The sequence below is a fragment of the Dipteris shenzhenensis genome, chromosome 9 (assembly GCF_047967505.1).
Source record: "Dipteris shenzhenensis isolate YYH24624 ecotype China chromosome 9, Dip_SZ_1.0, whole genome shotgun sequence".
NCBI classification, from domain to species: Eukaryota; Viridiplantae; Streptophyta; class Polypodiopsida; order Gleicheniales; family Dipteridaceae; genus Dipteris; species Dipteris shenzhenensis.
In genome coordinates this window covers 47,744,328-47,888,506 of record NC_141604.1, presented here as the reverse complement: position 1 = coordinate 47,888,506, position 144,179 = coordinate 47,744,328, and the positions used below count along the sequence as shown (strand labels likewise).

The 144,179-nt window shown below is 43.4% G+C and overlaps 2 protein-coding genes across 4 annotated transcripts; one reads left to right on the top strand and one right to left on the bottom strand.

Moving 5' to 3' along the window:
• Positions 1-27,129: 27,129 nt before the first annotated feature.
• On the top strand, positions 27,130-35,862 carry LOC147898754 (uncharacterized). The gene is made up of 4 exons (XM_087379226.1): positions 27,130-27,177; positions 29,036-29,167; positions 29,380-29,748; positions 35,809-35,862. Exons 1-4 carry the CDS (start codon positions 27,130-27,132, stop codon positions 35,860-35,862), a joined length of 603 nt encoding a protein of 200 aa, XP_087235352.1.
• An 11,176-nt stretch (positions 35,863-47,038) lies between these two features.
• LOC147898753 (appr-1-p processing enzyme family protein) lies at positions 47,039-118,279 on the bottom strand. Of its 3 annotated transcripts, XM_087379082.1 has the most exons (15): positions 117,278-117,372; positions 113,804-113,993; positions 109,233-109,310; positions 109,020-109,075; positions 108,770-108,889; positions 108,581-108,651; positions 108,378-108,471; positions 108,038-108,262; positions 107,702-107,950; positions 94,385-94,493; positions 78,579-78,646; positions 78,015-78,084; positions 47,700-47,774; positions 47,504-47,595; positions 47,039-47,417 (listed from the first exon to the last, which is right to left on the bottom strand). In XM_087379082.1, the coding sequence occupies exons 2-15, from the start codon at positions 113,978-113,980 to the stop codon at positions 47,327-47,329; spliced, it is 1,575 nt and encodes a 524-aa protein (XP_087235208.1). In that variant the 5' UTR covers positions 113,981-113,993; positions 117,278-117,372; the 3' UTR covers positions 47,039-47,326. The 3 variants fall into 3 exon arrangements, 2 of the variants coding, with proteins under 2 accessions (XP_087235208.1, XP_087235207.1); XM_087379081.1 differs by lacking the exon at positions 113,804-113,993 and having other exon boundaries at positions 117,278-118,279; XR_015541520.1 differs by lacking the exons at positions 47,039-47,417; positions 113,804-113,993 and having other exon boundaries at positions 47,534-47,595; positions 78,015-78,089; positions 117,278-118,279.
• Positions 118,280-144,179: the final 25,900 nt, after the last annotated feature.

Sequence of the window (144,179 nt, the reverse complement as noted above, 5' to 3'; positions counted from 1 at the left end):
AACAAAAACATTACTTAATAGTTTAGAAAAAATAATTACAGTTATAATAAAATTTTAATAAAGAATTAGTTAAGGGGGAAAATCAAACCCTTAGGTAATAAATCTTAAGGGCCATTATAAAAAGGTAATAAACAATTCAGAACAAAAATTAAATTATTGCAACTTTGTTACATCTATACAAGAGAATATATTTATTTATTTATATTTATATTTACATATGCAATAATATGCATAACTATATGTAAAAAGAAATAGTTATACAATTAATAATTAGTGTAATCTAAGTTTATAAGCATATAAAAGAAAACAAAACAAGAGAAGAAGAACAGTTAAGGAAAAAAAAGTGGGAATTAGAAAAAAAGGGAAAGGAAGTAAGGAAAATTTTTAAAAATAATGGATAAGTAAGGAAAGAAAGTGAGAATAATTAAATAACAAAAGACCATGCAAAGCAAAAAAACGTGATTTGAGACGGTAACGCGATCTGTGTGTGTGAGCCAAGATTAAAGGTAGAAGAATAGTCAAGAACAACCAAGTGAGTCAGAGTGAGCCAAAAACTGAGGCTAAGCGAGGAGAACACTCCAGTACGATGAAGAGCCAGTTGCTATAGTCTAGCAAGGGATCAGCAAGTTGACATTGAAAAGCCAATGGAGATGCAAAACTAGCAAGCCAAGCTACTGCACAGGGACAAAGACAAAGGGCAGGAGATAAGTGCAATGTGGAACCAAGAGGATTTAAATGCATTACCAAAAAAGCTATGTAAAGAGTGAGAGGTAAGGAGGAGACCAGAGCCACCAAGTGAAGCATGCAGTGGTTGGACAAGGAACTGGCAACGTTGTAATGTAGAGGAAGAGCCAAAGCAAAAAAAGCCAAGCTCAAGTAGCAGCATGGAGGTGCAACGATAGAATGGAAAGGTGGCATTTCAACTCAAGAGCTAGATTACTTGAGAACTAGCAAAGACCACCGACTAGTGAAGTTGAACAATGGAAAGAAGAAGCACTAAGAGATCAAGAGAACTGAGGCAAAGCTTTCGAGAGAGGTACGACCTTTACACAAGAGAAACCGAGGCTAGAAGAGAGGCAATTGAACATAGCAAAAGACCAAGTCAAATTACAAGCCATCAAACCTACAGAAGGAGTCAAGGAAGGTTGGTCATGCAGAGAGATGTGTGAAGGAGGCTATGAGGTCAAGAAAGGGAGGCGGAGGGCGCAGAGAGAGCAGACGAGAAGAGTGAGACCATAGTGAAGAATCAAGAGAGTAAGCTCATAAAGGCAAGGAGAAGGCCAACCATACAAAGAACAAAGTGAGTTGACAGTTAGGTCAAAAAAGGCAGTGCCATGCACTTGAGAATGTGGGGTGGTGGCAGGGTGTTATGTAAGTTCTTGGTAAAATTTTAACGAGGGTTAATTAAGAAGGGGGGTTAACTAATTACTTATATATAAATATATATATATATATATAAAGGAGGCCGATAATTCCAAGTAAGAAGGACTAGGTTGGGTTTTTGGCATGGGATAGATTACGCGAGAGTAGTAACTACAATTACAATTAAATTAAATTTATTCTTCAATAAGACAAGGATAATAACTAGAGGGGGTTAAAAGTGAGAGAGAGAGGAAAAAGGGGGGATGGCACAATGTAGATAAGTTGATTTTTTAATTTAATTTTAAAATAGTAAAAATGAAATGAAGTAAGACCTGAATGAAGGTGGTCAACTACTACTTAGGTAGTTAATAAAAAAGAGTGTGCAGTGTGGGGGTTTGGCTTTGAGTTTAAAGAGAGCCATAGAGGACTAGAATAAATGCATGTAAATAAGACAAGGGGGTACATTAGGTAGGATAATTAGTTAGAAAGGGTGTACATTAGGTACATAATTGGAAGCAAATAAGACAAGGGGGTACATTAGGTAGGAGAATTAGCTAGAAAGGGGGAAAAATGTAAGAAAATTCATTTGAATCGGTTAGGGATTGGCTAAAAGAGGATAAGAGCATGGGGGGAATAAAATACCTAATCAATAATAAATAAATAAATAAATTTAAACAATTCCCAGAAAGGAAAAAGGAAAATTATTTTTAAAAAAAGGAGAGAATGTTAGGTGTGTTATTATTGTTAGGGGGGATTTTTTTTAAATTAGAGTTTTGAGAGAGGAGTGTGTGTGTGTGTGTGTGTGTGTGTGTGTGTGTACTCTTGATGCATGCACATGACAAATCGGGGGATCGAGCTCTCCTAGTCATGAGACAACATCCTAATACAACACTAATCTAAGGAGGATGCAACCTATGTGGAAACATGATGAAGAGAGTGCTCATGACATGTACCTCAAGTCAATTAGGTTCCAAGATAGATTAGCTTGGACTCATAAAGAGAATCTTGAGATAGTGCAAAGTGCTTGATTGATATTACTTCAAATGAACCTCCCTTTTATAGGTGAGGGTACTTACATCCATTTGCTTGCTCACATGTGGGATATCTCCTCCATGCCATGTGGTAGCTTGCCCTTTACTCATACCTTTGCTCTACATGTGCTCATGGCACCACAACTCTCAACACCTCCCCTTGGTGCCATGATCCTTTGGCTACTGCAAGGTGGTCAGATGTGAGTTACAAATCCATCACCTCCCCTTAGTGCTTGCATTGCTACTTAAGGTGGTCAAGTGTGGCTTTTACATGTCAATATCTCCCTTGGGTGCTTTCATAGCTTGGTCAGGTTTGATTTACAAAATATAGGCAAGGTTGGCAAGGTCTTTGTTTCTCAATACATTCCATTGATGTCACCTTTTGGCTCATGGCTTAATGACGATGCTATGTAGTTGACCTGCTGGTTCTTCAATCTACAATCTTCTTCCTTGTGTAGCTTCATGCATGATGCTTTTTTCTTCCATGTGCCTTGATGCTTAATGTGTGGATGCCATGCTTCGTGCTATGGTCATCTCATACACTTGTGCTTTTGGCATGCTTATGACAATGATGTGTGCATTCATGCTTTGATTTTTCCATTTGTTGCAAAGGTCTTACCAATTGATTTATTTCAATATTGGCAGTGTCTAATTGCTAACAATAATTTTGATCTGACAGGCGTGTAGAGCTCAAAAAGGGTATCACTTTTCCTTTTTGGAGCATGGCCAAATTCTTCTTGGATTGCAAGTTATGGCTTGTCGAAGTTTCTGTGAAGAAGAGGGCCTTTGATGATGTGGCATAGGGATTCACATGTTGGATTCCATACTGTGCTTAGCAAAGGACTCTCTGCTTAGGTGGCACTGTGGTGACCTTTTAACCCAAGGCTACATGAACTTAACCATAGTTCAATTAAACCAAGCAGTTAGTTTGACCAACTTTCTGCCAAGTGGCAAAGAATTAACCACTCCCAACCTGGGGTTAATTAACCTTACCCGGGTAATATTCTATCTTGCAAGAGATAAGGACTTTGAAGGTGCAGACAAACTGTAGTGATGACATCTCACAGAGGAGGATGATGGTGCAATGCAACAGGACCGTCAAAAAATTCCAAGCACGACCAGGAAAACCTCCAAATTCGAACTCCACCCATCGCTTTCCTCGAAACAGCCCCACAGTTGCTGTTTGTCGAACATAAGGAGGCCGGCTCATCCTGCTTGATGTGTCTCCTAGGTTGTCTGAGATGGGTCGCTATGCAATGCTCAGAGCAGCCGTGAGCTTGCAGCTGTACTATCGACTAGAGACAAGCCTTCATTACTACTATAGTTCTTGGGAGCTATTGACACAACATTGGGAGCTTGGATCAATCGTGTGTTTCACCTCTTTCACCGGAGCTACTGCTGCTTTTGCTAGCCTCAGGCTATGCCTTAGGATCTTGCTTCATTGGCTCGCCAGAGAGGTATTGGTCGAGAGCTGTGAGGGGCTGCTGAGTCTGTGTGAGCTCAATGGAGCTAGTATCCAGAGGCTTGCTTGAAGCGTCACTCTGTTGAAGTTGTAGATGCGTAGAGCTGGCTGGGCTGTTGGAGATTGTTTGGAGTCAAGGGACTACATTGAGGGCATTGGAGGCTCTATTTATTGAGTCACCAAGTCTGGTCGTAGAGGTAGGTTGAAGGAGCCATCGTTTGGCTCGTGAGGTTGTAGTGGAGATGCCGTTGGCATTGAAGAAGGAGGTCGTAGGAGTAGATACCAAAGTTGCCGTAAAGACTGGCCTTTGGAGTCGGCTCTTGGAGGCACTGTTTGGAGTGGTTCATTGTAGAGTTGATGACTAAAGTTGTTGCACATGCCACCTTAGCTCATCACCTTTCTCTCTTTCCCTAAGTTCTCTGAGGCACAAGAAGACTCCCACTAAAAGTCTTATCTATCTCTCTCTCTCATAAACATATCTCCCCTCTCAAGCTACCTTGTTCACAATGAAGCATATCTTTCTCTCACTTGGAGTGAACGGAATGAATAAGTCTCCCTGACAATTCTCAGAAATGACGAAAATATCTCAAAGCAATCAACGGAATTTTCATTCAATGGACGGAATTCTCTCAATGTAAAACTAAAACTAACCTAAGAGAAAACATGTGCTCCTAAGGCGACCTACAACTAATTTAGGAGACTAGATCTAAGCTCTGATACCATGACAAATTGGGGGATCGAGCTCTCCTAGTCATGAGACAACATCCTAATACAACACTAATCTAAGGAGGATGCAACCTATGTGGAAACATGATGAAGAGAGTGCTCATGACATGTACCTCAAGTCAATTAGGTTCCAAGATAGATTAGCTTGGACTCATAAAGAGAATCTTGAGATAGTGCAAAGTGCTTGATTGAAATTACTTCAAATGAATCTCCTTTTATAGGTGAGGGTACTTACATCCATTTGCTTGCTCACATGTGGGATATCTCCTCCATGCCATGTGGCAGCTTGCCCTTTACTCATAACTTTACTCTACATGTGCTCATGGCACCACAACTCTCAACAGCACACACACACACACACACACACACACACATACACACACACACACTTCCCATGTCTCATATATGCATGCACTCTTGATGTCTACACTAATTGCCCTAGTATTTTTCCAATTCATTTAGACTAGTTTTTAACACACACACACACACACACCTACATATCTGCACACACACACACACACACAACCAGAAAGTATCGTTCTACCCACTTATCTTGATTTTACCTCCCATTGTTCACACACACACAATTTTCTCAGTAAAAGTTTCTCACACATGCACACATTCTTCCCCTACTGGTTTTCCCCCCCATGTAGACACACACATACACTTCCATTTTACACACTTTCACTATGATGCTACTAACCCCACTAGGCCCCCTCCCCCTACATGAAATTGTTTTTTTTACCTCCCTTCTTTCTAGTTTTTATCCCTCTTCTATATAATTTTCAACACTTTTTTAATTTTACTAGTATTATGTATCTCTTTATTCCATAACCTCCCTTTGCCTTTATCCTTATCCTAGCTTTCAGACTTCCTTGCATGTCATGGCATGACTTAGATATTGTTATACTCTCAATAATATTTACCCCCTTGTACCCTTAAGTAGCCTTGTTTTGATAATTTAGTTGTTGACACATTTTTTTCATTTGGTTGAGGGTTATTTTAGCAACCAACAACCCCCCCTTCTCCCTCCCTTCCTTTTGCATGTACCTCCACTAATCCCCCCTTTTCTCTCGTTAAAAAAAATAGTTATAAGTTAATAACCTTATTACGTGTGCATAACCTAATCTTTTTTTTTAATAAAGGGGGTTCCCTCTAATTATACCCTTACATGCCTACCAACTTGTAACCCTTTTTAGCCTAACCTAGACTCCAAACATGATGATTTCTTCACTGCCTTTTCTTGGTTACTATTACAATGCCTCACATAGGTCTTTTTGATTTACTTAGAGGAAATTCTTGACTAGGATAAATGGTCATGCATCATGCTACCCTCAGCTCCCTGGCAAACCTGCTTCATGGCAACTTCATGACCCAATGGCATTTCGGGACTTTACCTTGCAGCTCCCCTCTACTCTTTGGAGCATCCGCTCACTGGCTTCCCTCATGACCTCTCAACAAGCTTAGGTACTCATGGGTGTCATGACTCTTTTACCTAGGACCGGTGGGGAAAACCCCATATAAATGATTTTTTAAGTGTTTCCAAGTTAATTTTCTCTTAGTGCTTAGAGCCCTATAAAACTAGCCTGCCTTACCATCAAGGCTTAGCCCAAATTTGTTGATGTTATCCAAGTCACCTATGTCCTTGAAGGTCTTGCAAATTTGCTTAAACTTTTCCACATGGGACACTGGATCTCCCTCTCCTAGGAATTTAGTGATAAGCTTGGAGATTGTGACTAGTCTGGTCCCTAAAGAGCTGGTATCCCTTGTGAGAAGGTTGGTGGTATGGCCCCCTCTCCTAGTGCTTGCACTAGGATTCTCATAGCCTCATTAGTGAGTATGATTTGTGGTGTAAGAGTAGTTGATAATGCGACTACTGTGGTGCCATAGATAGGTGGTACTAAGGGTGGACTATAAAAGTTCATTCGGCATGTGAATATTGCATTAGCGAGTCCTATCTCACTAGATCTTGGAGCTAGTTGTCATGGTGGTCTTGGATATATTAGCTGCAATGGTGAGGGCCTAGGCATAAGCATACTCATGTTGGGTACCATCTATAGGGTGTAGCTATGGGGTAGGGAGTGCCTTTTAGGGCTCCGACCCAAGTTGGGTATATAGAGGGGGGAAGAGAAGCCAGTGTTCATGGGAGCATATTCCCCCCAAAGTCCATTTGTCGATTTCCCCACATCTCAGGACTCAGTGGCAAGAGCTAATATCCTAGGCTCAACAGTTATAATGAAGGATGGCTCTCCCTCATAGAACTACACATGAGGTCCCATAGGACCCACCATGGAGGTGGGCATGGGGATACTCTGTGAGCTCCCTGATGCAGATGTTGGTGGAGGGCCCTGCAGCTCCTCAGGCACTCTAGTTTGCATCGCAAGTAGATTTACTTTTTTTTTTCAAAGAATGCAAGGGGATTTACTAGATCAGCATCACACAAACCAAACCTCCCCATAAAGTTGGAGGGTGATTACCTAAGCCGTGAGGCTATGTGTGGGAGATTGGGCTCTGACTGAGCTAGAGTTAGGAGCCATGGAGGGCCCAAGATTTGGTTTTTCACCCGCTTCTTCATTGAAGCTTGATGCATCCTCTGAGCTTGAGGTGTCCTTGTGTTTGGGATCATGTACTGAGTATGAACTTAAGCTCAAGATCCTGAAAGGAATTGACACTAAGATGTAGAGGTACTATGCTCCTGGCTCTAGTTCAAGTCCTAGCACTTTACTAGACCTCAGGTGCATGTGTTGGTGGTCACCTTGCTGCCAGGCTACTCTAGTCAGTTTCAATTGTTGTGCAATTCTAGTGTTAAAGCAATGAGTCACTACATTAGCCTTCCAGCAACAACTTCTATGTCGTTGTGTTATCTGGTCAATGCATTGTGTTAACAGTAAAGTAGCAATTGGGGTTAAAGCGGCGACTTCTATATAGCTACAACTTTGTATGGTAGCGACAGTTGGTTATAATGGTGAATGACTGCAAGGTCACAGCATTACACTTAAAGCAGCAAAACTCAATATAGCAGCGATCCTTTAATGTGACGGGAACCTTAATGCAGTGGGTTGGATATAGCAACGAATATTATAGCAATGACTTGCTGATCACTGCATTAGCCTTAAATTTACGAGTTGACTTTGGATCTGACACTCGTCAATTCATTCAATGCCATGTGGCAGAGTGGGTGAGGTAGGTGATTGACTTCAATTAAAGAAATGGGTCATTGCATTATTAATGCAATGACTTCATGTACTCATTGCATTAAGCTTAACGTAGCAACACATAGTCATGCTCTATTGCCAACTAGTTTTTTATGAATATTTTAGATTTCTACGTTTTTGTGCAAGGTTTAAAGGTTGTAGGGGATACTTTACCTATTCTACCTACTCAAAGTAAAAAATAACAAAAACGAACAAGTTGAAGTGCAAAATGAGATGTTTTTAAAAGAGTGAATATCAACCCAGTCAAATCACTTTGAAATCTAGTTGTAACTTCATTTCTTAGTGTTTTTTTATATGTTTGACTACATACACACCTTAGCAATCATCTCTACTACTTGTTCCTATGAATCACACAAAAAAAAACAAAAATTAAGCTCCAATGAATCAAAATTCTTGAAAGGTATCAAAGGACAGCTTCTTCTTTTCCACACTCAACTTTCCATTCACACTTCACCTATACTCCAAAATCAAAGCTCTAGTTGAAATAGAAACAATGAGAAATGGGTGGATAACAAGAGAAAGATTATGCATTGCAAAAGCATACCTTGAACCCCCCCAGCAACGGTGCCAAAATCTTATAGTCTCTGGCAGTGACTCACATGCCATGGGGACATGCATGGGGATCTTGAAGGAATACCAAGGGAATCCCTCCTCCTACTACTCCTTGGGGGAGACATGTAAGCATGAACCATCCTCGATTGTCCTTCTCAAGACTCCCAAATTCTTGCAATGTGTTTCCACGAGAGAGAAAAGGAGAGAGAAAGGGGGAAGGGGAGATGGAAGAAGATGTTACAAAATCTAGGGAGGATCAAAGACAAGACTCATGATAGGAGGAAAAACTCATAATAATCTTACTTTAGAAAGCAACCACCACTATATAGGCTGGTTCTAGATCTAATCATTTCATGTCACAACCACTCATATCTAATCATTATTTTTCTTTTCAATACCACTCTATATCCTCTAGAAATTCATCCATGTGCACTTTGGCACCACACTTCTCAACGCCCCCCCTTGGTGCCAACACAGCTAACAACTACAAGGTGGTTGATGTGAGATTACAATATTTATCTTCACTCTTCCTATGAGTTAAGGAAACTCGACTTGTAGCTACTTTGGCTCTTCACCTTGTGTACATCATATGGCCTCAAAGGATGGATTACAATACTTTCTGTAAAGAAAGAGGGGTGAAAACATACCATGGCTCTTATAGAAGCCCTTCTTTATCGTTGACTACATGGATAATTTTTACGAAGCTATGCTTATATATTAATATCAAATCTTGATGAAAGTTTTCAATATCATTTTTTAAGTTTCACGATATTAGTAGAATGTAGTACTTTTTCATATATATTCTTTAAAATTTTGAAGGAAAAAATGTACATCTTGGCGAAACTTTAAATTTTTTTGCATAAAAGTTTCAAATTCTGGCGAATGTTTCACACATTTGTTTTTATTAGGGCATACAAACTTTCACCACCAATATGAAAGTTTAGCTTCTTAACAAAACTAACTTAAAAAGATCATCCATGCTTGAGTGCAACTTCTTTGACTTTGGAGTAGTTGATTTGATTCTTTAAGTGATAGCATTACACTTCTACATGCCCAATCTTTCCACAAAAAAGCTTGTTGCGACATTCATTTTAGTGTGCCCAAGCTTCCCACAATGGTAACATCTTGGTGGATTTGAGGTGTTATTCTTCCTTCCTTTGACATAGAGTGCTATGTGATGGGATTTGTCTTTTACTTTTGCTTAATGCTCATGCAGTGCTACTTCAATTTCATTAAGACTTTTATCAACATGTTTGAGTGTGGATACTAGAGGATCAGATGGCTTTTTGCTAACACTATTGAGAAGTACAGCTACAACTTCATCTTCTTTAATCTTTTTCTTCATACATGCCAGTTGTTGCTCTATTGCCTTGAATTTATTGATATGTGCCGTCATTGTGTCTTCTTCTTTTTTATTCAATCAAAAGAAATGCATTGATAGATTCATCTTTGAGCTTTTAGTCTCACTTTTAAAATTCTTGTGAAGCTCCTCCCATGCTTGTTTTGCATCTTTGATACCAGCAATGTGATGTATGACCTCATCCCCTAACCCCTTGGGCTATTATGCCAAGTTCGTTGTAATTGTTTGTGGTGCTCTTGGTGCACTCTCAGTTTCCTCACTTGGCTTGCTTAACTCCTATAATCCCTTTCTCATCAATGTATACATGATCTTCATTTGCCATGTATAGAATCCACCTCCATTGAATTTTTCTATTGGAAGCAATTGCTATAGTAGTCTAGATAATGAACAGGACTCCCATTGAAGCAATACATGACATGACGCCAGAGGAAGCAGCTAACTCTACTTGTAAGCCCCCCATATGAGGAGAAGGCATTTGGGTAGCTCGGTTATCTGGTAGGTCCTAGTTTGGACACCAGATGGGAGCCATGTGTGGCCTGATGGCTAGACGACTTCAGATAGAGTTGGCACACTGCCAATTAGGCTACATGCAAGTGTGGGAAGGCATCCCTTTACTGACCGCATTGAGGGTAGACGGAGCATTTCCTGGGGCAGCCCACTCTCGGGTTGTGGGGCCCATTTGGAGCCTCAGATGATCCCGGATGGTTGTGGGCTGAACGGTAACCATAGGTTAGTTGCTCTGTTTCGCACACCGATTCTATCGTATGGTCGGTGGCCTATTTCGGGATCGACCCCTAGTCGATCGTTTTGGGTAGACTGGGTCGGCCACCCAATTCAGCCTAACTGACTACAACTGGTGGCTATATAAGAGCAAGCCCGTGAAGTCATTTCATCACTAGCTACAACAACCCTAATTCCTTAACATCCAGCCTCTGTCTTCTACTGCTTTTGGCATGCCATCAAAGCTTCTTTTATAGGAGTGCACAGTTGGGAGGTAGCGCCATCTATTGTATCAGTTCTACAGTAATGAAATTTTTGATTCTCCATACTATCTTGTTTTCTCTCTTGCGTATGAGATCCTATTATCTGTTGAGCACAGACGTTGTATTATTTTCTTACATGGTATTAGAGCCTGGACTCTAGCAAGAAGATTTGGTAGTGTGTTTCTGTTTGTGAGCAAATTGTGAGAGATGGCCCAGCCCGCAAGACTGCGAATCCCACCGTTCGGTGAAAGGGAAAAGTTGGACAGCTCTAACTATCCTCTCTGGAAGTTCAAGATGAAGACCATCCTAAGTGCATATGAGCTTTGGGACACTGCTACTGGGGTGGATGTGAGGCTAGTTCCAAGACCGGCAGATCTAGCCAATGCAGGACAACAAATAGTACCAACTGCGGATGAGATTCTCGCGTGGACAAGAAGAAATGCAGATGTGCTATGTTCTATTGTCTGCAGTGTTAGTGATTCCATGATGGCATTAATTCAACATGTCACCACAGCAGAGGAGGCATGGACGGTCTTGAAAAATTACTACGAGACCATGAATCAGACACGGATTCAGAATCTAGAGACTTAACTCGTGAACGAGAAGTTGTCTGAGTCTGAAGCGGCAGAGAAGTTCATCACTAGGGTGAAGAATCTGCACGATCAGATGACTGCGATTGGCATCACCATCACCAGTGAGAATCTAGCACAAAGGTGCATAGGGATTCTACCACCAAAGTACGATGGTCTTGTTATGGCACTGAATACGCAAAATAGAAATCCGCCCCTCAACTTTGAGGATTTCAGTGTGATGCTTCTAGAGGAGGAGATGCGTCAAAAGACGAGGACTGGAGAAGATTCGGCTTTCTGGATCGGATCAAAGAAAGGAAAGGGTAAGGACTCTGGTAACCCATCTTCTTCTTATGATAAAAAGAGAAAGAAGAAGATCAAGTGCTTCTATTGCAACAAGGTAGGGCACAAGCAGAATGAGTGCCATAAAAAGATTGCAGATGAGAAGAACGGAGTGAAGAAAGAGTCCAGTAACAGCGCATAGGTAGTACCTATAGAGCTGTTCATCGCAATTGAGGGGATTTGCACGGAGGCAGTTCATGTACCTGTGGATGAACCTTGGATCATTGATAATGGTGCATCGCGCCACATGACCAGTCGGAAGGATTGGTATACCTCTCTACAGCCGGTAGGGAATGACATCATGGTAGCAGTCGACAATGATGCAAAATGTCTAGCAAAAGGAAAAGGTACGATTGCTCTCAAGTCAGATGGAGTTGTAAAATAGTTGTCTGCTGATGTTCTTTATGTTCTAGATATCAAGAGGAACTTGTTGTCTGTTTCTGCGATCATGGATCGGGACCTCAAAGTTCAATTCGATAAGAATGGTGCACAGATCTTGGATCTTCAAGGAAAGGTCATTGATAAAGGTACACGGTGCAACAACATTTATGAACTCTCAGCTTTTTAGTGCTCGAGTTGATGTGAAGAACACTAAGCTATGGCATGAGAGGTTTGGTCATCTAAACCTTAGTTCTTTGAAGGAGATGCATAAAAGTGGAATGATTGTAGACCTACCAAAAATTTTAGATCTGCCCAATGTATGTGAAGCTTGCATGATGGGCAAGCAGCATCGGCAGCCCTTTCCTAAAGAGGCCAGCAGAGCAAAGGCTCCTCTAGAGCTTGTTCACACGGACCTCTGCGGAAAGATGGAGACAGAAGCTTTGGGTGGTTCCTTCTACTTCATGACGCTGATCGATGACTACAGTAAAAGGATATGGATATACTTCCTGAAGACGAAAGACGAGGCTTTTAGTAGGTTCAAGGAATGGCATGTAATGGTCGAGAAAGAATCAGGGAGGAAGGTGAAGAAGATGAGATCAAATAGAGGTGGAGAGTTCGTGAATTTGAAAGTTACTACAAAAGTCACAGAATCAAGAGGCAAAAACCCCCGCCACATACATCACAGCAAAATGGAGTAGTAGAAGGCAAGATGCACATCATCTGTGAAATGGGCCGGAGTATGATGAAAGGGAAAGATTTGCCAAAGACTTTTTGGGCACAGGGCATGTAACACTATGGTTTACATCCTCAATTGTAGCTACACGAAGGCTGTGAACAGGATGACTCCACTGCAAGCCTTTTCTAGTAAGAAACCTTCAGTTGCTCATTTCAGAGTTTTTGGATGTGACTGTTTTGTGATGTCCCTGATGCTACCAGGACCAAATGGGAACCGAAGAGCCGGAAGTGTATTTTCTTGGGCTACAGTGAAGGGGCGAAGGGTTACCGTCTCTATAACCCTGTTACCAAGAAGGTAATTATAAGTCGCGATGTGGTCTTCTCAGAACAGCCGCATCAATTGGAGGAAGATGCTTTCTTCCTGGACAACCAAGACCAGGATATCCATCCAGTACCACCACCAACAGTAGACCTAACTCCCCCAATGGTGCTTGGGAGGATTCAAGACAAAGAAGATGAAGAAGAGCCTACAGAACCACAATGGAAACGGCCATTCCCAAAGTGGGTAAAGCAGCTTTTGGATGGCAGAGAACCTCCAGCCATTGAGGAGGAACCATCCAAACACCGCCGGTCCAAGAGATTAGAGGAGCAAAGGAGGGCGCAGGAACACTTGGTCAACTATGCTTTGATGACAGAAATGATCCATGTTGAAGAACCCATGTCTTGAAGAGGCACAGGGCGATGATAGGTGGATGGAGGCTATGCAATCAGAGTATGGCTCCATAATGAAGAACAACAATTGGGACCTTGTGGATTGACCACCAAAGCGCAAGGTAATCAGAATCAAGTGGGTGTACAAGATCAAGTACAAGTCTGACGGTATGTTGGATAAGTACAAGGCTCGGCTCATGGCAAAAGGATTTGCACAGGTACATGGTTTTGATTATCAGGATACTTTTGCTCCCACAGCTCGACTAACCACAATTCGCAGTGTTTTGGCTTTACTTGCCCAGGGAAGTTGGCCTGTGTTTCAGATGGATGTGAAATCTACCTTTTTGAATGGAGATCTCAAGGAGGAGGTATACGTGGAACAACCACCAGGTTTTGAGATCCTCGATTCAGAAGGTAAAGTCTGCAAACTGCAGAAGGCACTTTACAGGCTGAAACAGGCCCCACGAGCATGGTACCAATGAATTGATGCCTACTTTCTACAAAATGGGTTCAAAGGAGCCCATCTGATGCAAATTTGTATATCTTTAGAGAAAGAGGCAGGTGTATGATCATGGTCCTTTATGTGGACAACCTTGTCATAACAGGGAACCATGAAGAGAAGATCTTGCAGACAAAGCATTTGCTAGGAAGAGAGTTTGAAATGATAGACCTTGGACTGATGCGTTTTTGTTTGGGGATTGAAGTTTGGCAGGAGCCGAAACAGATCTTCATTTCATAGCTGAAGTATGCTGGAGAGATACTGAAGGCATTTGGCATGGCTAAGTGCAAGACAGTTGGTACCCCTATGGAGGTTGACGCGAAGCTCTCAAGCGAGGATTCATCACCACTGGTGGATGAAGCACAGTACAGAATTCTTGTGGGCAACTTGATTTACCTGTGCAACAAACGGCTGGACATCAGTTTTGCGACTGGTGTACTAAGCAGGTTTTCCAATAAGCCTCGAGAGAACCATTGGAGGGCAGGGATGTAGGTGCTGAAATACATCAAAGGCACACTTGATTATGGCATCACCTATACCAAGGGCAACATCATCTTGACCAAATTCTGTGACTCAGATTAGGCAGGAGACGTGGATAGCAGGAGATCAGTGATAGGGTACCGTTTCTCACTTGGATATAGAGTTGTGTCATGGGTCAGCAAGAAGCAACCCATAGTTGCTCTTTCTTCTACCGAGGCCGAGTACAAATCTGCATGCTTTGCTTCTTGCGAGGCAGTGTGCTTGAGGAGGATTTTGGGGGACATGGGTGTAGTGCAGAACAAGCCTACACAGTTATCATTGACAATCAGAGTTGCATGGCGATTGCAAAGAACTCGGTGTTCCACGCTCGTACAAAACACATTGAGATTCAATATCACTTTGTACGCGAGCTGATCATGGATGCACAGATCGACTTGGTGTACTGTCCGACTACTTATGGAATCAAGTAAGAGAATCTCATGAGTGGTTTCATGGGTGATTTCACTTATGGCATCAACTCAAAGAATATCATGAGTGGTTTTATCCACAATGCAAATGTTGGCATATTCCCTGATCATGGAAGTCATAAAAGGTGTGTTTCTATTTCTGTCATTGCTCAAAATTAAACTACCTATGAGTTTCAATGTGAGATCTTCGTCATTGTACATGACTTGATTATTGTGTTGGCAAAAGAGAATTGAATCTTTCAAATTTTGTGAACGCATTTTATGAAACCAATGCCATCAACCAGTCACACTAAATATTGCATGCAAGGACATTGTAGAAGGTTTCATAACCTTGTTTTGCCCATACTATTGAGAGATCACACTCAACATCATGTGATCATATGTGCATAGCACTAACCCAATAGAGTGCTATAAAGGAAAGGGTTAGATGCCCTAACCCTAACCCTAAATGTGTTTGTATATATTCTACATTTTCAACTAAATCTAGTCATTTTGTGGTGTGCTCTCTAGCTATGCCCTCTCTCCTCATCTCCACTCTTCTCCTCTCCCCTCTTCATATTTTGACATGGTATCAGAGCATGGTTATGCCTTCTGCTGAGGCGCCATCCTTGTGAAAGTGATTAAGGGAGTGATAGATCGAGAGATTGAGTGATTGAGTTTCCATCTTTCATTCTGTTGGTGGAAGAAATTTCTATCCATAGTATTTTCGTTTATTTAAAAAAAGACTTTCTGCTCATTCTTCTTCTTTTATGTGATTTTATGTGAGATAGAGAGACTTTGATTGTGTGACTAAGAGTCCTTTTTTAGGTTTGAGTGTTCTTCCATCCATTTTTTTGTTCTCTAAGAGAGATAAGGAGAGATTTCTTTCCATTGTTAAATTACACGATGCAGCAAAATAGAAACTGAACAAAGAATAGAGAGTACATAGCAAACTGGAGATGAACAAAATTTTCCTTCAATACTGATGTAGTATAGATGATGGCTCCGTCCACCTGTGCACTCCCACAGTGGAGCTTAGATGGTAATCTAGACAGATACTAGGTGCAAAGCTACTAGCTGGAAGATTTGAACTAATATGATACAATGGACTAGGGAGGTTGCCTCTTTATAGCTATGAGGGCAGTAGTCGAATCAACATAGTCGGTGGAGTCGACCAGTCGACCTAGTCGGTGGAGCCGACCAACCAACCTAGTCAGTGGAACCGACTAGTCGTCCATGGAATATTCAAGGAATATTCCCTATACCATCGTAAGAATAAATGGCTCCCAAACAATCACCTTTCTACCATCAACGATCTCATTGATAGACCTCATCTGACATGCAAGTCAGGATCCATCCAATGTCCTGGGCTCACACATGGCTTCTCCTCATATGGGGGCCTTACAACTTGAGCACCTTGGACCACTGGTGGTTACCAGGAAGGTGGGGCATTGAGCATATCTAAAACACCCCCTCAATGTCCACTCGTAGGTGAACTACCTTCTTAACCCAATGCCGAGTCTTTGAAGATGACCCTGAAGCTGATCCTTCCCAAGTGCCTTGGTGAAGATATCTACTCCATTTGGCTCTATTGGACAGTAGACCAATTCCACTATCCCATCCTCGATCAAATCATGCACATAGTGATACTGAATCTCTATATGTTTTGTGCGTGCATGAAACACTGGATTTTTAGCAATGGCCATGCAACTTTGATTATCGTACCTCAGCATAGTTGCCTCATCCTCTTGCACTCCCATGTGCCATAAGATCCTTCTCAGCCACACTGCTTCACAAGCAGCAAAACATGCTACCTTGTACTCAGCCTTGATAGAAGACAATGCCACTGTTGGTTGTTTCTTACTGATCCAAGAGAAGATACCTGAACCTAAAGAGAAACAATATCCAAAAACTGATTTCCTGGAATCAACATCTCCAGCACAATCTGAGTCATAATGACCAACCAAGGAAGTGCCTGTACCATAACTAATGCCCAAGAGTGCCCTTCACATACCTGAGCACCCGCATCCCTACATTCCAATGATTCTCCTGAGGCTTATTGGAGAACCTGCTCAAAACGCCAATAGCAAAACTGATGTCCAGTCTGGTGTTGCACAGATAGATGAGACTGCCAACCAACTTCCTGTACCTCCCAATGTCTGTCGGTGGATGAGGCATCCTCCATAGACAGCCTCGCATTTACCTCCATAGGTGTAGCTATCTTGTTGTACTCGAACATACCAAATGCCTTCAAGATCTCCCTTGCATATTTCTGCTGAGAGATGAAGATCTTGCCTGCACTTGCCAGACTTCAATCCCCAAACAGTAGTGCATTAAGCCAAAGTCTGGCTGTCATCACAAACTCTGTGCTCAACACCTTTCTAGTCTACTAGATCATGTCTTCATAGTCACTTGTAATAAGGAGATCATCCACATATAGAACAATAATACCAGATTTTCCACCTTTCCACATACAACTTAGCATCTGAGGCACATCTTTTGAAGTTTAATTTATGAAAGAATTTGTCTATCTATTGGTACCATGCTCTTGGGGCCTGTTTCAACCCGTACAGAGCCTTCTTCAGCTTACATACCTTGTTCTCAGAATGGGGGGCCTCAAACCCAGGTGGTTGAGCCACATACACCTCCTCCTTGAGGTCACCATTCAAGAATGTTGATTTAACATCCATTTGATAAACCGGCCACTTTTTATGAGCAGTCACCGATAGTACTATGTGAATAGTGGTCATTTTGGTAGTCGGAGCAAAAGATTCCTAAAAATAAAGCCCTTCAACCTGCAAAAATCCTTGTGCAACCAATCTGGCTTTGTACTTTTGCAAAGTCCCATCAGCCTTGTATTTTACCTTCCAAACCCACTTGGTGCCAATAACCTTTCTGTTAGGTGGTCGATCTACCAGCTCCCAAGTTTCATTCTTCATGATGCTGTCATATTATACTTGCATAGCATTTTTCCAATCTTGGTCTGCAAGTGCTTCCTCCAAACTCACAGGCTCCTTTACTTCTGCAATAATCTCAATCCCATCAAGGCCATATTGACTATGTGAGTAGAAGCCCTCCTTTGCTCCTCGATTCTCTAAGACTGCCTTGGTCCATCTGCATGCTGCCTAATAGACATAGGCATCTAGTTATCATGGTCGTAGAGCTGCCTTACCCATCGCAGCGATGGCTTTTCCGGTGGTGTAACAACAGGTTGGTGAACTATACCTTCATCATCTGATATTTCCTCCTCCTTTATAGCTCCTGGGACAGGTCCATAGTGAATTACCTCTTCACTTGTTGATAAAGTGGAAGAGCTCTTCTCTGCCTCCACTGCATGTGGCTACTCCATGAACACCACAGCACGGCTCACTATGATCTTCTTTGCCTCACGGTCATACAACTTATAGGCTTTCTTCTCATCATAATAGCCTAAGAAGATACATTTGGTGCTTTTTGGTTGTAGCTTGTTTCTCTTTTTGTTAGGTACATGTGCATAGCATTCACACCCAAACGTTCTAAAGTGGGAGACAGATGTCTTCTTACCGCTGTAAGCCTATTGTGGCATTTTACCTTTAAGTGCCTTTATGATTAAGGATGTAAACCATAGTATTGACAGCCTCAGCCCAAAAGTGGTTTGGCATTCCAACACCTTTCAACATACACCTCCCCATCTCCACGGTGGTCCGCATTCGGCATTCAATAACCAAATTTTGCTGAGGTGTATGTGGTGTCGTCGTTTCTCGCTTGATCCCTTTGCTCTTGCAAAAATCTCCAAACTCTATAGAAACAAACTCACCACCACCATCCGATCTGATTTTCTTCACTTTTCTCCCTGTTTCATTTTCAACAAGCTATAGCCATTCTTTTAATTTACCAAAATCTTGAGCCTTTTTGCAAAGAAAGTACACCCACATCTTCCTACTATATTCGTCGACAATCAATAGAAAATAGGAAGATCCCCCCAAGGCCTGTGTAGGCATCTTACCACACAAGTCAACATGCACCAACTCTAGAGGAGCGTTTGCTCTATTCTTGCTTTCTTGTGAGAATGCCTTTCTCTGTTGCTTGCCCATCATGCAAGCTTCACACAGTTCTTTGATATCTGCTACTGCAGTAGGTAAGTGAGCAACCATATCTTGCTTCTGCATCTCCTTCAGCACTGCAAATCTGATGTGGCCAAATCTTTTGTGCCAAAGTCTGCTTGTGCCCACTCCAGCGGTGGCTGTAAGAGCACTTAGCTCATATAGGTTGTTCCTCCTTACTCCTGCGCCAACAAGATTGCCTGCACTATCCAAAATTTTTGCTCCTGTCTTGTTGAACCTCACCTCATGGTCTAGGTCTGTTATGGAAGCAACTGATAGCATATTTCTCTTGATTTGTGGAACATATAGCACATTAGATAGTTTCTTAATATCTCCATTTACAGAAACAAATGAAACCGTACCTGTACCCTGAATAGGGCATTTTGTGTTATTTCCAGCCATCATGGTGATGGGTTCCTGTAGAGGCTGCATGGAACAATATAGACCCTTCTTATAGGTCATGTGACGGGAGGCACCACTATCCAACACCCATGAATTAGTGGTTGATGCTTCTTGAACTGAGGAACACTCTTCCCCAATGGCCAGAAATAGATCCAACTCTGCTTTTGCTATGTTAGAGCTGTCTCTTTCCCCTTGTCTATCTTCTTTAGGGTACCATTCTTTTCATCTGCTTTCTTGACCCAGCAATCTACAATCGCATGGCCCTTCTTCTTGCAATAGAAGCATTCTCCCTGAAACTTCTTCTTGCCGCCCTTCTTTTTGTCACCACTAGTAGAGGACTCACCTTTGGTGGAGGAACCACCTTTGCCTTTCGCAGTGGTAGAGAACGTAGCATCCCCATTGCCACCTCCATCTCGAGCTTTAAGCCTCAATTCCTCCTCCATAAGGGGGACGAGCATTTTCCGAGCAAAAACGTACGAGCGATCTGAGCAGTGGACCTTTAGTTAAGTCTAATTTGATACCTTCAATATATATATTTTTTCAATAAACATCATGTGCAAAAAAATAAAGTAAAAATAATATTTCTTCCAAACAATTTATAGTCAAATGGTCTAGAATCTCAGGAAGATTGAATTGAGAGACATGGATAGATTTCTATAAAAGGACCATTCAAACACACCAAAAGGTCACCGAAAACTTTAGTGTGGTGAGTAATACATTGTTCATACACAACTCTTAAAGAAGCTGTGGGCAACAAAATACTGTTTACATACATATAGCTATATTGTGTCAAGCAAATGACTATCAAAATGCACCCAAAAAGTCAACACAAGCTACAATGGTCATACAATATTTGTATGCACCTATGCAAGTTCCTTTGATATAACCACAAGTAGAGATAAACGCCCTTCTTAGCAAGCAGGTAGAGCTTGGTAGAGTTCTTGCCTACTTAGTGCAGATTGGTGAATGAACATGTGTATCTTCTCATCTAGACCCAAGTATTGCATATAAATGTAATACAGATGTTTGCATGGGATATATCTGTTTTGCCCTTGAGAATGGCCCATAAAGTCCAGACATGTGCATGATGGAAACACTGAAACCACAACATTGTACTTGCTCCCTTTTCTACGTGATCCTGGAGTGGAAACTAGGTACTCCACATGCTCTCTAGGGACAACTATATTAACATTGTGAACAACACATTCCAAGGAAATAGACTTAGCTATCCTTGTTCTCATTTCACATGTCACCTCAGTTACCCATTCCACAACCATGCCATCCCTTGTGCTCGGTCTACTTGTTAAATCAGCAGATTTGGCCCTAGTGCATTGCTTTTTTAATCTAAATCCTCCAGCTACTAATAACCTCATTTCTTCCTCATCCAGGCTTTGTCCCCTTCTCAATAGGCCACTCCCTCGGCACCTCAGGTGGTTTTCCTTCAATGCAATTTGATGGTGTCCATGTGTGGTCCATGTTATCCCCATAAAACCAAATCAATTGCCTTCAAATGCCTGCTTTGAAATTGATTCTCCCAAAAAAGCTAGGTGCAGGAACACCTCTCTTTCCCGTCCTACCCTTGTGATCTATCAATTTGTGGCATTTGATTCCTTTGTCCTCTAAGTATCCTTGACACCTCACCTCACTACCTGCATTAGTTCTTCTTATAGCCCACATAGTCTTGTGTACTACCTCCTCTTCAACATATTGATTTGTTTTCAAGATTGGTGTGGTATTTTGTTTTCTCTTTCTTGGCTGATTTACATACTGGTATTCTGGACGATGTGAATCATTTGCATACACTGCTTCTGAGAAAGATTTTGACCGCTTCCTTCTCACAGTCTTCAAATCACCCATACAATCTTGACCTCCAATAGTTGCATCCACCTTGCTAGCCACCTCATTACTGAGATCAATGAACTTGCATGAGTTGCTCCCTATGTCCCCATAAGAGTGCCTTCGAGATAGCTTTTCCAAACTAGGTCCACAACCCAAGTGTAGTCCCTTTAGATATTCTATGTATCTTGCAGTTTGCAGCAAAGCACCCGTCATATCTATCTCACAAGCATTTTTTAGTGTGACATATTTCACTCTGTCATTCGATGCCAACCAACTTCCATGGACTGACTCTACAAGGTTGGCTCTAGGAACTAAAAACTGGTCAGATCCCTCCATGCCCTGTGCCACAACATAGATTAGTTTCCAATAATCAAAAAACAATAAAGTTGTGAATGAAATAACAATAGACCTACCTTGAGAATGTATTCTCCCCAATGAGCCACTCTTGCATGCCACCACACAATCCATGTTTCTAAAATGGAGATGTCCTTCTTATGTGCATGATGCTTGAACCACGAATGGAGGTTTTTCAACTCGATGTCTGTAGCTTCTTGAGATGGAGCATTCTTCCACTGTCTACACCTTAGCTTGAACTCCTCACGATCAAATGATGGAAGGAACTTAGCATGGTTTTCCAAGCTTTGCTCCCAATGGAATAAGCAAGATCGCTCTTTTTCTTTGAGCACCTTATTGGCATCACCATTGAATACCATTCTAATTGCACGCCAATTTGCTTGTGCCTCATCAGCCATAAACCCTTTAAATTGAGGCTTTGGGAATCCCTCCTTCTCCATGACTCTATTTAACATTTCCCAAAAAAGGATCTGGGCTTCTGTATCCTCAACCTTGAAATCCCCAATAGCAATAGTCTGTAGCTCTTGAACAAGGGTTGTAAACATGGCATGCCATTGTATTCCAATCATGCATACGTTTGACAAAATCAAAGCAAACCCAGCACGATCCTAACTCTCCACCTGGCCTCATCTTGTTCACTAGATCAACACCACTACCATGTCCCTTGGTAGACATCTTGAAAACATGACATCTTTCAAATGAAGAAAATTCAAGTTGTCCAGGGAACACCATGCTCTAAAAATAATCATATACACACTTTCTTTTCAGTTGTAAAAGAGCATCATAACCATCTGCAAAGGATCCACTTTCAATTTGGGCCTCCCTTTTCCAATGTGCGAGCCTACAGTTAAGAACATGTAGCATCAAAATCCCATTACTTATTTTTCATAAAAACTTGAGTACTTTTAATCACATTAAAAGGACAAGTATGCACATACCTTCTCTTGTCCAAAGTTGGAGTAATCTTCTCTAGTTATGATGTCAATTCAGCATCACTCATGGCTTTCGGATCATCTTGAATGACGGCATCCAATATTATTTTTTTTGCTAATGTTTTTTGCAAGGCTTTAGGTCTTCCCATCCCATCTCTTTGTATGAGCTTAGTCAACCTAGCCTTAACTTCCTTCACAGCACCTCTAGAACTTCCTTCACCAACGGGATGCAAATGATACCCTGAGTGTATAATACACCTCTTAAATTGTGTGTCACCCTTGGGGTGTGGGTAACATAAGAATAGCTTACATGGGCACTCTTGCTCGCAGAAAGGACGAGCACCACAATGCAAACACTTAAGAGTACTATTTTTGCCAACATATGATCTTTGAGGACACACTCGTGAAAGTCTCCCTTGCCAATGCTTCTCATTGGCCTCTTTGGTTCTCTCCAAGTAAGGACAAAATATGTTTTTGCATTGTAGATGCCCACCACATCTTCAAATTCTAACTAAACCATCAAATCCTGTCATATTACTTGTTATATCATCCGTCCAAACATGGCTGTCGTATTTGGTTTCTGTCCCCTCAGCATGGTTAGGGAGGTCCGAAGCGGGAAGCTCAAACAAAATATTGCCATCATACTTTACTGGAAGTGCATCAACTTCTTGTATTGTTGTTACAATGTCCATAGCTTTTTTGAGTGCACTTCTTGCAGGAAGGTTTTTCAAGAGAGGAACCAAACTCATGGTCTTATCGGATTGTTCATCTACTTGTTTTTTATCCGACACTTCCTTACTGATTTCTGTCAAAAGCTTTACACCTCTAACAATGAAGGTGGTTCCAAACTGTGTCAAGATGAAACAAGGACTCCTCACCTACAAAGGGAACCTCAAAGGACAAGTCGTCACACTTGGTAGTTGATGCAAAGAGATTGAGCTCGGTGAAAGTCCAAATGCTAAGTGAAGGTATTCCCTACTAATGCGTGCAACACCATTAGTTGTTGCAACTTGCAGTGTCTTCGACCTATTGTCATTGGACACAATTGCAAAATCCATGGAGCTTGTGGAACACAATCTCCCTTCCTTCAAGTGAAAGGAAAATTAGTCTTACCAGTTTTGAGATCTATTGCTAGCAAACGAGGCACAAGTGAGTAAGCATGTGAGCAACAGTAGTTCATGCACTTGTCTCCTTTCGAACTCTATACTGATTGACCAACTCTGCACTTGTAGTGCAAAAGCATAGAAAGAGGCCATCATTGTTCTTTGATACTAAATCAGCTAGATGATCAAACTCATAATATAACCACATTCATTGCCACCACCACATCCCAAGCGCCCACGTTCCAAGCACTCAAGTTGGCACTCTACTCATATAATCAATTCACAACATTCAGTCTGACTGCCCATGTTCCAAGCACTCAAGTTGGCACCCCACTTATCATTCATTGAAACTTTCTCTAGGATGGAGAGGATGGGGAGTCATAAAAGAGTCATGTTACTCAAGGTTGATTTTTCCAAGGCTAATGCACACGAAAAAGAACCACTACAAGTTAGTTTCGCTGGCGAAACTATATTAGCAGATGCAACTAGCTCAAAGAATGGATGGGAGGTGCTGACAGAAGCTTGGATGGAAGGTTTGTCAATTTCACTACACTAGCAAGTTTCAAGTTTATGGGAGCTATTGCTTATATCTCTTGCAGTTTCGGCGACAAAATTTAAGTAGTACGCTATGGGATGTATGCTATGTGTATTCTTATCAATTATGTTAATAGATTGTGTAGGCTAAGGCTAATGACTCTTTGCGATTGACAAGTACTAGATGCACCGAGTAGTATCCAATGCCCAAAGGAATAAGGGCCAAATTAGGACGCTCAATCATATAATATCTTAAAATCTCATGCCCAATGTTTTGAGCAATGAAAAATATCAAAATGTTAGTACTTTTCTTTAAACAATGGAAAACATCATCTTTAGGATACCTTTGCCGAAGAGGCCTTAAATGGGTGTATATCCCTAGTATAATTTTTACTCTAAAATTAATCATACCAAAGGATGGAATAGTTTCGAGAGAAAAATCATGGACATGATGCCACCATTAGATCTAATGAAATAATAGAGCTCAAGAAGGTTAATGGATTGAAGGTGGTAGGAAAAAGTAAAGACATCATAGTTTCACTGGCGAAACACTATTGGAGGCCATTTCATTTGGAGTTCACAACTATAGTTTCACTGGCGAATCTAAACGGGGCAGAAAAAAGGAAACTAAGCGAAGGAGGAAGGTCGAAGGGAAACGGAAGTGGAAGAAAGGAGGGTGGAGAGGGAGAGGGAGAAGAAGAGGCTCGCTGGCGAAACTAGTTTCGCTGGCGAAACTAGTGAACACTAGTTTCACCGGCGAAACTAGTGAATCACTAGTTTCGCCGGTGAAGCCAGCGAAACTAGTGAAGGCGTAGGCGTGGGCGTAGGCGTAGGCGTGGGCACAACCGGAGTCGTCTTCACTAGTTTCGCCAGCAAAACTAGTGTTCACTAGGCGAAACTAGTGTTCACTAGTTTTGCCATTGAAACTAGTGCCAACGAAACTAGTCTTCTCTGCCTCTTTCTCTGGCTCTGCCTCCCCTTCTCTTTCTCTGCTCCGGTTTCGCCTACGCCCATGCCTATGCCTTCACTAGTTTTGCTGGCGAAACTAGTGAACACGTAGGCGTGGGCGTAGGCAGAACTGGAGTCTACACCCACGCCTACGCCTAGTTCTTTTTTCGCCTACGCTTCTTGTGAGTGTTATCTCACGCCTTCACTAGTTTCGCTGGCGAAACTAGTGAACCGAAACTAGTGAACACTAGTTTCACTGGCGAAACTAGTGTTCACTAGTTTCGCCAGTGCCCACGCCCACGCTTCTTGCATGCTTCTTTTTTCGCCAAGCTTCTTGCATGCTCTTTTTTCGCTTGCATGCTCTTTTTTCGCTTCTCCACTCACCTAGTTCGCTCTCACTATCTGTTTCCTCTACCGTAGCCTCGGCTTCCTTACGCTTGCAAGACATCTTTGCCTTCACTTCACTGGCTCCTACCTTGTGGCTAGTTCGCAGGTTACCTTGCTGCCATGCAAAGCTTCCTTCATGTCTTCAAGCTTCTTACGTGGACAGTTCGTGCCTACTCATTGTCTGGCTCCCTCTTGCCTTTCGGGAAGTTGCAAGTACACCAAACTGCTTCTTGTCGCTCCTACTTTTCGGCATTTCGAGGGTATTTCCTGCCTTCATGGTTCACAGCTCCTTGACGTTCTTCTTCTTAGTATGGTTCGGCTCCTTAAGATTGTTTTCTCTTAACTTCTTTGCTCGCTACCTTCATGGTGTCTTGGCATATTTAGTAGCGACGGATTTGTTCCTAAGCTCCCTTTCAACCTTCTCTGCCCCACTTCTTTGTGCCTTTGACTGATTCACCATCAGGATTCTTCGGTTGCTCTCATCCACTTCTCCGTCTTCAGTATCACTCCTCCACTTCTCCTTCTTCGCCCATGCCCATGCCCACGCCTACGCCCATGCCTCCTTCTCGACCCTCCTTCTCCGCCTACTTCTCCTTCTCCTTCTCGACCCTCCTTCTCCTTCTCCTTCTCGACCCTCCTTCTCAACCGTCCGCCCTCCTTCTCGACCCTCCGCCCCATCACCACCGCCCTCCTTCTCGACCCTCTGCCCCATCTGTAAGTGCTCTCTATCTTGTCTCCTCTGTGAGTGCTCTATATCTCTCACACTTCGTAAGTTTTGTTTTCTTCGTCTTCCTTCTTCGAGCTTCTGCTCCTCCTCGGTCAGCAGTTTCCTCATTGATTTCCCATCAATTTCCTCCCATCTCGCTCCCCTTCTCTCCACAGTTCGGTGTGTCTTCCCCCTGCTTTCGGACACCACCCCATCCACATGAATATCTTATTCGTCTTACACAGCATCATCCCGCTTGAGAAAGAGAGACAGATTCGGTGATAGGCTGACGTTTATGCATTTGGGGTGGTGCTGTTGGAGCTCATGACAGGAAAGCGGCCAGTTCAGTCCTTTGGAGAAGAAAATCTTGTCTCATGGGTAAAGCTTCTCTCATCCTCAAGATCTTTGGAGCTCGCTGATCTCCTGCTCATGGATAGGGATTACTAGGGAACTTCAAGCTTCATCATTGATACGACTCTCCATCTGTGAGACGAGTAAAGGGACTTATCGTTCACCTTTCATTAAGAGGTCGGCAGAAAGTTCTCTTACTCTATGACGAAGAACCACTTACCTATTTATAGTAAGAACAAGTGGCCTCTCGCCTTCATTTCCATTCCTGAGCTGTTGATGGACAAGAGTAAAGAAACCTTACGCTGTAATTGTTTAGAGATTTGCATAAGTTTTCCCTTTCTCTACGTAAGTGACAGATTGCTCACGGGCTTGTTCGCAAGGATTAAAGGGAACTAAAGGAGACTCCAGCTTTAGGATGTGCGCATAATTTTGTGCTATCTCTGATATGTTCTGCAGATTTTGTCTTGTTTGCTCTTCATAATCTCGCTCTTTGCGCAGCGTAAATCTTGAATACTGAGGCACTTCATTGGTTTCAAATCTTTAGGCGAAGGATCCTAACCTGAAGGGCTTGTATACCCCCTCACGAATGCAAAGAATTCTCTGCATAGCCGCCCTCTGTGTTCATCCGATTGACACTATCCGGCCCTCTAGCAGCAAGGCAATTCCTTAATTACTCTTGACTTGGCATTTTTGACTCATGGCTCATTGGATTGCTACTGGCTTCTATCTCCAGGGTCCTGCTAAGGTATGTTGTGTATGAGACACAAGATTCAGAGACATTGCATGAGTCACATCACTACAGGTCTTATGGAGAAAGAGCAAGATAAGAGTCTGAACCAGTTATTGTGCGAGGCTTATGCCAGCTCCACTGTCTCTTCAAATGGATGATAAAGAACTTTCAGAGGATTTGGAGTCCATTTGATGTAAGATGAGCGATGGCGGCACTTTGATTTGGAGAGGGAGAGAGTGCTAGAAGCACTGCCCATTTGCGCTGGGCACAAATGTCTCCTGGCAAAGCAAACGAGTGTTGGAAGGACCAAATGCCATATATGGATAGTTTGGCGAAGGGAGGACGGGGCCATTTGCGCAGAGCGCAAACAGCTCAGCCCAGAGCCAAACGGAGCCCAGACTTGGGACAGGCTAGCCAGCATCATGCGAACATATGCATCTCTGGCCTTCGAATAAGCATCACGAGAGAAAGGGCAACAATACAAAATTTGGGAATCAGTCTGAATTTCCATGCTTTCTTCTGTTCAGCAGAATTTCTCCCGTGCCTTCACTCTGTCATTTTTCAGATGGTTACACTCTGTCATTTTTCATTTAATCATTTCAAAGATGGTTTCACTATGTCATTTATTTGTTTTTCTTCTTGTGCAGGTGAGCTTATTGAAAGTTGTGCAACAAATGCCTCCAGTAAGTTTGGTTTCTTTTTCTTTTTCTAGTTGCATTTCACCTTTGCATTTTTGCAAATCTTGTAATTGAGTTCTTCAAACGTGTAGAGAAAGAAACGTGATGTGTCTAGTCCTATCACAAGGAAAGGTGGCAAAAGGAAGAAGCAAGAGTCAGAGGTCAAGAATGAACTGAAGGAGCTTGAGCAAGTTGACATTGAAAATGATATTGAGGATCCTGAGGACAACAAGGATAAAACTATAGATGATCCATCCAACAAAGTAGGAGTTAAAGATGATGTGGAGGATATCATTCCAGAGTGTGTTGAGAGACCTTCAGGTGCAGATATTTTAGAGCTTCTTACAGTAACTAAAGAAATTCCACCTCCTCGAATTCCCTTGTGTCGTTGTCTCATAAACCCAGTTGTGCATCAAATTAGGAATGATTTGACCATTTTGAAAAGAGCATTTGAAATAGAGGGATACATTCCGACAAAAGGATCTTTTATTCTATCTATCAAAATGCCTGATGGGTCTTCCAAGGATGTTGATGATGTCACAAGAGAACATTGGGACAAGAATTGGAGCTTAGTTAATGATGAGTTTGAATCAAAGATAATTGGCACACCATGGAGCTTTCTATCAAACAAAATGTTCTTCGTGTGGGAAGGAAATCATCGTACGGCATCTTGGATGGAAAGCATAGAAGAGCTTTACACAAATATCAAGTCTAGACACATTAGAGTGCAAGCTCAAATTATTGAACCGGAAGCAAAGGATGAGCTTAAGCTTGTTGCTGCTCTGCAAAGATTTAACTTGTAAGCCTTGTTGTTTATGTTTACTATATTGAGATGGTAAGTGCTTGTAAATGAAACCAATTTTGATCCATTTAAGTCAATGGTTGCAGGCTTAATGAAGATGCAATTGTTGTTACTAATCTCAAGGATTATTTGTACCACACAAGCACACTCGTATCCTGTGATGCTCAATATTTTACTCAGGATTTTAGTGAGGAGGAGAAAAAAGCTATTGAGTTGGCAAGACAGAAAGAGGTTGGAAGTGGACGAAGGGTGTCATATCCCCTCGCCCAAACTATTCTTGGGAGGATGGTATTTGCTGTAAGTATTAGTTCTTTAGTTTATATATTTTCTTTTTCTGTGACTTTGCTTTGTGTTCCAATAACATTATGATGAGATTATCTGTTTATGTTGAAAGGGGAAATGGAAATCAGATTTTGAGGCTCAATGCAAGAAATTGCATTCTTCCATGCCAAAGGATGAGAGAGAGTCCAAGATTCATGAGATTAAAAAGACTGTGGGAGCAACATATCGAAGAAAAATTACACAGGTAAGTTTTCAATTTACCAAATTTTGTATTTATAGATCACAAATTTGAATTTGTAGTCCACAAAATTCTACATTTTATATCTCAGATATTTGAATTTATAGTTTGCAAATTTGAATTTATAGTTTTCAAATTCTAATTTTACAACTCATAAACCTTAATATATGGTTTGTTGTGTGTATCAAAGTCTCTTCTAAAACTTTACTATTTGGCAGATGCTTTCAATAGTCAATCCTTCCCATGGCAAGGAGTGGTTTAATATCCTTTGGAATTTACCATTTGAGGATACATCAATGAAGATCACTTTGGAGAAGCTTTACCAAGTATCAATTGCAACCTGTTCCAAGGCAAAGCAACTATCTATTCTTTCTCTTCTTGGTGCAGATGACAATCTAAAGGAGAGTTATGGGATGCCTATGACTGACCATGGTTTCATACCTTGGCTTGCAAAAGAAGTATGGATGGACCATGTGTTGGCAGATGCTGGGCGATTGCTTGACCAAGTGATGAAATCATCAAGCATTGAGGGTGCAGCTACACTTCCAGACAGTCCTTCTATTCTAGAATACTTTGATGGCATTATAGTGAGACACAGGCCTTTTTTGTTTGAGCCTTTTGCTTCATTGATGACAGTTGCTGTTGTTCCATCCAAGCAAGTTGATCTTACAAATGCCAGCAGACGATTGGTTTATAGGTGCGTTTTGGCTTTCATTTTCAATGGAAAGATATCTTTGTAATACCTTGCATTCTCTTATATTATCCTAAAAATCATTTAGGTATCTCCATTATCTGGCTGCAAATAAGAGTCTTAAGGTGGTACCATCCATTTGCAAGGCTTGGACTATGCTTGCACCTGCTACTTATTGCATGTACACCTCTCATATTTTTAGAGAGAATAAGCATAAGGATTGTCATATATTGCTTACGGAGTGGGAAAGGAAGCACTGCCCTTGGTGGATTGAGATGAAGGCTGGAACATGTATCGAGGAAGAGAAGGAAACTTATGATCGCCATTTAAAAGGTGAGTGCAAGTCAAACTCGGGTTCGTCGGGCAACATGGATGAGGCACAAAAGAAGAGGCTTGAAGAGGAGCAAAAAGCAATAGTAGAAAAGCAAAAGGCAAGTCATGTGACTCCAAATAACAAACGAGGTGGAAGACCTAAACCAACGGGCACTTCTAACACAGGTCTATTTTCTTATAACTCTTTCTTTCATGTTTCAAAGTGATTAGAAGCTTCCTACAAATTTAATTTAGGATTCTTTGTTATTGTAGACAATGATCCACGAAAGGAGGAGTCTCTTCTTAGCAAGAAAGTGTGTAATACGGATATGGTTTATGTTCCTTTGTCCACTTTCTCATCATTTGCAACTCGTATCTCACAAGAAAACTACAAAGTTTGGGAGTATGATTATGTATCACGTGGAAAAGAAGTTAAGCAATACAAGTACGATGGGGCTTTTCAAATCATAAGAAATTTTTACCATGAACTTGGTGGCATGAAGAAGTCACGCAATGGAAAAAATGCTGCATGGAGTGTGGATTTTTGCTTGATTGACCTTCCTACAGGATCTATAGTGAGTGGAATCAAGGGTGGAATCCCTGGATGGAACATTCTAAATGAGGAGCATATCTCATGCTCACTTGCTATTGCTTCATCTGTGATGGATGATTATGGATGGACATTGGTGATGTGTTCACCTGTATCCACTTCATTCGTTGAGCGTTTGGCAAGACAAATGAGACTAGAGGTTTCTTGTAGGTGAGCAATATATCACAGTTGATAATGTCTATTTATGTGAATTGCATTCAGCTATTGGTATCTTATAGTTAGTACATGTAGATGGATCGTGGAGACGGGAGATTGCATTGATGTTGCGGATAATGTTGGCTTTGGTGTCAAGGTATGTCATTTGGCTATTTACATGATTGTCATGTTCTTGTTTGTTCATATTTTAGCATTCTCCATCAACTTTTTCAATCTATGTTTTATGTAGATTACTGCCTTTCAAATCCTATTGTTCTCTAGGATTGGCAAGAAGGCACATCACTATCTTGATAGGGCAAATAAAGTTTCCCAATCCCTTAAGATGTGCATGGACAATTATTTCATCACTCATTACTTGCCTTCAAGTGTACGGTGCATAAAAGAGGGAAAGGGGGGACAGTGGCATGGTGGGTTGGAGAAGAGTAGCTCCATGATGTTGATGTTCATGGAGTTGTTGTGTCCGATTGGAGGCTCTGTGCTTGAGCTTGGTGCAGGTACAGCACCTGGGATGAAAGCAGCAATTCACTCAGGACGTCCATGCATGGCAGTGGACAATGACAAAGAGATTTGCACAGGATACTTAGAAGGCATGCTTAGAGACAACTTCACAGAGGCAGGGCCTTCAAGTGTGAATCAAGCAGTCCTCATGATAGATGATGAGGAGACAGACTATGACTTTGATGCACCTCTTGATTAGTGAGTAATTTATTTGATCTATGTGTATAATTTAAGCATGGTTAGATACTGACTAATTGAGCTTAGTGTTCTACCTTGCTATGCAGAAGATGTGGCTACCCAAATGGCAGGAGATAGCACATTTGATTATGAGTTGGTGGAGAGGCATCATGGACATCTAGACTACATAGATGACTTGGCTGATGAGGTCTAGAGAGCATGTCCTAGCTTTTTATGGATTGATGCAAAACTTAATTTCTCATGTTTTCATTATCATCTCATGTAGACCTGGTTTCTTATGGATGGATAGCCATTACCTTCTTATGCAAACCTTAACTTCTTATGGATTGATAGATTATGGCTTCTGAATCATGTGATTTTAATGTTCTTTGACCTAATAATATGAACATGTCATAGTTGTTTTGGAAATGTATGGCAAGTTGTAATTTTTAGGTTTGAATTTTTAGGTGAATTCATAGTTTACATCTTTGATTGTTAAAATATATATCCGTCCCTCTATTGAGTTTCGAAAGACTAAAAACAAATAATTGTTGGCAATCTCACAAGCTTGAGGGGAGGTATTAATAAGCATATCTACTTAAAAGTGAACAATGCCACTAGTCCTAATTTTGTTGGCATGTTGAGGCTTATAGAAAATACAATGAATGTGCAAATATAATACACACAATTGCATCATGAGAGCATTCAAACCAAGGGTATATGTCTTTGGCTCTTTGTACCTTGGTACATGCATGCAGCTAATATGAGAGCTGTCGATTGAGGTTTTTAAAAAAAGATATTCCATAAAAAAACATTCATTCAAGTATAACTCCATTGAGTGTTGCTCGGATAATCCGCTCAAGGGTTTCCGCTCATAATATGTACGCACCCCTCCATAAGTAAAGCACATAACTCCTCAAATGACAATGGTTGGGGTCTCACCTAAGTGTTAAGCGCTGTTACCAGTCCATTAAACCTTGGTGGACATATTCGGAGACACCGCCGAGCTAGCTCTTCGCTAGTCTTTTGTATCCCAGCACTAGCCATCTGGTCACACAGATTTTTGATTCGGGTTATGAACACCTCCGCTGTCTCTCCTTCATTAAACTTCTCAGCTGCGAGCTGATTCTCCAAGTTCTGGATCCTTATCTGATTTCGTGTCTCATATTGACTCTTCAATATGTTCCAGGACACAATTGCCTTAGATGAATGTTGAATCAAGGTCAAAACACTATCAGTAGTACTTGTAACCAAGGCACACAGAGCATCTATGTTCCTGCATTTCCAAGCTCATAGAAGGTCGGCATTAGAAGGTATCATACTTCTTGGATTTGCTACGTCGGGGGTTCCTTGTAGTTCTGGGTCAGTCCCCAGTACTGTCTCTAGAAGCTCATATGAATCCAGAATAGCAGTAATTTCCACAAAGTGTAGTTCATACCATCTAGCTTGCCTTCAGTGAAGGCTGGTGGGCGAATCCTCAACACCTTTATTGTTGGTGTAGCAGCAGTTGCTGAACTCAAGCCACTTCCTATTAAGCCGCTTCCTGTTGCCATCACTTCGTATGCTGTTGAAGCCCTCGCCTCTCTTCTATTCTTCGATCCTCAAAGCCGCCTGGGCTCTGATACCATGTTAAATTACACGGATAGCGGAACAGAAACTGAATAAAGAATAGAGAGTACACAGCAAACTGCTGACAAACAAAATTTTCCTTCAACATTGATGTAGTACAGATGATGGCTCCATCCACCGTGCACTCCCATAGTGGAGCTTAGATGGCAATCTAGACAGATACTAGGTGAAGAGCTACTAGCTGGAAGATTTGATCTGATCTGAACTGATCTGATACAATGGACTGGGAAGGTCGCCTCTTTATAGCTATGAGGGCGGTACTCAGATCAACATAGTCGGTGGAGTCGACCAGTCGACCTAGTCAGTGGAGCTGGTCCCGACCAGTCAACCTAGTCGATGGAACTGACTAGTTGTCCATGGAATATTCAAGGGCTCCCACACGATCACCTTTCTACCATCAACGGTCTCATTGTTGATAAACCTCATCTAACATGCAAGTCAGGATCCATCCAATATCCCAGGCTCACACATGGCTTCTCCTCATATGGGGGCCTTACAATTTGAGCACCTTGGACCACTGGTGGTTACCAGGAGGGTGGGGCATTGAGCATATCTAAATCCATTAGTCATCTTAGGGAAAGAGAGACAAAGAGAGATAGGGAGAGACTTAGTGAGAGATTTGCTTCTCTAGCAACAAGCTCCCTGCAACGAGTCTAACGACTCTAGCAACCTATCGAGCAACTATCTCTCCTAACAACAGACCTACTACACACCCCGTGACCTCCTACATACAGATCTACTACACCGTGGCTGCATCAACCTAAAGCTCCCTACCTCCCGGCTCCCGACTACATCTACAACTGGCTACAACGGCTTGCTACGGAGCTGACGACACACAAGGCAAGCAAGCCTCCATGGTCGTCTAGCCAGTAGCAAGTAGTGACCTCTTTAGCCCTTCCCAATCTTCAACTGCAACTTCGATCAATAGTAGGAAATAGGCATACTGTCTGTAGCCCGCTTCACAAGTGCCTAGCTAGCAGCATCGATAGCATCAATGAACTACCGACCTATATGCAACGTCAAGCCTAAGGCTCTTCCAACAACAATGCACAGGCCTTATACACCACCTACAACATAGGCATCTCGAGCTCCAGCTCTGCCATCATCCACCGAGCCACTTCTCCAGCGCCTCCTTCATACATATGGCACCCCTATCAAAATGATCTTTACACACCAAGAGATAACCAGCGCAGACTCAGCTCCAACAAGGTCCAATGAGCCTACATGAAAGCCGCAGCGAAGCACCTGAGTAGCCAGTTCTCTACAACTCCAACGGGCTCGACACAGCTCCAATGGTCTCCTTGCTACTGCAATCAACGACCCGCCTGAGCACAGTCAGTTCTCTACACCGTGCTCTAGCTACAACGAACGCCCAAGCGTGGAGGATCTCTTGCTACAGTAGCTTCATCAACGGCCTCCACGCTGAGCACATGGAGTTCCCAGCTCCATGGGCTTCAGCGACGACACGAGCATCAGTAGCTACTCAGACATTGCGCACACAATGGCTCCACGACCAACCATAGTAACGCTCTAGCCTCCTTCTTCCATTACAGAACTCTCCAGTTGACGTATGCTCCAACAGCCTCGCCCTCATGACAGGAAGCTCATGGAATCAACATCTCCATCAACGGAATCCGTGAAGATTTCGAAGAATCGTGAAGATTCTGACCTTATCCCATCCACATCCTAACCACACAGATGTGTGGTCAAGCAACGGACATGTGGCCATATGTTGACCCCACCTATAAATAAGGGTTTAAGTCCCACACCCTAGGCCAAGTTAACCCAGGTACGGTCAGGTGAGGATAGGGTTGGTCAAGTTAACCCAGGGTCAGTTCAACCCTTGGTTGGATCACCATAGTAAGGTGTGGTCAAGATTCTAACATGTGGCAGCCGACTAGCCACCTCACCTACCACCTCAGCATTGCCACATGGCAGTCCCTTGGCCGTCACAGTTATCCCTTCACAGGCATGATCTTCCCACAGCATGTGACCCACAACTACCACCTCATCACTGCTCCACAAACACACGTCTTGCTAAGCACAATGCCACATCATCATTGCATGTGACTCACAGTGCCACATCATCACTGTGCATTTGCATTTTCACTCTTTTTTGCCCCTCCACTTAGATCAAGCCATATCTCTTGATCCAGGAGGAATTTCAGGGTGCTACAAAAAGGTGAAACGATCAATTTTTTGTGCTCTACACGCTCGTCACATCATGCACAAATTTTGGCGCAAGTATCACTCACTTTTGGGCCTCACTGATCGACAAATCCACTTCCTACACACCCATCAGCCTCTACATCGACGCATCTAACCCAGCACATAAAAAGAACCAAAGAAAAGAAATTATTTGCTATTCTTTCATGGATCGATGGTTGGTATAGATCTAGATCAGAGTAGAATAGATTGCCATAGAGGGGACGCTTTGAATTTCGCCAAGTTGCCAATCTAAGCCATGCCCAAAATTCCCGACTAGTTCCTACTCGGAGTTATTCCCTTCGCTCGCTCACGGTTTCAAATCATCACATTACCTGAAAACCTGACATTCATCAGTTCAATGAGCAGACTTCAAAGTGTTTAGAGGAATTGCTGATTGATCAGTGGGCAGATAGCACATGATTTGATTTCACACACACATGCCATCATTGTAAAGCGTACTTGGCTATTTCACGACATTGTGCACATCATTTTAGCCTTGTAAAGCCTCTTGGCTATTCCCGGCATCATTTGCCACAAGCCCTGTAATTCAGATCGGATTATATATTGCAGTTCTACCTTCACCGATAGTTCATATTTCACTTGCCACAGTCAGTGTTTTGCAATTGATTCAGATAGTGATTTTCACGACACTTTGAGTACATTTCTTGCACCATGTCTACGACTAGCAACCTCAATCTGGATGCATATGCTAAGCTAGACAACTCCAATTATGGCACATGAAAATACCGAATGGAGACCATTCTTGTACTTCATGACAAATGGGAGTATGTCGATGGATCTACACCTAGACCATTGGATGATCCCGCCAGCAGTAGCTCTACTCCACTTGTTGTCCCACAACACTAGTAGCAACGAGATCTAGAGTGGGATCTCTAGCAACACAAATAGTTTTCGCACCTGTAACAGATCTTGCCATTGCTCGAGCACTGGCAGAATGGGATAAGAAAGATAAGTACGCATATCACATGATCAAGCAAAATGTGCAAGATGTCATGCGCTAGAACAGCTCAACACCATCAAGACATCAAAAGAAGCATGGGATATGTTCGTAGCTCTCTATGAGTCCAAGAAAACTTCCAGGATTCTCACATTGAGAAATCAAATCAACCAAAGTTTCCACAACAACAACGAAACCGATCATGCTTACATACTCCGGATCGAAGACTACAACAATCAACTTGCAGCAGCATGAGAGACTATGAATCTAGCAGAAATAATTCAAGTCATCTTGAATGGACTAGGAGAGGGATACGAGAGTCTAGTTGAGAGTATTGCCATCTAATGTGGCAAATACCGACACTAGAAGAACTTCTGTCAATCTTACTTGGTGAAGAACTCAGGTATCAGGCCATTCATGCATGCAAAGATCATTCTGATGATCAGGGATTCACAACTTCAGATAGAGGCAGAGGTAGAGGCAGAGGTAGATCATTCAAGAGAAGTGGTCATCATCAGCAACAAAGTCATCAGCAAAGTCATCCTCAGCAACATCAGCATCAGCATCATCCTCAGCAACATCAACATCAGCAAAGAGGAAATCATTCCAATCAAGAAAGATTCCAAGGACGAGAAAATGCATCCACCAACATGTCAAACATCCAGTGAAGAACTCAGGACTCAGGCGATTCATGCATGCAAAGGTCATTCTAATGATCAGGCATTCACAACTTCAGATAGAGGCAGAGGCAGAGGTAGATCATTCCAGAGAAGTGGTCATCATCAGCAATAAAGTCATCAACAAAGTCATCCTCATCAGCATCATCCTCAATAACATCAACATCAACAAAGAGGAAATCATTCCAATCGAGAAAGATTCCAAGGACGAGGAAATGCATCCACCAACATATCAAACATCCAGTGTAAATACTGTCATAAGTTTGGGCACTATGAAAGAGATTGCCGTAAGAAGCAGTACAACCAAGGCGGTCAATCCATCAATAATCAAGGGAATTTCCATGGAAGAGGAAATCATCATGGTGGACATTCTAGTCATAGCCATTTTGCAAATGAACATGGGGATATGTTTCTTACAAACGAGGAAATGCAAAAAACTGACACAGTGTATCTAGACACTGATTGCAATCCAAAAGAGGATTTTAGCTCTATCAAGTCAGCCAAGCAGATCAAGATCCTTAGTACATCAACATTGGTGCATCATCTCACATGACATATCATCAGGAATGGTTCACAGAGTTGAAACCATTAGAAGGTTAGAAAATTTTCATCTACACAGTAGATAATACACCGAATCTAGTTCAAGGGATAGGCATTATCCCTATGAACAATTTCACTAGTACAAAAGGATTGGTGAAAGATGTACTCTACTTTCTAAAGCTCAGTAAGAACCTCTTGTCAGTAGCTCAAATAACGGAACACAACTACAGAGTCATCTTCGACGGAGATGAATGCGCCAATTCACATGTGCAGATACTCCTCAGCAGAATGCAAGAGCTGAAAGGAAGAATGGGACTTTAGTAGACAATGCTAGCGCAATGCTTAGTGAGAAGCATCTTTCGAATCAGTATTGGGTAGAAGCAATAGCCAGTGCAAACTACTTGCTTAATCGGCTTCCTACCGAACCAATTCAGGGTATGACACCTTATGAAGCATGAACTGGACACAAGCCAGACATTGGGCATCTCTGCATATTTGCTTGCATAGCATATGCCCACATACATGATGATCATCGCATGAAACTAGATGCGAAGTCACGCAAATGTATCATGGTTAGCTACATTGAAGAAAGCAAAGCATTCAAGTTGTATGATCCCATCAACCCCGCAAGGTCATTATCTCTAGAGATGTAATCTTTGATGAGGAATCAGAATGGAAAACCTCAAACACACAGGAGATAGACACACTGATTTCACAATCATCTACAGAACAAGTTGATGAAGAAGTCTTAGAAAGGCAAAGTAATTCAAGTTGAAAATACCAACTATGCTCTTATGACTACCATCGTGGGCTACAGAAGAACCAGTGTACTTCGAAGATGTAGATGAGCCAAAATGGCAAACTGCTATGAATGAAGAAATGGATACTTTGTACAAGAATAATACTTGGGAATTATGTGACCTTCCACCAGGAAAGAAGGCCATAGCAAACAAATGGGTATACAAAGTAAAGTACAATCTAGATGGAAGTATTTAAAGATACAAAGCCACACTAGTTGCAAAAGGATTTGCACAGCAATATGGTCAAGACTATGATGAGACTTATGCTTTAGTAGCAAAGATGGATTCCATACGGTTCTTGATATCACTAGTGACACTCCAGCAGATGGAATGTGTACTAGCTCGGTGTCAAAAATGCATTTCTCAATGGTTATCTAGACGAGGAAGTCTACATGCAACAACCAGTAGGTTATGTTGAACCAGGAAAGGAGAATAAGGTTTGCCATCTTAAGAAGAGTCTCTATGGCTTAAAGCAAGCACCCAAAAGTTGGTACAGCAAAATCGACAAGTATTTTTCCGATCTAGGATACATGAAATCCAATGCAGATCATATTCTCTACTACAAACTTCAAGGGGAAGACATTACTATTGCACTTTTGTACATAGATGATCTGATTGTGACAAGAAGCAAGGATAGCTTCATCAAAAGGCTAAAACAAGACTTATCTACAGAGTTCGACATGAAAGATCTTGGACTTATGCACTTGGAATTGAGTTCTAGAGAGATTCAGAGAGCACCTCCATGAGTCAGCTCAAATATGTTGACAGTCTCTAAAAAAGTTTCATATGGCAGATTGCAAGATTGCAACCACTCCCATGGAACAGAGTTTGAAACTTACTAAAGATTCAGAAAAGCCTATAGTCATTGACAGGTACTACAAGCAGCTCATCGGATCTTTTTTATATCTGAACTATCACACGACCAGATATTTGTTATGCTTTAAGCTCACTTGCATAGTTTATGGCAAATCCAAAACAGTCTCACTAGAATGCAACCAAAAGAGTCTTGAGACACATTAGAGGTACAAGACAGTTTGGAATAGAATACAAAGGAAGTCATCCATGGTTGCATGGATACTATCAGTGACTATGCCAAAGATCATGGGACCAGGAGATCAACACATGGATATGCATTTTTCCTTGGTCAAGGTACTATATCATGGTTGTCAAACAAACAACCAACTGTTTCTTTGTCTTCGACTGAAGCAAAATATAGGGCACTCACTACAGGTGCATGTGAGGCTATATGGCTTAGAAGACTATTGTCAAAAACAGATTACTTTGATGAGTCAAAGACAACAACAATATACTGTGATAATCTAAATGCACTAACCTAACCCTAAATGGGTTTGTATATATTCTACATTTTCAACTAAATCTAGTGTACAGTTAGTCATTTGTGGTGTGCTCTCTAGTTGTGCCCTCTCTCCTCATCTCCACTCTTCTCCTCTCTCCTCTTCATATTTGACACATGCGATATAAATTCTCTTGCATGTGACTTGACAAATCTATCCGCACTGTGAAATCAACAAGCTATAGCCTTTTTGATAATGTTGATCAGACATCATGTTAAAAGGTAGCATACACAAGGACATGTTTTGTTGCATTTAGCATCCATCACATTTTATTGCATACAACACATATATTAGTGAAAATGACCATGGGCTTGTCTAATTATAAGTAGGAATGCTCCATGGCATGGTTGCATTGCATTATTTCCAAGGTATCATTTGACTCCTTTGATTTTGCAAGATAGTTGCCATTGATGTCAACATTGTTGTTGATGATGCTATGGATATTAGGTTGTGTTGTACCAATGCGCCTATAGTAATGGGATGAGCATTTGGATAGTTCCAACCCCATTGTGAACAAACAATGTTGCTATGAACTATGCATTCACACTTGATTTTAAATCAATAATATTTTTGGAACATCAATAGCATCCATATCATTTGTTGAAGGAAGTTGCATTCTTCTAGTGTAAAAAGTACAACCTTATGTGACTAAATATTTGAAGTAAGACTATTGTTTCGAGATTACTTTTAGTTTCAATGGATAGAGCATCATTCCTAAATTCATTAGTGTCAATCTTGTAAACTTTCTCTAAAATTTCTTACGTCTATTGTATACTTCCTAATTTCTTTAGGAGTCATAACTAGAATACCTTCATAAAGCATTGGCATATTTAAGGACAGCATATCATTTCTACCCATGATCCATGTGTCTAACTTCTCCACATTGGAAGTTTTGTGTCTCCCTTTGAAAGAGGATTACTCAATCCTTGATACTTTTGCCATTGGAAATTCACTTGTCACTAAAGCAAGCTTACTATAAGAATTGATTGGAGGTCATCACTTCTATGTCAAAAGGTTTATGTCCATTGTTTCCAATATTGTTTCTCTAACAGAAAGCTTATGCCAAAATTAGTCTCCAGTTATGCTTCTCTTTGGAAGGCATTATACAAGATCATGATAGAGGAATTATGTCATGGAACCTTCTTACAAAGGATGTAGATTTCTTATGCATGAGGCCTCCATTATTTGTAAGTTGAAAATGATACACAAATATGTGTGCATGAAGCGCCCTCTAAAGGCTATGCTATGAAGTTGGCATATTTGAAAAAAGTTGACAATTTTGTAAAAATCTTAGATAAAACACAAGGGATTGCAATATGGTTGTTGCATTTAAAGAGTGTATGTGTCAACAACCATCAGAGCATTCTACTATGAGGACCGATCTTTGTTGCAATTATACTAGAAGCGAAAGAAGCCTTTAAATGTGAAGTTACTAAATAAGATTAAAATTGATTTGAATCATTATGTTTAACAAAGGATAGAATTGATTTGTTGCAATTATATTAGATGCAAAAGAAGCCTTTGAATTGGAAGTTATTGAATAGGATTAGAATTGATTTGAATCCTTACATTTGACAAAGAAGTAGAATTGAAAATTTGCTTGAAATAATGATAATGAATCTACTTTGAGCTTGTGATCTCAAAAAATTCAGATGTCAATGGTACTTTGGTCTATTGAAACAAGCTAATTGTGGAACTAAAAGCATGGAAGTTGCACCTGTGTACCAAATTTAAAATTATGATGTTGGAAACTTCATGAATCTCATGGAAGACTTGATAAATTTCTTTCCAAGCCCAATTGTCGTATGGCAAAAGATCATGAAGAAAGAATCCAAATTGAGACAAAGACACGGAGATTCTAATTTATAGAAAACTGACACATGAACCTACTCATTCAAGTTGAAATTTCTCTAAAATCGATAAGATCCTAGGCAATTAAGTTATATTTCATCTACAAAATCTACAAATTCTCATGAAAAACCTTCAAGATTTTGAAACCCATGTTTTATGATTTGTTGAGAAAAATGTTTTATGCAAACACTGCAATAATATAGGATGAGAGTTTTAGAAGAATAAGTAGAGTACGCAAGTTTTGAAGCCTTGGAGTTGGGTGGGTCTAGGGATAGACGAACTTCATGCAAGTTTTAGCTCGGAAGCTTGTGACTTTATGTTTGAAAGAAGTTGCTAATGTTGTACTCAAGCGTGCAAATTTCCTACTCAAGCAAATTGGATGCGAGTTTTGTGAGCGCCTCGAAATGAAAGGCTTAGAAGGCCATGTGCTAAATGAAACACAAGAGCTTGCAAGGGTGATGCTTGTATAAAAGGGTAGGCTGTGGAAATATCTCAAGAAGGCATAAGTAAAGCATGTGAGTTGGATAGGAAAGCATGTGAATAATATAGGCAATGGGCATGAGTGGTTGTGACCTCAATGGCCTCTCAAAATTCTTTAGCCTTTCTATCACCCTCCTCTTTCAACACACAGTGAATTTCTTATCGACGGCTTGCAAAATCGATTTGTCCGAACCTATTTTGTTGCCCAAACAACTAAGCCGCCACACTCATCAAGCAACCACAAAAATCTACCCAATTATGTGGATCTATCCCACCTTTGCCACCGCATTCAATGAGCAAGGTGATCCTATTGGCCATTTACGCGACTACTATCTAGATGCCACATAGGGATTCATGCCATCTACACTAGTGGTTGGTAAGCCACACATGGTATTGAGCTTGGACTTTGTGACCCTTGCCTAGTCACCTTGGCCCTAGAGGCCTTGAATCTAGGGGAGCACCATGTGCAACCCCTTGTCCCTAAAGCCAAAAGGAAAACAATTACAAGTGCAAGTGGTGCCAAAGACAAGTGCAAGGACTTGGATGGCACCATAGACACATGAGACAAACCTCTTACTTCCACAAGAAAGGGGAGGCAATGTTGTGGCACGCCCTCCTACGAACCAAGGAGGGGGATTCCACCCTCAAATAATTAGGACTATTACTTCACAAAGCTTCAAAACCGGATTCCAAAAGTTAGTTACACTCCAAATGAGGAGCAACAAGCTCTATAGCTTAACATCCAATGTGTACTAAGACCTATAATCCTCATCTCCTTGGCTAAGCACTATTACTTGGCTAAGAACTATTATTTGAACACACAAACCAAAGCAATATGGCTTAAGCTTTAAGCAAGATGGGAGCCCTATGGCTTTGATGCACTATTAAGGAACCGGGGCGAAGGGGAAGAGAGAGAGAGAGAGAGAGAGAGAGAGAGAGAGAGAGAGAGAGAGAGGAGCAAACACAAAAACACATAAAATGAAGATCTTCCTTTGCATTATACAAACAAAGAATATATTATCTACTAAACCCTTTAGAGTTTGCTTTAAATAATGGCATAAGTGCATTCACACATCCTAAATCTATGCACACTATTAGTACCATTTACACTCTCAAAGTAGCCTCGTCCTAAGCTCATCTAGAATTGTATTGATATGTAAAAGTGAGCATGAGCTAGTGATCCAAGCCTTCTTGGGTGGCTATTATGCCTGAGCCATAAAGCAAAACTTTAGGACCATGCTTTCAATTCCTCTTATGAGCAATAGCAAATGTGTATAAGGGAGTGAGTGAGGGTTATGGGGAGATTAAACATAAAAAAGCACACCAACATGAATGAGAAAGAAATGGCTTGCACCCAAGCTACAACATGTTGCATTGAAGGCATTCTATACCTATTGCTCAGATATATATATATTATATGCTAGGATGTATCTTCATTGAGATGATCTAGTTATTTGAAGGTGCGATGGCTTACGTGGAAGATGGTCATCTCACGCCCAAGCCATAGCTGCTCAAAGCCATCAAAAGGCATGCAAACAAACAAGTGCTGCATAGGAATGTTGATGGGAGAAGACTGCCTATGGATACATGTGATAATTTAAGGAGAGTTAGATGTGATGAAGACCTAGACCTCACATGTATGGAAGAAATGGGGCTTGCACTCAAGCTACCATCTCAAGCGAAAGCTCCTCTTGCATGTGATCCATGCGACACATTTGTTCTCATAATATTTCTACAAAATGTGGTTCACTATCTACCATTTGGCAAGATATCAACCCCTCATGCATGTTCTTCTACAAAATATTTACATGCATGGATCAAGATTACAGTTGTACTACCACCCTATAACCTGTGACTAAATGCCAAACATGATGTGGTTGTAACGTAAGTAGAAGGGTTTGACTTTGCTACCATGAACCAACTCATGTAGCCATTGTTCTCGATGATCCTATGTGTCCAAGACTCAACTTATCCAATAGGAAATCATATTTTTTTCTAGATGCTTTCTAATTATATGCCAATCATGCCAAACTTACCTTCTTTATTGCATTACCTACTAAGAACAGGCTACGAGTTAGACAAATAAGAGAAGCACCCGAGTTAATATTGTATTGCCCTAGTCTCGATCACCGAAAGGCTAGGCGTAATGAATCCCAATCCAACCACCAAATGAAATGGAGAATTGTTGAACAAGCATCTTTATCAACTTGTCGAGGATAATAGCTAGAATCAATCCTATGCATCATCATGAATTCTTTAGCTAGAATCCACAATACTCTATCCATGACATGAATGCCTTGGTCACTCAAGAAAAGAGTCTCAAGTTGGCACTTTGCGGGCAAATTATGGCACAAAAGGTCATGCATGCCAACTCTTGGTGGACAAGCCTACTTCAAGACTCGCAAGTTATTGCAACTAGTGTCATCCATTATTAGGACTCGGCTTTATGGCCCCTTTCAAATAATTTAGCTCTTTAGCTCTAAATAAATACATAATTGTGGTAACTATTATGGGCCAAAGCCAAATCATTCGAGGTTAAATAGCTCAAACTACAACTTGCTTCTTGTGAAAGAATATCGTTTGTGAGCTTGGACAAAGTTTGTGAGAAGAGTTATTATAGACAAATGTTTGACTAGATCCACATGCTTCTAATTAATCACCTCAAATTCAAATAGTGAGGCACCTGGTAACTTGTTTAATAGCCTAGACTTTGTTTATACCATCTCATTTGGGATAGGCGATTTGCTTCACAATGGCCTTTCCATATCTTGTGTATTGTTTTATTCTTGCAACAATAGCGTCCAATTAGTTTTGAATGACTACTATGTTGATCATGTACAACATGGCCTTATGATCCACGTAGAATACAAAAAGGTTTCGAATCAAAACACTTCTATACATAATATGCCATGTTGAGTGGCTCTCTCTCGATGTTGTCATAACATTCAAGAGGTACAAGCATCTTGCTAGCGCAATACGTAGGGTTTTCCACCACCTCTTCTTATTGAGCTAGTAATACTCCAATGGAGAATCCTAAAGCATCCAATGGTGGTCAAAAATAAGATGCCATTGTGGATATCTTAGGATTGATGATATCATCTTGCAAATCTTTCAATTCTCAAGACACCCAAGCTTGCTCCCCAATCCACTAGAAGTTTGTTTCCGTTTTAGCTACTTGATAGATGTGTCAAATCTTGTAGGAGTCCTCTATAGGATCTTGATTGGAGCAAGCATAAGTTGGGCAGCCTTTTTATCGCCTCCATCTTATATCTCTGGACATAATCCCATCTTTGGAGATGTGTGACTGAGTCCTTATTTGATATAAAATGCACATATTTCATGGTTTCTAGAGATACTTATCTCACAACATCAACAAAAGACCCGTGGCATATAAGGTGAACTCTTTTAGCTTCTAGACACAAATCATCAACTAAAAATGGCCTTGAAGTGGAAAGATCTTTCTAACTCACGTACAATGGGTTATATAACCTTAAGGGACATGTCCATGAACTTTGTTGATTAGTCCCTAAAGGCTTCTACCATAAATCTCTGAAATGTTGATGGTGCATTCCATATTCCAAATGGTATTACCCTACCAATATAAGCTCCCATTTGGTAAAAGTGGTTTTCCATTGGTCTTCCTTGACTTCACAAATCTTGTTATATCTCCATCTGTGAAAGCGTGTAACTCATGATTAATGACTTGATCTAATATTCCATCTATGAAGGGTGCGGGAAATGGGTTTAGGTATTGAGTACACAAGCTCAAAGCTTGCCATTCACCTGGGGTACTACCATATCTAGAAGAGACAATTGGTCATATCCATTACATAAGAGTGTAACTCATGATTGATGACTTGATCTAATATTCCATCTATGAAGGGCGCGGGAAATGGGTTTAAGACTGTCTAGGTATTGAGCTTCCAGTAGTTTACACAAACTCAAAGCTTGTCATTCACCTGGGTACTACCATATCTAGAAGAGACAATTGCTCCTATCCATTACATTAAGGAATCCAGCATGTAACAACTAATCTAGTTCTTCCTTTACCCTTACAGCATAATTGGGTTGATCTTGAACCTTCATCGCCAAATTGGTTTGGCATCATGTACGAAGGGAATTCGTTGCTGACATATCTTGGGTTGAATACCACTCAACTCAGTATAGTCCCACCTGAAGACCCCTTGGTAGCTGAGTTATAGCTGCCTTTGAGAAAGTTTCTCCAAGAACCCTTTTGAAGTTAATGCATGTGCACATCTACAAATAGATACTCTTACGCTTGTGGACATTTACAAACGATACTCTTATGGGTATCATGACTGAAGCAGATGACCCTATACTACACTAAACTACATGCATTAGACGCTTTTGCTAGAAGATGGCTAGCATGCAAAAGCAGACAAGCCTTAAGCATCCTCTTGGACATCCTTGTTGCGTACATGGCCCCTTAGCCCAAAAATAAGGAGCCAAGCATATACAGTGGAAGGCTAGCAGTGACTGGCACAACGTCTACCAGAAGGCACGAAGGGCAGGTCCTAACACAACGAAAAAATCAGCTGACCTTTAAAACCTGCAGTCAGGGTTTGGACTGGTTTGCTTGCACATAAGACTAGCCTAATTGCCATCCTGCAACCATCTGGAGTAATAATATGACTGGCTCTTCATACCAAGGACAAAGCCATGGCTAAATATATCAAACCTCTATACTTACAAACGTACCTGACCCATAAAACTGTTCCATCTAAACTGTGATGAGTCGCGACAGTCTCCCAAAACCACACTGTCTCTACAGATAATTGTTTATCTAAAGTGTCCATGATTAAAGCTGGCCACATCCAACAAAATCATTGGAAAACTCACATCCAACCAAGATGCTTACAGAATATCTGTATTTCTGCAACCATGGAGTTTTCAGGAAGACAGAAAGCAGGAAACAAGTGGATTTTCACAAATTTTCCAGTCCAGCAATGACTGTCAGTCTTACTAGCTCCAAGACTTATAATCAAAGATGCCAAAAACACAAGAGAGCTTATTAGAAGCCACCTGCCCCTTCAAAGGATAGACATAGACAAGCTTTTGAGGAATGCACAGCCAGAAGCTGCAAACATACCTTCTAAAAAAATAATGCCTGGATGCATCACACCTATAAGCACTAGGCTGATAAACCATACACAAGGCAAACAAAGAATTTAAAATGATTCCGTAGACCACGAGGAAAAAAGGCTAGTGAACACTCGAAATCGCTCTATTAGTAATATATCTTGTTCTAGGATCCATTACGATGCCCTTTCCACCATTTACCTCAAGATCATGCCTGTATCACAGAGCAATTTCAGCTTTAGTCACACATCATATAAGCTCTACCCTGGTGATTTAACTTGCAGGATGCATGCTGCTTACTGGAAAACAAAGTCTGGTATGGTCAACTGCTCCCGAGGTACATATCTGAACAATTGCAGTAATCTTTCCACATATACAACCTTCCTCCAAACCTTGAATCAAGAAAATGGAAACATTCAGTTAGCCTTAAGATATACAGAAAACGAATGGCAATTAGATCTGTTCTTCTAAACCAATGCAACTTTCTATTGAATACCTCTGGCTCCACAAACAGTTGCAATGCCAAAACTGTAGCCTTCAAACCTAAAGTAGGATGGAGAACATAAATTGCCTGCAAACGTAGCGGGACAGATTCAGTATCGACAAGCACTCTAGATGAACGAACTTCTAATAACAAGGATCACTTTCATTCTCTTCCTCGAGTTCATATAACACTGGAAAAAAATGGATTCTTGTGATGTTTTATACATCAAAATGAAGTTGAAATTTATAAACTAAAAATGTTAACTTATGAAGCTTAGATGTCACTCTAAACCAAAGCTTCTTTTTATGTGACATCTCCATGACAGAGACATAATTACCACTTCATGCACCTCAATAATGTTGAGCCACGTACAAGGTCAGTTTCTGCTCATGTACTCCCTTGTAAAAGTATGACACAGTTGACTGCTGTCCAGCCGCTTATACATAGCTATGGGATTAGTGTTGTCAGTTCTACTCTGAACCCTCAGTTCTCTGAAACTTCATCTATAAGCCCTACCAAAGACACTTGAAGAATTTTGTCTTGCCAATACTAAAGGCATTCGATGCACTTGAAGACCAAGGGGAGCACCACCCCATAACAAACGTGGAGTACGATGATTCACCCTCATGTGATGTTGGGAAAGGATGGTTCACACAAAATCTCGCCTAAGAGCACAAAGGCAGCCCACATGTCGATCTCCATCCATGTGGACCACCTAGGTCCTATAGAGTTGATGTTGGGCCACATCGCCAATATGAGTTGACCAAGAAGGCCATTTGCTAATGTCTCACCTTGTGCGGCCCTTAGTATATAAATAAGAGGCCTAGCCCTTAGTTTTTACAACCATTGAAGCTATGAGGAAGTGCTCAACTTGGGGTACTGGTTAGATTCATCCCCTAGTATGGACTTGTAGGCTAGTACTAGTTAGTTCTAGTACTTATTATTTCATTTTTAACTAGCTCAAATCTTATAATATGAGTTGATCAGACTAGGGTTTAGGGTTATCCTTCATAGGCTTTTACTTTCACTTCAATTGTACATTTTGGTGCAGTACACTTTCAATTTTACTTATGTTCCACTTTCTGGCTGTCGGATTTATGCTCCCTTGCACCTCCCCTTAGTGGTATCAAAGCAAGTTGTCCTATGCTCTTCCAAGATATGGACTCGCGAGAATGTCACAGATACAGCCTCTCCCACCACCAGCTTCAAAGCAATTCTCATGTATCTAGGCGCCTCCTCTTGCCATTCCAGGAGCTGCCCAACAGCTGCGTACTGAAGCCTAATTCGGAGCTGTTAGCGATCATTTCAAGCTCTTAACATATGAGTTTGCTGCATCACATCAGGTCTTGCAAAAGTGCAAAGGGTGCTTGGGTTAAGTTAGTGACACGACCCCAGCACCACTCCTGAAACCTCTGATCTGCAAGCAAACACAAGAACACACCAAACGTGAGGATTCTGAGCAGGCTGCTCACCACCCAACCATGACACCTACGGGATACGATCCTGAATCAAGAGATGTCCCCTCCGAGCCACGGGCTGAGCTACTGGCATGAACTCTCAACTAGATCCTGACCAGCCTGGTGTCTCATACCTCCCGGTGGCACCTAGAGGCCTAAGATCTACTACTCGGCCTTGGGCTACACAACGAGGCAGGCGCGCATCCACGACTCAATCCAAGATTAGACCTAGCACTAGGGAACGAGACTTGCTCCCATCAGCTCACCGAAAACTGAACCTCTGGGCCCCTTATATAGAATTGGACCCAATGCGCCACAAATAGCGGAGACCTCTAACTGGTTCGTACCCTTGCCACTCAACCCGAGAATCAAGCCTGCCTAGCCCTAAGCCTCCCCAGGCTACCTGAGCTAGTCTTGTGTACCCCAGTACAAGTCAGATACTAATCCGTGCACATGACATACTTCCCCTCCTTTAAGAACTCACTCTTGAGTTCGCTAGAAAACCCGGGAATGTCCTCTCCAGGTTAGGTAATGTCTCCCATGTTGCATACTCCTCAACACGATCCTTCCACTTGATCTTGTATTCTGTGATAGTTCTATTCCGAATTTATCTTCCATGAAATTCAAGAATACTCTCAAGTTCGTGTGGAATAAAAGTCAAATCAGTAACTTCTATTATTTCTTGAGGAGAAACAAGTTGATCATCCACACCCAGTAACTCTTTCAATCTACTAACATGAAATACTTGATGTACTTTAACATCAAGAAGCAATTCTAGTTTATATGCAACTGATCCAATTCTTTTAATAATCTTGAATGGACCGCAATATCTAGGGGATAATTTCGGAACCAAACAAATACTTAAGCTCTTGGATTCCTTGGGAATACGTAAATATACCATCGTCCCTTCAGAGTACTCTCTGGGTGAACGATGCCTATTGGCATAAAATATGTCCCGATCTTGGGTACTTCTAATAGACTCCTTGGCAAATTGCAACATTTCTTGCATGTCTTGCAAGAATGTCCTTGCAGCATCATTGTGAATTCCCTTGAACCCAACCATAACTGGTGACTTAGGTTGAAACCCGTACATAAGCATAAAAGGATTGTGACTTGTACTTGAATGCTTTGCACTATTATAAGCAAATTCAATCATGGGTAGATAGTCTTCCATGAAGACTGTCTCTTAGAAACATATGCCCGAAGCGTATCTTCAACCAATTGGTTAACCTTCTATGTACTGCCATCAGATTATGCATGATCTGAGAAACTCATACTCAGAGTATTTTCCAACTTCTCAAAAACTTAGAGTCCCTGTCATTGACTATGTCAGAAGGCAAACCATATAGCTTAATCAAATGGTGTGAGCTAACTGAACAGCTGATATGGTCGATCTAGTAGGTAAAAATCTAGCCATCTTTGTCAAACAGTCAACTATGACCCAAATGGAGTCATGACACTTGCACGTTCTAGGAAAACCTGTAATAAAGTCCATGGAAATACTTTCCCCTTTATTACCAAGGATTTGCAATGACTGTAACAAATCCGTGCTTCTAAGGCGTTCTGCCTTAGTAACCTGACAAACCCAGCAACCTACCACATAGCTTTCAATAAATGCACGCATCTTAGGCCAATAAAAGGTAAAGGTATGTTTCACAAGAGACAAAGTCCGATGTATACGTAGATGTCCAGCACTAGGAGCATCATGACACTCCCAGAGAATCTTGGATCGAAGATCCAAAAGATCTGGTACACATATCTTTCTATTCCGGAACAGCAAGCCGTTCCTAATCATCCACTGACCTCTCCCCGCCGCTACCATAAATGGCACAATCCCTGAGTCCTGGTCAACCATGAAGCTCCCATCCTAGACCTTCTACCAATAAGAACTGAAATGACTATCAGTTGCGCAAAGCTCTCTCAAGGATTGAAATAGGTCTGAGGATATTTTCGTAAATGACATAGCATTTATAAACTTGATTCGACTTAAGGCATCCGCCACACTATTCATCGAACCTTCTGTCCATCTAGCCTTTCTTCCCCTCAATTCCAACCCGTCACACACATACTTGATTGGCTGATGATCTATCAATACGAGAAACTTGGAACCATACAAGTAGTGTCTCCAAACCTTTAGAGCATACACAACTGCATATAGTTCTTTTTCTAGTGTGGACCAATGATATTGGGTGTTACCTAGCTTTTTACTTTCAAATGCTACAGGTCTGCCCTCTTCCATGGAATAAAGCTGCCCCAATCGCAAAATCACTCGCATCGGCCTCCAGAACATAAGGCCGGGTAGGATCGGATAATGCAAGAATAGGAGCTTTGTTGATAGTTTGCTTCAAGGTCTCAAAAGCCTTGTAAAATGCATCATTCCAAGAGATCGGGTGGATAGACCTGTGTCCACGACCTTTCAATATGCTGGTTAGGGGTGCCATGATGTGAGAATAATCACGCATAGACTTCCATAGAAAGACCGTAAATCCTAGGAAAGAACGAAGTTGTTTCACTGTCTGAGGGATGGACCATTCCAAAACCTTCTGGATAAGATCTAGATCAATGCTGATACCTTCGGAAGAAATCTTGTGTCCTATCTCCTTCATAAAGAAGTCATATTTACTCATCTTGGCATTGAGCTTATGCTGTCTTAAAATAACTAAGACAATTCGGAGGTGACCAATGTGATCCTCTAGCGATCGGCTATATATCAAGATGTCATCTAAGAACACGACAACGAATTTGTTCAAATAATCTCTGAACAAAAGGTAGCATGAGATAATACGAGAAACTAGTAGTGGCCATACATAGTACGAAAAGCAATTCTATCTATGTGTTTAGCATAATTACGGATTCGGTGATAACCCGTACACAAGTCAATCTTAGTGAAGTACTTCGCTCCAGCCAATCGTGTTGGAAAGGAGTCCTAGTGTGTGTGGTCCTAGTGTGCGTGGTCCTAGAGTCCTAGGAGAGTCCTATAGTTGTGTGAGTGAAGAGTCTTGAGGCCACTTGTGCCACCTCATGTGGTAGGTGTGATTCCTCCCCTAGATTACAGGATCTAGATTCTCTTGTGTGTGACCTCATCTATGAGGTATCAGTGTGAGAAGATAAAGCTTGCCCAGCCTATAAATGAGGCCATGTACTTGCTACGATTAAACAAACTATCAACATCAGCTATTGTGCCTCAGCTTTTGTCTCCAATCATGTGATGAGTGTCTCTCACCCTCTCCCCATTTTCAACAAATGGTATCAGAGCGGGTCTTCCCTGACTGAGCCTTACCTCCACCGCACGTCGCCATCTCTACGTTGCCGTACAGCAGGCCCATACCAAACAGCCTCGAAATCTGCGCCACTCCGATGCTACTGCCCTGATTCTCCTCTCCCTTGCCTCGTCGTTACCCTCTCCATCATCTTCATTTTCAGCCCGCAATAACGTGCCCCTGATGCTGCGCCATTCTGCCCGCTATCTCCCCCGTACACCTGCTGCTTGCCTGCCGTTCGTACTGATGGGCCATTCTGTCACAACTGCTGCATGAAGGAGCTGATCTATATCGACATGTGCTACTGATACTCACGCTGGATGTTGCGCCCCTTTATCTCTAATTCCTGCCCGACATATTTTTTGAAGTTGCATCGCTTATCTGCAGCTGTTCATCGTGTATCTCTTGGGCTGATCTCCTAAGTACAGGTCGCGAGGTAGGCAAAGGTTTTCTACATGGCTGCTGTGCGTTTGCATTCTTCCCATGCTTTCCTCTGCAAACTACCCAGTTCGTGATTACCTATTTTGCAAGCTGGAGTCTAGCTTCTGATCTAATGACGTTCCTCTTTCTCTATTTGGAGCTACGTTGTTGATCTTCTTCGTTCGCCTCTCCACATGAGCTCCTACCCAAGCCTCATCATCGACTGCTCTTTAGCCTCAGTATCAGTGTACAAGAGCCCATATCAGCCCGGACCTATGCCTCTCCATTGACCAGCAAACAGTCTATCTGAGATATTCTGCAAACAGTCCGTCTGAGATATTATGCGTTTTCGAAGATATTCTGCAAACAGTCCGTCTGAGATATTATGGTCTGAAGCTCCCCTAGTGTTGCTAGAACACTATGCTCTAGGAAATTTTGAAAAGCCCCCATTTTCTGCAAACCCTAATTTTTGCAGCAACCCTAACCCAAAAATTTAGGGCTTTTCTGTCCTATGTCTTCCTTTGGCATAATTGAAGCTTCTACCATGTAAAATTTGGGCCTTTTTTGAAATCTGAGTAAACATTGTAAGGGATTTAGACACTGGCTGTAATAACAGCTAAGACCTTCCCACCAATGGATAGCATAAAAAAACTCCTCGTTCATCGAGAAATTCTCAGGGAGCAATTTCCCAACTTGGCAGACAAAACTCCGGCTTCTTCTTATGCGAGAAGGCATATGGAATATCACCAATGGCAAGGAGCCAAAACCCCAAGGTGATGATGCTAGAATCACTTGGTGGGAGCACCAAAATGATAAAGCAATGGCTATCATTGGCCTAGCTTTAGCTGACAACCTTATCCACCATGTGGATTTTGATAAGACAGCAAACGACGTTTGGGAAAAGTTAGAGAATTTGTTTGGAAATAAGATCAATAATTCTAAAGTATTTCTCAAACAAAAACTCTTCAAGCTCAAGATGAAGGAAATTGAAACCCTCAATGAACACTTGAGCAATCTTGGGTCAATTCTCCAACAATTATCTGCCATCCGAGCCATTGTTGAAGATGATGATCAAGTTGCTGTACTTCTCTCCAGTATTGAAGACATTTCCAAGTACAATGAGATCCTTGCTGTCCTAAGAGTCAGCCGCAATATGAGCTTTAAGGATATGGTAGCTCATCTCATTGATGAGGACCGTAGGCTTACACAGAAAGCAGAATCTTCCTTTGAATATGGCAAAGCAATCTTTCTCAAGAAGAAGCCCAAGAAGAACGGAAAACCTCTTAAATGTAATTACTGTCAGAAACTTGGCCATCCAGAGGATCGTTGCTTCAAGAAAATGGCAAAGGTACAAGCCAAAGAACATGCCAATCTGGTTGCGGAGTAGAGCGAGGACGAAGACGATGAAGCTACACCTTCTAGACCTGAGGAACAAGCCTGCAGAAGAACAAGCCTGCACTGCTGCTATTTCTGGTCTATCCCTCCATGAGGTGATAGATGAAGAGTGGGCTTTCTAGAGTCATGTGTGTTAGGTACTCTGCCTTGGGTAGTCCCCCTAAAATGATGTAATAATTTGTCTTTTTGTGTGCCTTGTCCTATAAAAGGCTCCACTTATTTCCATGTACCCAATTAGGAGACAGGGGGGGTTGTTATGTCTTTCCTTTATCGGGCCTGGCCGAGTTCCAGGATGTTGGTGTACTCCCTAGACCTATGAGTTGGTCATGCATCCATGCTCAGATTTGAGTCTCTGATCACGTTGACACCTAAGCCATGAGAGTGCTTGGTTCAACCTCTGAATTATGCTCAGCTATTAGCCTCTGAGATTGCCTGGGATGCACAGTCTGGATGATGTCATAGTCTCTCACCCTAGCTCCGAAGGGGGGTTTGTTGGAATTGGAGTCCTAGTGTGTGTGGTCCTAGTGTGCGTGGTCCTAGAGTCCTAGGAGTGTCCTATAGTTGTGTGAGTGTGAAGAGTCTTGAGGCCACTTGTGCCACCTCATGTGGTAGGTGTGATTCCTCCCCTAGATTACAAGATCTAGATTCTCTTGTGTGTGACCTCATCTATGAGGTAGCAGTGTGAGAAGATAAGGCTTGCCCAGCCTATAAATGAGGCCATGTACTTGCTACGATTAAACAAACTATCAACATCAGCTATTGTGCCTCAGCTTTTGTCTCCAATCATGTGATGAGTGTCTCTCACCCTCTCCCCATTTTCAACAAATTGGTCTATCAAATCATTCGAACGAGAAAGAGGGTATTTATTTTTAATTGTCACTTTATTCAATCGTTTATAATCTACACACATTCTCCACCAACCATCTTTCTTCTTTCTTAAGAGGACAAGTGCACCCCAGGTGATTTACTTGGGCGAATATAACCAATAATCAAATAGTCTTGTAGCTGTGATGCTAACTCATCCTCCTCGAGTTGGCTTATCCTATAAGGTGGAATACTAATAGGTTAAGTCCCAGGTACTAAATCTATGCGATGATCTATTGCCCGTTTTAGAGGCAAACCTTCCGGCAGTTGAGCAGGGAATACATCCATGAAATCATCTAACAACGTTCTCAATTCATGGTGTTCAAACACGCTTAAATCATTTTTGTTATTAACAGAGACAACAAATGAAGAAAGCGGAATCAAAACACACTGATACACATCATAATGAGAAGTGTTTATTATATTCCGAAGCTGCATCACAGATACAATAGGTCCCTGACAAGAGGAAATATTATCACACTGAATACAAAATTAGGTGTCCTTGTTTAAAAAAGAGAGTGTATGATCTTTCCATCCAATCCGAATATTGTGGGTTTTAAACCACTCTATTCCGATTAACAAGTCCACATGTTCCAAGTGCATGACATAGCACGTAAGAGAAGCTGTGTGGTCTTGAATGCCGATAGAAAGTTCGTCGACCTTGCGATCCCAAAACTGCTTCCCAGCTGGAAGCTGCACCTCATAGGTATGATCGCTAGGTGTCGTGGACAGCCCCATCCTCTGCACAAGTTTGTAGTTCACCAAATTGTGAGAGCTACCCAGGTCAAAGAGACTGTGAATTCTTTGGTCCCTTACTTCTCCATAAGCTCGGAAAAGGTCATGGGGGACAAATAACGAATTATTAAAAGTGCAATTACAAGAAAGTGTGCAGGTAAAGACATTTACAAAAATACCTATCATCAATGCTTAGTTAGCTCCCTTAGCTTTGGTGCCTTGTCCTGCATGGAGCTTTGGTCCTGGCGCTTGCATCTGGTTCTTACGCTTAGGACAATCATTGCGTGTGTTGCTCCGCTCCTCGCAAATAAAACAATGTCCTTCTTTCTTTAGCTTAAGGGTGCGTAGGAAACGGGCTCTACCATTCTTCCTCTGAGTCGAATTCTTCTTGAAGGCGTTGTCAATTGACTTCGACTCCTCGATACCAGTTGTTGACTAAAAAAACTTCCTCTTGTTCTTCCCGCTCGTGTCGGTAGTAGTGGTTCCCTTTGCACTGGCCATAGTATCATCATAGATGTGCGCATAGTTCATGGCTGCAAAGTGGTACACTTGTTCTTGATCTGAAGCTTATATTGAGTCAGACAAACCATCCACAAAGAAGCCCAATAAGGTGACAGGGTCCATCTTTGTAGCTCTGGTCTGCAAATCACGAAAAATTTGAAGATAGACTTCAAAAGTCAAATTCAACTTAGATATATCGAGGACTTTGAGCTTGCCTACGATATCATAATCCTTCTCCTCCTTCCTTCAGAAACTCTTTCCTGAAGACCTCTTCAAATTTGATCCATGTGGAGAGCTTCGGTCGAAGTTCCTTCCACCACAATAACACCTTCCCTGATAAATACCCTGTTGCAAGTTGCATCTTCTTCTCAGCGGGATAAGGGTGAATCTAGAAGTGTACTTTCCACTTGTGCAACCAAGTGTTAACCACCTCCTTGGTCCTGCATTTCTGATCTCCTAGATAGGGATCTGGTGTAATATTCGGGACCAACACTGAACACAAAGCATCAACATGCGTGAGTGCTTGGACAGTGCTAGTCAAAAGTGTGATAGAAGCCTAAATCCCTTGGAGTTGCTGCGTCAACCCCGTTTGATTCGCATTAACCGGCTAAAAATTTGTGTCGAGAGCGGTGGCGAATTCACTAAAGGTAGTCTTCGTAATCAAATCATCGTAGAGACCCTAGTCGTCCCCTATGTGGTAATCCATGTCGTGATTACCCTCAGCGAGCCTGCGTTCTACTGTATCAGCCATGAAGAAATCGGGGTAAAGGAAGCGCTGAAGGCCCAATTGGAGGAAAAAACACTTGAGGAAAGAGAAGACAGCAGTGGAGACGGAGTCTAGGAGCAAGCAGTGAGCGAAAAAACTGCATCGAGGTTGCGCCAGGAGGAGAAAACGGCAAGGCAAAGGGGTGACGAGCTGACGAACTGGAAGAAGAGGGAAAGGAGCTGTTCCGAACTGATGGCTGCATTAAACCAGCCCTTGGCTGACGGGATCCGACGGAGATGACGGATGAGGAGGTGACTTCGCGCGTGTGCGATACTTCAAGCTGGAGCGTGAGAGATGGCTGCCAAGATAAAGGTGCCATGAGTCCTGGCTTTTAGAAAGCCTTGCTCTCCCAAAAAGCACACCCCTAACTTTGGTAGGGCTGATGCTTTTTTTAGCTTTCCAATAGCCAAGCCCAGTCTCAAGCAGACTGGCATCAGTTCCCTTGCACTCATCCAGAAGGATGCACGTGGCCTTCCATCCCATCCTAGCCCATCGCTTCCCTCTCTCATCTCGTTCCTACATCAATCTTTGTGTCATCCTCTCAACCTGCGATTCCCTCCAATCCACTTTCCTACCAGGCGATCCTTCTCTCCCAAAACTTTCAGCCACTCTTCCAATCTACCCTGCTTTCCTTGAATTCACTAAAGCTCTCTCTCACCTCTCTTCTATCCCAATCCAGGCAACCAACAACCCTAACTGACGATTCAACATGCCCTAGCAAGGTATCACAAGGAATTTCGAATTTGAGACATTCCTGGAGGAAATCAGGTCCAATCTCACTCGCTACAAAGATTCACACCTCAGGAGTTGGCTCTAATACCAACTGACACGACCCCAGCACTCCTGAAACCTTTGACATGCAAGCAAACACAAGACCACACCAAACATGAGGAGTCTGAGCAGGCTGCTCACCACCCAACCATGACACCTACGGGATACGATCCCGAATCAGGAGATGTCCCCTCCGAGACACGAGCTAAGCCATTGGCATGAACTCCCAACCAAATCCTGACCAACCTGGTGTCCCATACCACCAAGTGGTGCCTAGAGGCCTCGGATCTACTATTGGACCTTGGGCTACGCTAAGATGCAGGCGTGCGTCCGCAACTCAATCCAGGATCAGACCTAGCACTAGGGAATGAGACTTGCTCCCATCGGCTCACTGAAAACTAAACCTCTGGGCCCCTTATATAGACTCGGGCCCAATGCGCCAAAAATAGCGGAGACCTCTAACTGATACGTACCCTTGCCACTCAACCTGAGAATCAAGCCTGCCTAGCCCTAAGCCTCCCCAGGCTACCTGAGCTAATCTTGTGTACCCCAATACACGTCAAATACTAATCCGTGCACATGACAGTTAGCCTCTTTGTATCAAATACGCAATAAAGCAAGGGTTGCTATTTATGGAAGCAATTGGATGCCATGAAGATGAATGAGGGAGAAAGCATGGATGCCTATCTGACCAAGGTCAAAGACTTGAAAGAACAAGTAGCCAACATTGATGAAGTTGTGCCAGGTAGTCATATTGTGTCCACGACACTTTGTGGACTTCCAGACTCTTATCAACGGCTTGCAACCACGTGGAAGTTGGTGGCCATCAGCAATCCCAACTATTATAGCTTTGATCAAATGGTCACTTTATTGTTACAGGAAGAGCAAAGCTACGCTAATCGGGGCTGGTGATCAACAATTTGCTACCCATCATAAGGGTAATGCAAAGACAACAAAGTCGTGTCAAAAACCCAAGCATAATTGTGGTAACACTTTCTGATGCCAATAACAATGCAGACAAGAAAAAGAAGAGATGCAACTATTGCAAAAACCACGTAATGATATTATGCCAAAAGCGCATTGAATCAGAGAAGAAGAAGGATCTAGATTTGCAGTTACTAATGATTCATCTTCCCCTGAGAAGGATGAATCAGCAAATGTTGCTCATCATGATTCAAGTTTTGTTGTTATATGCTAGTACAATCCTTCTATTTATGATTCATGCATGGTTGTTTTTTACGCATTCAGCACTTGGCATTTTGATAGTGGTGCTTCTAAGCACAACTTATTGAAAGAAGTTTCTTTCCTTGCATGATGCACCTAAGGGAGGCATTGTGACTTGTGTCAATAATGCATCTTATGCTATGAAAGGCATTAGCCAAGTTGAGTTTACTGCACCATTACGTTGTATGTTCCAAGAAAAAAAATGGATCTCATATCCATTTCAGCCATTGCTACATCCAGATATATAGTTACCGTTATGGTTACCGTAGTGCCGTCTGATTTCAAACATGGTAACACCGTTGTCATCACTAGAACATTGACTGGCCACTTGATGCCTACAGTATAGCAGCACTTGCAGTAGAGGATTCTGTAGTTGTAGACACTCATTTGTTGCATGAGCTTTTGGGCATATGAATTATGGCAGTCTGGTCAGATAACATTTACAGAATATGGTTGATGATCTCCCAAAGATGCATGCATTGTCCAAACATGTTTGTGAGGGATGCTTACTTGGGAAAATGCATCGGTTTTTCTTTCCCTAAAAGTGCTGGTGCAGCCCATAAGTTGCATTTAGTTCACAATGATGTGTGTGGTCCAATGCAAACAGCATCTATTGGTGGGTATTCATTCTTTGTTACTTTTGTGGTGACTTCACCCGGCATACTTAGATATCTCCATTGGCATCCTAGGTCAGATGTCTTTGCTTGCATCAAGCAATTCTTGTTATGGTTGAGAATGAAAGCAGACAGAAGCTTCTCACACTCCGCACTAACAGGGGAGTGAATAGATGTCCCAAGAGTTTGCTTATTTTTTAGCATCTTGTGGTATGTATCAATACACACCACAACAAAATAGAGCCTTGATGGAAATAAATCTTTGCCCAGTAACTATGTCTTGAATAGGTCACCAATAGGGCATTGAAGACTATTACTCCATATGCGGCTTGGACACGTCGTAAGCCGGTCATCTCACACATGAGTGTTTGGATGCCTTGCATGTGCACATGTTCCATCTCGGTTACATAAGCTTAAGGACAAGGCACAAAAATTCATCGTTATTGGTTACAACTCAAAAAGCAAAGGCTATCGGTTACACCAGCCAAATACTAGGACGATTATCATTAGTACAATGTTGTCTTTGCTGAAATTTCTGTTATGCCATTGTTGGACCTTCAAAAACAGCCAACTATTGTTGCTTCTGATGTATTTGATAAATTGCTGCCCTTGTTCAAGTCTGCTTCATACTTTGATAAGTCTGTCGTGGAGGCTCCAGCTCAGCCACTAGTAGGTGATCTACAGCCACAAACAGAATCTGATTGTCAGCAAAAAACAGTCCCCAGATGGCTGTTAGATACATTGAAGGACAGCAAACAAGTTGATTGGTGTCTTGCTGCATGAGAACAGTGTCTCCTTACTTAGTGGAGGTTGCTTTGATGCTACGGCTTGCACTAAAGAACCACTCTGCCACAAAGATGCCTTGATAGCAAGGATCAGATGGATGCTATGAAATCTGAGCTAGACTCAATTCATCAGAATGGCACTTGGGAGTTAGGTGATTTGCTTGAAGGAAAGCATGCTATGTTTGCCAAGTGGGTATATAAACTCCAGAGGAAGGCTGATGGCAGTGTTGAAGCTGCAAAGCCCGCCTTGTTGTGAAAGCTTATGCTCAGCAGCAGGGCATTGATTTTCAGGAGACATTTGCACCCAATTCACGCATTACTACCATCAGGTGTTCATTGCTATAGCCATTGGCAAGTGATATCAATACTGCTTTCCTTCATGGAGATTTGCAAGAAGAGGTGTCTGTCACTCAGCCTCCTGGCTTTGAAATCAAAGGATCCAGATATCAGATATGCCGGCTGCACAAAGCACTTACAGTCTTTATGGTTTGAAGGAGGCACCCCATGCTTGGTATGCCAAGATTCATACTCATCAGCCTTGGTTTTCACAACAGCCCTGCAGAGACACTCTCTATGTCTACAAGTATGATGCCGACTTGCTGATTTTAATTTTATATGTTGATGATATGCTTTTGATTGCACCTTCCACTCAATATATTGCAGCCTTGAAGGCTGATTTGTAGTAGTCATTTGCAATGACAGATTAGGCCAGCTTCATTATTATCTGGGCATTCAGTTTGCTCATGTTGAGGGGGGCATTATGATGAGTCAGTCCAAATACCTTGGAAGCTAAGCGAGTCGACTAACCATCCACTCTTACATTAACTACACAAAAACCCCCCTTAGCCTAGGGCTTAGGCCACCATCAGCTAGTCCACCTTTCAATAAAGACCCAACTACTAAAAGGTTGTTATGTCTATTATCAGCCTCTCTGCCCACCCCCTCCACTCTCTCAAGCTATACAATGGCCGAGCCTAAGATCGTGAGGGGCTATGTACCGAGTACATTGCACATAGGATTTGTACCCTAGGCAAAGCTATTCAATGAAGAGGTTTGGCACCAGTTTCCCAAACACCTTGACCCTTAAACATTATTGCAGGGGATCCCATGAGTCTGGAAAACTACATGACCATCATGATCGAGCATGCTATGTACAAGATTTATGCGGCAACACTTGACACCCATGTTAGCTGAGATGCGGAGTGTAAGGGATTCAAAGCACAAGGGCAAGCAGGCTTTTGGGCAGATCATGTTACATGGACCACTCTTCACATTAAGAGATTTCGTTGAGGAGGCCTGAACATGGAAGCAAAGAGTTTATTGCTGCTTTGTAAATTTCCAAAAAGCCTTTGACACTGTACCATGAGCCTAACTATTCAGACGACTACTAGATCTAGCGCACAATTAGGACATCATATGGGCAGTTCGAACACTAAATGAGCGGGAATAAAGCAAAGTCAAGACTTCGACTGGGTGGACAGAGGAGATCATGAGCACAATTGGGGTCAATCAAGGTTGTCTGTTTATCATCAACCATGTTTGTTTTATATATTGATGAGCTCGAATCCTTCATCACAGGTATAGGAGGTGCAGGTTTGTCTCCTTGACTCCAATTCTACTGTACGCAGATGATGTGGTCCTACTCTTCTCCTCAGTTGAGGGCCTCTAGTTGCATTTGGATGCACTCTAGTCTTTCTGCAAGACAGATGATCAGAAGTTCAACCTGGGTTAAACCAAGGTTATGATCTTCAACACATCCCAAGCAGCCACACATTGAAAGCACCAGTGAGATTGTTGCATCCCATACATATCTGGGGGTTCTCTTCTCAAGCCCGATCTTCACGATGCGACCAGCCATGCAAGCTTGTTTGAGCAAAGGATATGCCACACTATGGACTCGAGTGTCCATGCTTTCACTCACATTTCTAGGACCCCAGTACGAAGTCTCTTCTTTCTTATTCGCTTGTCTATCCAACTGGGATATATGGCCATCCCTTTTGGGGGGCAAACATATCAAAGACAGATTGGTCCCACATAGAGTGAGTTCATGTTCTGCTTCTTACTTGGATGCCCACATCAAATCATACTAGCAGAATTTTGGGCTACCTCTCTTTAGCTTGATGCCATCTTCCAAGTGGTCACTTATCTCCATAGAGTCACGAACTACGGTACCATGACATCCAAAAGGCACAAATTGCCATGGCCAGCCCTAACTTCATCTACGGCATTGAAGGCAGAGGGGAATCAATTTGTAGGCTTGGGATTACAGGGCGATGCCACCGTTTCAATATAGCCTTGAGACTCCATCCATTTTGCTCGCCTACCAAGAGGTGAACCACATCATCAAAGAGAATCTCTTGCAGCTTCACAGATACAAGACTTGGTCAGCACCTACTAAGCTTTGGTTGAACTCAGCTTATACAGAGGTCACTACTTATGCATCTCAGAAGAGGGGTTTACCAAACCGTCGGGCTACACCCAGATTCACCTACCACATGCATTGAGGATCTCGATTCGCACACATGCTCCGGGTTGAGACAGTAAGGGAAGAGGGCATCCCACGTGAGATGGATCTGTACTTTATGTGAAGCAGGAGACCGAGATAGAGGATCACTTTGCATTCAGATGCCCTCCGTACTATGAGATCCATGGACAACATCACTATCATCTATTAAGTAGCAGTTTTGGACCTCTTGGTACATCCTGATTAGTGATGGGTGGCCACCTTCCTTCTTGAGACCTAGAGACATAAAGATTAGCACGTACGAGCATAGAGGAGAGAACAGAAGGGACCGAAAGATCCTAGTCAAAGCACAATCATAGATTTTTTCTCCAGTGACCCAAGCTAGGGACAACATGGGACTAGATGCAGCAAAGCCAGATTGCACTACTTGACAGACCCGACAGGACTGCAGGCATATTCCTCTCTTTTCAATGTGGTGAGATAGAGTAGTGGAGAGACGATAGCACTTATCAGACGGCGGGTAACCTCATGAAGGTTACAGAGGAGGAGGGAGAGACCTAACCAAGCATCAGCAGTGATCCATCTACAGCACTGTCAGACAAGCTCCTCTTGTCTTTCCTCAGTCATCCAGTGGAGTTGGTCACACATACAACATACATAGGTCTAGTCACTTGGATGGATAGCTAACCAATTGGTAGATGACAACGGATCCCCCCTAGTTGTTCCCCTTTTTTGGGTTTTCCCTCTCTCGCAGTGACAACGTGATGTATTTATTTTTTCTCATGCACAGACATCAGCCTTGGGTATGGGTGCCTGTTTTTTTTTTTTTCCGCAAAAAGTAGTGCTAGTTATATTGCTTGAAAACGAGAGTACAAGAAGGCGTAAAGGCCAGAAAGGCTGTAATCACAAAACGGATACAGCCCGTGATAACAAAATAATTACAAGCCTCTCAGAGCATAATCATCTGAGTGTGGACAAACAACCACGGTAGGGGGGAGTAATGCCACTGAAGACTCTGAGCAGAGTGCTAGAAGAACAGCTCTTGATGGTCCCAGTCGCAAAGAAAGCGCCGTCACTTCTCCTTCCTTGCCCGAGACTCCCCTTGAATCTGATCCCACTGACCCTTGGGCGTGTGAATGATCGTGCTCCAGATGTCCGCTAGGGTATGGGTAGCAGAAGAAGCCTGATCTCCTAAGGTCTGCGCGCATCTGGAAGTCCAGATATGCCAACCTACAATACTCCCTATGATCTCCCAAACTGGGTGCCGAGTCAACGCTCCTGCATCTGTCTCTGTCAGATGCCAAGGGAAGCTTTCCATGTATGCCCAGGTGGCCTGCGTGATGAAGAAAACTGGATCCTGCCGAGAGAACTCATAAGCCAAGTGATGTCCCATCTCGGTGCTGCACCAGCAAACGGCTCCCCAAGTGACCGGTCCTAGCTCGGGTGCAGCCCTCGCTAAGATCCCCATGACTCCCTTCCACACTGTCTGAGCATGCGAACAGCTCCAAAGGCAGTTCTTCAGGGACTACTCCTCCTGAAAACACATCTGGCAGTGCCCCTCCTGCCCCATCTGCCTCAACCATCTCCCAAATGGTAGGCCCTTGTGAACCACCATCCAAAGAAAGTAAGAGATCTTCCTCGGCCGCCAACTTGCCCAAAGAGTCTTCCAGAATGTACGAAGAAAGACCAGAGATATCCCTTGGGCATACCAACTATGTGCCTGGGTGGGTAGCCTGCGTTGGAGAGCCCACAGAGCATGTCTACCGGTACGCGCGCTGTATGAGAAGAAGGGGGTAGGATTCTCTGAGGTCTCCAGTGGTGGCCAGCGCCACTCCCCTGGGTCCCACTCCACCTCTGTCAAGGAGCGGCCCTCCCAAATCCAGAGTCTCTAGTCCTAGTCCTGAACAATCAGGGGGTCTATATGCCACGCTTTCCCTTGCAGCCCTATGACGCGAAGGCGCTGCCAGGCAAGCTGGGGGTCGATCACGGCCTGTCTGCTCTAGAGACGGCTACCATCGGCAACGGAGAACAAGTGAATCGAGGAGTCCGAGAAAAGGCCTACAACCACCAAAGGAATGCCGCGGGGAGTGAACTGCCCTAGCCACCTCTCATCTCCTGGGAGGAGCTGTCTGGTGATCATGGGAATCCTCCAACCTACAGGAATGGCAGCATTGATCTCTGCTCGCCGAGCCTGGATCCCACGTGCCGTACCTATTGCTGCTGCCAGCTCGCCTGGGCCCAACTGGCTATAAACATCCCTCCAAACCCGGAGCGAGCGCGCAAGCCCACGCGCCCAGAGCGCCCATGGGATATGGGATCTCTCTCCAAGCTGGCGACCTGTATCATCTGTCACCTGGCTACTCCAGATCAGGGGCTGTCTGTCTATCTCCTCTCGGCAGCTGGGGGGAACCTGAGAGAGGCTGTGCCGCAACTTCCTCCAGACCGAGACGAGGCCGCGGATGAAGGGGAAGCGGGGCTGAGTCAGCAGGGCTGAAGTGAAAATCCATCGGATAGACGGCTGCCAATCACCCCCTCTCTGAGGGATACACGTGCTGAGACCATGCTGAAGTAAGAGCTTCCACGTCTGCCCTCCTGGGGTCAGACCGCGGATGACTAACTTGCCCAGTAATGCCTGACTCTGCAGTTTTGAATCTATGATGCCAAGACCACCCTCTGTCTCGGGGAGAATGATCGTCTGCCAGGCGACCCGGGCTCTGGTGGTGTCGGAACCATCTGAGCCAGACCACAGAAAGTTCCGCACCAGTCTCCTCAGCTGGGCTAATCTCGAGAAACACCAGCAAGATGCCACGTACCAAGCCGTGGCTAGAAGGACCTGATTGACCACAAGGGCCCTGCCTACCAGAGATAGCCGAGCCGTGCTCCAGAAGGCTAGCTTCCGTCGTATGGAAACTAGGACCGGTAGGAACTGCTGAGCCGGCGTGATATCCAGCCCTACCTCGAATCCCAGGTAACGTGTCGTCTGTCCTCTAGGGATCCAGCGAAACCCCAGGAAAATACCCCACTGTGAGCTGGCTCCCAGATCCATAAGAAAACCAACTGACTTATGCCAGTTGATTTTCGCCCCAACGGCTAGGCAAAAAACCTCTAAAGACAGTCTCACTCGCTCCAGTGACTCGATATCATCTTGCACATACAGGGCCGTGTCGTCTGCATACTCGGAGTCCAGAAGTTCTGCATCGTCCCGAATAGGGAGGCGCATCCCTCGAAGACCAGTGGTGCGGGCTCGTAAGAAGTGAGTCATGGCCTCCACAAAAAATAGGAAGAGCTAGGGCGCAAGCGGGCAGCCCTGATGTACCGAGCGCTCGAGGGTGAATCTCTCCCCCATCCTGCCACTGATGATAACCGCGCTGGAGGCCGATCTGTAGAGGCTAGCAATACCTCTAATCCACTTGTCCGGGAAACCGAACCGAGAAAGTGTGCCCTCCAAGAAGGACCAATCTACCCTGTCGTACACCTTCTCAAAGTCAAGGAGGAGTATGGCAAGGTGCTGGCCACTATGCTAGGCCCACTCCGTCGCCTCTGAGAATGTGAAGATGTTGTCCAAAATGCTGCGATCTTGGACAAAACCAGTCTGGGTGTCATGGATCAAGTCATGTAGCAAGGGTCGGATGCAGCTACTGATCATCTTGGCGAGGATTTTATAGGCAGTCGGGAGGAGGGTGATAGGGCGCCACTGTCTGATCTCCTGACCGTCCCCCCCTTTGGGGATGAGGCAAATCAAGCCTGTCGCAAGGCTCTCTAGCATCTGTCCGCTAGAGAAGATATGCTGAAAGGCTACGAGCAAGGGCTGGTGGATCTGCTTCCAAAAGGTGGTGAAGAAAGCTCTAGAGAGCCCATCCTCACCTGGGCATTTCTGCCCATCAATATCGCTCACAGCATCCTGCATCTCTGCCACGGTGAATGGGGCGAGAAGGGTTTCACTCATGCTAGGCTGCACGAGCGACGGCGTATACCTCCACTCCTCCTCCCTGCATCGGCGAGCACGAGGGTCTGGGGGCTCGCTGGAACAGAGATCTGTAGAAATCTGTCACCAAGTCCCTGCCCTCATCTGGATTTGTCCTAACACTACCATCCTGCGCTCTAAGAGATCGGAGCTGTTCCCCTGCTGACCTCTGGCCATGAGTCCTGAAGAACTCTCTGCACATCCTGTTACCTTTCCTAGCCCAAAAGGACTTGGAAGCATGAAACGAGAACTCTGAGCGTCGTTGGGTGATCTCCTCTAACATGGCTCGGCGGGCTCTAACCTCCTGTCGTCTGAGCTCCTCAGAGCCTGGAGAAGACTGCTGCATCTGCTGTATTAAGGCAAGGTCTCGTCTGAGACCCCTCTCCTTCGCCCACCACTGCTATGAGACTAGACTCGACAAGAACCTGAACTACCTGAGCTGCCATATCCCCCATGGGGTCCCAATCTTGCTCCCACATGTCCACTATCCTGCTGCGAACCGTTGCTCTGGAGTAGATGGAGTCTGGGATCCCGCACGAGCAGGGAGATAAGGAATGAGAGGCTGAGTCCAGGACTAGGATGACTGGGGCATGGTCAGAGAAGGTCGTCCCTGGAACCACCCCTGACTCTCCACCTCTGCCTATCGCCCAATCACTGACATAGAAATGGAGAAGTCCAGGCTCCCTGTCCATCTGCAAAAGGAAGGCTCCCTCCAACTGTCCCGACCTCCCACAGCGAACAAGGAGTCCCATTCCGCCTGCTCCGCCTGAGCTATACCAAGGAACTCTGGGCCCCGTCCCTGCGGATTCTCTAAAGCCTCAAGGTTATTGAAATCCCCTCCTACAATCCAAGAATCCATCTCTGGCAATAAGTCTATCAAAGAGCTCCAGAAAGCGGCTCTCCATCTAAGATCGGCCGGGGCATAGATATTGAGGATGCCGATGCAGGATCCCTCAATATTCAAGCCCACCAAAAGTGCTCATCCTGGGATCAAGGTGCCAAAACCACACACATGCTGAACTAGAGAAGCGTCGATGGAGGTACAGACACCCCCGCTCCTCCCCTGCTCGCCAATCGAAGGTTCCCAGTAGGTGTGGGAGCGTCCGGTGAGGACCTTCTCACACTTACTGGTCTGAGAAGCCGAAAGCTTGTGTTCCTGCAATAGGAGTGCATCTACCCTTCCCACCAAAGCTGGCTGGAGCTCCTGTCTGAGCACCATCTTCCTGGGGCCGCGGGTTCCTGATGAGTGGAACCCGTTGACATTCCAAGAGATAATGCGTATACTCATGAAGAGGAGAGGTGGGCCACAAACAGCTGTCTGCTTGCGGTCGATGTCAGCGTGGTCGAAGGATGTCCAGTGTGCAGACGAAGGCGCTTCTGTGAGGGTTTCGAAGGAGAGGCCGGATCATCGGACCCATCCTCTAAAACCTTCAGCAGAGAGGAAAGGCCCTTCGTCCCATGGTGGTAAGCTCTCTCTAACCAACTCGAAGCCTCCGCCAGGGGAACACTATAGAAGCCCGCTACCTCTGAGGTCCTCCAAGGGCGGAGCCCTTCCGTGTAGATCCACTCCAGAGGCGGTCGAATGATGACCAAAAGGTGGAATCGTTTGGCGCTATGGCACCATCTCAGACGAACGTCACCCTCCTTCCACTGCTGCTAAAGAAGCTCCGCTGCTCTGCTACCGATCCAATCCTGTACCTGCTCCTGGGACTGATCACAAATCGTCTCCTAAACATTTACATTCGTCCATTGCTCATTCCCGTCACTGGTGATAGTGAAGGAATAGCTAGGACCATCATGGGGGGCAAGGACGGACACCTTACCCTCCGTCCCCTTTCGGAGGAAGAAGATGCTAATGTCTAGGCATGCAGGAAAGGAGCCAATACCAGCTGCATCCAAGTAATCCCAAGGTCTTGCTCACTAAAACTCCAAAGATAGAGCTCTAGGAGCTGCCCTTGGGTGGGGGGACAAAGATGAGGAGTTAGAACCAGAAAGATGGGTGCTGGCTGTTGAAAGAGTTGGAGTGGTGCTGGCCGTCTGCGGGGAAGGGCCTCTCCCCTCCACCGGGCCAGGGGGGATAGGCGCGGAGGAGGTCTGTGCTGGCTTCGGGGCCGCAGGCGACGCAGGCGGATGGGGGGGGTTCCCACGGGATCATGCTCGAGGGAGAGGGGGGGGCTGAAACCAAAGGTGCCGAGGGGGGTCCCGTAGGGAGGGGAGGTAGGGGAACCAAGAAGGAGGGGGGAGGAGGGGGGGGGGGCGGGGTGAAGGATGAGGGGGAGGCTGGCTGACCTTCTCCTTCCCTTTCTCCTTCCCCTTACCGGGCTGCTGCTGACTAGTGACCACAGGGGTCTCTTGCTGGAGAGGGGCGGGCTTTTTTGTTACTGTTTTGTTTCCTTTTCGTTTCCTTTTGACCTCAGTCCAGCCTTCCCCTTCGGGAGGGGGTGTCGATGCCTGGCGGGGGGGATCCTGAGTTGCCTGGATGGGAGCCCTCTGAGATTCTGTCCTCGTGAAGCGAGGGCAAGAGCGCACCTGGTGCCCGAAGCCGTGGCATCTCAGACACTGATCTGGGCGACCAGTGACCATAATGCACTGCGTCACCACATCTGTGTCCGTCTCAATTTCGAACTCCGAGGGGATACTCTGCGGATCTAGGACTGCCACTTTGACACGTGGCACCCCTTGGGCTACCGCCGCATCAAGGAAGGTGTCCTGCATGAGCCCGCCAAAGTGCGACCCCAAGTCCTTGATGATCGGGCGAAGCTCTGTTGCGAGGCCTGGGAAGATGAGGGTAACTAGATGGTGGGGAATGCGGAAGCGGGCATCGAAGTCCGCTACACCGAAACCCCTATACCATGGGACCATAAGGATGATCTTCCCACCCACACAGGTAAGGGACCGTCTGACCATATCGCTCGCAGCCTGTGCTGAGAAGAGCTTGAGCCAGAAGATACCACGTCCCATGAGTGCGACCTCCTCAATGTGGCTGTCCTCAACGTAAAGGGTGGACTGCAACCAGTCCCTAATGTCTGCTCGTGAAGGGGCATAGCCAATAACTCTCCCATAAACGGACGTCTGGGAAAAGTCAGTGGCGGCCTCTGCTTCACCAAGGAGATCTGATGCTCTGTCAGTGTTATGCGGTAGGCTGAAGGAGGGGGGGGTCCATCTAGGCCACCGGTTTCGGACTTACGGCCGCCATACCGCACCGACAAACTGCGAAAGCTCCAAAAGGTGGGGAAAAGGAAGTAGCAGAGGCGAGGGAGGGAGGAATGGGGCGGAGGCGGGGGAGGAAAGAGGGAGGGATGGAGATGTACGAGAGCGGGGGGAGGAGAGGTGGTAGAGTGGGGAGAGAATGGCGCGGGAGGGGAGGAAAGGAAGAGGGAGGGGGGGTGGCAGCGCGGCGCAGGACGGGGAAGGGGAGGGAGGAGAGGCGAGGGTGTGGAAGCGCGGCGCGAGGGAGGGCGGGAAAGCCAGGAGGAGAGAAGGGAGGGGACGGGGGGCAGGCAGCGTGGCGCAAAGGTGGGGAATGGGGAGGAAAGGGGGCGGGGGGGTGGTAGCGCAACGCGAGGGGGGGGAGGCGAGGAAGGATGGAGGGGCGGAGAAGGAAGGAGAGGGGGGGCGGATGGCGGGCGGAGGAGGAGAGGGGGACGGAGGGAGGCGCGGCGGCTGCGAGCAGAGAGGCGGCGGAGAGGGAGGAGGGGAAGGGGGGAGGGGGCCGCGCAACGCGAGGGAGGTAGACGGGAGCGGGGGGGTGGGAGCATTCGCAGGAGCCTATGTATGGGTGCCTGTTTAGTGACCCCACCCCTTAGTTTTCATTGTATCTCGTTTTTTCCCAATCTCACAGACCCTTCAGTCGTTCGGAGACATTGATCAAATTTCGCTCTTTCTTTCGCACCCCTATCGTAGTTGCTGCAGCCCATAGCCTCCCAATGCCCTCTCAGCCTCCATATGCTGCCCTTACCTGCACCACTTGCTCAACCAGCTGCTCCCCTCCCCCCTGCCTTCCCTCTCTCTGCACCCTGCCACAGCGTCCCTTCCAGCGCTGCCTCCTCTTCACTCCCCTCCCCCACGAGGCCGACATTCAGCAGCATTCTTCTTCATCACAGACAACCCTCCCTTTCTGCTACTTCCCCCCCACCCATCCTCTCCTTTGCCTCCCTCTGCCGAATTTGCTTTGTGCTACCTCGCTGCCTACCTGCAGCCTGGCAGCCCTCCCTCTTCTCCCTCCTCCCCCCCTGCTGCCCTCCCTCTTCTCCCCCTGTTTCCATCATCCCTTGCACTGAGATAGGAAAAATTGTGTAGCGAAAAGAGTGTTCTAGGACCATTACACAAATGTGTGCCAATTCTATAAACAAACAGGTGAAGCAAGTCTTTGCACTAACTTTTGTCCTCACAAAGGTTTCCTAGCCACAAAGTCCTTGGAGTGAAGAGATTGATGAGTCAAACGTTGGAAGAAATGAAAAACAAAGGATTCTTCATAATTCCCTTGGAATGTCCAATCTTCTTGTACATTTGTTCATGTTGTAACTTAAGGAAAATATTCATGGAGAAGAGGATCTTACCACTTGTCATTGCAAGGGCAATGTCTACTCTTGTACAAAGGTAAGGCTCACATGACTCATAAGGCAATACATGAATGTAAGGCAAAATATGACCATCCAAGTGCAAATAGCCTTCAACTATCATGATAGAAACTACTTTCATCACTGAGTCACCTTCAAGCGTCAAATAGGCTACATCATTGTTGTCAATGAAGCTCATCATCCAAACATAGACATACTCAAACATAGTCAAACTGGACAGCAATCCAAAGATCAATCTTGAATAGATGCTAGAAGACATTATATGAGCAGATAACCAAAAACAAAAATGAAAAATGATGAACAAGGAAACGTTTGACCACCTTGCCCCTTCAGAATTTTGACCTTGGTTGCTTTCAAATTTATTATAATGAGAAGGTTCAAGCAGTGTTCGAAGTCTTAATAAGAAAGGGAATTACTGTGGAGAATGTCCAGCATGAAGAAGAGGCGCATTTTCATGCAGCATTGTTTGTGGGAGTGTTGCCAATTCCGACTGGTTTTTCTGCCTTTTCTCCTTCTTCTGTGGACCAAATGCACTCAGACTTCATCAACAGCTAGCTCATAACGTCACCCAGCCTCCACTAAGAGGGTTTTGCAAATGGTTGAGTCTACAGGTGGAATTTTGCAGAATGTCGCCAGGTGAAGAAGCTGTCGGCACGAGCAGCAGGAGCAAAATCTTGCAAAATGCTTTCAGGTGGGAGTGCACCCTAGGAAGGTGGTTCTACAGCTCAAAGGGCTCAGGGAATAGTCGCATGTAGAGGGAGAACAAGCTTAAGGAAAATCTGGAGAGAAGTGGGTAAAACGAGGAAGAAAGTGGAGAGGTTGAAGAAGATAATGAGGTGGCACTAGGACGTGGGTGGAGGCTCAAGGAGGGTGGAAAGGCTCTAATACCACAGGTTGGAGTAGCATGGAGACAAGATGGAGAAGACAAGATGATGAAAAGAGTGAGTTTATTCATGAGAGATATGCCCAATATACAGGCATAAGTTACATCCAAGAGTGACATCATATGTGAGCTCAAGAGAGCACAATTATCTCTCAATCACACACCACACTCCTAGATTCACTCATTCACACCTACTAACTGACACATCATCAGTTACACCTAACTCAAGCACACCTACACACAATTGAAGGGGCAAATTGATGTGTGTGTGTATGTGCCTATGGACTTGGAGTCCTATGCAAGGGGTGTGTGAGTGTAGGTGTGCTAGAAGGTTCTAGTGACTCATCAGTTAGGTGTGTCAGGTTGGTGTGATGAGTGAGTGATCATAGGAGGTGACTGATTGAGATAATCATGGAGATGATTGTGGATCTGGGATCTACCTACATGGAGGCAGTTGCCTATATATGTAACCACTCTTTGAATAAAGCTTTACATTGTTGTGTGCCTCATCGCTTTCTCATGAATTCACACGTGATATTAGAGCTTGGTTAGAATCTGAGTGCCTAGAATGAGATTCCAAGTAGATTCCAACTAGATTCTATCTTCTTCCCAAATGCTTCCTATCTCTCCCGCTTCTACCTTGAACTTGGGAAGCTTAGTTCAATGATTTGAGAAACCCCTTCAGCCACACCTTCCTCACTCATGGGCAACCTATTTGACCGGTGGGATTGAAGGAATTCGTCACCATGTCTGCGCACCACCTCTCTGTTAGTTCTACGCCATTTTTGCAATGTTGCTCACCTCAGTCACTTACCTTGCGATTCCTCTGAGCCAAGCTTTCTCTACAACTAGAGCTACCCTCTGTAGAGATTTGGAGTGATTTGGTCCAGAGATGAGGGAGTACTCAGCAAAAAAACCAGTCGACTTTTGAGAAGATAGAGTTTCCTCAAGTAAAGAAGATGTTACTGCCCTGGGGGGATATAATGCGCTATTTCAGCTATGGTTTGTTTCGAGCCTTCCTTGCATATAGATCTATGATTGCACAACAAAAGCCCCTAGCTTGGTGATGCTTGAAGTCAGATATCAAGCCTCCAAAGTTTCCATGTTCTCTGCAAGCATTTCTAGTGTATTTTTTGAAAATTTTGATGCTACACTAAATGCTTGAGGAGTAAAAATTCAGTTCAGAGATTGTTCTTCCAAGTTTCAGTCCAAAGTGTGCTCTTTCAGTTTAGAGAATGTTCTTCCGAGTTCAGTTGATGTCATTCTCTTGACAACATGCCAACTTCAAGTTCTCAAAGCTCTTCAAATGTCAAGAAGACTACAAAGACAAAGTACAAGGTGAAGAAGACCCCAGTTAAGAGGTTGTGGAAGAAGCCAACTAGTTATGAATATGCCAAACAATTAGGATTTTCTGAATTCTTATCTTGCAATTTGCATCTATATGGTGAAGGTGATTTCTTTGTTCAGAAAGATTGAGCTTTTGTAAAGGGATTAGACACTCCCATTAATTTGGTCAGACCTTCCCAAAATGGCTTCCAAACTGAAAATAGATAAGTTTGAAGGAGAGGGGTTCCACGCTTGGCAAACAAAACTGAAGTTTATTCTCATAAAAAAGGAAATATGGAAGGTAGCAAATGGAAAAGAAATTAAACCTACAACTAGAGAAAGAGAAGCTTCATGGCTTCCAAAAGATGAAAAAGCACTTGCTATAATTGCTCTTGGTTTGAGTGATTCCTTTATTCATCACATTGATGGATGTGAGACTGCTCATGCTACATGGACTCATCCTGAGCATGTTTTTGGAGCACAGGGAAGATACTCTAAGTTTAGCTTGCTTATGAAGTTCTTTGACTTAAAATTGGATAGAGGGGAGTCCATCTCTTCACATCTAAATTCAATGAAGAGCATTTTGACACATTTATCTGGCGTCAAGTTTAATCTTGATGAAGATATTGTAATTGCCATCTTACTTAGAAGTCTCACTAAAGAATATGGCACTATTGTAACCACACTCACCAATATTCCAGAGATAAGTCTGGTAGAAATTGAAGCATCACTCTTGGAAGAGGAGAGAGAGATCAAACAAAGAAGGGGCATATTACAAAGAAGGGGCATATTTGGCCAAAAGCAACTTCAAGGGAAAGAGCAAAATGAAATGTAACTTTTGTGGCAAACCTGGACACTTTGAAAAGGAATGTTATGCCAAGAAGAGATGTTCAGCCAATCTTGTTGAGAAAGCAGAAATTGAAGAAGAAGAAGAACCAGAGAATGTCAAAGCTCTCACTGCTTACAACACCCAAGTCAATTCTGACAAGGGTGAGGATCCATATGTTTTCTAAGTTATGTGTGTGTGAGGTCAATAATGGTTCTCTGCCATGGATAGTCCATCCTTAAATGATTGTTAGTCTTTTGAGATTTTTCCTTGTTGGATACATAGTCATTGTCTATCTCCCAGTTGTAAACTAAGAATCCTAAGAGTGAGTCATAGGTTGGGGCCATGTGTGTTGCCACATGATGGTCGGCAAGCCATGGAGCATCCCATGTACTACTGCTGAGGGATGAGGTCATCAATTTGTGGGGGGGAATGAAGGGGCAAATTGATGTATGTGTGTGTGCACGCCTATGGGCTTGGAGTCCTATGCAAGGAGTGTGTGAGTGTAGGTATGCTAGAAGGTTCTAGTGACTCATCAGTTAGGTGTGTCAGGTTGGTGTGATGAGTGAGTGATCATAGGAGGTGACTGATTGAGATAATCATGGAGATGATTGTGGATCTGGGATCTACCTACATGGAGGCAGTTGCCTATATATGTAACCACTCTTGGAATAAAGCTTTACATTGTTGTGTGCCCCATTGCTTTCTCATGAATTCACAGAGAGCCTTTGTACATGGCAAGGAAGCGCTCAGATCTAGCTGATCGATCCGTAATCCATACGACTAGGCTCCTGCCTAGAACAGAGTGGGTCGACCCTGCTTCTACCACTACTATACATCTGACTGTATTGTCACGAGGACATGAATTTTTAACTGAGAAATTGTGAAATTTACGTGTGAATACCTTTAGCCTGCATGTGGGCTTGGGCAAAGGTCCCCTAGGAATTAAATGTGCCTTAGGGTCGATTAAATGTGCCTGAAGGCTGATAGAGTGGTTAAAGGGGGGGCATGGGAAATATGCCACGTGGCAAGATTAGCTCCTGTTGTAGCTCTTGATGATAGCTTTTGGCAAAGAACTTGGCGAGGCACTTGGCAAAACACAAAGTAGGAGCTCTATGTGGCATCGCACATGTGTTGGCTGAGGGCTGAGACTCCTTTAGTCAGTAGTCTTGGCTAATAGGTGAGTAGTACGGAGTACTCACGTCATGGGACTCCTTTAGTTGCTAGCATTGGCTGATGGGTGAATAGTACATAGAATCCACGCCACGCAGGGTTCCTTGGTCATGTGCCTTGGCGGAGCAAAGAACGTCTCTTTTTCCTTTCATGTGGTCAGTGGACCTTGTTTTAGAGCGTCTCTCTCTCTCTCTCTCTTCCTCGTTGTGGGCTGCTGTTCATGAAGGCGGATCTGTCTCGGAACCATAATATTGAAATTCACAGGAGAGCTACCAGGGAAAGCACTAGGGATAGCTTTGGAGAGCTGTGGCCAAGTGTGGCTGCTAGTCACAGCTCTAGGCTGTGTGCAAGCCTTAAATGCGAATGAATTGATGCTATCTTGAGTTCTTTTGTTGATGCTGGGACCGCCTGAAGGTGGTTTGGAATTGAATGCCTTCTGCCATGATTGGCCACAGCAAAGGATTGTGAAGGTTATTCTTTGGGCTGTGGTGCCTGTTGGGTGGTGGAATGACCATGATGCAAGAGGAATTGTAATCTTTGTGTGACCTGGTTTCATCCCAGATGCAGTCCCAATGCCTCTGAAACATGTCTCAGCCATCCTCTCGCCTACTGTGGGCCTGACACGCAGTCGTCGTGAGGTGGTCCATCTCCATGATGCTGCCAAGAGGGTTCCCCGAATGGGGTGTCTGCTCGCCAAGCCCATGGTGGCTGTCCTTGTGCAGGTCCCACAGCCAAGAAGCCGCCTTGAGGTCCCATGCTCGGCGATCGCCACAGGAATTTCAAATATTCTTCAGAGAGTGTCGTATTGGATAATGCGAGCATCCGTAGAAAGACCGAAATGGACACCCAAAAGAGGAAAATAGGAAGATAGCAAACTAAGCACACCAGTCTGGCATTCCTGCTCAGCTGCAAGTGAAACCTTCAAAACTCTGCATAGCTTGAAATAGTGTCTCTGTAGCTTAAAGAATATAAACCCTTACTGAACTTGTACTAGCAGCTAACATATAATAGTACAAGGTAGCATCCAAAGAAGCTTAGTACCCACAAGAGAATCTGGCAATTCACTCAGAAGAAGCATATGCCAGTCCAGTATATGATCTTTCAGAAGCAGCCCTTCCTTTTGCTTAACCCTTTTTGAGACCTGTTATCTTGTAACATACAAAGTCAAATGATACAAAAAAAGAAGCCATTGATCCACTGTTGCCGATGATCACGGCTGTATGCTGGTTGCATAAGTGTATGTCTGAATCATGTAACTTGTAGCACAAAGAGAGCGGCACACCTTTGGTCTGGGTAGTCAATGACCCTCTGCATATCTTGGAACCCAATTGCAAAGAGGCAGTGGTATCTCCCATGGTCACATATATTGAGGGCATCTCATGAGCACATGCTCCTCTGTCTCCACCTTCGAGGTCGAGCAAGCAAGGAGGGCAAGATTTTTGGAGGAGGTGTGCCTCCAATAGCATATGTAACTACTTGTGAATAGTTTTGTTCGTATCTGTTCTTTATTTTGGTGGGTTATCCACTCCAAGATTTGTGCAATTAGCAAGACAGAGTTAACAAGCATACTCTTATAGATTGCTTTGGCACGAGTTCAAGTTAACTTTCTTGAATTTTTAGTTCATGTCTTTTTGTTTGTGTGTGTGTGGTTTTTTTTTTTTTTTTTGGGGGGGTGGTAGGGGGGGAAGGGAGGGGGGGGGAGAGGGGATGTTAGACTTTGGCCATGCTACTTAGGGTTTAACGCACCCTAGGGGTCAAAATGAAGGTTTCCAAAGTCATTAAGTTGGAGTCATTAGGAATTAAATGGGCCTTAGGCTGATTTCAAAGGGTTTTCAAAACCTTCAACAAGGGAACAGTTATCCACCTCCTAGACCTAGCCCACAGTAGGAGACAAAATCAACGCCACAAGGAGGGACAAGGGGGATAAAACAAAAGATCTGGAAAGAGAAGGCTCAGAGGTCTGGTTGACAGACAGGCTGGCTGCCACTGTGGTCGGGGGCAAGAGAGGAGAGGAGGAGGTACAAGCTGTAACAGAAGATGGAGAGGAAGGGAGAGTAGTAGGAAGGGGGAGAGGCTAGGCATAAAGGGGTGGTATGCAGGAGCTTGGCTAACCCCAGATATGTTTCTTGCCAGCTATATTGTACAGTTCTTAAGACAATGCTCCAGAAGATGTAGCTGAAGCTTGTAATTGATTTCCTGTTTCCACTGTGGGTTAACATCCAAGCCATCCCGACTTCAAAGCTCAAAATTTTACAAATAAAAACAGCCTGCTTAAAAAGAAATGGAATCAAGAACCCAAAATGGATAATGAGTTCGTACTTGCAAATTCTTCCTATGTTTGCGACCCAGAATCTGCTGAATGCGCTTCATCCATCCCAAGTCTGGTTGCCTGCCCTAATCTCATATCCACAAACAATATGATCATCAGTGCTACAGAGAATGTCAGTACCAAATAGGAAATGTCTCTCACTTTTTGCTTTGAATGCAAGTCACCAATAAAAGCAATTCTATGGTTCGCACTACATTTTTGTCTCCAACGTTCACCAAGAACTGAGTGTGATCCTTGGCAAGGCAGAGAATGTAACCATCTTTCTTTTCAATTGGGTGATATTATGATCTCTGAGAATACCACCAACTATAGCATACTTGCATAGAGAATTAAGCTCCTTTGAAGTTATTCACCAAAGGCCTCGAAGTGTGACCTTATACAAATCGCAGATTCTAATTCACTCAACAAAAAGTGTTTTGAAGCGGGGAAAGCAACATTCCAAACGTAGTGCTGTTGTGAGACAGACAGAGTAAAACAAACAGCACGTGCCTCTAGTGAGAAACAGGTGTGTAACATGGAAAATAGAGAGAGAGAGTCCACATCTAAAATCTCACATTTGCAGTGCTGCAGCAGAGTGGAAGTATACAATTGTGTAGGGCCTTTGTATCAATGGTTCAAATTCCTGCAAAATGGAAAATTTGCCATGACAAGGGATTATCAAATGAGAATAAATTCTCGAAATAACCTGTGTTACCCTGTATTTCACTAGTCTATGATCAATACGCAGTCAAGCAGATCCTTTTGGGGTTCTCTTTGTTTAACATTAAACAAAATGGACAATTGAAACCACCGAATTTGAGCAATTTCACCAATAGCTATATGCATTGTTTACCATTGAGAAAGTGCCCAAAAAAAAAAAACCGAGAAGTACACTCTTTTACTCCATGCCTAGGAAGAGTAACAAAGAAGTGGTAAGGTGTGCACAAAAACACTCAATCTTAAAAGCATTCAACCTGGTGCTCCTCCCTGTGCTCCAAAGCTGCTAGCTCTCACCTCCTCTCCTCCTGCCACCATCCTTCCTTCACCCTGACCCCACTGCCAACTTCTTCATCCACCTGCCATTTCCTTCTTTCCATGTCTCTTGACATCCTTACCTCCTTTTTTTCGCCTCCTTTTCCTCATGTGATCCTGCTTGTTTTGCATCAGTTTCCCTCCCTGTGCTCCAAGGTTCCTAGCTCTCACCTCCCCTCTTCCTGCTGCCGTCGTTTCTCCCCCATGACCCCACCTCCTTCCTCCTCCTCCACCCGCAATTTCCTTCTTTCCGTCTCTCCAGTATCCTTTCCTCCTTTTTGTTGCCTCCTTTCCTCGTGTGACCCTGCTTGTGAACCAGCAATTCAGCCTACCCTGTCCTGATGGTTCCTTGACAGTGAACCGGCTGCCTGGGAGGCGGCTTGGGCAGCCTTACATCACCTAGGGCCCTCATTCTACTCTGCCCCTCTTGGGCCGTTTCTGGCTGTTCACGGCCAATCTAGGCCCTCCCTTACGCCACTGCTTCTTACCCTGTGGCCCTTCCAGGGGCCCGTTCCAGCCCCCTTTCCCTTAGCTGTTTTCAGAGCCATTCTTCTTGCCTACATGAAGCTGGACGGCACCTTGCAGATAGAAGGTCCCTGAGGTGTTCCAAGCCCCTGGGCCCTCTTATTGGCCCCCTTCCTTTTCTTCCTCCCTATGTTGACGTCCTCTTCTACTCCTGAACCCTCTTTGTCACTCCCTTCTTTCCTTTTTTCTTAACCTTCAACCATCTCCCCTTTCTTCTTTCACATACGGCAATAGCCCTATCTGGTGTCAGTGATTTATATCATACTATTGCTAGCACCAAGAGACATGGGATTCTTAGACAAGAGATGAGCCTCTATCGGCAGTTAGCAGCCCTACAAAGGGAAGAGCAGAAAAGGCCTACAGAGCCGAGAGCAAAGTATGCCTTGCATGCACAAGAGTTCTTTTGGATTCAGATGGGAGGGAGAGTCAATAAACATTTCTTCTCTACTCTTGGCCCGAGACATGGTAGAGAAAGTGTTTCTCAGCTTATTGACTCAGACGGGGTTTTGCAAACAGATCTTGATGCCCTCATGCATATAGCTACAGATTTTTATGCCTCCATTCTATCAGCAAATCCTGACACACCTGTTGGAGATGATGCCAAACACCTAGTTTGGCAGTGCATTCATGGATTGGTGGAACCACACATGAGAGTCTCACTTGATACACTGTTCACCAATGGACTGTTATGTTGGATCAAAGGCAATGAACAAGAAACAAACTAAGAAAGCAATGAAGTGTACTTGCAAATGGAGAATGAAGGAAGTACAATTGTTACGTCAATTGTAATACCGAGGTCACGATAGAAGATGGGAAACCAGAAGGCTCGACAGTGCTTGCATCAATGGGAGTGTAGAGGGTCGGGGACTAGGGATTACCCTAGGCCTAGGCAACAATATGGAGTGCATAGGTAAGCCCTAAAGGGGCATAGAGGTTCAAAGGTCCATGTGGACACATGGCACTCAAGAGGACACCACGTGGCAAGCACTAGGCTAGGAGGGAGGATTCCAGAAGGAACTTCAGAGAGAGCAAGTTCACGAGAGAGTGGGATCCATGAATAAAGATAGTCTTGAGATCTCACAACAAAAACCTGAATGCCAACTCACTCCTATGATTATAGAGAGAACATTTCAGATATGGAGAGAATACACACAGATGTTCAGCCAAACAGAACTCAAAAATAGCAGTTATATCCAAGAACAAAATATAGTCAAAACTGTGACAACACCATCAGGAAACGCATGCTGAGGTAAGCCACCAAGAACAGGCTCTGTTTGCTGATTCCTCAGAATCAGCTGTAGACTCCCCTAGATCACCACGTGTCTCCTGTCAGACTTAAGTTGCTTCTCTAGTTTGAGCACTCCTGCAAAATCTGCTCACAAATTCTCTGCAGACGAAGCTCCCTTCGTTGCACCACCTTATGCTCTCCTCGTAATCAAATCATTGTAGAGACGCTGGTCATCCTCCTCATGGTAGTTCATATCTTGGTCTCCCATCGCAAGCTCGGGGTCCACGGAATCAGCCATGACTGAAATCTGATCTGAAAAGAAGATAGGCTAGAGAAGAGAAACAAGTAGGTGACCTCGGGAGCTAGGAGGTAGAGACAAAGTGAAAGCTGGCCAGGAAGGAGACGATGGAAGAAGGGAAAGCTGGCCGATGAAGAAGGTCAGCTGGCTGAGCTGAGCTGACAATTCAGCTCGCATTCTTGAACCTGGGACTCCGCTCCTGGCTGTCCGTACGAAGTGCTGCAGCAGTACAGGTGTTCTGGCTCCCGAGCATGAAGGGGTAGAGGGGCTGGAATTCTGGGCAATCTACAGGCTATAAGAGAAGGCAAATTGGCTGAATTAATAACGGAAGAGCAGGCGTGAAGCCCTACTTTTCCAAAAGCTCACCCTCCAAAAACGGAGGGATAGTGTTTTTTAAGCCTCCAGGCCCCCCCGAAAAGCAACTGACCTAGATTGCGATCTAGCCCTATCCTTCTGCGCACCTTCCTGCGCTCCCCTTCTACCTGCCATCACAACTCCTGAGCAGCCAGCCAACGCACGGGATCCCCCTTGGTTTGCCCCAGCTCTGCGCTCTCTCTTGACTCCCTTCTAACGCCTCTACCCGGACCTCACTACTTCCTCCTAACTACACCTCTCTCCCTCTCTCTCAGCCCGTCACATCTTGCAACAAAATCACCCTTCACTCTCTCTCTTCTTCCTTCTATCCTAATCCAATATCACTTCCCTTAACCGATGAACTAGCAGTCACTTGCAAGGCATGAACATGAATTTCGAAATTGAGGCATACCTGGAGAAAATTTTGTCCACAATTCTCGCAACAGAAGTTCCTACCTCAGGAGTTGGCTCTGATACCAACTGACAAATCCCCAGCACTCCTGAAACCTTTGATCTGCAAGCAAACACAAGAACACACCAAACGTGAGGAAACTGAGCAAGTTGCTCACCTCCCAACCATGACATCTACGGGATGTGATCCCAAATCAAGAGATGTCCCCTCCGAGCCACGAGCTGAGCTACTGGCACCAACTCCAAACCAGATCCTAACCAGCCTGGTGTCCCATACCACCAGGTGGCATTGTGAAGCCTGGGATTTGCTACTGGGCCTTGGGCTATGCTATGATGCAGGCGCGCGTCCGCATCTCAATCTAGGATCAGACCTAGCACCTAGGAACGAGACGCTCCCATCGGCTCCCTGAGAACTGAACCTCTGGGCCCCTTATATAGACTCGGGCCCAATGCGCCAAAAATAGCAAAGACCTCTAACTAGTTCGTACCCTTGCCACTCAACCCGAGAATCAAGCCTACCTAGCCCTAAGCCTCCCCAGGCTACCTGAGCTAGTCTCGTGTACCCAGTACATGTCAGATACCAATCTGTGCACATGACAGAGGGTCACCTCTGAGCCCATATGAGGATGACATGGATTGTATCTGCAATGCAGCTTCGGAATATAATAAACACTTCTCATTATGATGTGTATCAATGTGTTTCGATTCCGCTTTCTTCATTTGTTGTCCCTATTTACAACAAGAATGATTTAAGCGTGTTTGAACACCGTGAATTGAGAACGTTGTTGGATGATTTCATGGATGTATTCCCTGCTCAACTATCGGAAGGTTTACCTCCAAAACGGGCAGTAGATCATCGCATAGATTTAGTACCTAGGGCTCAACCTATTAGTGTTCCACCTTATAGGATGAGCCAGCTTGAGGAGGATGAGTTAGCTTCACAACTACAAGATTATCTGAATATGGGTTATATTCGCCCAAGTAAATCACCTTGGGGAGCACCTGTCCTCTTAAGAAAGAAGAAAAATAATTCGTGGAGAATGTGTATAGATTAGAAACGATTGAATAAAATGACAATTAAGAATTGATACCCTCTTCCTCGTTCCGATGATTTGATAGACCGTTTGGCCGGAGCAAAGTATTTCACTAAGATTGATTTGCGTACGGGTTATCACCAAATCCGTATCTATGCTAAAAACATAGATAGAACCGCATTCCGAACTAGGTATGGCCACTACAAGTTTCTCATATTACCTTTTGGTTTGACCAATTCTCCTGCCACCTTCTAGCAAATGATGAATGATTTGTTCCGAGATTTTCTGGGCAATTCATTGTCCTGTTCTTAGATGACATCTTGGTATATAGCTGAATGCTAGAGGATCACATTGGACACCTTCGGATTGTCTTAATTATCCTAAGACAGCATAAGCTCTATGCCAAGATAAGTAAATGTGACTTCTTTATGAAGAAGATCATTTATTTAGGACACAAGATTTCTTTTGAAGGTATTAGCATTGATCTGGATCATATCCGGAAGGTTTTAGAATGGCCTATCTCTCAGACTATGAAACAACTTCGTTCTTTCCTAGGATTCATGGTTTTTCTACGAAAGTCTGTGCGTGATTATTCACACATCACGACACCCTTGACAAACATATTGAAAGGTCGTGGACGCAGGTCTACCCAGCCAATCTCTTGGAATGATGCATTGAACAAGGTTTTTGAAACCTTGAAGTTAACTATCAAGGAAGCACCCGTTCTTGCATTACCCGATCCTACCCGGCCTTATGTTTTAGAGACCGATGCGAGTGATTTTGCGATCGGGGCAGCTTTATTCCAAGAGGACAAACCTGTAGCTTTTGAAAGTAAGAAGCTAGACAACACTTAATATCGTTGGCCCATACTAGAAAAAGAACTCTATGCGGTTGTGTATGAAGGTTTGGAGACACTACTTGTATGGTTCGAAGTTTCTTGTATTGACCGATCACCAGTCAATCAAGTATGTGTGTGATGGGTCTAAATTGAGGGGCCGCAAAGGCTAGATGGGCAGAGTTAATGCAAGATTTTGATTTTGAAATACATTATCGAAAGGGTTCGCTGAATAGTGTGGCGGATGCCTTAAGTCAAGGCAAGTTTATAAATGCTATGTCATTTACGAAAATATTCTCAGACCTATTTCAATCCTTGAGAGGGCTTTGCGCAACTGATAGTCATTTCAGTTCTTATTGGCAGAAAGTCCAAGATGGGAGCTCCATGGTTGACAGGACTCAAGGATTGTGCCACCTACGGTACAGGCGGCGGGAGATCAGTGGATGATTAGGAACGGCTTGCTGTTCTGGAATGGAAAGATATGTGTACCAGATGTTTCAGATCTTCGATCCAAGATTCTCTGGGAGTGTCATGATGCTCCTAGTGCTGGACATCCAAGTATACATCGGACTCTATCTCTCGTGAAGCATACCTTTTATTGGCCTAAGATGTGTACATTTATTGAAAACAATATGGTAGGTTGCCCGGTTTGTCAGGTTACTAAGGCAAAACGCCTTAGAAGCGCGGGTTTACTACAGCCATTGCAAATCTCGGGTAATAAATGGGAAAACATTTCCATGGATTTTATTACCGGATTGCCTAGAACACGCAAGGGTCATGACTCCATTTGGGTCATAGTGAACCGTCTGACAAAAATGGCTAGATTCTTACCTACTAGAATAACCATCTCAACTGTTCAGCTGGCTCAAGAGTTTGTGGACCATTTATTTAAGTTGTATGGTTTCCCTTCTGACATAGTTAGCGACAGGGACTCGAAGTTTACAAGTAACTTCTGGACACTTGTTTTTGAGAAGTTGGAAACTACTCTAAGTATGAGTTCCTCAGATCATGCACAATCTGATGGCAGTACAGAGAAGGTCAACCAATTGGTTGAAGATATGCTTCGGGTATATGTTTCTAAGAGACAATCTTCATGGGAAGGTTATCTACCTATGATAGAATTTGCTTATAACAGTGCAAAGCATTCGAGTACTGGTTACAGTCTTTTTATGATTATGTACGGGTTTCAACCTAAGTCACCAGTTATGGTTGGGTTAAAGGGAATCCAAAATGATGCTGCAAAGACATTCTTGCAATACATGCAAGAAATATTGCAGTTTGCCAAGGAGTCTATTAGAAGTGCCCAAGATCGGGACAGATTTTATGCTAATAGGCATCGTTCACCTAGAGAGTTCTCTGAAGGAACGATGGTATATTTGCGTATTCCCAAGGAATCCAAGAGCCTAAGTACTGGTTTGGTTCCGAAGTTATGCCCCAGTGGTCCGTTCAAGGTTATTAAAAGAATTGGACCACTTGCATATAAACTAGAATTGCCTCCTGATGTTGAAGTACATCTAGTATTTCATGTCAGTAGACTGAAAGAGTTGCTGGGTGCGGATGATCAACTTGTTTCTCCTCAAGAAATAATAGAAGTTACAGATTTGACTTTTATTCCACACGAGCCTAAGAGTATCCTTGAATTTCGTGAAAGACAGATTTGTAATAGAACTATCATGGAAAACAAGATCAAGTGGAAGGATCGTGTTGAGGAGGATGCAACATGGGAGACATTACAGAACCTCCAAAGGACATTCCCAGGTTTTTTTGCGAACTCAGGAGTGAGTTCTTAGAGGAGGGGAAGTATGTCATGTGCACGGATTGGTATTTGACGTGTACTGGGTACACAAGACTAACTCAGGTAGCCTTGGGAGGCTTAGGGCTAGGTAGGCTTGATGCTCGGGTTGAGTGGCAAGGGTACGAACCAGTTAGAGGTCTTCGCTATTTTTGGCGCATTGGGCCCGAGTCTATATAAGAAGCCCAGAGGTTCAGTTCTCAGGGAGCCGATGGGAGCAAGTCTCGTTCCCAGGTGCTAGGTTTGATCTTGGATTGAGACGCGGATGTGCGCCTGCATCATAGCATAGCCCAAGGCCCAGTTGCAGATCCCAGGCTTCACAGCGCCACCTGGTGGTATGGGACACCAGGCTGGTTAGGATCTGGTTGGGAGTTCGTGCTAGTAGCTCACCTCGTGGCTCGAAGGGGACATCTCCTGATTCAGGATCACATTCCGTACATGTCATGGTTGGGAGGTGAGCAACCTGCTCAATTTCCTCACGTTTGGTGTGTTCTTGTGTTTGCTTGCAGATCAAAGGTTTCAAGAGTGCTGGGGACGTGTCACCCTCATATTCCAACACCTTCAGCTTTTTATATTAACGTTATAGAAGTGCAAGCTTCCCAACTTGTCAATAGACTCTACATGAGGGTAACACCATGTGATAGTTGTACTGCCTTTCTTAAAGGAAATATCCACTGCCTTTTTTTACCTCTACTCTTGTTCTTAAAATTTCCCTGGTACTTTTGCTTTCACATAATCATGAACTGCAACAATTATTTTACCTTGGACCACATCGACCACTTTATCCTATATCTGGCTAACTTGTGTAATGATTGTTAGCTAAACCCCGGCCGGGGGGGGGAAGGGGGGGGCTTTCCTTCGACTAAGGTTTATGAGAGTAGTGAAGGTAGGTAACTATTGAGATGCATGAGAGGACATTTGGCAGCTGCCTACGCATGGTTTTGGGATTACGTGGGGTTTTTTATTTGAGCACATGTGATTGCAAAATTTGTGGTTTGACGATGTGGTGGCCTGTCCAATGCATGGACAGCCATGCTGCTCTGCATGGTCTCAACATGGTGGTTAGTGGTAGTCTTCTTTGACCAACCAGGGAAGAGCAGCTTCTACAAATTCACAGAGAATGCGGTTACGAGTCTCTCTTTTAGGCCATGGGCCTAGTCCATATCAGAGTCAACTTCCGTCCTTGTTTACAGCTGAAGTGAAGCATCGCTTGCTGGTCTGTAGGGTCGTTTATTAGAGTCTCTTGTGTCATTTGTAAGCCCACAAACCCAGTAGGAGTGAGGCTGTAGTCAGTATTACAAGTTGATAGAAAGTTGTTTTTGAGTCCTTCAGAGTCGCATATTTTTATGCGGTGATCATTTCGGGTTGAGAGAGTGAAACTGCAGAATCTTGGGTTGTCTAAACGCATTGCATGCAATGACCAACCCAATCAAAGTAGACATAAACTAAGGTGATGGAGAAACTTGGGTGCAAGGTGACAACTGGCTACAAGCATTGGTCGTACACTGTATGAAGCAGCTTTTGGCAGGCGATTTTCCTCACTCCTCACCAGGATTATCTTCCCGTCTCTTGAAGCAAACAAAACTTCAGAATCAATGGAAAAGATTACGGAGTCAATTAAAGACCGCCTCCCCAAAGCCCAAGTAGCATACAGGGTCCAAGCCAACAAGTCCCATCGAGATGTCAAATATAAAGAGGGTGATTGGGTTTATTTAAGGATTACTAAGCAAAGGTTGAAATAGGTGAGCAAGCACTGCCCCAAGCTCTCCTTCAAAAGTTTTGGACCCTTCCCCATCATTAAGAACATCAACAACATCTCCATGAAGTTGCGGCTTCCAAACAGTTTGACAATGTACAACGTCTTTCACGTCTCATCGTTAAAGCCTTATATTGACCCAGCACTCAGTGATATCACAGATGAGCAGCAACCCGAAGTGATCGATGATGCAGAAGTTATAGAGCTAGAACAGATTCTCCTCCACAAATGGAAGCATGGGTCAGGATGACGCATCCGCGAATTCTACACCAAGTTTCGAGATCGAGGGACCCATGAAGTGGTTTGGCTAGATGAAAGTCCCACAGACATTGGCGGACTACTTGGAGGCCATGCATTTACTGTGTTAAGGAGGAGGGAATGTCATATGTACCCCTGCACTTGGGTACAAGGTGACAACTAGCTACATCGAGAAGTGCTAGCAGATCCCATTGTGAGCCCTAGTCCAAGCACAATCAGGCACAAGCTACGTAGGTCAGTCTCTCAAGCCTTCGATCAGTCCTTGTTCACTGATACCCACTGTAGAACTCAATAGGTTAGTGTGTTCATCTTAGGGTTTAGCTAGGTCTAGGTCTCAGCCTAGGGTAGGAGCCCACAAGGGCCCCCAAGGGCTGGACAAGGTAAAGGGGATGGGCAGCCAAGGTAGGAGTCCCAAAATGGCCCCCTTTTATAGGCTGCCCTTCTCCCCTCCCTAGGCAGCCTGGAGGGCTAGTAATAAAGACCAACCAGCCAACTGGCTGGTCAGCTGTTTTATGCTGGTTGGTGGGCAAGCCAACCCCCTCCAGCCCACAATTTAAAGAGGGCTTGCAGCCTCATTTCCCATCCAATTCCCTCAGCCTAACAGCCTCCTTCTCCAGCCCAGTGCAGCCTCTAGCCCCTCCAAAGTTCCCTGCAGGACAGCAGCATACTTAGCAGTCCCATTGGTGATTCCAGGAGGGTGTGGCGTCCACGCAGAACCATAGCCCGCACTCGGAGTAGAGGTTTGGAGTTCTGTTTCAGGAGCTTTCCTTTTCCAGTTTTCAGCTCTTTCTTAGCTCCTTTCTCAGCTCTCTTTAGCTTCACATCTCTCAGCCAAGGTAGGAGCCCCACAAGGGCTCCCTGAGGCAGCTCCAAGAAAAGGAGAAAGGGCTGGGGAGGGCACCTTTTATAGGCTGCCCTTCTCCCCTCCCTAGGCAGCCTGGAGGGCTGGTAATAAAGGCCAACCAGCCAGGCTACCAGCCGACTGGCTGGTCGTCTGTCATGTTCATGAAGATCAAGTGTGCTTAAATTTCATGTAAGTCGTGGCGAATGGATTTGGGGATGAAGGAAGCTATAGCTGCATAGGACTATGTGGCTGCTTGACTGTGTTACCATTGAAGAGACTGAAGATCTCATCCTTCATCAATCTCCATCTTTGGCACTCACGAGCCTATGGGACAAAACACACACCAAAAGGATAAACACCTAACATAAGTTATAGACTGAGAGTCTCTTGGGAGTCTGTATAACACTCACAAAGTTGGTCTACTACAAAAGATAATCGGCCTGCATTACATCAGTTTAAGACTAAAAGTCTTTAGGTTTGGATTTGAAATCTCTAATTAGTGCTTTTCCATCCCTGTAAACAGCCCATTTTCCTTCCTTTCGAGCATCCTTCACTTTAGTCAATTCAGTGGCCTTCAATTCGAGTTGGGTTGGGGTGACCTCCTATCGTTCAATTTGAGCTCACGTATTTCCTGCGGTAGATAGTAAATATTCTCTTGGGGGTCAATCATGCTCACCATTCTCTTATATTATTGTAGATAATTCTTGGCAAACGGGGAAGGTGTCTTTGCAAACACCTAAGGGGGAGGGCGAAGGGAGAGCTGCAATGGAGGAGTATGAGGCTTTTGTCAGGGTAGAGGTGAAAGTCTTGACCTTGGGGAAGGCCATAGGCGTCTTGGCATCCCCATCCATGGTGGCTTGCGTGTATTTAGACACCCCCTGTTGTGACTAACCCCAAGGGTTAGGCTGGGGGCTCAGCCTAAGCCCTGGCGCTACGTTCCCCTTTTCTTCTCTTTTGTTGAAGCTGTGTGCAACCCTAACATCCCATGCCACCGTCATGAAACTGACGGGCGACGGACGAAGGTGACGGGCGACACATGAAACTGACGGGCGACGGACGAAGGTGACGCTGACGGACGACGATGATAACGGGCAATGAGGACAAGTTGACGGGCGACCTGAGCTGACGTGAGAGAGAAATAGAAAGAAAGAAAGATATATTAACGTCCACGGGAGGCCTCACAGGCCTATGGGACAAAGTACATAGAAAAGCGAACTCATGCAAGCCTCAGTGGGCTGAAGCAAAGGGTACGCTAGGACCCTTGCTGAGTACTAATCTATGCTAACAAAGTCATAATCATAGAAAAAAAAGTCAAGTACAACTGCAATGTGGGCCATATCAATCAATCAATCTATCTAGGCGCTCGGACGAAACCGAAGCCTGGTACACTGATGGCTCTCTGGTGAGCTGCGAAGATGTCTCATATCTGCGTCTATCGAGTTGTCTTGCGCTACGGAGGGGGACGCGGTCTCCTCGCTCTCTACATTCTCTGGGCTATGTCTAGGGTGACCCCTCGTCTCTGTCGGTCTCCCCTGAGGAAAGATGTAATAGGTCGAACCTCAATAGAGTGTATTCTAGGGGCTCTCTTCGCACATGTGGCCTTTGCGCCCCTCTCTCGGTGGTACTGTGCTGGCTGCTCATCCAGACTGCTCTCATATTAGCTAGCTCCTCCTCCACTCCACTGTGTCCGGGCGCTGACTCAAATGTATAGAAGTCTGTGACGTGTGGCTGTGCCCGGTCACCCTCTATGTCCCCTGCTGCTCTATGATATGTCGTAGAAGCGTCTCCCTATGTCGCCGCATCTCCATTAGATAAAGCCCGATACAGACCTGGTCATGGAAATGGATCAGTTGTGGCAGACCGAAGCCACTCCCCTCTAGGTAGAGACAGTGGTAGCGTCCCCGAATCTCGTAGTAGGCTAGGCAAACACAAAGAAAATGCTCCTCTGTCTCAACCGCCCCCAGCGTACATAGCATGCAAACCCGCTGCTCTCTGGGTATACCCGCTGCTCTCCTTGCCTCGATCCTCAGCTCGTGGGACGAAACCCACATCTGACCAATGGCAATCCTATGGGAGACTTCTCTATCCTCGAGATCCTGGGGTTTGATAATGAATCACTCCTCTGATACTCTCAAGAAGTAGTCGCGATAAAACTGGGTCTTGGTGGGGAGCTCCTGGTCCTTCCCCCAAGTCCGGGATGTGTGAAGCTGGAGGAGGTCTAACCGTATGATATGGTTGATCTCATCTCGCGGGAACGACTCAGGAGGTGCATCCATGCTGTACTGAAAGGGGGGAAGCCTGTCCATCTGGATACTATGCCTGGCAAGCCATGTAGATATGTGTGCATACCATGTGTCTACCCTACTCTCTGCGAGTTGTCTGGATGACTCTAGGGCCAACCTCGAAAGTCTCCAATGGGGTAAGTCCCAGACTCTGTGGATGAAAGTCTCTGTCTGAAAGATGGCATCAACAAGACAGCAGAGTGTGTCTCGTACATTCTATGTAGTGAATAAATGACATGTGGCGGGCCTGGGCATGGAGGACATGACGGTGGCATCTACATCGGAACATCATAGAGTGAGCTCGCATAAGTGGGCCAAACCCCTAGATCCGTGATGGAAATAGAAGGCTTCCCCTCAAATAGAAGGCCCCATCCTATGGTGGGATCACCTCTTCCATCCTATGTGTGAGGAAGGCCCACCTCTTACAACGTATTAGTCGTCGAGAAATCTGCAGCAACTCATGTGTCGTCAGATGGCCCAAGGCTCGCTCAAGTGTAAGGTGAGATCTCATCTCTTTGCACTCTTCATCATACCAAGGATTCTGAGGCATCGTCCCAATTAGGGCATGTGCTGCAAATCGGTCGTGGGAAAGGATCTAGCGGCAACATCCTATGCCACCGAGACAAGGATATCCGAAGCACGGTTAAGGTCTACATTATGTCCAAGTAGACCCAAGAGCTTTCGAGCTAAATGACTCACGGAGATTGGATCAAGAGCACGGTCAAAATGGACCTAGACATGGGTGGGTGTGGAGGGGACAGTAGCCAAGATGTTAAAAGCTAGGTATGAGTGGCCAGCTCCGAGTAGGGAGGAGGCACAATTAAGTCATGTATCTGTGGTACAAAGGTCAAGGGACACATCAAATAATCCACTGTACTAGTCCCTCCACCATGGGGGAAGCAAGTGAGCCCGCTAGATGACGGTCATCTCTGGAGACTGTTATACATAATCAAGTCATGGACAGCTCCCAGCTCAAGTAGATGACGCCCATACCCTATCACATGTGGTGCATCTACTGAGTGTGTCACTATCCCGAGCTTTGCTAGATCTAGTTCCGATACTATGAGAGAGTCATCATCAAAGTCCAACAAGCCCACTTTTCTATCTCCTATAAGTGCATTGAAATCACCGAGAAGAAGGATACCTCCATGCTTGGAGAACACCGTGATGTCATCATATATCATCTCATATGGACAGTCTCCCTCTGTGGCAACCTCATGTGCATAGGATGATGTATCTGGGGAGAAGTAGCACACAACAATGAAGGTCGCCTGTGCTTCCAGTAATCGGACTCGTATCCACATATGCTCCTCTCTCTGTACCTCAGATATGAATGGCCTCAAGTATGATCTGAAAAGGATAGCTACACCTCCAAAGCCCCGTATCCCACTGGAAAGACAAAGAGAGAGATAAAGAAAGAAAGAAAGAAAGGTTATTAAAGTCTTCGAAAGACCAATGGGTCTATGAGACTGTGAGAAACCTAATACAAGTTTAGCTGGAGGAGTGGAGCATCCACACACATACAAAAGCAAAAGAAATTGTATCCTACATAGTCATATCAAAAGTAGTCATCTACAACATCACCATATCACCATCACCATCACCATCAACAGCAAAGCAACCGCTATCATAATACAAATTGAAATGTACTCCAAGGTCAATGTGGCCCCCTCCCTCGTCAAGAGCGAGGGAGCGATAACATGAAATCAGATATAGAATGTTGCCGGCTCCTTGTGGAAACAATCCTATGATGTCTCCTGGTCACGGCTATACGCCTAACAAGAGTGACAATCACCCCTGCTGGTCTCACACCCACTCTGAACAGGGAGGGAATGTCCCCAAGTGTAATTTGTGCATCAACCCTCTGCCTGAGCTACCGTGTCATTGGCTCTGGGTCCTTATCATGCCTAGGACTTGTACGGAGGGGGTCTATGTGGTCCGGCTAGAAGAACTCCAAGATCATGCTCTGAGAAGAGTCCACCCGGGTACACTCCTCCTGTCTCTAAGATCAGAGTAGGCGCTCACAATGCCTAACTGCCTCATGAATGAACGTGGCCAGACAATCTTATCTAGAAAAGCGAGATATCGGGATAACCGCCCAAAGCTATCTCTAAATAGCCAATAAAAACGTCCTCTGATCTCATAGTAAACAGGCCATCTGAAGATTAAAATGTTCCTCCAACTCAACCTCTTGTAGGTCGCACAAAGTGCATATACGCCTCTCTCTTGGTAGTCCCTCTGCCCGGCCACTCTCAATTTGGAGTCTATGTGAAGGGAGCCGAAACCGCCCAATGGAGATCCTCAATGAATGGAGCAAGTGAATCCATGCGTACCCTGGTGGGTCAATAAATCCCTCATCCGAGATATGCAAGCAATGCTCTCTGTAGAAACTGAGCTTCACTAGAAGCTCATTCGGTTCCAACCAGGTCCGGAATGTGTGTAGCTGTAGAAGATCATCACGTATGACCTGGTTGACCTCATGATATCGGAGTGGGAAAAATGGCGCATCAATGTTGTACTGGAAGGGAGCAAGTCTATCCATATGGAACCAACATCACTCAAACCATCTCGTTATGTGCACAAACCAGCATCTCTGGTCCCCTGCCTCTGATAACACCATGGAGGAGGACAATGCTAACCACAATTGCGTACAGAGGTGTGATCTCCGAATGCCCTGACTCGATAAGTAGGTAATGCCCTAAAATGCTGCATCAAGCTGCAATGGTGATGATCCAAACTCAGCCTAAATGATCTAGTGAGGAACCGATGGCTTACTGCGAATAATCCGTGATAGCATAAAAACCTATAGTTGCTCTACACGAGCCCAATCAGTATCAAACAAGTCCGGCCCCGAACAAGGGCTGCCATACATCCCTGCCCATCGAACCAAGGAGTCAAAAAGTAGACATTTGGTCCGAGGGTCCTAAAAATGTGAACGGAAGCACTACCTCTCCAATCTGGCTAACGAGGCATATCCTCTACTCAGGCGAGCCTGCATCACCAGTCTCATGGTTAAAATAGGTCCGGAAAAGATAAGCCCCAAGTAGGTATCTGATGAAACAATCTCGACCAGTGACCAATCAAAAGTAAACCACTCCCGATGCATAGTGACCTGAGATGTATTGAAGATCATAACCTTGGTTTTACCAAGGTTGACCAAAGTTTGGAAAAGATCAAAGAACCCTGTGATGCCAAAGTTTGGGGAACCTTTTCATCCAAACACGACCTATAGGAAAACTAGAGGTTCGTACCACACCTTCACACATGCAATATAAGCTAAAAAGATGAAAATAGAGCTAAAACAGAAGCATGTGCATCGATGCATATGGATATATACGCATGTTTCACGTATATAGTACATATGCACATTTACATGTATCTATGTATTTACAACAACCAAGCCGAAATTCATCATGTAAGGAAGCATCGAAAGCATTGTTTTTAACTTAATGATATTCCCCACAAGCTTACAACCCATCAAAAGCTAGTAATCTGGTCCAAACATAGCATCAAGAGGACATCAGAGCTATAAAAATGAATATAAGCAGTCAAAAATAAAACATAAAGGCATCACCATTGTATTTCACAGCATCATTGTCGAATACCAGCTATATAAAAAGATAGAAAGAAAGAGCTCATGCATCTTCTTCAAGTCCATCTAGTATGTGAAATGAAAAAAGAACTGTAAAACTACAATGACTTATATCAATTCAATAAGCAGAGAAGGCTTGCCTTCACAACATAAAGCACAAATCGTTCCAGATCGAGACAACGCAATAAAAAATGGGCTCCAACAACTACCATCACTGGTCGACCTTCCACATCAACTCCACCACGATACCTTTCCACAAGCCATCACTGTCATGTCAGTTCCATAACCATGTTTGACAAATCTTCATCAAGATTGGGTTTCAATTGCAATGCTATGAATAATGACAAAATCACAAACAGATTCACTAATGAAATGGAGCAAAATTATGGACATTAAAAGCTACATCCCGATTGCCTTCATAAGGGCTTGAATACGTTCAATTGCACTTTTATTGTATCATGAAACAATATCAAAGCACACAGTGTGATGTTCAATCAACTTATGCTTGGTAGTAAGTGATAAACCAAGTTTCAATACATGGGGTTGCGTTCTTATGGTATCATGAAACAATGTCAAGCATTAAACATGTGTTTAATTGGGTTATGCTTACAACCTGCAAACCCACTAATAGGTGAAAACATGGCTCATTGCAATATGCCTTGATGATTGAGCATGTTGTAATCAATGCAACAATAGCAAAATGCGATCTAACCATTAAAACAAACAACAAAATTAATGTAAAGCGAGGATGTCCATGCAGGTATTCTCTTATGATTGAGCATGTTGTAATCAATGCAACAATAGCAAAATGCGATCTAACCATTAAAACAAACAACAAAATTATTGTAAAGCGAGGATGTCCATGCAGGTATTCTCTTATATACCATGCAGAATATCCAGCACCAAAAACTGAATAACGTTAACATAAACTGCACTACCCTGATAAGTAGCAACTAGCTAACAAGGTTTAGATAACCATATTCTGATTTAAGAAGGCTAGCTACACATGAAAGTGTCTCATTCTACAAAATCACAAGAGGACTTTAGTCTAGGGGACTGATCAGCGCTTCCATATTTATCCTAGAAATTCTAGGCACACCTGATGGCATCAGAAAGATTGCTTCTCTTTTCATAAGGTAGGCGGTGAAATGTTTGTGATTTTGATAAGGCATCAAGAGAGAAAGAGTTTGTTGCAAGTTGGAAAAAGTTATTCATGAACTATTGATTTAGTTCATTAAATCACCCTTGGGGTGATTTGGGGTTAGGGCTATTTTAAGGTCAAAAGGGTGGTAGGTCCTAGGTTAAGCCACCAATGATGTATGTCATTGATAAGTGGTAAGTCATTTGTAAGGGGCCACACAATGTGGCATACCCCCACATAAGTCCACCATGAATGGAGTGGATGAGTGCCATATGGCACTAATTCATAGGATTAACTCATGTGGCTTTGCCACATGCCACATAGACAAAGCACCCACATCTTGCACACTCTAGGGCAGCCAATTAGAAGCCAGTATGCATTTTTGCATGTGTGCTAGTGCATTCTAATTGGGCACAATATGTCAATGCCACATAGGAGGGGGTTGAGGCCCTAGCTTCTGTGAGAAGCAACCAGGTGGCTCTTCCTTAGTTAGGGTTTGCTATGTATTGGGTTCATTGTGCATTTTGCAAATAGTTGTTGCACTCTTAGTTTAGGGAGAGCCTCTACAAGAGAGCAAAGAACAAATTCTGAGCTATAGCGAGACCCTGCATAAGTGATTGTATAGAAGAGATCATGCAAGTAATTACTATACAATTAGGGATCTTAGAAACCCTAGACCACAAAACCATGGTCAAGCACTACAATCAACTATGAAAATCCACGAAAATGCTCTCTCACTTACTTGATGGTATTTCCAATGGTTGTAAAAGGCCAGGTGGCTTCACCCACTCTACCTTAGTCACTTGACATGAAAAACGTCACATTGAATGTATTTCTTCATCCTCGGTTAAGAGAAATCAAGTTTAACAAGCTCGTATGTCTTCTAGACACCTGAATGCCCCGCTATCATGGCATGTCTTCTATTAGAGAGCATTTCGACCAAGCAAAACGACTTGTGATTTCTTTTAAGCATACCACCATTTATCGTCTATCTTGTACACACATCTTGTCTTTCCTAGATGCCAAGTCATCTACCATCTTGGGTTCAATCACAATAGCCGAGGGTTTGGACATACTTGGACTATTGAGTTTCCTTCATCTCAATTTTTAGAGCACTCTCTAACACTTTGAAACTCATATTACACATGATGGATGATTATGCGTCAAAAACCTTATTTTCCTTTCCTCTTCGATACCGAATTGTCACATTAAATTCTTGTATGAGTTTTGCCAACCTAACTTGGCGGTGCCACTGTAATCTAGCTATCTACAAAAATACTTCAAAGTATCATAGTCAAGTACCATATAAAACTAAAGGAAATAAAATGCCTCCATACTTTCAAAAATGTATCATAGCATACAACTCATATTCATGAGTTAGCCAATTATGTTAGAGAGGGAGAAAGAAATAAAGGCTGCAAGTCCTCCTCTTGAAGTAAAACCGCTCTTGCCACATGATTACTTGCATATGATTTCTAGAGATAGTCAACCTATAGTAAAGGGCCATCAGCAACCGCTTTCTTTATAGTATCAAACTTTCTAGTTGATTCTTTCCCAAGATAAAAAGTACTCTCTCTATGGTTAACTCAGTCAAGGGTGATATAATATCGCCATATCCTTTGATATGTTTCTACTAAAACTAAACAAAATCTAAGAATGATTGCAAAGCTGTCACAATCTCAAGAACTAGCCACACTATTATAGCATCCGCTTTCTTTGGGTCCATTTCAACCCCCTCTAATATTATAATAAGACCCAAATACTCTAACCTAACCATCCATAACATAACCGATTCTCTTATCATTGACAAAAAGACAAGCAAACCTCAAACTGCCCAAAACTTTCTTAAGCACATTCATCATGCTCAACAATACATTTGCTATAATTCAGAATGTCATCAATAAAATATACTACTAATTTTAGAACGTGACTTTCTTTTGTTGCCTGTCAAACACAAGCAATCCTAAAAGCAAAGAGACTTGAAACACAACCTATCTAAAATCCAAAGAAACTCGGAGGCTTGAGAGAAAGAGAGAGAGTCAACACCCAGCCTATCTAACCTAAGCAACATCTCCTGCCCATAACTAGAGTACACACGCCACCAAAATCAACTCCTTGACCCTAGGTTTCTCCACACAATCATTTCTCTCAACAGTTTGGTTATGCAGATCCTCCCTCACAGCAAGTTTTGTCTGCAAGAAATTTACTTTTATAGCATGTTTCTTCTATTATCTCCACTACTCAAGCTTTGGAATTGGAGGAACCTTTTACTCAAAGGGAATTGTCAAATGCAATCAAATCTTGTGATAGATGGAAAACTCCAGGATGGGATGGTCTTACAGTTGAGTTTTTTTTAGAATATTGGTCTCTTTTGAAGCATACTTTGCTGCATATGATGAATTCTGCTTGGCAAAATCAGAAAATGCCAGACACATGGAAGAGAGGTCTTGTTAAACTCCTTTCAAAAAAGCAAATCTGTGAATCTTTGGCTGATTGGAGACCTATCACGCTTATGGCAGTCATTTACAAATTTACTACCAAAATGATTGTTGATCGGATAAAAGGCTATTTCCATGATGGGTTGCATCTTGCGCAATATGGTTTTGTTCCTTGTAGGCATATCATAGATAACATTGCTAATGCCTATGTTGGAATAGAATATGCCAAATATATGCAGCAGGATGTTTTGCTATTGCAAGTTGATATTGCCAAAGCTTTTGATACTGTTCAGTGGGACTTTCTTTCACAAACAATGCAGGCCTTGCGATTTAGCACAAAAATGCAGCACATTATCAATTGGCTATATCAAGATAGTCAAGTTGCTTGCATACTTTCAAGAAAAATTTCTACAACCTGGACTCTTGGTTGTTTGGTTCGGTAAGGTTGTCCCCTCAGTGCTTTACTATTTGCCATAGCCACTCATCCAATGCTTCAATAAATGGACAACCTTTTCGACACTGGCATGTTGCATGGATTGGAAATTCCTGGCAGCCGTAGCATGATCGCTCAAGCATATGCTGATGATTCTTTCTTTACCCCGAAAAATACTCAGAGTGATCTCTCATTGATTATGCAGGCCCTTTCCACATATGACTTAGCTGCTGGTTTTCATGTGAATTTTCAGAAATCCAAGCTATTGCCGTTGCATGCTAAAGACTGGCATAGTCTTTTATGGCCTGGGCTATCCTCTACGTTGGGGACTCACTCATTCTCAACAAACTGATTGGGTGCTCACAAAGCTGCTAAGGAAAAAACTTGAATATTGAAAGCTTGCAACTTCGCCATTACATGTTCGTTTGCGAATAACACAATCCATTTTGATAGCATACATACAATTCTATCTGCCCCTCATCATGTTTACTAAAGCAGATCTGATTTCCTTTATGTTTGCTATCATGGAGATTTTTTGGCGTACAAAAAATGGCAAGAAAAGTCTCAGATTACTCTCTATGCATCGTCTCTGTTCTCCAAAGATGCACAGGGGTTTGAACATACTCAATATTCAAATGCATATAATTGTTCACAGGGGGAAAATGATGTTGCATTTTATGCAAGGGCATCAGCCCTGGGCTTTCATGATCCGCTCTCTTTTGTTGCATATTGATAATTCTGGTTTTGGGCATTGGCAGCCTACACAGTGGGATTTTCTATTTGGCTCTATTCAAGGCAAGATCAGAGGCTGCCCTTTTGTCTCTTGTTTGCTTCTTGATTGGAAGCATATTTTATCCCACTTGGAATGGAATGGTAGGGATTCTTTGTTGGGAAATTCCTTGAGGGCTAAGAATATTTATTGGTCCAAAGTATTCCACCCTCCTTTGGCTATACAAGAACAAAGGGCGTTCTTAGTTTATATCTTTCAAAGGTATTGCTTCTGTGGCGGATGTACTTCAGGATGATGGCACTCTTTTATCTTTTTCTGCAACTACTAGCAAGTATGGTTTGGGAGCTCATTATCGTCCTTTATGGCACAAAATTTCAGAAATGCTTCAACCTTTCTTGCTGGTACCTCGTTTGGAACTTCAGGATAGGCTTGAGGATTGGACTCTCCATTCTTCCTCTTCTTCAACCCGTCCTTTGAAGCTGTCACATATCACAGTGCCTTCTCTGTATAAAGTGTTGTTACCTCCGTCTTGGGTTTCTGACAGAGCCAATTCTGTTTGGCATATGGATCACCCATCAAAGTGGTAGAGAAAGCGGCTACGTCTCCTTTGGCATTATAAAATCCCTCTTCGGCAACAGCTTTTCCTCTGGCGAGTCCTACTTGGCATTTTCCCATCTGGGCAGTTACTCGCACATAGACATATTGCCCCGGCTGCTTGCCACAGATGTCTACATCCTGCTGAATCTGTGCCGCACATTTTCTGGCACTGTCCACATACTTGTGATTTCCTCGCTCTCATTCGTCAAGGGCTTCTAGCGAGATTTCCTACTGTTACTTTTAGCAGGTTCTTCCGGTTATTTGGTTTTCATCCCGCTAGACAGGTTTTGATTTATTTTTTGTTTGGGTGCGCTACTGGGCACTTTGGACTCTATGGATGGACAGAAATCATAGTGTCTTTGGTGATCCTACTTTTTCATCTTTCGTTTTTTTCAAACGATCTCTGAGGCAATCGTTTTATGACTGCTTTCACACTCATTTGATTGATCATGATGTATATATGGCTTATACTGAGATTTTCGGTTGAGTAGTAGTTACTCCGCTTTTGGAGTAACTATGAATGTAATTATTTCACAGCAATAAAATATTTCTTCTCACCAAAAAAAAAGAGTGTGTGTGTGTGTGTGTGTGTAGAGAGAGAGAGAGAGAGAGAGAGAGAGAGAGAGAGAGACACACACACACACACACACACACCATATCCTATGGTGCATGCCACTAAATCAAAATCCAAATAGATAAGAAGACATGAGAAAAGAAATTAGTGGCTGTCTATATGGACATGAGGGATCAGCCAATAAGGTTTCCAAAGCCCATCCGTTAGGCAGGGAATTAGAGAGTTACACGAGGGAATCATCCTGTTACGCTCTAGTCGAGGTAGCATGACCTCGGAAGAATCAGTCGACATTTCCCTTATAGGATCTATCTTTGTAATATATGTGTTTGCGCTTTATGTAAATGATCGGGAGGGATTAATGTCAAGGTCCTAGGTGAGGGCTGATAGCACCAGACTAGATAGATCTGAGACCAAGGGCCTAGTGCAAAGATTGTGCCTAGGGGCAAGGAATTAAATGCATCCCAAGAGAGGGGTGAAATGTTGCATTAGGAAGGCCCTATATGGATGACATGTGGCATCTAGATCTATCTAGGGATTTGGGGTCTGCTAAGGCTAGTGAGAGAAGAGAAGGATTGGATTTACGTGATTTGGATTACAGCTCTCTCTCTCTTGCTGGGAAGTCTTGGCAGAATTGGCTGGGGGGATAAATCAGGGTGCTACTCCCGTGATACGTAAGATAAGGCTAGACAAGAGAAGGAAGGTGACAGTTGGTATCAGAGCAGAAGGTTGGAGAGAAACGAATCAGAAGGGTGGCTGGTCGACGAACAGTAACGGGCTAACGGCGGGAGAGAGTCGTCGATCGTACGTGGTGCGTGAAGGTGCTACGTCGACGGACGGTAGCTGGTGACGGATCAATCGCGGCGCTCACGTGGACCCACGAACGGGCTGATGCAGCGATTCGACGAAGATAGCGTGGGGTTAGCTGGTTCGTTGGCGCAAGAGATTAGTCCGTGGGCTGGGAGATTTATCGACAGGAACGGAGAGTAAGGTTCCCGTAACCCTGACGGAACAGGGACTGTTGGAAGGCACGGCGCCGATCAATTAACTTGGAGATTGCAAAGGCTTTGGCCAGAACTGTCGATGCACAGTCACAAGGCCTTGCTGGGCCACGGGTGGTGTTTAAGGAGTTTTACATAAGTCATTCGACGAGGAGCGCAGACTGGTCGTGAACGAACCTGTGACGACAGAATATAGTTGACAGCACGCCGCCATCTGTTCCGCCGTAGCCTTGGCCCTCCAAGCTCACATAGACAGCTCGTAGTTGGGACTTCTTTGGCCACCAGTTCCGCTTATATGCTGTAGCTAGTTGATTGCAAATTACTTGGGCTGCACGCTGTGGGATTCGAAGTCCAAGGAGCACTCTATCTATTTTCCTTTTGGTTTTCGTTATTCCTGTTTTGTCGGAAGCCGTTAGACTTTTGTGGTTTTGGCAGAGGTCGCAGTTGATGATGCTATAGCAAGAACAAATTATGCTTGAGCAGATGCCTGTGCGTTTCAGTTAGAATTAGACGTTAGAATTAGACTCTGCAGGAATTTCCCTAGTATAGGGAAAAGCGCCATCTGTGATATATGCCTGTATTAAATGCTTGATCAGTGTGAATGTGGGATTGCAGGAATTCCCTAGTATAGGGAATTGTGTTCAGAGTGTCAGTACACTGAATTGCATCAGTTTGTGAATACAGTGTTCTAGGGGTGTTTTTTTTTTTTTTTTTTTTTTAAAGCCCCAAAACAAAACACCTACTGAACTAAATGGAAGCAGAAGAAGGGGCTTCCAGGAGGGACCCTGGTGAATCAGGAGTCCGACCGACCCAGCAGGGATCGCGCCCAGTAGCTCATACTTTATCTGGCAGGATTGCATTGCTGGAGGATGCCTTGCAACAGTTGTTAGCGCAGCAATTACAAGCCAACGCAGGGCAGTCTGAACTTAGGAGAGCGTTACAGAGTATGTCTGCCAGATCTTCTCGAGAAGAGAAGGGAAAGGCTCCAATGGAACTGGAGTCTAGTGTCCATACGGTCGAGCCTAGGAAGGCTAAAGTGCCAAATATTGCCAATTTCAGACCGGAAAAGTATTCTGGTCGGATGAACGACCGTAGCTCCGATGTCATTGAGACCTGGTTACACAAATGGGACGAGGCGTTCGCCATTTGTGAGATCAGAAATGACATCAAAAAGATCCGCGAGGCCACCCATATGTTTAGTGAGGCTGCGGATCGGTGGTGGATTAAACAACAAAAAGATGGCATAGCATCCACTACCTGGGAGGGGTTTAAAAGAGAGTTCAGGAAACACTTCTTACCTCCTGACGAAGCATCCCGAGCTTGGGATCAATATAGGAACCTTCGTCAGAGAAATTTATCAGTGGCAGAATACACTGATAAGTTTCGAGAGAGTGTAATGAAGGTTGACGAACCCCTGCCTCAATCAATCCAAGTGAAAGATTTCATATTTGGATTGAATGATCGAATAAAAATGGAAGTTCGGGCTAAGTACGCGAACACGCTAGATGATGCAATAGCTATAGCCCTGAACTACGAGGATGCCAAGGGCAGCAAGCCGAGTGGGTTTGCACAGGTCGGAACCCAGTATGGGTATCCGAAGAAATCTGGGTTTAAGAAGAAGTGGGCTAGTAGAGGGAGTGGTTCGCAGCCGAGTGGTCAAGCCAAGCAGGCGAGACCGGCTGAAACTCCTAAACCAAGTACCACCATTGGAGTGAAGAGGAAAGTAACTCCAATGGCAGCTCGGGCTTGGTCTAAATCTCCCTTGAACCCAGAACAGCGGGAAAAAGCGAGGAGAGAAGGCTTATGCTTTGGTTGCCTTCAACCTCATCAGTGGAGAGATTGTCCACGTAATAAAGATCGTCGGATGGCTGAGATGGTGATCTCAGAGTGCAACGTGGAGATGCAGGGAAGTCCCAGAGCGGAAGAGATGCAGATTCAGCTAGCGGGATCTTCTCAGAGGTTAGTACCTTGTTTGTTCTGTGTGTCTGTTACTAAGTTAGTGACGAGTGCACCTGATAACATCCTATCTAAGTCCGCAGCAACGGGGTATACAGCCTTCAATGATACGGAGTTAATCAAAATGAAAGGGCAAGTGGCCAGTCATGATGTCATTGTGTTGTTTGACTCAGCGTCAACTCACAATGTGATTAACTCCAAGCTCGTGAAGAGGCTGAAATTAAAGACAAGTCCATCTGACTATGCGTATACAGTCAGGATGGCTGATGGAAGTTCAACTGAAGTATGGGACCAAAGGGTTACCCAGTTAGAGCTTCGGATTCAGGACTATGCTGAGAAGCTTGATTTTGAAATAACCAAGCTTGCTCATGCCGATATAGCCCTGGGAATGGCGTGGCATTCTAGGAAGAATCCAGCCATTGATTGGAAAAAGCACGTATATCAATTCAAGATGAATGATGTGCTTTATGTCTTGCGAGGTGAAAGAGATATACCTCAGGGACCGTTGGTTTCCGTGATGGAAATCAGAAAGGCTCAAGTAGAGTTTTTATACCTTTGCACAGCATCGGTAGAGTCAGTGGATGAGTCTTCGGCTAGCACTGATGTTATGCAAAGTGATGAGATGGCCAAGCTGGCTAACCTTATAACAGAGGAGTTCTCTGAATGTTTTAGGGATGAACTACCTTATGGGTTACCTCCAGAACGGAAAGTTCAGCATAAAATTGAACTGATCCCGGGGGCAGAACCTGTAAATAGACCTCCCTATAGAATGAGTTTTACTGAAGAAGCGGAGGTGCGTAGGCAACTGGAAGAATACCTCAAGTTGGGGCAGATTCAACCAAGTTTCTCACCTTTTGCTTCACCAGTGATATTAAAGAAGAAAAAGGATGATACGTTTCGCCTCTGTATAGATTACAGAGCATTGAATAATATCACTGTTAAGCACAGGTATCCGATGGCTCGGATTGATGATTTGCTAGAAGGCTATCATCAGATCCGGATTAGAGCATCCGGATTAGAGCCGAGGATGTGCATAAAACCGCTTTTAGAAGCACGTTTGGTCATTATGAGTTTTTGGTAATGCCCTTCGGACTTACCAATGCTCCAGCGACCTTCGTCATGCTTATGAACGATTTACTACGTCCGTATATCGGAAAGTTCGTAATACACTTTATTGACGATATCTTGATGTTCAGTAAAAGTGTTACTGAGCATTGTGAACACTTAAGGATAGTGTTCAGTACTTTGAGGAAAGCCAGTCTTTATGTGAATAAAAAGAAAACTATACTGTGTATGGTTAGGCTTGAGTATTTAGGGTTCATAATTACTCCACAGGGGGTACAAATGGATCTGAAGAAAGTGGCTGCGATACTAACTTGGCCAATCCCTCAGAGTCTGACCGCGTTGCGATCATTCTTGGGATTTGTCCAGTTTTATAGAAGGCATATCAAAGGATATTCCAAAATAGTATCGCCATTGACTGATCTGACCTCAGATAAAGTACCTTTTATTTGGGGACAGAATCAACAGGAAAGTTTTAACACCATAAAACAAGCTGTGGTCTCAGGACCGGTGTTAAAAATAGTTGATCCCCAGAAACCGTTGTTCCTAGAAACCGATGCAAGTGGCATTGCGGTAGGAGTAGTCCTCCTTCAAGAGGGAAGGCCAGTAGCTTTCGAAAGCAAGAAGCTTTCTCCCTCTCAAAGGAATTGGCCAACTCATGAATTGGAGTTGTATGCTGTTATCCATGCTTTGAAAACATGGAGGCATTATCTGTATGGTTCAGAGTTTTATGTGGATGTGGATCATGAACATTTCTGTAAACAGCCTGACTTGAGGGGTCGCCAAGCTAGGTGGGCAGAGCTCATGCAGGAGTTTAATCTAACGATTCGGTACCGAAGAGGAAAAGACAATAAGGTAGCTGATGCGTTGTCTCGCATTATGCACAACCTGAGTTTCACGGTATTAGAGAGTGCTCTAATGACCGAGATCAGAGAAACTCAGAAGGTGGACGAGTTTGTCCAGAGCTTATGGCCTAAGGCTCATGTGTTAAAACCCGGGGAAAATGAAAAGGATGACCTGGCATCCAGAAAAGGCCAAACTTATGCAAGATATGCCATAAGGGATGGTATGCTAGTTAGAAATGGCAAGGTTGTAGTACCTGGTCAGAATGATCTCAGGCAGAGAGTCATCCGACAATGCCATGATAGCCCGTGTGCGGGACATCTAGGAGTCGAGAAGACATATGATCTCGTGAAGCGAGATTTCTTTTGGCCAAAGATGAAAAAGCATATTCATGAGTATGTGACACGGTGTTTCTCGTGTCAGGTAAGTAAGGCCGAGCGGGTGAAGCCACCCGGACTTTTACAGCCCTTGGAAATACCACTAAGTAAGTGGGAGAGCATTTCCATGGATTTTATTGTAGGACTACCTGCAACACAAGGAGGGTATAATTCTATCCTTGTCGTGGTTGATCGTCTAACCAAGATGGCTCACTTCATTCCGACTAGAGAGTCTATTAGTGCCCCGCAAGTAGCGGAGTTGTTTATTAGACATATATTTCGTCTGCATGGATTGCCTAGATCCATAGTGTCAGACAGAGATGTCAGGTTTACCGGTCACTTTTGGACAGCGGTATTTGAGACACTAAGGACTGAGTTGGGAATGAGTAGTGGGGATCATCCTGAGACGGATGGTCAGACGGAGAGAGTCAACCAAACTTTAGAGGATATGCTGAGGGCATATGTGTCATTGAGGCAACATACATGGGACAAGTGGTTGCCATTGTTGGAGTTTGCCTACAATGATAGGAAACATTCATCTACTGGGTTCAGTCCGTTTGAGCTGAACTATGGTTATAGACCAGCTAATCCAACTATAGTTGGAGTACCTCAGAAAGTGCCTAGTGCCGCGAACTTTGTAGTTCAGATGCGGGAGATGCTAGCACTTGCGAGAGCTAATATCCGCCAGGCTATGGATAGAGCCAAGGTGTATGCGGATGAAAATCGGTCTATAAGAGTATTTGAAGAAGGAGAAAAAGTTTTTCTCAGAATTCCTTCGCACTCGAAGTCGTTGACTTCAGGAGAGTGTGCTAAGTTATCACCTCGATACTATGGGCCGTGGTTAATTCTAAAGAGAATAGGCAGTGTAGCCTATAAATTAGAATTGCCACAGGGGTGTAAGGTGCACCCGGTTTTTCATGTTTCACGTTTAAAGAAATTTTTACATACTGGTGACTCACTAATCGAAGGTGTGGTTTTGTTTCAGGAGATAGAGGATATTGCAAGGCGCAAACCAACAAGAATCCTGGACCGAGGAACAATGCAAGTACGAAATCGGAAGATACCCACGGTGTTGGTTGCGTGGCATGGTCAGCCTCTATCCGAAGCTACCTGGGAATCCGTATATCAGTTGCGGAGAGTGTTCCCGGACTTTATCATCGAGGACACTGATGTCTGAAGAGGGAAGGAATGTTACGCTCTAGTCGAGGTAGCATGACCTCGGAAGAATCAGTCGACATTTCCCTTATAGGATCTATCTTTGTAATATATGTGTTTGCGCTTTATGTAAATGATCGGGAGGGATTAATGTCAAGGTCCTAGGTGAGGGCTGATAGCACCAGACTAGATAGATCTGAGACCAAGGGCCTAGTGCAAAGATTGTGCCTAGGGGCAAGGAATTAAATGCATCCCAAGAGAGGGGTGAAATGTTGCATTAGGAAGGCCCTATATGGATGACATGTGGCATCTAGATCTATCTAGGGATTTGGGGTCTGCTAAGGCTAGTGAGAGAAGAGAAGGATTGGATTTACGTGATTTGGATTACAGCTCTCTCTCTCTTGCTGGGAAGTCTTGGCAGAATTGGCTGGGAGGATAAATCAGGGTGCTACTCCCATGATACGTAAGATAAGGCTAGACAAGAGAAGGAAGGTGACACATCCATTATGATGTCCCAAAACCCGTACCCAAGGCCCACAAATATGTGAAAAATCACAAAAAAACTATAGAAGAAGGGATCTCATTTGTATTAGGCATACAAAATAGTGGGAGTTTTGTAACACACAAGATGTATTAAATTTAATAACTTTATTACCATCATTAAAAAATAAAGAACTTGCATAACATAATCAAACCTCCGATTCAGATTATAGCTTGAGACTTTAAACCTCAACACAAAATTGGAACTAAAAAATTCACTCTGCAGTTCACAACGCAAAATTACAATGATATACTGTCTCATCAAAACCATCATAGAGAACTAAGTACTAAATATTTAAATGCAGACCTTAGGCATCCTATAAATACATTCAAAAAATGTTCTTTTTTACTTATTTTTTGAGGGCCGCCCTTTCAGTGTTTTGAATGGTGCAGCTTCGAAACATTTCAGAATGTTTCTGAAGTTTTAGAGCAATACTTAATCCATTTCGATGCAACTAACTAGCAACCCCACACTAGAGCTACAAACCATTTTAGACAATGGCTTTGTGCATGGGGAGAACTATATGAAGAGGTAAAGGAACGTAACACATGCATGCCTTTTGAATGATTGAGAGACAGAGAGACAGACAGAGAGAGAGAGAGAGAGTCTCACAAAATCTTCATTTCTGCAACTTCCGTGAGGTTGACAGCATTGGACCGTGCAAGATACCTAGCATGAAGTGAATCTTCCTCTGCCACCGTAAGAGGAGGCCCACCAATGCTCCCCAAACCTAGCCATTTTGCCCAAGTCCAGCCTGCCTGTGCTTGTGCCACTCTTTCCCACTGTTCCTTCCTCCTTTGGTCCGGATCCTTGGTCATCGTCATAAACAAAGGATCTATCAAAGAGTCCAATGACAAAGATCTGCATAGAGAAACAAAGCAGCATTTCAACACATACCCCTTCCCTGAACAGAATTTTGAAGTTTGAGAGGCTCTAAGAGATTCAGACCTGGCCGAGGCAACTTGCAAACTATTTGCACCCATTTCACTATCAGTTTCAATGGGTACAAATCTTGCAGAGACTGTCGAATTTGGAACTGCTGGTAGAGCTGTGATTCTGATTTTGCGCTCAGTAATACTTGTCTCTCCATTCTCATCTCCGACATCTTGAGGAAGCTTCGACCGAGCCATCTCCTCTTCCAATTTATTCCTGGGGAAGTACAAAGGGAGTAATCTGCAAACCCCAAAACAGTTTAATCTTTTAATAAAATGAGGAAAGGCTGTCCTGCAAAAAGATTCCAATAAGACAACATTTGTAACATGTACAAGATCACTGCCTTAATAATCACCTCTTGTATATTTCAGTATCCGATGCTGTAGAAGTACAAAAAACTAAAGCAGTAATTTTGTCTTTATGTTTCTCCAGAAATCGCCGAACAGTCCCTGAGTCATCCTTGGAACAATTAGATTTTCCAAATGCATGCATCATTGCCACACATTACGGTAATAGCAGAAGATCCAAGGTACACTATTAAGTCCAACAGCTGCTTACGTATTGCGACGTGCGCAGCAGCTTCGCGAGGATAGCCTTTCGATTCTGTGTAGATACAGCCCAGGGCAATGCTGGAGGAGACAAAAGAACCCCCCACTCAGAAAAAAGAGCCATCCAAGCTCAGCCACAATAGCTTCAGAAACTTTCCAAGCTTTCTTACAGAGGATAAATGCACAGGCAAATATTTACCTTTGAAGGCCCAAATCAATCAAAGCCTCAAGACATGATCGATAACAATGACTCAAGGCATTTTCTGCAGCAGTATGATACTTCACAGCGTATCTTGGACCCACTGTGTGTATGACTCTCCTGGTGAGGGGACACTTTCAGTTCAGAACAATAATCACCTCTAACAACGCCTTCTCTGCAGCAGACTATATATATATTGCCTGTCAGAGACCTACCACGGACATTCCAAAAATAAAATGTGCATCTTTACCTTGCAGGTAGATCATAAGCACCAGTCACTTTGGCCATACCAGTTCTACAGCCGCCCTGTGCTTGAAGACAGATCCATCATTAGAGACTTCCATTGAAGTTGAATGCAATACGAGGCTTGGACTCATTATTCTTTTTTTGTTAATATTACTGTGCACACCAAGTTTAAGATGATTTTGTAAGATGAAAACTCTTATAGCAAAATATAACTTACGAGTGTAGAACACTCCTCAGCAAGCCCCGGCCCCGCAGCAGCGTGCAAGCCTGGACTACTATGCATTTCATCAAGATTCTGCTAAAAGGCAGAAAATGATTATGAAAATAGATTTTGATGCAAAGAAGTTAACGTTTAAACATGCCAACAACCACATTGAGCCTCATTTGTATAGTTTTTTCATATAACATGGACAAAGCAGAACAGAAGGCTTTCAACTCCACTTAAGACTAGAGTATATCTAATCTAACATTTTTTAAATGTAAAGAAAACCAAGGTAAGAAAGCAATCACACAAGGGGGGAATGGGGTGGGTAGGAAGGAGGGTGTGTGTATAAGAACCCCCTTCCCATACGTTGGAGGGTCAATGCCCCATTTGTGAACCCCCAAATGAGGAGTGCAATGGGGCTCGACACCTACAGGATGTTGGGTGTACATAGTGCCACATGGGAGAGTGGGAAAAACTGTACATCCTTTTTAGAGCAGCCACATGGGCCACCAAACTCATCAGAGCTGGTTGTCTATAGTCCTGGATTAGGGATGAGAGTAAGCCCATCTCTAGGGCTGGCTGTGGGGCTGAAGGATGCCCAGCCATTGGTCCATCTAGTGGGCAGAGGAGCTGCAGAAGGTGCCTGCATGCAGGGCCTGTTTAAGCTGCCTTGGTCGGCAGTCTTACAGACTGAGGTTGGCACTCTGTGGACGGCATTTCCAGGTGGACCTGTTCTGGTTGGCTGGCAGACTGACTGGGTCAGCCAGTCTATAGAGTCTTCTCGGTCAGACAGGGGGGTCCCTAGCCCTACAAAAGCATCCCCCCCCTGAAGGGAAGGGCATGGGCATCCCTTAGTTCAGAGTTGCAGCACAGCCAATATCGGGCTCCACGTGGTACATATGTACAGGCTGTATGAAACGAGGCTCCAGCCTTGCACCAGTTGACAGCAGCAAAAAGACTGCACTTCAAACGATCTAAGAAGCAATCGAGCTCCTTCATTAGCTCCGATAACCGACAACTATCTAGGCGCCAACGAAGGTCTTCACCCATCTCTTCAACAGTTGGTGACAGTTGGTATCAGCTCATACGAAGGTGTCTAAATCCGTCGATGATTTGGCGGCGTCTTGCATGTACCGGCGATGGACGACCTGAGGGCCGTGGGCATCGACTCGCACGTCAACGCAGCTCTTACTGACCCGAAGCTGCCCACGCTGCTGCTCCAGCTCTTGCCCACGCTACAGCTCCTGCCCACGTTGCAGCTCCCCTTTCGTAATTCCCTCAGTCCCTCAGTCGGAATGGATCAGGTGCTGCTGAAGATTTCCAATTGATTCCTCTCCACCAACATATGAAGATAATGCTGCAGCAATTCAGTCATCATTTTGACTGCCACACAGGCCCTGTTCGTGACTAATTTTCGCCCCTTTACAATTTATGCTCAACTTCTCGAAATTTTTTTTTGGGTGTTTTCATGATGTGAGGGTTCCCAACCGTTGAACGAGAACTCTTCTGTCAGAAATTTAGAAAAGCCCCAATTTTCTGCAAACCCTAATTTTTGCAGTAACCCTAACCCAAAAATTTAGGGCTTTTCTATCCTGTGTCTTCCTTTGGCATAATTGAAGCTTCTACCATGTAAAATTTGGGCCTTTTTTGAAATTTGAGTAAACATTGTAAGGGATTTAGACACTGGCTGTAATAACAGCTAAGACCTTCCCACCAATGGATAGCATAAAAAACTCCTCGTTCATCGAGAAATTCTCAGGAAGCAATTTCCCAACTTTGCAGACGAAACTCCGGCTTCTTCTTATGCGAGAAGGGATATGGAATATCACCAATGGCAAGGAGCCAAAACCCCAAAGTGATGATGATAGAATCAGTTGGTGGGAGAACCAAAATGATAAAGCAATGGCTATCATTGGCCTAGCTTTAGCTCAAAACCTTATCCACCATGTGGATTTTGATAAGACTGCAAATGACGTTTGGGAAAAATTAGAGAATTTGTTTGGAAATAAGATCAATAATTCCAAAGTATTTCTCAAACAAAAACTCTTCAAGCTCAAGAGGAAGGAAACTGACACCCTCAATGAACACTTGAGCAATCTTGGGTCAATTCTCCAACAATTATCTACCATCCGAGCCATTGTTGAAGATGATGATCAAGTTGTTGTACTTCTCTCAAGTATTGAAGACATTTCCAAGTACAATGAGATCCTTGCTGTCCTAAGAGTCAGCCGCAATATGAGCTTTAAGGATATGGTAGCTCATCTCATTGATGAGGACCGTAGGCTTACAGAGAAAGCAGAATCTTCCTTCGAATCTGGCAAAGCATTCTTTCTCAAGAATAAGCCCACGAAGAAAGGAAAACCTCTTAAATGTAATTACTGTCAGAAACTTGGCCATCCAGAGGATCGTTGCTTCAAGAAAATGGCAAAGGTACAAGACAAAGAACATGCCAAACTGGTTGCGGAGCAGAGCGAGGACAAAGACGATGAAGCTACACCTTCTGGACCTGAGGAACAAGCCTGCACTGCTGCTGTTTCTAGTCTATCCCTCCATGAGGTGATAGATGAAGAGTGGGCTTTCTAGAGTCATGTGTGTTAGGTACTCTCCCTTGGGTAGTCCCCCCTAAAATGATGTAATAATTTGTCTTTTTGTGTGCCTTATCCTATAAAAGGCTCCACTTATTTCCATGTACCCAGTTAGGAGACAGGGGGGTTGTTACATCTTTCCTTTATCAGGCCTGGCCGAGTTCCAGGATGTTGGTGTACTCCCTAGACCTATGAGTTGGTCATGCATCCATGCTCAGATTTGAGTCTCTGATCACGTTGACACCTAAGCCATGAGAGTGCTTGGTTCAACCTCTGAATTATGCTCAGCTGTTAGCCTCTGAGATTGCCTGGGATGCACAATCTGGATGATGTCATAGTTTTTCACCATAGCTCCGAAGGGGGGTTTGTTGGAATCGAAGTCCTAGTGTGTGTGGTCCTAGAGTCCTAGGAGTGTCCTACAGTTGTGTGTGTGTGAAGAGTCTTGAGGCCACTTGTGCCACCTCATGTGGTAGGTGTGATTCCTCCCCTAGATTATAGGATCTAGATTCTCTTGTGTGTGACCTCATCTATGAGGTGTCTGTGTGGGAAGATAAGGCTTGCCCAGCCTATAAAAGAGGCTATGTACTTGCTGTGAACAGATAATCAATCAACATTAGTTCGTGCCTCAGCTCTTGTCTCCAATCATGTGTCTCTCACCCTCTCCCCGTTTTCAACAACAAGGGCCACTAAACCCACCAGAGCTGATTGTTCTACAGTCCTGGATTAGGGCTGAGAGTAAGCCCGTCTTTAGGGCTGGCTGTGGAGCTGAAAGACACCCAGTCATTGGCCCATCTCGTAGGCAGAGGAGCTGCAAAATGCGCCTCTAGGGCCTGTCTATATGCAGCAGAGGCTCCCTTGGTCAGCAGTCCTACAGACTGCAGTCAGCAGTCTATGGAGGGCGTTTGCAGGTGGGCCAGTCAGCACTGTTCTGGTTGCCACACGCCATCACCCTGAAGGATGACATTGTCAAGTCCCAGCTACTCCAAGGCCTATAGGTCCTATGTCACTGGAAACTCTTTCACCCACAACTCCCATGAACTAAGCCCATGGCTTGTCTCTCATAAAGCCAGGCTCCTCTATCTTTAGCACCCAACTCCAGTATTGCCTTACATAGCCTCACTTCTCCACCAAGCCTCACTTTTCCTAGATTAGCATTGTTTTTCCTAGTCCACGGTGTCTAAACCAGATCTACGTTAGCTCCAATCTTAACCTCAAGTTATTCCTTGTCACAAGTTAGACTCCACCCTAACCCAATGTATTATCTCCTGGCTGCGGAGCATTATTGAAATTCCCACAAAGGAAAGCATTTTGCTTCCAAGGATACCACTGCATAGCTTGAGGCAAACTCTAAAATTTCCCCATACAAAAGGCATTGCAAACAATCCATCAACCTTCTCGGTCATTGAAAGCCACAACAGGCTGCAAAGCATGTTTCGCAAGAACTACAACTCCAGAAAATGCATTGGCACCTGCATAGAAAATGTCATATCTTGCAAAATGTCCAGTCTGGCCTGCATAACCATGCTGATTATGCTCCTATAAGGCAACAAAATAAGGCTGCAATCTCTTGACATATGCCCATACAAATTTCCAATTTTGCAGGTCACATAACCCCTGTACATTGTAAGTCAAACATTTGGCTTGTGCTAACATATTCAGATATTTGATATGTACAAAGTCTATCACACGAACAGGGTGCAATCAAGAGTACGTGTCAGCCATAGGATCCAAGACATTTTCCTAACGTCACACTAGATCTTGTGGGCCAGGCAACAACAAGGCAACTTCATCTTCTGAGAAAGAGTATGACTCATCGTCCACTGCAGCCAAGTAACACCCATGCCAGAATTCTCATCAGGGGTATCATTAAATCATCACCAGTCTACGTACGAGACGGAAGAGTCCTCTCTGAGACTATTTTCCTCAAGATCTGTCAACATTCATTTGACCTTTTTCCCTTTGCTTTTACCTGAGGTGCAGAGGGCATTTGACCATTACCATTACAAACAGCAGTGACATTCGCCTTTCCTTTATCCTGGACAGCAATAGCCAGTTTATTGATTTCATCTTTAAGCCCAGAAGTGCCAGGGGCATCTTTGTTTTGCTTCCAAGGGCATGGGCATCTTGTGCAAAGCTAGGGAACATAGCGAAGCCATACGGCCAAACTTCCCGCATTCAAAGCAAGCACCTGCCAAAAGACCACATTTAAGCTTATAAAAAGCAATGCCCATTGTAACATTATTCACAGTGACTTTCCCACAATATGCTAAATCGATTAGAGTTTCCATTTTGCCGAAGTGGACATAGCACCTTGCCCAACGATGCTGCAATTTTTGGCAAGAGCTTTTCCTAGCATTGGGGGAAATCCACAACCTCAACCAATACAGGGCAGTGATGCCTAATTAGCGAGGGATAATCTCGAGTAGGAGACCAAGGCAAAACATGGACCATTTACTGCCCATAATAAAGAGGAGAATGCTCCGTGTGTTAGAAATCACCCAACAGAGGGTACGCACAGCGGAAGACTTTTAGAATTGCCCAAGAGCTCACACAGTGTGGTGTGGGGTGTGGAATCACAAACTTCTTAACTTAATGTGCATAGATGTGCAAGCCAGTAAATAGACAATGCTCAAAGACAAATACAGAAGAAACTCTTTATATTTCCGTCCGTCCACAAAGTAGGACAGGATACAATACCAAAAGGTTCTCCTACTAGATGTCAAACACTTCTAGATCTCTGAGCCCACGTGCTCCACCTCGAGCATATGTAGACTCTCTATCCAGAGTGTTCTTCTCCACGTTACTGCCTGTGAATCAGCCTAGGTGGGCAGCACCTTGCTGAGCTAGGTCTGCAACTCTCCAGCCTCTATGTCCTCCTGGATGTAGGCTCATAGACTGCTGGTCTGCTGCTCCTTCTGCTCCCTGAAGTGCTGCTCCAGAAGATATGAAATGAGGCCAAGGGGCCTCTCCTTTTATAGGGCACAAGGCCCTTGAACCAACCAACCTCGTAGGGGCCAGATCTGGCCGACCAGACTGCCCCTACGCACCCGACCTGCTGGTCTGTAAACCCCGATCAATGGCCAGCCCATTTGCTGCCCCATGCTGACCCACCTTGCCACGTGGCCTTCAGCCACTGTCACATGTACTACCCTGCCCCAGTCGGAGCCTATTGCAGGCCCATGGCCTGCCCAATGCCCCCGACTGGTAGCTGTTCCTGATCTGCCAATGTACGGCCTGCTTCCAGGGCCTGTTGCAGGCCAAGACCCCGCCCACAGCCCTCGCCATGCAGCCGTACAGGTCCGTGCCTGTCCCGCCATGTTCAGGACCTGCTGCAGGCCATAACCCTGCACACAATCCTGCCCAAACAGGTCATCCTGCTGCGCCTCCAATTTCACCCTGTTTCTCCATTGTACAGCCTCTGCCAGGCCCTTCCTTGGCACCTGGATTCCATAGCTTTGTGCTGCACACATGGCAGCCTGTGTGCAGCCCATGCGGCAGCCTTTGTCATGTTAGTGTGCTGCCCACATGGCAGCCCATTTGCTGCCCCATGCTGGCCCGCCTTGCCACGTGGCCTTCAGCCACTGTCACATGTACTGCCCTGCCCCAGTAGGAGCCTATTGCAGGCCCATGGCCTGCCCAATGCCGAACATACCACCTATCAGCAATCCCTATTTTAGGGGCATTAAGGCCAGCCAAAGGCACAAAAGGCACCAAACAGGCCAGCCAAAAGGACAGCCAGCAGGGCCAAACAAGTGGCCAGAAAGGCCAAAAATGGCCGACCATAACTAGCCGACCAGAATTGGCCATAACTAGCCGACCAGAATTGGCCAACCAGAACTGGCCCACCAGCTGGCCAGCCCACCGACCTAGGAACTGACCGACCAGCTGGCCGACCTCCCGGGTCACGCCTATAAAAGACTCCCTACCCCCTCACTCTCAGTGATAGGACCTGCAGCTGCTCCTCACCACCTCCATCCTTTGCTGCAGCCCCTCTTGCTCCAGAACTGGCTATTAAGCCTGCCCCAACTCATTCTCTGCCTCCTCTGCTCCAGTTCTGCCCCAACTCCTCTGTCTCTCTATTCCTCTCCTCCAGATCTAGCCCTGGACCTCCAGCTGCTGCTCCAGATCTGCTCCTGACTGCTGCCTGACAAGCTTCCACATCTCCTCATCCTCTGCTGCTCATACACCTCCAAATCTACAGCCAGATGAGCTCCTTTTCTTCATCATCTTCGTCATCATCGAGCTACATGGAGGACTGCGTTTCGATCCCTCTGCTGCTATCTTTTCTACAGTTTCTCTACATGGAATCATCTTTCTGATTCGCCTCAGCCACGGTCCTTGAGACACGACAGCTTGAGGTTCTTGTATTCAGTTTTTCATATTACCAAACACGCACTATGTTTTCTGAGTTCCGTTCTTCAGTTGTGTCTGAGTATCGTCTATTTTTTATCGCTCCACTGCAAACCCTATCGTTTCTCTATACTCGAGCCCGCCGAAGGGTATATGCATTGATCAGAAGACCCACTGCATGGTTTAATAAGAATCCCTGAGGTTACTGAGGTAAACCCATTCCATGTGTAATGAATTTCACAATTAAGGGCTTTTCTTATTTCTGCATTCTGTACATGCTTCAAATACAAATGAAAGCCGCCTAGAGTTGCATTAGCAAGGTTTAACTGCTCTTCATCAAGTCCCTGAAACACCTCTGTCCGAGAAAAGTCCTGACCTATGATCCAGCATGAACATGCTGAGTTTGGGCAACGTCACACTGTTCTTAAGTCCAAACTTCAGACAAGTTTCTTTCTTCCTTGCATGCACTGCGGTTTGTTTCTTCAGGCACTTAAAATAAAAGATTCTGAAGCAGCTCTGCTATTCTATCCCCAGGCAAGGTGCAATACTGAAGCCTTGCTTTACATCAAAATTAGAGTAAATCTGGCCTTTAACAAAGTCACAATAAATATCACTCCGTGCATCTACTTAAGCTAACCAACTCCTGAATTTGATGAGACAACTCACAGATAGAGAGTTTCATAATTAAGGGATTAGCTATCTCTAATTTCTTCTTATGCTTTGTGCTTTATTACAAACAATTCTTTAACGCCATGATAAAGTTAGCCTAATCCATGGCAACACCATTTAGTGGCAATGCATAACTCCGTGGCAATGCATGTAGGCTGGACGCTCCGGGACAAAGGAAAAGGGAACTCAATGAGTGGCTCTTACTCGGTTTAAAGATTCCAAGCTTGGAACGGAGCTTGGGCGGCACCACGTTTTTTACCACACAAAAGAGAAGAGCCAACCTTCTTTAACAAACGCTTGATCGGCAAAAGAAAGATGTCAAGTTCGTGAAATCTGGTGTTACATGCTCAAAGCACAGGAAAATATTTGATCTTTTAACTTCAGAGCGGCCGGATTGATTCGCTGCTGGACACTATCCTAAGTCAAGGCAGTAATGCAACGTGATAAAATTACCTCGTTGGAAGAATTGACGACGGCGTCGACTTCAAGATTCCAGGGATGCCCACGCCATAAGTACAACTTAGAATTGATCTCGTGGTCGAGAGGAAATCTGCAGCCAGCAACTTCTATTAACCCATTGGCAGTTGTGAGAGGGTCGCCAAAGGAAGCGAACTCGTCGGACGCATCGCTCCAGCGAGGAACTTGATCGAGCTTGACGACATAGTCAACTCCAGCACCAGTGCTGGTTCTCGAATACATTGCCGCCAGCTCTCACTCGTCTCCACTCTGTCAATCATGAGATTTTACCGCCGGTGGGAAGCTAGCCGTCCCGCGTTCTTTCACAGGGAAGAGCATAGTCGGGTCCCAGGCGCATGAAGATTCGACTTTTGGGCCGCAGATCTCTGTGCTGAAAGGAAAATCCCGATTTGGGTCAGCTGACGGCACTCCTCAGCGCGCTCTACATCAAAGCGATTGCAATCCTGTGAAGAATCGGCTGACAACCATCGCCAAGCACCCTGTGTGTGCTCTTTCTGCTGATGATTCTCTCCCTCGCCCTCTTTATCCTCCACCTGCTGATGATTCTGCTCCTCTGCTCTCCCCTCTCTCCAAAATGATTCTGCTCCCTCTGCTCTCCTCCTTTCCAAAATGATTCTCCTCTCCAAGGCTCCCCTTGCCAGTGATTCTCCTTTATCCCAACCGATTACAATCCTACGAGCTGCCCCGTGATGCAAAGCTCTGCTAAGCGAGCAAACTTAGGCAATCATCACCATGCTGTGATGGAAGCATCGTCTCAGAAAGGATCACTGCAGGTGAGTGCCAATCCTGTGGGCTCTTCTCGCTAATGATTGTTGTGCTCCAGTTTAAGCTGCTTGATGCCTTGATCGACACTGGCAGACTGGCATCTCAGCTCATTTACCTGCTTACTCGTGTTCCTGCAATGCATACAATAAGGGCATTTATGTGCTTCTCCATCAAATTGTGCCAATTGGCTTTTATGTACTGCAGCACGTACATATGCATCCATATATATATATATATATATAGAGAGAGAGAGAGAGAGAGAGAGAGAGAGATCAACATTAAAGATACATGCATCTTGTACATATGGATACATTTTGTGTGTGTGTGTGTGTTTTTTTTTTTCAAATTTCACCCCAAAAAAAAAGTGAGTGTTCCAAAAAAGTTCTTAGTTTGTGTGTGTGTGTGTTGTGTGTGTTTGTGTGTATGTGTGTGTGTGTGTGTGTGTGTGTGTTTGTGTGTGTGTTTGTGTGTTTGTGTGTGTGTGTGTGTTGTGTGTGTGTGTGTGTGTGTGTGTGTTTGTGTGTGGTCATGACTGCTTCCCAGTGATGATTGGAAGAGAATTTTCTCTTATGCTAAATGGACAGGTGTCTCTTCTCATCATGGCAATTCCTTTCGCTTGGAAAGCATCCATTGGAGCAAGGTGTTTGAATCGCCCCTCGCTTTACAGGCACCTGTTAAAGCATATAATCTAATGAAATTGGGCATAAGATCGGTTGGAGATATAGTGGATCAACAAGGTTACATACTATCATTTCCACAAGCTTGCAGGACATTCCCTTTGGGTCTACATCACAGATCCATTTGGAGAATACTTACAACTATGTTGCAGCCATTTGCTCCTATTCCTCCATTGTTTGCACAGGACAGATTATTGGACTGGAATCTGATCTCTCCATCACCTGCTATCTGTTCGCTTTCAATGCACAATTTGACCTCCTCGGCGGTCTACAGATTTCTTCTTCCATCGCCATGGATTGATAAGCATGCCAACACTCTTTGGAATTTAGATAGGCCTTTATCCTGGTGGCAATCACGACTCAAGAAAATTTGGAAAGCCAAATTGCCATTGAAACAGAGGGGTCCCTATTAGCACATCTTGCTTTGTATATTTGGCATATTCAATGCCTATATATGCATTGGCAAAGTTGTCATGTATCTGTCTTCGTGCCACAAAACCATACTACGCTGAATGTACACCTGCATGAAGAACCCCTTTCAATTGATTGACAAAAATTTTGGTGATTAGCTTGTAGATAACACGCATTAAAGTGATGGGTCGCTAATCAATAAGAGTTTCACACATTTGTTTTTTCGGGACCAACTTAACTAGTCCTTCTTTCCATGAGGAGGGGAGGCCCAACTATGACTAACCATCCAAAGGATTGTATCCTTGAGTTGATCCCATTATGCATGAAAAATCCCACTGTAAGTCCATCCCATCTTGGGGATTTCCATTGTAAGTCAAAGAATTTGATGCATCATCGAGTGAAAAGGCATATCCAAATTAAGAGCATCTTGGGGGAAGCACGATAGGCATTACAGTATCCAAAAAAAGATTCTAGGCTTTACCAGCAATGGTGTTGCAAATAATTGGTTGAAGTGGGCCAAACATTCACTTTCTAGTGTGCAAACTTTTCAAGAAGCTTTTTGAGAAAAAAAAACCACACACACAAACACACACTTTTTTTGTAAAACTAGTAACTATATTATTAACATGAGATCAATGTACATGACATTAGACTCCGAGATAAAGCCTAATGAGAGAACTCAAAAACAGTCAGAAAATACTTCAAGGCTAGTAGCATCCAAGTCTCTCACAGCATAACTATCATAGCATAACTATCATATGAGATTGCTTGAGGGACATTCTAAAGAAAGTATATGCCTGAGGAAACTGTTGTCCCATCCTAGAATGCAATCTCTATGTCCAAATGGTCCATAGTACCCAAAAGCGAGTCCAGTGAAAGAAAAGGAGGAATGGAGACATCTGAGATGAAAAGCATCCAAACATCCAGAAGAGTTTCCCGAGTCTGATGGAGGGAAACCGAAGCCGCAGCAAATGAGAGACATGAGTGATAAATATCCGGGAATGCGAGCAAGACCATAATAGATGAGGAAGTGTCTCACGGTGATGAGAGCAATGGGGGCAAGAAGGGGAAGCAATGCGACGTGCTGCCAATTTCACCCCAATGGAAAAAGCTCCCACTATACATCTCCAGAAGAAAAGCTACCTAGTCCACTGATCACACCTACTAGGCTATGGTGAATTCTATCAAAGGACTTCAGGGAGGTTGAAACGTGATTAGTAGGCTACAGTTCAAGGGCTTTGCAAATGGGCATCATGAACACTAGCCAATGGCCTGCAAATATCAAAACTGTTGGCATCCAATTTCATTGACGTTTAAAAATTCGTCGAGTTGATTGTTCCGCTATTGGAGTTGATCCAATGCAATATCTAAATGCCGAATGAATTAAAGTAGAAAATTATGAAGCTATCGCAACAAATCCCATGAAAATCTGATGTGGGAATGCAAGGATACATAATTTTTGAATTAGGCAGACCCATTAGTTCGTAAGACACACATTGTGCTAATTATGCAGGCTGATATTGCTAAGGATTTTGATATTATCTAGATTGCTCAAGTGATGCACCGATTGGGTTTTGGTTCAGTTCAAGAATGTACAATGCTATATTCTAGTTATATCAGAATAATATTGCTCAGTGCATGATTGGTGGTGATCTCTCCCGCACGAGGGTAGCTTGCATGGCTTGCAACTTCCGAATGGTAAGCATTTTCTGGCTCAAGCATATGCAGATGAGTCTTTTTTCTTTCTAGGCAACACTGAATCGGACACACGCTTCATCATGGATACCTTGAAATTATATAGATTGGTTGCTGCATTACTTCTTAATTTTCAAATGTCGAAGGTTTTGCCTTTGACTACAAAAGATTGGCATGAGCTATTATGGCTGGGTCACATTTTGGAACCAAGACAAACAGTATGGCATTTGGGATATCCGATTGGTTGGTGTATATCTTTAAAGGAGGGAGCTTCTTGGGTGATGCAATGCATACAACTAACACTTGATTACTGGACGCTTTCTACTTGGCCATTGCATGTGCGTCTGCACATCATACAAGCAATCATCATGGCTTATATACAGTTCCACTTGCTGCTCATAGCATGGGAAAAGAAAACTTTGGATGCTTTCATGTCACAAGCAATGGAATACCTTTGGAAAACAAGAAAAGACAAGAAAGCTCTCCGTCTCCTGAAACTTGAGCTACTTTGTTCTCCCTCTACACTATCATTTGATTGCTCGGAAAACTACCATGCTACTTACTTTTGCATCTCAGAAGGAGCCATGAATGCAAATGTTGGCTAGAATGTGCACTGAGGTTCTTCCACATGCTTTTGGTAACTAGAAGACCACTTTCTGGAATTTTATATCGAGCTCTTTTCAAGGACACATCCCTGGCAGTCCTTTTTGTAGCCAACCGATTGCTAACTTTCAAGTAATCCTGCAATATATCTGCTTAGTATGGACGTCCACCAAAAACCCTGAAAGGCATATTTCCTTGTGTGCAAAGGTGTCAAGATGTCATTCACAACAATGACTGGACTTTCATGTCCTTTCCTATAGCGAATAGGTGTTATGTTCTAGGCATGCGCTCCAGGCCTATATGTTACAAGCTGTAGGACTTGATTCAGCCATTTCTTCCGATTCATTATCTTCAAATGCAAGGTTGATTGGAGGATTGGAAACTTCAAAGACTTGAGACTGGTTGCCAGAACCTTTCGATGATGAGACTGACTACTGCGAGAGCATCTCGGCTATTGATCCCCTGCTGTGGATACAACATCATGCTAATGAGCTTTGGTGGTTGAATAAACCTTTCAAATGGCGAACAAGATGCCTGCGTGTTATATGGAAGAATGGGCTTCCCCTAAAGCAGAAGATTTTCATGTGAGGGTCTCTATTGGTTCCCAATAGGGACCATACTAGCCTGACATCGTATTGCACCCGTGCATTGTTTGCGCTGCTCTTGTCCCAAAGAAATGACTTTACATCTTCTGTGGACTTGCTTTGCTATAGAAAGAATCTCCTTGACACCCTATCGGGTGGCCTTCAAATTTGCTTCCCTTCACATAGTTTTACCATATTCATCAGATTTCACTTCTCTCTTGCTGACTATACCCCTCTTTTTTCATGGGTTTGATTTTACAGCATATTGGACCATCTGGCATGATAGAAATCATCGCATGTCCTCTCATGCGCGTTTCGATACATACACTTTCTGCAGGCATTCTTTGCATATATCCCTATATGATGCTTATTCATATAGTGGGCATTTCCCTGCATCTTTTAGAATTGTCTTCCCACATCTTCTAGGTGCCACACTTGGTGGAGAAGATTGTAAATTGCATTGATTAATTTGAATCAGGGGTTTCACCCAAAGAAAAAAAGTGCATGTTTTTTCACCCAAAGAAAAAAAGTGTGTTTTTCCACGCAAAAAAAAAAGTGCGTGTGTTTTCACAAAATAAAATGTATGCATGTACATCAACATGGGTGGGGAGTGTGGAGTCTCTGGAAAGGCAAGAATCATAGAGTCTTGGATGTCATTATGACAATCGTTCTGTCTGTGAGCTCGTCAGTAGGATGCTTCTGCTTACTTGTCTTATAATGACATTTTCTAATGGATTGTTCCTTTCTAGGAACTACTCATTGTAATATAAAGTTACATGAATTTTACTAAAAAAGGTGTGTGTAGAGAGATAGCATTATAGATACATGCATCTTATATGGACATAGATTTAGCTCCCTAGGGGCACATATTTTGTGTGTGTGTGTTTTAGAAGTGTTTTCCCAATGCTTCTTGTTGCCACACCCATATGCTTCTAGCTGCCACACTATGGATAGTAGCGGTTGTACATTGAATTAAATAAGTGGTTTCACCTCGCAAAAAATTGTGTATACTCACTATATAATAACGCACTACCATTAAAATTCACCTAGGCTTTCCTTGCATGTTATTTAGGGCTTGAAGGCTATTAGATGTGCATGGAAGTTGGATCATCATCATTTGTCACAAGCCACAAGCCTAGGATTTCATCCTTGAGCAATACAATAAACAACTCACCCTACATAACCTTTAACTCCACCTGCTACAATATGATCAATAAGGTTATTAGCATATGCAATGATGTGGCTCTATTATAGTACTATCCAATGTCAACCAAGCCTAATAGATAGTAATATCTACTTTGTGTGGGTGTGTGCGTGTGCAGATGCGTGTGTCAACCCATCTTGAGAGAATTTCATATAGACTGTGTGCATGCACGTGCACGTGTGTGTGTATGTGTGCGCGCACGTGTGTGTGTGTGTGTGTTCTTGGTGTGTGAGAGAGAGAGGTGAGGAGCTGCTACAACCTGTTCTAAAGAACCCTGCCTATACGGCCTAATTTCATGCCCTAGGACCTACTGTAATTCAGTCGCACCTGCCCCCTCCCTCCCGAGACTCTAATTCGTCAAATTTCCCTCACTTGTTGCTGCTGAATTTTTGCTTGCGATTCTCTGTTTTTGCTGCCTGCCCCTTGTTCTTCTTCAAATCAGCCTTTGCTTTGCCTGCAAAGGATGTGTACACTTTCTGAGCAAAAACCTATGAGCAGAAAAGTCTGAGCGATAATTTTTGACACCAACCGTGCTTGTATATTTCTCAAAGGAATATACAATTCTTTCTTAATTTCTCATTTATGAAACCATATACTTACTAATTTTTCATTATAACCCTCATTTTAGAGAACATCATCTATATATGGACAAATAGTGAACACTTTAGAAACTCCTATAAATACCTCCCTACCATACTCTCTTTTGAGGATAATGGTAATTAAATCAATTTAAAAGAGTTTCCCTAATCTTTAACAATCCCATATTTGAAGCTCTCATATAACAATGTATACCATATTCCTTGGATGAGTAGGAAAAAGATATTGGAAACCTCATACTTAAGGCCATTATAATCGATCATAAATTAATCTCTAATACATTATCAAATATGGGAAGGCAAGGAATGAATTTTCAAAATATTCCCAATTTTCCAAACCTAAGTACTTTTAAGGAAATGTGGTCTCTATTGAACTCCTTCCTACCATAATATGAATTAGGGAGAAGTTGTAACTCTCATATACATCTTGAAATTTTTACTTTTTATCTTTTATAACTATCAAAAGTATAATTTTAAGCCTACCATTGCATAGATCATGAAATTTTGAACATTTTTTCTTTTTACAGCTCCTCAATCTGAGATAACGAGCAAAAGTTATGACCCCTTCTGCGTAGGCTCTCCAAGGGTATTCCGCCGACGGAATAGGGTTGGGGGGCAAGCTCTTCAAACCATATTCCTCTGGAAAAATACACTTAGAGGGTCTATTAAAAAATTATTATATTATTTTCTTAGGTCATCCTGAGGAACTATAAAGAGGATATTTGATCAAAATTTCATGATCCAACCAATGGTGAAAGGAAAAGAAAGGATTTTTAAAAGTGATAAAAAAAGTCACCACTTGGACATTATATATGTACATTATATAAAGGTATATTTATATCTATATCTATTTATTAGTATTTCATATTTACTTACATATTCCTTGAAATAATTTGGATTTTTTTGCTCCCCAAAAATGACTTGAGCCTATATATTATGACCCCTCCTACCTTTTGTCTGCTTGTCGCTCGGGGGTTTTGGCTCGGAAAATGTAAACCCCCGCCCGCAAACAGTTGCCCCCTTTCCCTTCCTTCTCAGCTTTCATTTCCCCTATCCAGCTCTTCATGTTTTATACCTCGCTTTTTTCAGCCCCTCCTTTTGTCCACAAACTTCTCCTTCCCAAATGGCTTCCATACAAACCGACGCTGCTTTTACAATGCATGCTAGAAAGGCCCGCAATCTAGAGGCAAAAAGAAGATGTACAGACTCAGATTGTGTTGAAATCGACATGGATGCTAAAGCAAAATATGTATTTGACACTTTGAAAGATGACTTCCACCAATCACGTCAAGATTGGGGAAAGCCTGTGCCACAGGTGACATACAAGATGAGGCTTCCGGCTCTGGTTGAACCTCTCCGAAAATTAGCTCAAATTGTACTGATCATTTTCTTTCCAGGAAAGATTCCCTCTGCAAATGATGTAGCACAATGGATTCAATCCATTCTGGGCAGATGCTATGTAGAGGGAGTGTACTTTGCTTCCCGTAGCTTTTATGAGATACACTTGACAGATGCTATACAAAAGCAGAGATTGCTTGAGTTGTCCCCTCTATTTTATGATGGACAAATGGTTCATGCCATGCCATGGTCGCCAAACAAAGATTATCAAAGCCTTGTTCGACACCATTGTCTAGTCTGGGTGGAGGTGGTCAATTTTCTAGACTACATGAGACATGAACTGCTTGCACTGGCAGTAGCCTTGGGCCAAGTGATTTTCCCACCCCGTCTTGCAAGAAATTGAAACAAGTTTTGTGTATTGTGGGACACAGATATCTCCACTCCTCCCTCCATTGCAGTGGAGGTTGAAGGACTGCCAATGGGACAGAAATATTTTGAACTGAAATGGGGGATCTTTGCAGGTGCTTGCTTTTCATGCCACAGGTTTGGCCATGTGGCTTCTGAGTGCCCTACTGTATTGCATGCTCAACACCTGCTACCATTCCACCTCCACAGAATCAGCCCGCTCAAAAGCAAGATAATAAATTGGTTGCATAGATGCCTGCAACAGGAAGAGGGAAAGATAAAGGCAAGGAGAAAGCAAAGGATATTGATAATGATAATTTCCAACAGCCCAAGAAAGTTTTGAGGTAGAGGCCTCTTCAGTCTTGACACTGGGATGTGGCAGCCCTTACCCCTGGTCAAGCCTCCACTTCAGCCCCCTCCCCAATCCTTCAAAACTGGGCTGCAATCCTCAAAAAAAATATTCCACAACATGCATTGGCCTTTCACATTGAAAAAGAAGGGCTGCAGCCTATGATGGTAGATGCATAGACTTTTATGTTTGTATATTCTGGGTTTCTGATTCTTGTATATACTCCTATGCTTCATACTATTACTTCTATTACTTTCAATGTACAAGGCCTCTGCAATCCTTCTAAGTGGAGGCTACTTTGGAATTATGTATTGACTAGGCAGCCAGATGTTCCGTGCTTGCAGGAGCATAATCAACATTCCATGGCTAGTCACGCTGGTTTTTTTGGGGGCTATGATCTCTTTTATGCAGGTACTAAGGATTTCTTGGGCCTCTGCATGTTAGTGAAGCATGATATGCAACCTCAGGTTGCATTTAATGATTGTGATGGTAGATGGATGGTTATCCAATGTGATATAAATGGTGTCATTTATGAATTTGCTTCAGTATATGCCTCCCATACTTCTTCCCTAAGGGCTACCATGTGGCATTCTCTTGCTTCTTACCCACGGAGATCTTCAGCTTTTCTTGGAGGGGACTTCAATAATTCTCCTTTGGCTGTAGATAACACCTCTCACAGGTCTCATATGATGCCTAATTAGAAAAGGAGATGGCAGGCGTTCATTATGGATACTCATGCAGCTGACATATGGGCTAATATGCACAGTACTGAACCAATTTACCTATAATCATAATGCCCTTACTCATTATTGGGCATGTCTTGACAGATGGTATATCCTGCATGCTCAACAATTCACTGATCTTAGCCTTGACATCAACATTGATCACTCTCTTGGTTTATCAGATTATGCTCCATTATGGTTAAATATTCAGTTTGGTATGCCCTGGGATGATATGCCGTTGCACACCATCAAACCAAAACATATTAACAAAGCTTATTTATAGCATGATGAATTTCAGCATATGGTTAAACATGCCATTTCTCCCCTTGAGGCTCATGCACAATATGATTACAATTTTGCTTGGAAAGGGCTAGTGGACAGATTGCAGTATGTAATTCAAGACTATGGCAAAAGGTACATGGCTAATTGGAGGAAGCAAGTCCAACATGCTAAATTCCAAATTCAATCTTTGACTGAGCAATCACAAATTCAGCCGCCGCTGATAGTTCAGCAATTGGATAATCTCCATTTCTTCAAGAATGTGTTGCAAACAAATGAATGCCGTAAATTGGCCAAATGGTAGACTAGAGCACATATGAGGCAAATGATGGACAAGGGTTGCTCTTCTAAATCTTTTTTCCAAGGATTGCATGCTTCTAGGAGAAAGAATTCTTGTCTTAGGGTCCGCAAGGTGGATGGAGAATGGACTCAGTCCTTCTCTGAGCTTCAACATGAATGATGTTCTTATTTTTAGAAAGCAGCCACCTCTGGGCAAGAGTTGGATGCTCGGCACACACTTCTGCAACATGTTTTTCCCATTATTGCTTTGGAGGATGCCCTTAAGCTTGACATTCCTTTCATTGAGATGGAGCTTGATGATGCTTTGGCTCATGTAGGCAAAGGCAAAGCTCTAGGATGGGATGGCCTCACTGTTGAATTTTTCTCACAATTTTGGGAGGATTTCAAACAGACTATTTTGCGGATGATCAATGAGGCATGGGCTACAGGAGTTTTGCCGCCTTCATAGAAGCATGGCATAGTTAAACTTATTCCCAAAAAAAGTTTATGTGACCATCTAGCAGATTGGAGGCCAATCACATTGATGCTTGTCATCTATAAATTATTTGCTAAAATGCTGGTACACCGCCTTCATGAGGTGCTGCATCATGGATTGCATCCTATGCAATATGAATTTGTCCCTAGGAGACAGATACATGACAATATTGCCAATGCTCTCACTGCCATTGAATATGCTAAATATTCACACCAGGATGTGTTGATTATGTAGTGTTTGCAAACTATAGTTGTTGCATTTTTCAACTTAGATGTCTCAAACATTTTTTCCTTATGTGTTTTCCTTTTTTAACTTTTTATCCAATTGATGGAATTAACTGTATGACTCAATTATTGATGGGAATTTTTAATCTAAACACACACTTTGATTTCCCAACTAGCCTTTGGTCTGTGGCTAGTGCCATACAGTTAATTCATATCCATTGGATAATTCTTTAGCACATGTACAATCCCTAGTCATTTTGTGATCTGCCTTAATTTTTACTAACTTTTATATATATTTTGCAAAAGTAGTTTATGCATTTACGATTGGCATGATTTTTTCATTTTGACAATCGGTTGGGGGTGGGCCCCACACACACACACACACACACACAAACATACAAAATAATTTTGATTACTAAATATATATCTCTCACACACAAACACTTATTTCTTTACACACACACATGTATACTTTCCCTACTATGAGTTATTCTTTTATGTACCCCCCATGAAATCACTCATTCACTCCTTATTCCACTTGTGACTGAAACTTCACTTGTGGCTTAAATTTTTTTAAATTTATCTAAAAATCCATATGGTTGTCTATATTCCTAGGTAAAGCGATAACAAGCCGTGGAAAATAGACATTACATGTCTACTCAAACAGAACTATGATGTTCTGACACCTAGTTTGTTTGGATGGTGGTAGGTAAGTGGACCCTGACCTTAGAACCTAGACTACCTGAGGATTCGATGTCTTTTTTCAATATTATGTTTGTCGAACTCAATATTATTAAAAATTCTTAATTTTGATTGAAAATTTTGCAAACTCTAATTGTTGCATTTTTCAACTTAGATGTCTCAAACATTTTTTCCTTATATGTTTTCCTTTTTTTACTTTTTATCCAATTGTTGGAATTGATTGTATGGCTTGATTATTGATGGGACTTTTTAATCTACACACACACACACACACACATACACACACTTTTTTACTTTTACACTCATTCACACACACACACACACACACACACACACACACACACACAGACACACACACAGGCCCCCTTATGGCTTCACATGTGTAATAAGGACCATGGAGAAGTTTGTAATGCCCTACTATGTGCCTTCTATTTACTAGTTAGAAGCATTGTATTTAAACCCTCAATTCTTCTCACACATACAATTTCCCCCCTAACATTAGGGCCCCCCTTTTTTGTTCTAATCTTGCACTCATTCACTTTTATCCCCCTAACGTATTTAACTCTCAACCGTAAATCCCCTTTTTTTTCTAATCTTGCAAACACTCACCTTTGTCCCCCTAACCTAGTTAACTCCTAATGTAAGGACCCCCTTTTTTTCATTTTCAAAATTTAACTCCTAACCTTAGCACCCCCCCCTTCTCTTTCTAGTCTTGTATCCACTCACTTTTGTCCCCCTTAACCACCGGACCGTGACCTCGAAGCCTAGACTACCTGATGGATTTAACACTTTTATACCAATTTATACATATTTTATGAACACCCATATAATGAGAAATTTCTTATCTACCCTTATTTGAGCATCATGTATCGTATTATTAAAGGGTTTTATTTTTTAAACACACACACAAACACGAATCAAAAGTTCAAAAAGACATGAGGAAAAAAGGGAAGGTTATAATAACAAGAGAATATTAAAAGGAAAAATTAAAGTTTGAAATTAGTTAGTTAGTTAGTTATTTTTATAAACTTTTTACTTTGATTATTCATTTAGTTTGTTTTTCTAATTGTTTATTTCTAGCAATGTTTACTTTTTATGCCAACTTTTTTTCAGTTCTCTCTCTCTCTCTGTGTGTGTGTGTGTCTCTCTCTCTCTCTCTCTCTCTCTATGTGTGTGTGTGTGTGTGTGTGTGTGCTAACAACCATTGACCATGCTGATAGATTTGGCCCATCCAAACCCTACGAGTTTTGAGCCACAAATGGCTCTGGTCTGAAGTTGTCGTTGAGATCACCCAAATTGGCAAGGATAACTCAGAGCCATTTGGAGACAAAGGGAAAGTTGAGAGAATTAGCATATGCCTTGGCACCATATGGGCCCAAGTGGTTGTAACAAAAGGGAGAGAGAGAGTGTGGTACAAGGAATAGGGTTGGCCCTCCCTTCAAAAGGTGACTTGTATAAAAGGCCAAGTAGTTGACTTTGGTCTTCATTGTTGTATGCAACCTTTGAGAAATACAAGCTCTCTTCTTGCTCATTCAATGAGATTGAGGTTTGCTTTCTCTCATTGTTTACCTTTGGTGTTTGCCACGATCCCCATTGACCTTCTTCTCCTTCTCCATCCCCTTCCCTTCTTCCCTCCCCCTCCCCCTCCCTCTCTCTTTCTCACCTCCCTCTTCTCGGTAGAAACTGTATTGCAACGATCCAATAGGCACTCAAGTGACACGATTGAAGGATTCACTATGCAAGGCTCCCACAAGGAGTAGCACGGGAGTGAGGAGCTCTATCGGCACACTTCTAGCATCCCATGACACATGTCTCTGCCAGACCACACATCTTTGGCACCACTGCTAGGGAGAATGAGGTATGCTTTTGCATTTGTTTAGCTTTCTCCCATAAAACAACCCATTGCACATGACCTTAGGCCTTGTTAGTGGATATTAGGAGTGGAAAAGAGTGAAGAAAGAGTGATTTTAGAGTTGAAAAGCTTACTTTTCAACTTTCTATCCATAAAGCCATTTTCATGCATTTTTATTGTTTCTTGATGTTTGTTTACACAAGGAGGTAGCTAGAATGATTTCTAAGCTGGTTGTAGTGTCAAATCTAGCTAAAAGCACTTGAAAATGAAGATTCCAGTGGAATTTTAAAGTGGTTTTGTGTCCTTGACAGTCCAACTTGTAGAAATCACTCATTTGTGTGCCAAAAGTTATTGTTTTGTGATGTTTTTTGTTTGTGGGAGGTAGTTTAGATCCTTAGAAACCCCCCTATGCACACAAACCTAGAACAAAGCTTAAAAAACCACCAAAAATAATTAGAAGAGAGTCAACGACACTCCGTGTTCACAGACAATTCCTATCCCACAGACCCGTCGTTGCCATAGCTTCATATCCCACTGACCTATTGCCGTAGGCCTCTATCCGACCGATTGACACATCTATGTCACCTAACCCACTGCCTTAATTATGATTTATCAAGGGTTGCTATCCCATCGGACTGACAAGCATTGACCCGATGGCATAACCATGTATCCCTTTGATTGGTGCCATTCGGGTATCCCTCTAAGGCAAGCTATCACGCCGGTTCTTAACCCTCTAACCGATGCCATCCATCCACCTTGTCGACCTAAATTATCCCACTGACTAGTGCATTGATGCCAACCCATTGACCCAGTGGCATACCAACCCAACCCAACCCATCGACATGTGTCATAGGCTATCCCGTCGATTGGCACCATAACCCTTCAACTCGGTGGCATACAGATAACCCTCCGAATGGAGGGATAGCTTTGGGAACAAATTCTCTGATAGAAAATACAGAACTGAATTTGAGGCAGGGTGTGCCTTCACAGGGATCTCATACATACAGTTGAGGTCCATGAGAATTTTGTCCAAAGAGCCTGAACCCAAGGAAAACATTTCGAACTACATTCTTCCCACCTCTCGCCTCAATGGAATTCAATTCTCAGTTCTCATTCAGGGTTAGGGCCCTGACATAGTGATCCCTCCACTTTAGACAAGACTGAGAGCTTGAATGAGGAAATGCAAGAACCATTTGGCTTAAGAGCCTTCGAAGCCCCTACATAGGCATAGCTCTACCTCATTCTCATGTTGCTTCCATAGCCTCTAGATTAAATGGAACTATATCCAACATGTTTAGACGGTTAGGATAAATGGATTTAACAAAAATGGAGAACCCTTTCACTAGTATGCCCATGGAAAGGGGAGGCTAGTGACCACTAGTCCTTGTGCCACAGGTAGGGGATGAGGCCATTTTTGTGGACTTAGGACGCACAATCTTCACTAGACACCTTGACCCAGAGCGTATTGAAGATGAGGACCTGTGGATGAGGGACTTTGCTAGACAAAAATTTGGGCTTGGAATCTCATGGGACTTCCAAGAGGGAACCCCTTATGAGCCCCCAACCTTCCAAGTGCTTGGCAACCTTCGCCCTTAGGCCACAATTGTGCTCTTCCATGCTCCACCCTATAGACCAATGCAAGGGGCATCCATGTAGATGCTTGTTGGTAACTTGCTTCCTTAGGGAATCAAATAGTTTATCCCCATAATTACAATCCCAATGTTTGGGGGAGTAGGCTTCATAGCCCCAACGTTGACACTGGCTAACCAATGGACCCCAATACTAGGGTAGCACCTCTACGTCCTATTAGGCCCTCAATAGTGCCATCTTCTCATGCTTCCCAAATAGTGCTATCGGATTAGCCAATGCATATCCTAGTGGACACACTAGGAAGGGGGGCCGCTCCACCCCCGACTGTACCCGTATTTCTAGCAGGGAACACCAATCCCTCTAGGAGTTGACCCATAGCCATCTCCAAGCTGATAATTGATAAGATGTACTGCTGTCTTGATAGACTCAGCCCAAAAGCCATGAGGTAGACTGGCATTAGAAAGCATGCTTATATTCCTTTCTTGAATAGTTCTATTCATCTTCTTAGCAACCCCATTTTGAGAAGGATTCTCAGGAGTAGTCAAATGCCACATAGCTCACAAAAATTCTTAAATGCATGAGAGGTATACTCTCCTCCATTATCAGTGTGCAAGCATTTGAGCTTCTTGCCCGATTGATTTTTAGCAAATGCTAAGAACTTTCAAAATGCATAAAAGACATCACACTTCTTCTAAAGAGGATAGACCCACACTTTCTGTGTAGCATCATCAATGAAAGTAGCAAAGTAAGAAGCACCGCCCAATGAGACAATAGGCATAGGTCCACACACATCACTGTGAACCAACTCCAATGGTCCAAGCCTCTTCTTGCTTTTCACCTCAACCTTATAAGTGTCTTTGAGACCTCTCACGAAACCCCTTATCTTTTGGAATTCATCAATTCCCTTCAGCTTAAGGACTGCCTCCCTATAGTTTGCTATGTACTGGACTAGAGTGTTTTTACCCATAGTGCAATTGTCCCAAGCCTCCCACGCTCTTTCTAATTCATTTTCTAGTAAAAACTCTTTTAGGAAGGCTTGTTCAAACTCAGTCCAATACCTAAGAATTCTATCACTTTCCCTGAGGCTCATCCACCACTTATTAGCTTTATTTCCAAGGGAAAGACTTGCTTCCATGACTTGATTTTCACAAGGAGTATTCTTGAGTTGATGGAAGTCTTGTCACTTCTGCAAGAACGTATTAATCACATCTTTATTATGCTCCTTTTCTTCCCCATTGAAAATTGGTAGTTTTAAGTCCTTAAAGATGTTCGAGGTTTCTCTAAGTCGAGAGGTGGACCTCTCATAGCTAGGGTTTTTAGTGTTCCACTGATAACTCCTAGCTGTGTTTCCATATTTTGGGGTTGAGTTTCAAGTTTAGTGAATTCCGTATATGGAATTCCATAATCACCGTAATCAATATCCTCCATTTCCATATTATCCTCTTGAGTTTCAGTTTGTACCTCCTCATGTGTTTCCTCTCCAACTATTGCTTTTCCCTTTCTAGCCCTTTCCTCGACCTCCCTAATTATACCATCCCTTTCTGGAGTTGTCATTTTAAAGACGTATATTTTCCAGAAATTTTAAAGCAAAGCACTTTATGTCAGAGCGGAAAATGCGATGCCCACTTCCCTAGTATTGTTCGAGGCATCGGATCCTTCTTCAAAGTCATCTCACTTTCTTTGATTCACAAACTTGCCTTTTAATTCTGCTCTTTCCCTTAACTAATGTCTAGGCCTAGGTGTGACCCTAGACCCAAACCCTCTAGGCCTCATAGTATGCAAGCATCGTCAAGCCCTTTGGTTTCCCACCTAACCACAATCGCAATACATGGTTCCGAGATTATCGCTGATGAAACAGTTATCTATCCTAAGAATCCACATGGTGTTGATCATGATTACAAAGTTTTTAAGGGGGGGATTATAAAATTTTTAAGTATTTAATCCTTTCATTGCTCGAATGGCAATTATCAAACCCGCGACATAATGTATCGCAGAGCAAAGCTTGAACAACTAGCTGAGTCCAGCATGCAGAGCTTAACCAACTAGCCCATCTAGCATTGCATACAAAATTCAAAGTTTTCATTGAAATATATAATATAATTTAATATTTATCCAAAATTACGCGCCTTATGCCACTCTTGTGGTTGGCATTGATCGTCCGAACCCACCCATAAGAAGGGAAAAAAATTTGGCTTGATGATTGGTCTACTAATGCATGGGAAAGCCATTGATTGTCACTGATCGTCAAAACCCACCCATAAGAAAGGAAAAATTAACTCTAACCATCCTCTATGACCAAGTGATGAAAAAATAATCTATTTTGATCAACGGCTTGCAGATGTCACCCAATTTGGGCCGATGGGCGTGATGGCAAAGTTTTTTAGAAGGGGACTTCAAAACTTTTAATTGTATAGTCCTTTTATTACTAGGAGGCAAGTATCAGACCTACGACTTGATTCACCACCACAGAGAATAAGAGCTTAGACCACTAGCCCATCCAAAGTTTCATTGAAGATTTTCACGTATTCATTGAATTATATAATTACTAGTGTCCAAAATAGATTTCCACGTTTTCATTGAATTATATAATTACTAGTGTCCAAAATATCGCAATCGGTGCCACCCGTATGATTTTCTGGGCCTTTCGGCACTGCTGATTAGGTGTGTCGGGGCTGTAGTTACTTGTCCGGTTGAGGCTCTAACCATAGAAGAGGCATTGATTGGTGATCACACAACATACATACATACATACATACGCTACATACATAGAGCTCCCAAGCCGTGTGTGAATGAGATGAAAGAATGTAAAGCGGAAGTTGAAGGGGCTTCGCCACCTTTCGATGCTCGCGCGTCCTTCCTTCCTCTCTCCTCCGTCATCATCTTCTTCTTCTTCCTCGTGCATGAGCCTACTACGTGATGCCCATCTCCTTCCTTCCATCTTGTTGTCACCACCCTCTCCTCTTCTCCTCCACTCATCACCTTTCCCCCATCATGGACTTCCCTCCAGAGCACTCTTGCCACGCTTGCCATGCACAAGAGCACCCACTAGATCACCCAGGCGCAGTCCACGCATCCTTGCCTACAGATGAATCAGTCCACGACACAGCAGGCGCAGAAAACAAAGAACACGACGAAGAGGAAGAAAAACCAGCGCCAGCACCAGCGGTGGAAGTCGAAGCGGCAATAGAGGAGCATGGAGTAGAAGAGGACGCAGCAGAAGAAGTAGAAGAGAAAGTCGAAGATGAAGCAGAAGACGAAGCAGAAGAATCGGTGCACGACTTAGCCCCTGAAACACTTGCCCCTCCCTCTGGTTCTCATCTTGTCGGGAGAGAATCAGCTGCACAGGACGATTGCCCCGCAGTGGATGTGCTTGAAGCTGAGCAGTTGGTGCCTCATGCAGACGACGATTTCAGCTTCATTTGCGATCATCCCGTGCCCGGTGAGATGCAGCTTTCGTCGACTCAAGAACGCAATCTTGTTCAGCCTTCATCGAAAATTGCAGAGGAGAGCGTCACAGATGATTTCCTGAGGCTGTGCTCCAAATCTGAGGCTGCTGGCGGTCGCGACCTCGTTCCGACTGAGGCCTCCGCGAGCTGGCTAGATCCTTCTGCTGTCGATAAACATTCCATAGCTCCCAAATCGCCCGGCGGTGATCCTGATATTGCGCCTGCTCCTGAGACCATCATCTTGCATGACAAACAGCCCCAATCCGAGAAAGAAAATCTCATCCCAACTCCTGCACACGACCTTAACAAAGTCCCGCCCTTCGACCGCCACAAGCTCTGCACCTTGCCGCCCCTGCTGCCGATCATAAAGCAACCGGTCACAATCCCCACTAAAGCCGCCCGAGACCGGCCCGTTCGGAAGACTAGCTCAGTCGTGATTCCATCTGCTAATTGCTCTAAGGACTTGTGTCACAGAAAGCATGAGAAATGCATTGTGGCCGTCGAGATCTCGTCCAAGCGTCATGTTCCCGCCATGCCACTGCAACGGCAGAGCCTGTCTGTGAACGTAAAGAGGAAAAGCAACGATGGTTCCAGCTTTCTCAACCCGCCCTCCGCTAGGAATGCCGAGAACGAGAACACACAACCCCACGCCTACACGCCTAATTGTGGGAGAGCCAGTATCGAGAGCAGCAATTCTTCTCTACGTAAGGCCCAAACACCAGGTTTATGCCTTTGAAATCAGTGCATTTGATCGATCAAACCTTGCAATAGATTAGCAAAATGACATGGTGTCAAGGTCTCGGCGTTGTGGTGCATTCAGCTAGGTCCTGATTTGTGCTTGTGATATCAGGCCAGAGGCCATCTGTGAGTTCCGACGATGTAAGACGGTTCTCCGCCTCTGTTAATCACGTAACAAGTCGCTCCAGCAGCAGATCTGAAAAATCTTTAAGAGGTGGCAAAATTGATCGAGTTGCAAGGTAATTGATACGCATGTCTGGGTTGTTCATGCCAGACTAATGTTATTTGAAGGGCACTCTCCCACCCAAACGTTCTGATCTCCATTATATCCTGTACGCAATCAGGTTTGCTGAGCTGCAGAAGATCTGGAAGAAGGACTCGTTCGTGAGGGGGATCGACGGGGAGAAGAGGCCACAAATCCTGCAACATCTCTTCGCTCCCTTGCGCGCCACCAATTCTACGTGAGATCAAACAACTGCCATGCACCAAATCAGGAGGTAGGATCCAGAAAATCCTTTGTCCTTCGTGACTAGATAAGATTGTGAGGAGATCAATTCGCCAAAAAGATTGTAGAATAGATGACACGAGCGTGATTGTTAGCCGTTGTCGCCGGAAGAATTTCTATGGATTTGCTTGCCGGATTGCAGCGAATGATCTGATAGTCGAGATGATCACGTGAAGGATGGACGAGGCCGATTAAGAGTGGGATTTAAAGGCAAATGCGACGCACATCAGATCACCAGCGGCTGTTCATCATCTCGATATATCAGCAGCAACAATCGGCATGCAAGCCAGATTTGCACTGCTTTCACATATTGAATGTGCAGGCTTCTTTTTGAATTTATATCCTATACATTGTACCATTGGAGGAAGAAGAAGAAGAACACGTAAGTTTTAGTAAGCTTAACATGATTATGTTAGCTTTAACAAGGCAATTCCAAATCCATTTGTATTACATTATGTTACCTAGCCTCTTATCTTCTTTGACCTTAAAAGGACCATGGGTTACTCTCGTCAAGAGGACTACCCATGTTGTATGGTTAAGTCCCTTGAAAACCCTTGACAAGAATATTATCCATTTTCTCATGTCATGACATTACCTATTTTAAGTTTACAAGCATTCTTTTAAGGCCATTAAGAGCTTTAAGAAAGCTATGTCCCCTTTGACAAGTAGTCCTTAATTCCTAATGGGAATAAGTCCTTAGTTAACTTTGCCATGCAAAAATAAATGGCATGAAAAGGTTTAACTTTACATCACATATCCCATTAACTAAGTTTTGTGTTTTTGCAATCGAGTTACATTCATCCAAAAAACTCATAGCCAGGATTTTTGCAAAGTAGCCTCATCAAAGTGATAATGACATGCCCTTTTTCTAAAAAATGCTTTTTCATGAATTTGTGTTAGCTATTGTACGTGTGCTTGAAGGCTACTAGTTAAGATTCTATCTAGAAGAAGATAAGCCTCTAAGACCTAATATTGAGCTTGCTATTATGTTTTGTTTACCATTTATATAAATCTATCTATTTTTGTTTTCAGATTTTTGCTTTGAAATGCTAAGATTCGCATTTTGTTGAGCAACACATTACATATATCTTTTTGACCTTCTTTTGCCTTTATCATCAAATTATATGTACCACTAAGTAGCCAACCCTTCTACCACATCCCCATCATATTTGTTGAGTAGCATATCTACTTATATAGAGTCTTCCCCCAAAGTTTTAGCCCTTTTTCCTTTCTTATCATGTAATATCTACCAGTAGTATCCCCTCCCCCCACCTATTCTCTTTCATTTAGAACCCTACCATTATCATAAAAAGTTGTGTTGAAGATTTTTAATTAGATATTTTTAGATTCCAAGAAATGCATGCTTGCTAAACATTCTCATGTTTTCATAAATTTTTTTCCTAAGGTTAGATATCTAAACTAGCCTCATCATGTCTCCTTCTTATTTGTTATTCCATGTCAATGTTGGTTAGAGTTTGAGATAAGTTAGCAATTTTACTATTAGTACCCCTTAATTTAAAAAAAACTATAATTCATTATCATTAATTTTAGCATGTGGTAACCTATCTACCTACTACCATATTAAAATCAAAGGAGAGACTACAATACACAACTCTTGTAAAAGAGATGAGTGCTAGCCCCGAATGCAAACATGCAAACATGAATATTGAAACCAAGACTATAGCACACAACTCTCATAAGAGAGATGAGTGCTAGTCTCAAACATGGGAGATAAGTTTACCTATGTAAGAGCAAAACTAGTGCACTGTTAGGTAGGTGGCGGCACTAGTAGGTAGGTAGGCAAGAAGAAAATGATGGAGTATTCATCCAAATATAGGTTGTAAATGAAGGTTTAGTTTGTTAATACTACTTGTATTCGTACAAATAAAATGTGTTATTCGTATGAATAAATTTATTCATACGAATACTAGTGTATTCGTATGAGTAAAATTGGATAATTTGTTTACTTCGTTTTAAATTGAAAAAATGCATATTAGACTCGTTTTCTCAAATTTAAAAAAAAAGGATGAATTAATGCAACTTAGATTGCATTTGTGAAACAATGGAAGCTATGCCCAATTTCTCCTATACATGATCACTATGTTGAAGAGACTGATAAGGAACTATAGTTTGGGGAGGAATCCAATAGTCTCACTAATGCAATAGAAGAGGGGGATAACTTTACAGTTCAAGATGCATAGAGGAGAACAAGGAAGATGACCCTTACTTTGTGCTATAGTGTACCAAACCCAAACATAAGGTGATGGAAGAATATATGGATCATTGGGGTCCACCGATCTATAAGAAGTGGAAAGTACTGGTTGGAGGTATTTGATACAAGAAGACAACCAAGAAAGGCCATAGATACAGACTCTTAGATATACTATCATCTAGTTAGAGCTATTAAGTTTCAAATTCAACTTGAGCCTTTAAAAAACAAGGGTCAAAGGCTCTTTAAAATTGATATAGACGCTCACGAGCACATCATGTTCTAGCTGAGCTAGCTAGCTATTAAATGCATCAATGTTAAAGTCATCCTCTTAGTTGAGATGTTTTTTATCACACATTGCAAGTCACATCTTAGAATTGAAATTCCAAGATCCAAATGACAAGAAGGCTGCATTGCAAGGCCACCCAAATGAACACAAAATACCAAAGTGAAAAATTCAATGATAATCAACCATCATATTATTTTACCATAGGTAAAATAAGCATCAACATGGTAATTAAAATGAAAGTCTCAAGTCTCATGTCAAGGAAAGAGCTAGTGACAGTGAGCTTTACTGGGTGGAGATTTACTACTTGGTTGCACCTATTCAATATTTCAAGGAGTAAGAAGGAGAGGATGCAAGGCTTGCAAGAAGATTGTGCCTCTAATTCTATCCACCATGGTGTATTGTAAGGTTCTAAAAGGCTTGCAAGGTGCAAGCATTGCAAGAATTGCACAGGGAAGGCTTGCGTCGAGGTGCAAAGGGATTTCTCTACTTCTACCCACCACCATTGAGCTTGCATGATGGTGGAGGAAACTGGCACAACCATTGAGCTTGCATGATGGCCACACAATAATTGAATTAAATAGAGGACATGGAAACTTATAGTAATGATGGTGGAAATTGACCATGCTAGCACTACCATGTGATGTAACGCAAAAATTGAATGTAGAGATTTCAACAAGGAATTTTATATGCTCAACCAATTTTCACACTAGAGGAAATCGGCCACTGTGTTGGAATTCAATAGGATTAATTGGGATGTACACACTTATAATAATGATGGTGAAAACTGGCCACCGTGCTAGCACTACGAGTTACTACTAGTTAGTGATCACATGAACACTTGACTCTATTCCCACTAGTAGAAACAATTAGTGAGCACTAATTTTAGTTAAGATCCTTGTAACTTATGTTATCTTCAACTTCAGAGTCGCCCGAGATTTATCAACTTTCACACTGGAGACAATTGATGATAGTGCTGGCATTCAATATGCTTAATTGGTACATGGATACTTATAATAATGATGGTGGAAATCAACCATTGTGTTGGCACTACTAGCTACTACTAGTTAATGATCACATGCGTGACTTGTAACTATTTCCACTAGTAGAACCAATTAGTAAGCACTAGTTTTAGGCCCTTGTAACTCTTGTAACTTATGTTATCTTCAACTTCACAGTCACAAATTTCGTTATGTGATGTAACATAATGGTAGTTAATAAAATGATGGAGTGGATAGCACCATCTAGCTAAAATGATGGTGTGGTGAGGGTTAAGTGGCAGCCCTCATAGTTTGATTAGGATTAAGTGGGATGACTTAATTTCATTGCTTTTTAGCCACAGGGCTTGCAACCAATTACACAACCACTAGACTCTTATAGCCACCTAGTTTGCATGATGGGTGGATACCACGCTATGGCCAGCAAATTCGTAATGCTCTTCAAAGGGGGTTTGGGGTTTTGCCATTTCCCCTCTTCAAAATGAAGTGCCATGTTGGAAAAAAGGTTCTTGTAGTGCCCCTTAGTTGTGCAATTAGTTGCTCATTGTCACTCCTTGATTGTGATTTGATCAAAATAACCAATTGCTTGTTTAGATGGCTAGGTGGACACTAGCTATTTAGGGGCCATGTAGCCTCATCCACTTCACATTGATCCACCCTCATCAACTTCACACTACTCTACCCTCATCTCCACAACCCTTGTCAACTTCATGCTACTCAATTCTCTCGTCTCCCACCCTCGTCTCCTAGTCAACCCTCCTGTAGGACCTGTTACTCTCCTCTCATCTCCACATTTTGAATCCACCAAGTTCTATATCCTACCTACTTCTTATTCTGTTCTTGTTCCGAGATGTCTCCAAATCTCTCCCATGATTGTCGAGTGGCCAATATTCTGCAAGACCTTAGTTGGTCAGGCAATTTCCTCCATTTAGACTACATGAGATTCACATTTGAGTCCCATGGCGATGAAATTTTTTTGTGGATTATATATGGATCCACAAGGATCCACATTCACAAGTCAATTATACCATAGAATTTATCTTGAAGGAGTTTTGCTAATGTCAGTCAATGAATCGACTTAAAGGTCACCCTTATTTTGGGGACTTAGATGTAGAAGATGATGTCAATACGTTCGACATTGTGGACTTGACCAATCTGGATAGCCAGGGTGTAGGACCTAGCACTCATGGTAATTCTGATGTGGACCCTAGCATATTTGTATGTTGAGATGTTTTTCACACAAACCTATTATATGAGACATTCTATTGTGAACATGTGTATTTGGGCAATTTTGTAAAGATGATCATTATAAGAATACAACAAAGCATACATGAACCTACATTAAATGACCTTAATTTCCCACAAAATCATACCATGTCAAGATGACATCATCAAGATGGATATGAGCATATGTGATCTTTCACTATATCATAGTCAACATAGGTACAATATCATCGATCTCTTTGACTTCATTGTTGTCACTAAGTAGCTCAAACTCTCGTCCTCTTCTTCACTAAATGCACTGTCAGCAACAACTTTTGTAGTCAAGCGTTGTTTGGCAATTCTCATTGCATTGGATTCACTTGTTTGCCTTGCTGCAACATTAAACCCTTTCAACAGTCGTAGGTTTCTGAAGCAATAAACCAAACTGCAGCTCTTGATGGCTTTGAACAATTGCATCTCTTTCATCAATGAATAAAATCATACACACTCTGGCTTTGAACATTTACATCTCTTTCAATGAATAAAATCATACACACTCCTATTTTTCTCTTATGCACCTGATGATGTAGCAAGAGAGCACATGTGTTGTAACATGCTGCAATTCCAATGTTTCTCCACCATATTCCTTCCACCAAGTAGGTGCAACCATCATCTTAATAGCATCAAGATTCCAAGGATCGCCAAAAGAACCTTCACAGTTCGTATACTTCACTCGTTGTTGATAGGCCGATTTTCCTTGCTCATTTGGAAGCAAGTTTTGACAAACCTCTTGAAAGTTACTTATGGCTGCTGGATTTTGTGGATTAAGCATGCATTTGGTATTGTGGATGTACTGTAAATGTACCTCCAATATTTCTTTCTTTAGACAATCTGCCATAATCTTTTTAACTCTATCAGGATGATCCGTCTCATCTTGTTATAATTTGGCATAACATATCATGGTCTAGCACATGACTTCAAGGCATGCCAGAATGTCTCATCTCTCATGACATTGAATGGTATGCCATTTTTTACAAATGCTTCCATCCATCTTAGGTGCTCTTTGTGCACTTGTTGTCGAAGAAAACAATCCTCCATGATCTCCTCTTTTTCTTTTTCTTACTTGATTGGCATTTATTGCATCAAAATTAACATGCAACCCATTTATTTGTAAATCTAAACTCCCATTATGTGGGGTTGAGGAACTCACCTGCGATCTGTTTGTTTATAGATCTGCATTCTCATTATGTGCTGAGGTATCTCTTACATTTGATGGCTCTTGCATCTCTTCTCCTTCAATTGTTTCATCAACCTCAATGCTAGCATTAGCACTTCTAGCATTCCTTATTAGAGTTGGATTAACCACTCTTTTCACTTTTTCTAGATATGATTTACACAAAGTAATAACATTAGATGGAGTACCAAGGATGTGGACTACATGATGTGAAGATGTGGAGCAAGGACATCCACTAGGAGAGATGTGGATCAGAGGATCCCACAGGTGTTGACTATTCTAAAGGCACTCTCTATATAAGAAGCCCATTTTTGTATTGTTCAAGTACACACATATTGCAATAGCCTGAGTGTTTCCCATCTTATGTCTCTCTCATGGTGTTTTGATCCTCCTTGATCATTTTGCTCTTCATGTATCTAGGATAGTAGATTGATCACACTTTCTTGATATGATATCAGAGCTTAGGTTTTGCTCTTCTAGCCCAATTTTTCCTTATCCCATCTTGTAAAGGGTGAAGAGGTCTTTCTATTAGGCTCAAGAATCTCTCAATTTGGATTCCTATAGTGTGAGTTGTTACATATTGAAGTTCAGTATACATATGTGAGAGACTTGAGTGAGATGTAGAGAGAGAGCCGTGCCCTTCATGGCCCATCCCATGCTCAGTGCCTCTACCATCAGCTCTAGCACTCAATGGCTCAGACGAAGGCAGCCGCAAGCTCCAATGCAATCCTCAGTAGCAAAAACAATTGCTTGCTCTGTTGGTTGATGTTCCTGAGTCGGCTGTAGTTGCTACTGCATTGAAGAGTGTACCTTGTGAAAGTAGTAGCACGTGGGTATCTGGTGAGTGATGATAGTCTTGTGTCCAAGGTTGGACCTTCTTTTGCAACCTATACAAATTTTGCATCATGGAGTTGCAATAGAGACTCCATAGGCTCTTTAAGTTCTAGAGCTTTCATGAGAGTAGCTCCTACCTACACCCAAACAGTCGTCACTCATCGAGCTACCTATATAATCTCCTCATGGCCTTATCTGAAGAAGGTCACAATAATGAAACAACTGGCTAGTAGTACATCTTGCGAGTCCCTAGCCAGAGCAATGATCAATGCTTCTCCTTAGCAGCTCACTGACTAGCTTTGACTAGCTAAGATGAACCAGCTCTCCAAGCTCCACGCACCTCCAATAGTAGTTCAACGATAGCTTTAACAATTGCAATGCCTAGATGGATCTATCCAATGCCATAGAACCGACCACATGTAATCAATTGACTTAGCAAATGAAATTCTTCTTCACAACACATCTCCGCAATCATGTTGTCATCATGTTGCCTTGTAGCTTCAAAGCTCTAAGGTCACCATTGATTGACACATGAGAAGAGTAAATTTACCATGGTTAAGTTACTTTACCCTATGGCTAACTTAATTTGCTTAGAAGACTACCACATGGCAGAGTGCCACCTAACCACATAGGTCCTTACTAAGCACAATTTTG

Excerpts from the sequence above, each read along its gene's own strand:
- LOC147898754 (XM_087379226.1), top strand. The coding sequence starts at position 27,130 with ATGGCTCATTGGATTGCTACTGGCTTCTATCTCCAGGGTCCTGCTAAG. Across the intron at positions 27,178-29,035 it reads ATCTCCAGGGTCCTGCTAAG|GGGAAATGGAAATCAGATTT; the intron begins GTATGTTGTGTA and ends TTATGTTGAAAG. Across the intron at positions 29,749-35,808 it reads AATACTTTGATGGCATTATA|ACTTCAAAGTGTTTAGAGGA; the intron begins GTGAGACACAGG and ends TTCAATGAGCAG.
- LOC147898753 (XM_087379081.1), bottom strand. The coding sequence starts at position 117,523 with ATGTATTCGAGAACCAGCACTGGTGCTGGAGTTGACTATGTCGTCAAG. Across the intron at positions 109,311-117,277 it reads TCGTCAATTCTTCCAACGAG|AATCTTGATGAAATGCATAG; the intron begins GTAATTTTATCA and ends GCCTTTTAGCAG. Across the intron at positions 108,890-109,019 it reads GCTTATGATCTACCTGCAAG|GAGAGTCATACACACAGTGG; the intron begins GTAAAGATGCAC and ends TCCCCTCACCAG.